This window comes from Triticum urartu, chromosome 6, assembly GCF_003073215.2.
Source record: "Triticum urartu cultivar G1812 chromosome 6, Tu2.1, whole genome shotgun sequence".
Taxonomy (NCBI): Eukaryota; Viridiplantae; Streptophyta; class Magnoliopsida; order Poales; family Poaceae; genus Triticum; species Triticum urartu.
In genome coordinates, this window is record NC_053027.1 from 529,724,746 (window position 1) to 529,868,924 (window position 144,179).

Genomic DNA, 144,179 nt, shown 5'->3' on the forward strand with positions numbered 1-144,179 from the left:
TCACCTCTTGCCATGTTAACTAACATTTAATATTGTTGGGTACATAAACGAGAGAGAACTAAATAAGTCATGTGGTGTTTTCTTCAATATGCAACTCCGTTGCATAATGAGATCCACTTAATTTGTAGGATTGTTTGTGCACTTTGCCATGCCATGCCTCATTAAACCGGACATGCATCATACTCGATTGTGCATCATGCCATGTTGATGTGTTGGTTGTTTACTATGTTGTTTTCTTCTTTCCGGTGTTGCTTCTTCGGGTTGGTTCCGATAACGTCGTGTGTGTGAGGATCTGTTCGACTACGTTCATTTATCTTCTTCATGGACTCGTTCTTCTTCCTTGCGGGATTTCAGGCAAGATGATCATACCCTCGAAATCACTTCTATCTTTGCTTGCTAGATGCTCGCTCTTTTGCTATGCCTATGCTACGATGCCTACCACTTGCTTGTCATGCCTCCCATATTGTTGAACCAAGCCTCTAACCCACCTTATCCTAGCAAACCGTTGATTGGCTATGTTACCGCTTTGCTCAGCCCCTTTTATAGCGTTGTTAGTTGCAGGTGAAGATTGAAGTTTGTTCCTTGTTGGAACATGGAGATCGTTCCTTGTTGGAACATTGCTTACTTGTTGGGATATCACAATATCTCTTATTTAATTAATGCATCTATATACTTGGTAAAGGGTGGAAAGCTCGGCCTTATGCCTGGTGTTTTGTTCCACTCTTGCTGCCCTAGTTTCCGTCATATCGGTGTTATGTTCCCGGATTTTGCGTTCCTTACGCGGTTGGGTTATAATGGGAACCCCTTGACAATTCGCCTTGAATAAAACTCCTCCAGCATGGCCCAACATTGGTTTTACCATTCGCCACCTAGCCTTTTCTTTCCCTTGGGTTCTGCAGACTCAAGGGTCATCTTATTTTAACCCCCCCGGGCCAGTGCTCCTCTGAGTGTTGGTCCAACTGAGCGATGTCCGAGGCTACCAGGGGCAACTCTGGGTTGGCTTACCCGACGTCTTGCTCATCCGGTGTGCCCTGAGAACGAGATATGTGCAGCTCCTATCGGGATTTGTCGGCACATCTGGGTGGCTTTGCTGGTCTTGTTTTACCATTGTCGAAATGTCTTGTAACCGGGATTCCGAGTCTGATCGGGTCTTCCCGCTAGAAGGAATATCCTTCGTTGACCGTGAGAGTTTGTGATGGGCTAAGTTGGGACACCCCTGCAGGGTTATGAACTTTCGAAAGCCGTGCCCGCGGTTATGGGCAGATGGGAATTTGTTAATGTCCGGTTGTAGAAAACCTGAAGTTGACCTTAATTAAAAATGAATCAACTGCGTGTGTAACCGTGATGGTCTTTTTCCAGCAGAGTCCGGGAAGTGAACACGGTGTTGGAGTTATGCTTGACGTAGGTTGTTTTAGGATCACTTCTTGATCATACTTTTATCGACCGTGCTTTGCCTTCTCTTCTCGCTCTCATTTGCGTATGTTAGCCACCATATATGCTAGTCGCTTGCTGCAGCTCCACCTTATACCTTTACCTTACCCATAAGCTTAAATAGTCTTGATCGCGAGGGTGCGAGATTGCTGAGTCCCCGTGGCTCACAGATACTTCCAAAACCAGTTTGCAGGTGCCGATGAGTCCGTGCAGATGACGCAACCAAGCTCAGGAGGAGCTCGATGAAAATCTTGTCCTTTGTGTTGTTTCGTTCTAGTTGATCAGTAGTGGAGCCCAGTTGGGGGTCGATCGGGGACCTTGTCGCATTTGGGGTTCTTCTTTTATTTTGGTTCCGTAGTCGGACCTTGATTGTATTTGGATGTTGTAATGCTTTATTCATGTAATTGTGTGAAGTGGCGATTGTAAGCCAACTATGTATCTCTTTCCCTTATGTATTACATGGGTTGTGTGAAAATTACCTCACTTGCGACATTGCTTTCAATGCGGTTATGCCTCTAAGTCGTGCTTCGACACGTGGGAGATATAGCCGCATCGAGGGCGTTACACCAGGTCAGCTACATCATGCTTGTGCTGAGATTCATCAATCCATGTAGTTGTACATTGGTGGAGTTAGTGAATCAAAAACTTATGGAATCGACCCGTAGATAACCCATTCCACCCTAGTGATTATGAAAGAACTTATTGCAAGGAGTTTTTCTAAATGATGGCCTGAGGGGCTGCTAAGTTACCTGGGCCTGTAACTTTTGACCGGGTGCTGGAACATACCCCGGTAATTCCCGCGAAAATAGCATGGTAATTTCGCACCGCATGGCTGGTAAGTTAAAATACCCCGTGCCCTGTTAACTTCAACTCGGGGGAAAAAATTTGAAACATACACCGATAACTCCTTCCTAAATAGCATTGTAATTTAACACACCACAGACATGATAACTTCAGTGTCTAGTGCATGGGGAGAAGATTGGGAAACCTTTTTTTTGCCTCCCGTACCTTCAGTGTAAACTACATGATAATTTACGTAATGCAGGCATGATAACTTAGGTATAAAAACACGGTAAGTTTGACACCCGGTGGAGCAATGTTGTTGAAAAACATACCCATGTAACTGATGTGTAAATATCATGGTAATATAGGCATCGTAGGCGTGATAACTTAAGTTCAGAACATCGCGGTAACTTTGTCAAAAGAGGAAAAAATTATTGAAAACCGTACCCCGGTAATTTATGTGAAAATAGCACGGTAATATACGAACCACATATCTGACAATTTAGTACAAACATCGCGGTAAACTTAACCAGGGGGAAAAAGTTATTGAAAAGATAGCCCTCGATAACTTCTATGTAAATAGTATGATAGTATACAAACTTAATATCTCATAACTTAAGTACAAACAACGTGATAACATTCTTTACTTGGGAGGGGGGGGGGGGGTATTGAAAAATATCCTCGGATAACTTCTATATAAATAGTATGATAATATACAAAGCTCACACGATAACTTAAGTACAATCACCACGATAACATTTGACAAAGGGAAAACGTTGTTTACGAACATACCCCGGTAATTTCTATGTAAATAGTATGGTAATATATGACCCTCATTTCTGATAACTTAAGTGCAAACACCGTGGTAATTTGCGTCTGAAAAGGAGGGAAGGGGACTTCTGGGTTTCTGAACCGTGTGAACCGATATGAAACATGCAGAAAAAAATGGAACTAGAATGCATAGTCCTAAAACCCAAACAAACGAGGCTGGTGTCTTGGATTTTCACTTACTGCTGGTTGTCTTTTTTTTTGTTTAATCTCATCTCAAGTAGATACATCTAGCATGTAGATTGAATCTAATCAATAAAGGTGGCTAGCACAGCTGGATGTCATTACCTACAGTACATAAGATACTTATATGAAAAATAATCAATACCTACATTACTAAAGTTATACAATATGAAAATTAAATTCATGATACATCTAATGATATTGATTTCATTATGAATGTTAATTTTTTCCATAAAGTTGGTTAAACTTTACGAAGTTTGACTACAAAGAAATCTTATATGCAGAGTAAAAAGGACTGGAGAGAGCACTAGGTTGAACTAGAATATACATATAGGATGCAGAAGGAACAATAGTCAGGTGAGTGGTAAGATATAAAGGGCATATGCCGCTGAAATCATAGAAGATGATATGACGAGGGACGGGTCCAGGGTCTATGCGGGAACCACGTCATTTAGATGTGCAATAACAATGTCGCATCTAAATGCGCCTTAGACGGGTTCATAATTTTAGGGTTCGATTAGAGATGCACTAACACCCCCCTCAAGTCTCACATGTCCTCGACCTGAAGAGAGCAACTACGGGCACATCATGGGCACCAACATTGACTTGTTTGTAGGATATCCTTCTGCTAAACATGTTCACACTACTTGTAGGTATGTGCAACGTGAGCTCCATCAGTTCCGAGGGCGACGTGGTATAGTTTAGCGTTCTCGATATGCCGTGCTAGGACCAAGCCGCAGTTTTCTTTTAACTGAATTGACTTCTAATTTACTTCTACCGTAGCAGAGCATATACTAGTAACTAATTCCGACAAGTTTGAATTTGCGTGGAGCCTGCGTAATGCTAATTCCTACTCTTGTGATGCATTGTAGAAGTATATAACATGACACTTGGCACGCAAGTAAGTGCTTTTTCTATATATAGTACAGGGTACAAGGTAAAAGTCTCTCCACCGATTTGAGAGATTGAGACCCTGGCCGAACATCCAGCTCGTGAGGAAGATGGCTCCGGTTTCAGGTAAAAATTCTCCGGCGTTCTATTTCCTCCCGTCTCAGTGATCCATTCCCACATCATGTACTCTACTGCTACCTTCGATTAATTCATTATTATGACACTTCGTGCCTGGCCATGTTCTGAACAAGCTAAATAAGAGTTACGAGTCCAGTGGCCGCCATGAACATGCATGGAGATTGGCTGTAGCAAATGTGAAGCAGAATCTATTTTAAATCATGAGTGAGTGAGAGAGGTCGTGGTTTTGAACTTTCGAAACCTTTTTCGGGGATGATGGTTGCAATTTTAACTGCAAACGAGCTGAGATTTGTCCACGGTAACAAAGCTCCGTTTGAACCGACTTGAGTTGTGCTTGCGCAGGAGCCAGCCTATGCTGCTTCTCGTCTGTACTGTATGTATTTCTTTGAGAGGTTCTTCTTGCTCTTCCCCAGAGTCCAGACTGCAAAATTATTATCTTTGAGCGAAAAAAACACACTATTCGCAGCCTTTCCATTTTGGGCCAAGTGGGCACGGGAGCGTGTCGAACAGCTAAGAGAGCCCAAGTTGACCTCTACAGCGCGGCCTAGCCCAGTAGCTCCCTCCTCACAAAGTGGCCCAACCATGATGACGCCCTCCTCACAAAGTGGCCCAACAAAGAGGGCCCCACACGGCAGCCTCATCGGCCTCCGCGAACGAGCGAACCCCCCAGGCCCCCACACCTAGCCCACAAAAAAAAAACCTCCACACCCCTCTTCTTCGGTTCAGGCTCTCTCCTCCTCCCCTCTCCCCTCGCTCGCCAATCCCCTTATCCCCGATGCCGCCATTGTCGCGCCCATAGCAGAACCCACCTAGCCGTCGACCGGGCCTGGCGGGGCCCCCTCCCCAACGGAACCAGTTCGAGCTCGCCCGCTCGCTCGCTCGTCTCGCGGCGCCGGCGTCGGATGGACGCCGCCTCCTGCTGTCGCGTAAGCGCCCCCCCCCCCCCCCCCCCCCCCCCCCCCCCCTTGTACTGCCGAAGCTCCTAGAGGCACTCCTCACGAGCCCCCGCTCTTCCGCAGGTCTTCTCGACGCAGAGATGCCGCTTCCCGCTGCGCAGGCTGGGGGCGGCCCCGGTGGCGGCGCGGCGGCCGTTCTCCACCGAGCTGAGCGACCTCTTCGCCCCGTCGTCGTCGGCCTCGAAGCGCCGGTCCCGGGGCCCCGTCATGGCCGCGAAGAAGGCCGCGGAGGGTGAGCCGTCTCTCGCTCGCGTCATTAGGGGTTCAGGGTGGGGTTTTTGGTTTGGGGAATCGGCGACCGTCTGTTCCGTGTTGCAATGGGGCGTCCGTTTTTTGAGGTCGATTGCTCGTGAGTTGCATCCGGCACTAGGGACTAGGGACACAAGCAGTAGTAGGATTAGACGAATGAATTTGAGTGCAGTTTCCTGAGCTTCGGATCGATTGCGGATCAGGGTTCTGAGTGAAATTTGCCCGTGGTCGTAGTTGGGACTGACGGGTTGTTCACTTGATGTATGCGTGTAACTTGAGCTTAATCTGGTCGGTTTAGCTTGATAGATGTTGCTCTTTGACAAATGTTTCATGCTGGGTCATTCCATTGTAATTAGGTCATTATGTATGCAATTTTTTATTTAAGGTGTCTATGCCTTCATCACAATTTGTCACCATGTTCTCTTTTTGGTCTGTATGAGACTTCCATCAATATAAGCTTTCTGCATCCAGTGTCTTGGTATCAAAGCAATCTTGGTTTTCATTTTGTGAATAACTAGAAGAACAGGTGAGCTTATTTTAGATGTTGGATGGTGGAAACAGTGCTCAGACGGTGGTGATTGTGCTTGTGATGATGCTAACCGATTGAGATTATATGCTATATATACCCAGAATATGGCAATTTGATGATTTAATGAATAATTTTGCTATTCTTAGAAGTTCAGAGTTAAAAGTTAGAAAAACTCTCCATGTTTAATATACCTGAGTGCAGTCATGGGGATAAAAGTTCCTTCCATTGAGAGTCTCAATAAGACATATGGTAGTCTCTTTTTTTTTTGCGGGAAACAGTCTAGGTAGTCCGATTTGGCATGTTTCAAAATAAAATCTCTTAATGATATAAGTGTTTTGATCTGGACCATTTGAAACTGAAATAAGCATTTAGTTGATGTTTGACAGGTTGAGTCTCGTTTTAGTCATTGGTCCTCCTTGGGGTGTTAGAACACAGAGGTACCTAGGACTGATAGCTTGTCGGTTTTTCCTAGGTGCAAAACAAGAAGATGGGAAATACAAGCACACGGTGGATCTCCCAAAGACGAGTTTTGGCTTGAGAGCAAACTCTGTTATGCGCGAACCGGAGCTCCAGAAGTTGTGGGAGGAGAACCAGGTGCTGAAGAGGGTGTCCGAAAGGAATACTGGGGTGAGTTTACTTTTTCAAGTAGAGCTATAAATGAAAACGAAACTATTCATCTGACCTAGTTGGTTTTCTTGGTTGTTTGATTAGGCCACATTTACTCTTCATGATGGCCCGCCTTATGCTAATGGTGATCTTCACATGGGTCATGCGCTGAATAAAGTTCTCAAAGATATTATAAATCGCTACAAGGTATCAGCTATCCGTGAATTTCATCTAGCTGTACGCACATGTTTATTTGCAAACAATTGACATATTTCTTTTTGGGGGAAACAATTGGTACGGATTCATATTCTGTGTCAGTTCAATTTCTGGGCCACCCCATATTTTGATGCGTGTGCCATTATCTTCAAATGGTAAAGTCTGCATATTCAGCTTGATGTTGACAGTTCAACAAAGATTGGACCTATGTAAATGCCATTGCTCATGCTAGAATGCTAGATAAACCAGCTTAGGTTCTACAAGACTAAGAGTAATTGATTGTGTATGAGATATAAGATTCCAGATGAGAATTTTTTCTTGTATAAAATCTTATAATATGCTGGCTCTGGGTCACCTAAGTTCTTTTTTTTAGATGGACACCTAATTGTAGTTGATTCTGTATGACATGATGATTTTTATAAAATTTTATTATGTTGTCCTGGCAACTCACTTCTGTTGAAATGTTTTGAAGTCATTTTGTTCAATAATCAATGATGTGCATATTGATTTAGCGACCCTTTCTATTTTCTGATGGTGGTATGATCTAAATCCTTATCAGTACACAAATATGAATTAGAACATGGACCCAATGAAACCATAATTTTCCATTTATTCAGTGTTCTGATCCTCTCTTCTTTTGCACAGCTGCTTCAGAATCACAAGGTTTCCTTTATTCCTGGGTGGGATTGCCATGGCCTTCCGATAGAATTGAAAGGTAAGTTCAACTCTATATGACCTTTGGAAATGTTGCCATATTCAAAAGTGTATTTAATTGTGGTTATTTTGTTGTTGGGGTGGGTTCACTTAGAAGATGCCTGCTTTGCATGTGTTAGATTATAACCAAGTAACAGTTGATCATTTACTGCAGTTCTGAAGTCAATGGACAAAGCAACATTGAATGCTCTAACACCTATAAAATTAAGGCAAAAGGCTGCAAAATTTGCTAAAGTGACCGTTAATGCACAAATGAATTCTTTCAAGGTAATATTTTCTTCATTTTAAATTCTAGTGGCACTTATTTAAGTTTTGTGGTATTTCATGGTGTGTTTACAGTTTTCTAAGGCAAGGCCGAGTCATGTAGTAATGCCTGGCACATGTTCTTCTTGCTTACCGAAAGCCTTCAAAACGTTTTAGGTTTTAGTTCCTTACTGGTATATTAACAAATAACACCGTGCTTGCAGCGGATCGGTATATGGGCAGATTGGGACAGCCCTTACCTAACTCTTTCGCCAGAATATGAAGCTGCTCAGGTTTTCACTCTGTTACTCCTACTATTTATGTAAAAAATCATGGAAATGCATCTATATGTATCTATTCTATTCACTTGAGTGAGAGCTTGGAGCATTGTTTTTAAGGCGGTAAGGCGACCTAAGGCGACCTAAGGCGAGCACCAACCGCCCTGGCGCATAAGCGCCTAAAGCAGGCATAATTGTAAGGTGCTGCCAGGGTGCCTTGCCGCCTAAGCATCCAAGGCGAGACGCCTTATAAACAATGGCTTGGAGATTGGATGACTTGATTGGGTTGTCAGCATCTCTATCTTGCTTGCAATTAGAGCAGCTAATTTTTCTGTTCTTTTGACCTGTTTACCATGCCAGTATAAAGACAATATGCTGGGGTATAATTCTAGTTTATGTTATGATAATTAATATCGACAGTTCTTTTCATCCTTATCAGGAGCCCTTACTGATAATTAAATTTTACCATGGCAGTAACAACCTTTTGTTTTGATATGCTAGTTGGAAGTGTTTGGTCAAATGGTTATGAGAGGATATATCTATAGAGGACGAAAGCCTGTCCATTGGAGTCCATCCTCACGTACTGCTTTAGCAGAAGCTGAGTTAGAGGTATGCTTAATCTTTCTATTCAATTGCATTAATTTATTGTCAAACACTTTGTTGCACAGTAATCTTTAAGTTAGTGTTAAATGCAAATGAATAATCGATAGTGTTGAGTATGCAAATAAACAATTGATAATTCTGAATTATTTCAATGTGGACTTAAATGCTGAATCATGCTTTAATTTTTGTTTTCTTTGTGAAGTTGCTTGGTGTAGTTTACTAGTTGTCTATCTAGTTTTTTGAGCAAAAGTTACCCTGTGTATGCCAACCTGTGTAACATGCTGCATGCCAACCTGTGTAACTTTCGTTTGTAAGTCCTTTCATGTTGAGATTAATGCCTATGTTTACCAACCAACCTGGTGTGTTTTTGCAAAACTTGTTACATATAGTCTTGCACTAAACCTATGTGTGATAGTATCACATGCTTTTACTGCCAATGGCTTTGGAACTTAAATTTATATGGTCACTCTGGTAGACCTATTTGTGGATAATCTGAGAATCCTAGAAATTTTTATTTGTATTTTTGAGCTGTGTTGGAACTTTTGGGCATACAGGTGCTTATATTTTCTTCTGTTGTTGATTTATCTGTTGATTTTTCCTTACATATGCTCCTTTTACCTTTTCCAGTATTCAGAAAATCACGTTTCCAAAAGCATATATGCGGCATTCAAGGTTACCAGCCCGTCTAGCTCTGGGTTGCTAGATGAATTTCTCCCTAATGTTTGCTTAGCCATATGGACCACTACTCCATGGACAATTCCTGCTAATGCTGGTGAGATGATGCCTTGTTTGCTTTTATTTCAATGGAAACGTCCAGCGACTCTGAACTGGGGTGTCATGACAGCCACCTTAAAACAGTTTCGAAATTTTCAACTGGCGGGAGATGGATGACAGTAAAAGTAAAGTATTTGTCTGATTTCATGCTGTATGTCTATAACCAAATCAACTCATGGAAAATATATATTAAATTTCCATGTGGAGTTCTTTTTATAGCAATATGCTACTTTAGTTCCTAAAGTAGTATGAAATGCCAATATCATAGAATCAGCTAGCAGTATTGAAGATGCCGTAACTGATAATCAAGATAAATGAATATTAAGACTATTAAATAACATAGCTTGAACGCAAATCATGACACATACACTGGTAATGTATTGCATTTGAAGTTTTTTTAATTCTGCTACCTGACAATGACATTGTTTTAATTTCATTGGTACTATGGAATCAGAATTTCCTCTCTTACACTTGCATGGTTGTTGCACATACTGTGTACGAGTTTGCTTCAAACATTCCTTATTTTTTGGAATTGTACTAACTTGTGTAAAAACCTTTTCTTGTGTCAGCCGTTGCTGTGAACCCTGAGCTTAGTTATGCAGTAGTTGAGCTCCAGTCTGTACTGGAAAGTGAGTCAACATCTGGAGGAAAGCAACAAAAACTTGGGAGTATTTTGAGCTCTGGGATCGAGAAACCATTTATCATCGTGGCTTCTGATCTTGTCTCAGTTCTAGAGTCCAAATGGGGTGTGAAGCTTGTAATCAGGAAATCATTTCCTGGTTCAGTCTTGGAGCACTGTAGGTATTTATTTTGCTCTTCTAACTTCATTATGGTTGTGCTTGATTTTTTTTCATGCTATGCTTGGTGCCTTCAGATACCTCCATCCTGTGAATGGCAATGAATGTTCTGTTGTTATTGGAGGAGATTACATAACAACTGAATCTGGAACTGGCCTTGTTCACACTGCCCCTGGCCATGGCCAGGAAGACTACCTGACAGGTTTGAAATATGGTCTTCCTATTGTTTCTCCCGTGGATGATGAAGGGAACTTCACTGCCGAAGCTGGACAATTTAGTGGCTTATCTGTCCTGGGAGCTGGTAATGCTGCAGTTGTGAAGTATCTGGACGAACATGTTTCACTCATCTTAGAAGAGCCTTACAGTGAGTAACGTCACAATATGTATTCAAAGTTTTTGGTATAAAAGCCATGTGAATATCGAGGATTTTATTTAGAAGATTGTGTGCCCATTGTGTTTTTTGGTTGTCAGAACACAAGTACCCCTATGATTGGAGATCGAAAGAACCAACCATATTCCGAGCAACTGAGCAGTGGTTTGCCTCTGTGGATGGTTTTCGGGATGCTGCACTGGATGCAATCAAGAGAGTAACCTGGGTTCCTTCTCAGGTATTTAGCTGCTTTATTTCTTGAACTTAAAATTCGAATCAGCAACTGTGTTTATGTTCCTTTGGTTTATTGTCTCACTGAACCTCTTTGAACTGTTAATCTGCTTAGTACTGAAAACTTCACGCTTGGCAACAGTACTACTACTTGGGATGTTTGCTCAGTGCATATTTCTTATCTTAACTAGTGTACTTGTAGAAGAGCTTTAAGTTCAGTGCATATTTCTTACTTGTCTTGATTTTTTTTCCTTGGGCAACTGATTTCTTTGTTCCATATATAAGTTTCATGCAATATTGTTGTGTTGCCTTCCAATATTGTTGAGTTACCTAATCGTACTCTTGAATTGCTATTGGTGTTGTCTGACAAGTTAACCTTGTTTCTTGCCTGTGTTTCAACATTCTCAGGGTGAAAACAGGATTGTTAACATGATCTCTGGCCGTTCTGACTGGTGTATTTCCCGGCAGAGAACATGGGGAGTTCCCATTCCTGTTTTTTATCATGTAGACACACAAGAACCTCTTATAACTGAAGAAACGATTGAACATATCAAGGGTATGCCGATGATTATGATTTCTTGCACTTCTTTGTTAGGTTCCCTCTGCATTTGCAACACCATCATTCTCAAGCAATTGCTAACTTAAATGTCTTGTTTCAAGGTGCCCCTCAAGGTTTTTTAGATAATGCTCCTATATCTTAACTTTCTGGTGCAACATATGGACTGAATTATCTTATGTGCCATATCTCACAGTATTTTCATCTACGACTGCATTTGACAATGTGGCGGTGAATTATGACAATCTAGCTTATCCAACCAGCTTTTGCCTATTTTGGTGCTTGTTTAACCAACTTATCTCTAGTTCCGTGAGTATTTTCCGACAGCAGATTATAGATTGAGCACATTGCATTATCAATATAATAAATAAGCACAGCTCAGCACATTCAGCAACCCTAAACTGAGCCTAAATACGTCTGCTGTATCTGTACCAAGTCCAGTTTAGAAATTTTCGAAGACATCTCTAAGATACATTATGTGATCCTTTATGACATGAAGCTTTGATCCATTTGTACTTGTACTTTCTGAATCATTATAAATGACCTTATGCTTGCCATGCTTTCTTTCCTTACAGATTTTTTTTTCTTTACTAAAGATTGGATTTAGAATCACATGAATGCCCACCAATTCTTTTTTTGTTATGCAGCTATAGTGTCAGACAAAGGCAGTGATGCCTGGTGGTATATGAAAACCGAGGAACTTCTTCCAGATAAATATCGCGACAAAGCATCTGAGTATCGTAAGGGCACTGATACAATGGATGTTTGGTTTGACTCTGGTAGGATCCTGTCTTAATTATTCTGCTAATATATTTTAGAAAGTTCAGTTGGTGATGATTATTATCAGTTGTGACAATGCATAAATCAGTGTTCACCATAGATCACTGTGTGTGTACGGGTGCCCGCACACTGAATCTTGACAGCTGCCATCATTTTAATTGCGGAGCCTTCAAACTGAGCCAAGCCACCCTAGTCATGTGTTATAATCTTGCATTGATGTCATTATTGGGCTTGTTATTGTGTATCCAATCCTCCGACTTATTTGGTTTTCGATGCCACCTTTTGTCCTGTAGTCCTTACCTCTCAAAGCACTCATGTTTAATAATATATCTCGAGATTGAGCATTGTTAAGAACACTAATTATTAATTCATTCCACATCTTCTCTTGATTCAGGCTCCTCATGGGCTGCTGTTTCAGCAAAACGGGATGGCCTTAATTTCCCTGCAGATGTATACCTTGAAGGTTCAGACCAACATCGTGGATGGTTTCAGAGTTCGCTGTTAACCAGCATCGCTACTACAGGTAATTATGGGCACCAGAAACACTTCTTGTTGCTACCTTACTTTCTTAGGAATAGATATTGCTTATATAAGATATAAGTTACTGCATCACACTAAGAGTCTACACCATGATTCATCAACAGTTCATTCTACAAGACATCTTTAAAGACATTTTTGTTATATTTTCTGTAAACTATTATCATATTTATGTAAAAAAATGAAAAATGATCCATATGCAATAATGTTTTATTTGTTTATTTTTTCATGAGAACTCTGAAATCTGAACACTCATCGCTCTTTGCTCTCAATACTTTTGGCATCTGAAATCTGGAGACTGACATAAGGTTCTTCGTTCTCCATTTTTCCCATTAAACAAACAGGAAAGGCTCCATATTCCAGTGTTATTACCCACGGTTTTGTATTGGACAAAGACGGTTTAAAAATGAGCAAATCTGTTGGTAATGTCGTGGATCCTGAGAAAGTGATTCTTGGTGGGAAAGATTCTAAGGTATGTTCCTACAGAAACTTGTGTTACTTTCTAGTTTTGAGGAGTGAAATATCTCTCAACCTTGTGCAGAAAGAGCCTCCTTATGGAGCAGATGTTCTCCGTCTATGGGTTTCTAGTGTTGATTACACTGGAGATGTGTTGATTGGTTCGGAAATCTTGCGCCAGATGTCTGACATGTATAGAAAACTACGAGGCACAATGCGTTTTCTATTAGCAAATCTCCATGATTGGAACGTAAGTTCAGGTGGCCAAGTATATATTGTCATTTCATTTTTTGATAATACCGATGCCCTAGCGAACAACAGATATTCTTACGCATTTAATTGTATTTTTTTGATGATTTGAACCCATACTCATTTTAGTGAACTTCTTCAGACTATATGCTTTTAACTTCTTTTCTCAGGCCAAAGCTTTGAACTAATTTTGGTTAGCTGAATATAATGCTTTGAGTTGGGAACTGTTTCATTAGATGTAGATAATAGGGAGGAGGGCATGATATTTCTTATATATACTCCCTAGCTAATACTACGTACTGTTAATATTTTTTAATTATTTCTCTAGTTTCCCTTTCTTATTTATTTTTACAGCGTTCCTTTCAGTGCATGCTTCTTCTCTAATCTTGTCTTTTTTTTATGTTCCTCTTTATAGCCAGAGAATTCTGTGCCCTACAGTGATCTGCCAAAAATTGATCAGTACGCACTTTTCCAACTGGAAAATGTTGTGGCTTCCATGAAGGATAGTTATGATAATTACCAATTCTATAAAATATATCAGGTGTGTAACATTTTTGCGTAGTCACACTAATTCAGACTTTCCCGTTCCTCCTTTTTTTACACTGTGCGTGTGTGTTCACGTGTTTCTATGCACATGCATGCGTAAACTATGTTTATCTGGTTTGGTATATTCAGGTCATATTTTTGATAAACACAAAGTGTGGCTACTGAATATATGGTTTGCCAATTAGGAGTTGGTTGGATTTGGATGATCAAATTTCCTGGAAGTGGAATGATCTTGTTCAGTTAGTCCTTTGTTTTCATTCTGCATTCTGGAAGTTGTTTAATTTTCTTATCAGAATTTCAGATCACATGCGGTGCACAATTGTTATAGTATGTGATGCCATATGCTCAGGATGCCATTGTTGACATATGTTTCTCTCTAATTCAGACCCTTCAGAGATTCGCCATCGTTGGTTTGTCCAATTTCTATTTTGACGTTGCAAAAGACCGACTTTATGTTGGGTATGACATTCATCCAATGTTCATTTCCATCTGCATCTAGTTAGAATTGAATCTAGCTGGTGTTGTTCGTTAATGCAACTTATGTGATCTTATCTTATCAGTGGCCGAGTTAGCTACACAAGGAAAAGCTGCCAGACAGTCCTTGCTGCACATCTACTCTACCTTGTTAGGGCCATTGCTCCGATTATGCCACACTTAGCAGAGGATATCTGGCAGAACTTGCCCTTTGAACACACCTTGGAAGATGGATCTGTTGCCAAGTTTGCTTTTGATCTAAAATGGCCAGATAAGAATGAAGAATGGTGCTCGGTTCAAAAGGATGATGTTGATTTTCTGAGTGTTATCCTGGAGGTACACAACACTTCTGCATCACTTTAGAGGCATCCATTCATATACTAATAGTTGTGTTTCTTTGCCATGGTATATGGGTTGTAGGTAGATGTAGGGATGCAAGTGCTGCCCTCCCTGTCCTGCAAAACTATGCAATTAGCGAACTATAGCCACAAAATTAACACTGATGTGTACTGGGGTGTGTGATATGTGGTGCACTGCCTGCATCCCTAGTTGTAGCTTATAACTTGACCGATATATTCCTAGAGGCCAGCCATCTTTTCTTCAATAAATGTTTTATGAAACCCGTGCCGCCAACTTGGAACATTCCAGTTCAACACATCCAAGTTCCATCATATTGACCAGACACAGATGAAACCACTTCTGATGTGTAATATGCGCATTTCTGTTAAATTGGTTAATTAATTGCTACTACCTCTTGAACTGCCAAAACGTCTTTACATTAGTGAACAGAGGGTAACTAATGTAAGACGTTTTGGCAGTTCAAAGTTCAACTAGTGAACAGAGGGTGTAGACTAGAACATTTGCAGCTCTTTTATTATTATTATCATTTTATGGTCATTATTTTAATATATTTTGTTGCCACACATGAGTTCATATCTTCAGCACAGATTTCTTACAGATATTTTGCATTTGCTTGTTGACCAGTTGAGATCAGAGGTGAACAAGATTTTGGAGAACGCTAGAACAGGAAAGCTGATCGGCGCTAGTTTGGACGCAAAGGTTTATCTCCATGCTGAAAATCCCGATACGGTATCCAAACTGAAGGAGCTGGCTTCTGCAACCAATGATGCAGATGCCCTTCATCGCCTATTTATCACATCTCAGGTAGAACATTTGTCTTTCCTCAAAACCAGAGGCCTTCTTTCTGCATTCAATTGTGTTTTGACGTCTCCTCTTTTCTGTCTTTCTGAAGGTGGAGATTCTCCCATCCCTGAGTGAAGAAACCACATCAGGTGTGTCCTATGCGGGAAAGTTCAGCGACCCACGCACGGGAGAGATCTGGATCGGTGTGACTCGTGCGGATGGCGTGAAATGCGAGCGCTGCTGGGTTTACACCAAGGACGTTGGGTCGTTCGATGACCATCCTACGCTATGCTCGCGGTGCCACGGCGTCATTGATCTGCAACCGCATGCATCTCCTGCCGCCGCCGCTGTCGCTTGAAGAGCAGCGACCTGGATCTAACCTCCACTTCAATGTGAAGATTGCAGGTGGAATTCATCGTTTTTTGTTCTACGAAGAAAGCTTTGACCGTTATACTGAACAAAATAGAAGAGAAGATTTTTAGGGGCTCTTGAAACCGGTTTTGAACCCCATTTTCTTTGTATGTAATACAACTACACACATGCTTTACCAATTTTTAGTAATTGGAGTTTTTGACCTTCCTGTACCTGTATTGCAGAACTCCTCCCACTATACAGTAGATGAAACAATTTTGCACCTGAACTCGATGGATGTTGCTGATAAATAACAAGGCCACTGAAAATCCAGAGAACAATACACTTTTACAACAGCTTCCAAAAACAGCACATATGAGATGAATTACAGATTCCATTATCAATCGCAAAAGGTGTGAGGTCATCTAAGAGACGCATGCGGTGTGGGACCCTCCGGCAACTTAAGTGAGAGAGGTGACGTCACAAGACTGCCCAGGGTACTAGCCACTCGCACATTTTCCTCGGCAGAGAGAGGAGGGGGCTGACTTTTTTTTTTTGGCAAGGAGATGGGCTGACGTTAGAGCGTACTTTCTCCGTCCATGAAAACGGTACATACACAAATTTTGGAACAGATTATGGAGTGAAGTAAAAAAATGCACAATTATTATATGAGACATGCTTTTTTATGGGGAAACTACGTCCTCGAGGTCAAGGTCTGAATTTCTTCATAATAGTACTCCTACTGACTTTGGCTTTAGTAATGAATAAATTCGCTTTGTCGGAATCCCTATAATGAGTAGCATTTGCGGCAGCCGAATAAATCAACTTTAAGATGGGATAAGATCAGTGGTGGAGCTTGAACGAAAAAGTTGGGTGGGCCAGACTGAAGAAGAACACAAAATTTTCTAAATTCTTACTCATAAGGACATATTACAAGCACCCAGGTCACAAGATTGAGCTAGCAGATATGTATATATATAATATATATGAACCAAAGTACAGTTCAACCATGAGTCACTATTGAGTTAGCTAATACAAAAGTGTCGAGACATTAGACATGGACCTACTCACATACAATCAACTCTCCGATCCTTCTTGCTTATAAAATCTGCAATGACTTCGTCGTGGCTGTAGTTTTCTAGAATTCCACCATCTATGTGAACTAACAAGTTATTAGCCAGGTTCTCATCTTCCATCTTATTGCGTAATCTTGTCTTAGTGTTCTTCTTCTTCTCTGAGTCTTATTTTCCTTTCCCATGACTACCTATATTGAAATTTGCATAAGATCAGATCATCAGGCTATTATTTATCACTAGCAGGACTGATCACTGGGTGTATGGAAATGAACAAAATCAGGTTATTGCTTATCAACTTTAGAATTTGGGGGAAAATTTTTACCTGTGAAGTGTGCGTGCGCAGTGGCGGAGACAGGGGGACTGGCCCCCCCTGACATTAGGAGTTTGCTGCTAATTCACTGATGAACAGTGCGTAATTAGCAATTTTTTGATGCTTAAAGTCTATTTTTTCTATGCTTTGGCCCTCCCCAACCTATTTTGACTACAATCGGCCCCCCTGATTCAAATTTCCTGGCTCCGCCACTGTGCGTGCGGCAAGGTGCTAAGTCATGGGGGCGCCAGCGACAGAATACAAAAGGAGAAGGGGCTGGCCTAGGTCATGCGCCAGATTTGGAGACTTGGCGTTGAAGGAGAACAACCGCAGGAATGGATGGCCGGCAGCACGCATGGCACACTGGATCCCGGCGGATGATGGGCGGCAGGAGGGAGCTGGGCAGGGGCGAGGCGAGATCCCGGCGGGCGTCGCCACGGCGGTTGCTTCGAGAGATGGCGGGCGGCGCGCTCCGGTGGACCGTGTTCCCTGTCCACGGCGGTGGTCGTCGACGGCGTGGCTACAACCTACATGAGTCTGGGTCTGAGAGGATGGGAAATTGGGGAAGGCGTGAGTGTGTGCCTGTGCGTGCAGTGTGCGTGAGACGAGTAGACGATGGCCGATGGGGATAGCCAGTGCGTGCGTGGGCTAGTGGGTTGGGCTAAGACGACTAGTAGTAAAAACCTTTTTTTGTCAAATTCCTGGGCGGGCCATGGTTCAGGTCTGCCCCTACAGAGCTCCGCCCCTGGATAAGATGCTCAATAGGGCGTGGAACTTTTTGTGCTTTGAAATGGGAAGGCGCAACCATCATTTCTTTATTCTTTAATTAACCCAACTCCAATGAGTTAAATATATGTGGAAAGTGAGGAGACCATAAGTTGAACGTTATTGGTCTTAATTATTGTACAATGAGAGAGAAGCATTTTTTCTAATTTAAAGTATATTGGCAAGATAGAAGTACATTTTTTTATGAACAAATTTTAAATGCCAAACATAACATATTCGTGAAAGAAGGGAGTATATACGGCTGGTCCTATCTAATTCGTCCCCTTAAATGTATGCGATGGTCCGTCCGTTAACAAATTCTTAAATTCATACAATGCCATTCAATGTAAATTAACTCCACGTACTACATCATAATTTCACACATAGCATAGGCTACTTTATCATAAATGCCATCCGACTACTATACAAAATTGTCATGCTTCTACTTTGTCATACATGTCATTGGACCTAGGAAAAATTGACAATGTTCTACATACCAACTTGGCGACTGGTAAAATCTTATGAAATAAGGGCCATGGTTAGAGCTATGGAGAAAAGTTCACTAACGATTATCCTTGCCCTTGCCCTTGCCATCTTCATCATGGAATTAGCGGGCGAAGACTCAATATGGATCCAGCCGACGCTGTCTGATCCATTAGTGGCTTCCTCCTCTTCCTCTGTAGGGAGCAATACAGACCGCTCGACTCTGCTTCCTTGTTAAGGCGCGTGTCGTCCTTCTTTGCCGCTTCTTGAGGATGCAAGCACGGAGGGCCTCCTCATCCAAGTCGGCACGCGACTCCGCCTCCGCGGCCTCGCCCTTGAGAGCTGTCGCTACTTCCCGCGCCGCGTTCCTCGCACGGCGGGCACGCTGCCCTCTTGGCCAGTTGGGCCGTAAACCATGTTGGCGTTGACCTCCAACTCAGAGCCCGACGCCGCGGGGACAAGGTGCCACCAAAGGGGTTGTGCCGCCAGCCGATGGTTAGCACGTCCTGCGCCATTTACGCGGACGAAATGGATTCCCGCCGGATCGACTCGGAACACGGTTGGTCGCACTCCTCCTAGGAGCGGCAAAGAGCCATGCGAACGGACATCTCCTCCTCGTCCCCGCATGACATGAGGTCCAGTCGAAGGATTATGAGATCTCGGAGTCAGAATCCGCTGCCCACCATGCCGATTGCCGGACAGGATCTTGGGGCGCATGCGGAGTGAAGTGATAGAGTTTGGTCCAAAATACAGGTGGTATGTAGATTTTTTTATTGAGGGGAGGATATTGTAGATGTGTGTGTGTGTGCGCGCGCGCGCGGTTCAGATGGCCAGCGTGGGCCGAATCTATACGTGGCCATGGGATACCCGCCTGGTCATCCCGACCTGACCTGGCTCGAAAAAGTCTAATCCAGCCCGGTCTGACCTTGTCTATGGGCTGGGCCCGGGCCTAGATTTTGAGCCCGATTGGCATTTTTGCAATTTAAGGAAAAGGCCCGGCCCAAAGCTTCAGAGATTTTTTGACTGATGGGATGGGCTTGGGCCTGAAAACCAGGCCCGGCGGTCAGGCCGGGTCAGGCCTGGTCCTAGGTTTTCTGCTTCGGGCTTTGTTAGGCCCCGTTATGGCCAGCTATAGCCTTGGGGAAGGCGGGTAGAAGGGCGGCTGGGTCGCTGTTTCGCGTTCGTGGAGCCCGGCTCCTACCCCCCGCACAGATCATCATCAATCAACCCGGAGCCTAGCTCGCATCAATTCCACCCCCACACAGATCATTAATCACACGGGGGTTGCAGCTAAGCTTCTTCGCCCGCCACCGCCACTCGGATCCACAGTTCGGACTCGGAGGAGGCGCGCGCGGGCGGCGGAGCGGGGGCCGGAGGCGATGGCGCACATCCCCGCCTCCGTGGAGGACGCGCGGTGAGTCCGCCGCCCTAACCCCTCTAGATCGGTCAGTAGACGCTCCGTCCGTGCGCGCGCCTGCGGTGGTCTCTGACCTCAATTCCGCGGCAATGGCGGAGGAATTTCGGCCTGTCTCTCGTGCCAGGTTCCGCGGCGCGGTTCGCGTCGCGATTCAGTCGCAGCAGGTTTTCGGTGCGTTTGCTGGGGCTTTTGGCATCTTGCTGCCGCATCCCTGCCCCAGCCGTGGGTTGGAATTTCTTGTGCTGGCGCGTTGAACGCGGGAGCAGAGGCGGGGAGGGAGGAGCACGGCGTTGCTCGTCTGCGCGACCGATTCTTCGTGCCTGGCGTTTTTGCCTTCTAGATTTGTTGTGTCCTGTGTGTGGTCGAGAGTTTTGTTTGAGGTGCGTGAAGTGTGCAAAAACAATGCTATGAAAATAATGCATTGGGGTCAGTTTTCTGAATCTGCACTTCTTCCCCCATGCCGCTGTTTGGTGCCTGTGCGTCCGGTTCCTTCTCGACCATCTGAATCCGTTTGCCTGTCCATGGGGCTAGTGATTGGATCAAGTGTCGAGTAGTTTGGCTGCGTGCATTGGTTTAAGCCGCACTGCAGGTTTAATACCAGTGCAACTGTCATCTGAATTTTGTATGAACTCCGCGACCACTGACAGCGATCAGCACGACCAAGGGTGGTGCAGAAACAGAGATAGTTAGATGAGCCGTCTGAGCATCTACGTTATCCTTGCATAGTCCATACTGCTTTAATTTTTTGGCAGTTATAATGTTTTCTCAGGACATACAATCCTTCTTTTATGTAGGCTTATTATTGATTCACTACGTGAAGATCCCCTATATGGTCAACAACTGCCGCCGGTGTCTGATAGTATAAATGAAAATGCATGCCAGCTCTGCAAACAGGAAAAACTCACTTTTGAACCCCCACCAATGTATTGCTTCCCTTGTGGTGCTCGGATAAGGCGAAATGGACCATACTATGCTTATGATACTCGTGATACCCACCACTCTGTCTGCATTCCATGTTACAATAAGTCCCGTGCTCACACCATTGAGGTTGAAGGACAGATGTTTCCGAAGGCCCGATTTCAGAAAAAAAGAAATGATGAGGAAACTCAAGAATGTGTAAGTTCCGTATTTCTATTCTGATGGTTGTATAACTGTAGTTTTGATTATATTTGTTTTTTACTAAATCTCTCTGAATGATGCACTCCACAGTGGGTTAATTGTGAAAGATGTAATTGCTGGCAGCATCAGATATGTGCTCTGTTTAATGACATAAACTATGATGTAGAACAAGCATATACTTGCCTGTATTGCTATATTGAGGAAGTGAAGCGTGGGCTGCACGTGCCTTCACCACAGAGTGCTGTTCTTGGGGCAAGTGATCTGCCAAGAACTGCTCTTAGCGATCATATTGAAGAGCGGCTTTTTAAACGGCTTAAGCTGGAGAGACAGGCTCGTGCAGTTCAGACAGGACGTAGTTTTGACGAGGTTAGTGAAACTAAGTGTTGGTGGAAGTGCACGTGTACTTCATTTGTTTATGTTTCTCCGCAATGCATGGCTCCTTAATGCACTCTGGTAGTATATTACCTTTTGTGACAAAACATATGCTACCTGATAGTGTTTTTTAAGTGCTTACACACTATGCAAATCCTTTTAAAAAATACCATGCAAATAATTGCAGCCTACTGTAATGATTGTCCTGTCCATGTTTTCGCTTACCGGATTTGAAAGGAGAAAAAACAGACCAAATGTGGGGCCTGTTTAATTTTTCTTTCAGACCCCATAGCAACTTTTTCCATCAACCAGGATGACCTAGCAGTTTATCTAGCTGTATACTCCCACCTGGTATGTAATGAGGAACCATTTTGGAGAATTAACTAATAGTATGAATTACCCATTTATTGTTCGGAAGGGGTGCTTCAACTATATATTAAAGGCTTATAGAAAAAAAACAGATTGTATTGTATTTATAGTTTGCAATACAGGCATATAGTGCAATTTTTTTCATCTGATTATTTACGACCCAATAAAAAGACACAATAACAGCAAATGGACTACAAAAAAGATGGATGGCTTGAACAATCAACCTAGGAATGATCTTTTTGGCAGCTCAGAGACCTGAAGTCTGAAGTGTATATGAGCTTTGCTTACTTGTGTACTTGAAGTATGTTATATATCTTGATGCTTTATGCGCTTCTTTTTCTATGATGTCTTGTTGAGTTCTGATTATGTATTATTTGAGACAGGGACTTCCTGTAACTTGAATCACATCAGACATCATATATTTTGGCATCATTGTGAACTAGTATTTTGATAGAAATGTTCCCTCCATAAGTCTAATTGTTCCATATTTGTTAGGTTGCTGGAGCAGATGGTCTTGTGGTCAGAGTTGTTTCATCAGTGGATAAGAAGGTTGGAGTTAAACCACGTTTTTTGGAAACTTTTCAAGAAGATAATTACCCGACGGAATTCCCTTACAAGTCCAAGGTAGGAACTTATGCCTAAAGTATAAATTATGCTGACAACAGAGAGAGATATCCATGATTCTATTCCTATGATTGTTGGCAGGCTGTTCTTTTGTTCCAGAAAATAGATGGTGTAGAAGTCTGCTTATTTGGAATGTATGTTCAAGAATTTGGTGCTGAATGCGCTTTCCCGAACCAACGTCGTGTTTACTTGTCATACCTGGATTCTGTGAAATACTTCAGACCTGGGATTAAAGCAGCCACTGGAGAGGCCTTGCGTACATTCGTCTACCATGAAATTCTGGTAACTTGCTGCATATGCTGAATTTTAATCACAGTTGTGAATATATTTTCTGTTGCTAGGCTAGTCAGAAAAAATTCCTGTATGAAACTACTAGACGTGATGTCTTCCTCTCTGAGCTAGCATTTTCCTGTAATCTTACACCAGTTCTCGATGTGTACAGATAGGATATCTTGAATACTGCAAGCAGCGTGGATTCACAAGCTGTTATATATGGGCTCGCCCACCTCTGGAAGGTGATAACATTTTTTATTGCAATCCTATGATTCAGACGACTCGAACATCTGACATACTCCGGGAGTGGTAAGGCCTTGGATTGACACACGTGTTTCTCTGCTTACATTTAGCTCCTGGTTGCATGATTTCAAATGTCTTACACACTCAGGTGCTTAGCCATGATTCGAAAAGCTACTAAGGAGGAGATTGTTGTTGAGCTTACAAATCTGTATGACCATTTCTTCATTACTACGGGAGAGTGCAAGGCTAAGGTTACTGCTTCTCATTTGCCTTACTTCGATGGAGGTTACTGGCCAGGAGCTGCTGAAGATATGGTCAATCAACTGCATCAAGAAGAAGATGACCAAAAGCTTCAGAAGAAGGGTAATGCAAAGAAAATTATTAGAAAAAGAGCTCTTGAAGCTGCTTGCCACACTGATCTAAGTGGAAACGCTTCCAAGGATGATATGCTGATGCAAAAGGTAAGTTTATTCTGTGATTCTCTTGCACCTCTTGTAATACTGCATATCTCTCGGAACCCCCTCATTTTTGTGAAAATGTACTTGTTGTTTGTTTCAGTTCGGTGACATCTTTACCATGAATTCGATTTTGATGTATGCAGCTTGGGGAAACCATTTATCCAATGAAGGAGGATTTCATTATGGTCCATTTGCAGTATTCTTGTAGCCACTGTCGTAGCTTTATGTCGTCTGGAAAACGTTGGGCTTGTCATCAATGCAGAAGTTTTTACATCTGTGACAAGTAAGTCAATTTCTTGAACCATATGACGCCTGTGCTATAGAGCCCACGTGTACTTGATCTATATGTGATCACAATTGAAATCGAAAGCATCTGTATGTGCCAACAGGTTTTTGCATCATTGCTCTTTCTCAGGGCCAGGTGCCTTGAAAGAAACAGGTGCCCAGGCACTTGCATGACAAATTATATACTCCCTCCGTCCCGAATTAAGTAGCTTTGTCTACCACACAAACTGTTGTATCCTTGAACTGGGGTGACTCTTGGGGTCACCCCAGATGACCGCATATTCCTCCCCTGGAAAGGCAGGGGGCACTGATGTCCTCATGTCCACCCCAACCATGGCATCAGGCCTAGCTGGGGGCTGGCGACACCTTAATAGCCCAGCTGTATTGGTGAGATTTTTGTGATGAAATTAACCACATGTGCTGGAAAATTCTGTACGTACATAAGAAGTATTCTATCCTTGGGATGAGTTGTTTTGTACTACTCCCTCCATCTCAAGATAAAGTGTCTCAAGCTTAGGTACAACTTTGTAGTAGAGTTAGTATAAAGTTGAGACACTTACTTTGGGACGGAGGGAGTATGAAGTTACGTATACCGCTCGCCGTTTTAGAAAAACCTTTAGCTCTTGTAAAGTTATGTTTGTGAACATTCATATTTTCCTGTTGCATGCAGGTGCTACAGTGCAGAACAAGAGCTTGAAGAGAGGGAGAGGCATCCGAGCAATAGTAGAGAAACACATGAGCTCCATCCGGTAACTAACCAAGACTCTTCTGTCTTCAGGCAAAAATGAAAAGAGGAAATCAGTAGTAACATCTTCTAACTTGATGTTTTTCATTTAGGTTGACATTGTGGGTGTGCCTGAAGAGACAAAGGATGGAGACGGTATCATAGAAAGCAAGTTTTTCGACACCAGGCAGGCGTTTCTCAGTCTTTGTCAAGAGAACCATTACCAATTTGACACCCTTCGCCTTGCCAGGCATTCGTCGATGATGGTGCTGTACCACCTACATAATCCCACTCACCAGCGTTTCAATAGGGCTGTGTAGTTACTCCAGTCTGTAGGGGGTGTATATATATTTGCATATGTATGCCAGGACCAGCCCTGACGTTCCACTTATGAAGCAGGCCGAGAAACGGTAGTGACTGTTTTACCGAACTCATCTATCTTTGCTCCGTGGAGAAAGCTGTGACTGTTATACCGAATCTCAACTGAACAAGAGGCGATTGAGGCGTGTATTAATGTTGCTGGATATGAGTTTGATGTTTCATGCCAACATGCATTACTTAGTGCTGCTACTTATGGCTTAGCTTTCTGCAGTCATTTTCCACCTGGACACTTTCAAGAAATGTGTAAAATGTTGCGAGATCTAAATGCCTGTTTGTGCCCTGAGTTTGGAATGCCACTTACCATTCAACAGTACAAGCTGCTTACTGCTACCATGCTCGTTGACAGTCTGATTAAGAGTAGGCCGAGAAACGGTAGTGACTGTTTTACCGAATTCATCGATCTTTGCTCCACGGAGAAAGCTGTGGCTGGTGACTGTTATACCAAATCTCGACTGAACAAAATAGAAGAGGAGATTTTTTTAGAAGAGGAGATTTAGGGGTATCTGGAACTTGTTTCTTTGTTTTGGCGAAAGGGTCTAGATCTATTATAAAGGTTCATCAGAAGTACAAAAGATTCCAAACATAATTAAAACTATACCGAGGTCCTTGGACCACCGGACGACCACTGCCGTCACCAGAACGAATCTATGTCGAGCTCCATTGAACCCATTTTTTATGGATGAACTCAAGGAGGATCAAAACCCGAAAGTCCAACTCAAAGGTGAGACAACGCCATCCACCTGGACGCTATCCATGCTAAAATTATAACACAACCTAAACTACTAGTCGGAGCCAATGCAATAGGATTCCCCTCCCCATCACCAGCCGCTATAGCGGTAGGCAGAGGGAGGACAATCCATGGGTTGGTTAGTGGAGCCGAAAGAGATTATATCTGTAGCCGTCGCCGTCACTTACATCTTTTGAACCCCATATTTTTTTTCATGTGCAACATACAATCTTTACCAAGAGTATTAAAGTTTTGACCTTTCTATAATTGCATTGAAGAGCACAAATTTGTGATTCAGTTTTGCGCATAAACTATGTATGGCACTTCCCCAGAAAAAAAAACTATGTATGGCACTTTCCGGGAAAAAAGAAAGAAAATAAACTATGTATGGCACTAAGCCATGTGCATGTTGCTGATAAGAAAACTATGGCACTGATAATTCAGATTGATAAACCATTACAATGGCTTCCAAAAAGGGCAGATGAGATGAACTACAAATTCCATTGTAAACAAAAGGTGTGATATTACTTGAGAGACGTTGCGGTAGGGCAAGCTCTCCCCTCTAGGCTTTGCTGGTGAGTCCATGAATTCGCCTTCCCTCTACCTACTGCTCTGATGGCCGATGGCGTGGAGGGGATACCGGTGCCTTCGCTCCGACTTGTAGTTTAGGTTAGAGTTTTCAGTCCTCGCAAGTGCAGCGCTCAGGCGGACGACGACGCTTTTTCTTCGAGTTTGTCTTCAGAGTTTCGATCCGCCTTGAGTTTGTCCATTTAGACATATTCGGCGAAGCTCCGGTGTAGATTCTCACCATCTCCTTGGAACAGCGAGGTTATGGTTTCTCATCGTGTGTGCGTGACAACGAGGTTTGGTGCCAATTTCTTCATATCTATTCAGGTTGAACGACGACGGCTGCGGCTTCAGGGTGCTGATCCTTAGGGGCCATGCACGAAAACTTCTCAACTATCATCGTTAAGGTCAAGCCGGCTCCAGCAGGGAAGCGACGATAACAGCATGTCGACGGTTCATTCTGACGAACGACTGTAGTGGTTGTTCGCTGGTTTAGAGACCTCGAAGTAATTATTATTATGCTTGAGGTGATTTGTACTCTGATGAACTTTTCTAATAGATCTGATTTTATTTTATTTTTTGAAAAGAATCTAAGAGAGGCTGCCCATGGGACTGTAGGGTGGGACCCACGGGCAGCCTCAGAAAGAGTACGACTAGATGACGTCGCAGGACTGCCCAGAGCACTAGCCACTCGCACCTTGTCTTCTTCCTCGGCGGGAGGGAGAGAGGGAGAGGGGCTGACGTTACCCCCCGCACAGATCATCAATCAAACCGGAGCGAGCTCGCGTCAATTCCACCGCCAGGGCGCGCATTAATCAGATTGGAGTCGCGGCCTGAGCCGCTCCGCCCGCGACCACCCCTCGGATCGACCCGGCGGCCGGAGGAGGCGCGCGCGCGCGGGCTGCGGAGCGGGGCCCGGGGGCGACTACCCCACTGCATCGGCGATGCCGCAGCGGGGCGGCGCGGCGCCCGCCGCCCCCGCCCCCGAGGAGGACGCGCTGTGAGTCCCTGCCCTAACCCCTAGGTCGGTCCAGTAGACGCTCCGTCTGTGCGCGCGCCTGCGGCGATCTCTGATCTCAATTCCGCGGGAATGGCGGTGGAATTTCGGGCCCGTCTCGTCCCATGTCAGGCTCCGTGGTGTGGTCCGCAGTTCACTCGCGGCAGGGTTTTGATTCCGCGGTGTTGGTGCCGCATGCCCCAGCCATGGGTTGAAATTTTCCGCGCTAGTGCGTTGAATGCGAGAGCAGAGGTGGGGCGGGGAGGGGCGCAGCGTTGGCTAACGTTTTGGCCTTCTGTATTTGTGTCCTGTCTGTGGTCCGGAGTTTTGTTGAAGGTGTGTGAGGTTTGCAGCAATAATGTGAAAAAAACAAGGCGCGGGGCTAGTTTTCTGAATCTGCATTTCATCCCCCATGTTACTGTTTGGTGCTTGTGCGTAGGTTTCCTTCTTGATGGTCTGAATCCCTTTGCCTGTCCATGGGGCTGGCGATTGGATTGAGTGTTTCTTCAATTGGCTGCTCGGATTAGCTTAAGTTGCAATGCAGGATTAATCTCAGTGCAATTGTTAACTGAATTTTGTATGAACTCCATGATAGCTAGCAGCACGACCAAGGGTGATGCAGAAATAGAGTTAGTTAGCAGAAACAGAGATAGTTAGCTGAGCTGTCTCGGCATTTACGTTATCCTTGTAGAGTTCTTATTGCTTTAGTTTTTGGCAATCATACTGTTTCTTCTGTTTGCGTAATCTTTTTTTCTATGTAGGTTTATCGATTTACTACATGAAGCTCCCCTGTCTGGCCATCGAGAGCCTAGGAGCATAGTCAGTGGCACCTTGTACTGTATATTGTTGGTAAGGACAAGTTTCTTAGTACCAATCTCATTTATTGTTATCATGCATAAAGAAGATTGCCTTGGGTATAAGTTTGTTTTGTAAATTATCCAAACCAACTACAAAATTATGTATTTTATCATCCCATGGGACTGTCATTAGTCAGCAAAACGTTGTTTCACTTTCTGTATCCACTTTTATGATAGCTGTTCTTTCTTATTCTCTAGGTAGGTTATGCTGCTGTGTCTGTGTCAGCTCCATGGATATTTCTTCGTGTACCAGGCATGATCCCTCCATTGCTATGCAGCTCCAATGTTATCCTTCTGCTTCTTACAGGTTTTCTATCAGATTGACTGGCTCATTTTTTTTTGTTTGTTTCAAGTTATGTCTCTTGACGTGATGTATTTACTTAATGTTCATGCGGAATTCAACGCAGGCATTTTTCAACAATATTGGGTTCACCAGGTCAGGAAAGTGAGGTTGCAGGTACGGCCGATCAAAAAGATACTATACTTTAGTGTGTTTTGTTTCTTCATATTTCATGTAATAGTGGTGATATGTTTGTTGGGGTAATCAATTTGATCGACACTTCGTAAGTTTCATGAATATATGCTTCCCAGTGAAAAGTCTTTTCTATTATTCTCCTCAATAGGTTTCAGTGTTATGTTTGAATATACATATGATCAGCTTTTATGTCCCCTTATCATTCTGTTACCTTCTGTGCTATAGTTGCATTTTGTTACCTTTCTTTTTATTGTACTTTAACATGCCGTGTCTCTTTTGACATGCAGGGCTATTATGATTTTAGCCAAAAACTGAAGCACATTGCTCGACTTCCATTTGCCACTATTGCTTATGGTGAGCAGTACCAAACAAATTTGTGCGATGCTCTAAACCAGAATTTATCATTATTTTATAAATTATAACTAGCATTATAGTGAGCTGCTGCTTCATTTATGTGCTCACATTTCACCTTGGTTCCATCTCTTGAGAGTGTGTATAGCTTTTGGTTCTAACTTTTATCTTCTTAGGGCTGATTTAATAATCTATTAACACAATGAATTAAGGTCTAGGTGATTCATGCATTCTAATGTTTCGCAGTGAAACTGACTCATTGTTATTGTGTATTGCTTCTGCAGGCACTGCTTTAATGCTCTTAATCATAGTCTGGCAACCTTTTGTACATATACTATCAATTTCATTGTTACTAAGGTACACCTTTGCCACTGTATTTAGCCTCTGTAAATTTGTGAGATCTCTCTTGAATCATAATTGTTTACTGGAAGTTGAGGATACCTAAGCTTACCTGGGATGATTTTCTGCAACTTGGCAAGAAAAGCATTATGCCATTTAACTTAATCTATACATTGTACTACAAAGCAAAATACATGGGCATGTTCTCAAGCAAAATGGCAAGAGAAGGCAATGCATGGGCGTATATGGCATGTTTCTGTTGTTTCATTCTAAAGTTTCAGTTGGTTACTTATGTTGTTGTGTTTAAACCCGTATTCTAGTATTCTGTTCTGTTGACATAGGTTCAGCTGTCAGTTGGCCCAAAAATTAGAGTTCCTGGGCTGAAGTTTAACATGTTTATCGCTTCGCGGAGCCTGTTTCTAACTTTTATAGTATAGTATGCCAAGCTAAACTGATCTTACAATTCCAGTTGCCATAATGCAGGATTACTATCATGGTTGAAGCAACATGTGCTGGATGCTTTATGAGCTTATACATATGTGAGTTAAATTGTTGTTTGTTACTCCCTCCGTTAACAAATATAAGATGTTCTAACTTTTTCTGAATCGGATGCATATAGACACGTCTTAGTGTTTTTATTCACTCATTTCAGTCCGTATATAATCCATATTGAATTATCCAAAACATCTTATATTTGTGAATGGAGGGAGTACCTTTTAGATAGCTAGAATCATGTCAATTTGTTCTGTAAGTTTGTTACCATGGCACACATCTTCAAATTTCTGTGAAATCTTCATTTTTACAACCACGATTAGCTTTATTTCTTTCGGAATTATACTAAACAAGCAATGCTGCCATTCCTTGAATGGTATTCCACATGTTTCTCATAATATTCTTTCAGTTTCATCCACCTAATGAAATACATGTGCCTTGTGTTTTTCCCCCTTATAAATGCATGTTTGCTCCCATTAGATGGTCTTAAGATGCAATGTCTGATTGGTTCCTTTTACAGGGTATATCCATAAGTACAACTCTTTGGATGGGCGGCCTGATATCTTGCAGTCATTATATTCTGCACTTCAACCATCTACTACGACTTTGGAAGATCGAAGGTACTTAAGTAACACTCAGTATCAGCAGCCAGCCGATTGAAATGATATTTATTACTGCACATACAACATCTGTCTTCTTCACACAGTCTGCACCACGGCAGACTTGGGGGGGGGGGGGGGGGGTGTTTCCTGTGTCGGATAGGATTCTTGAACTCATATCTAAAGAAAAAAAAATCAAACATATCTACTGAACTTCATGTTTAGCAGCAAGTGACTTCAAAGAGTTAAAACTATGTTATATAGATCACTGAACATGGTACTGCTAGTAGAGCTAGCTAGGCGCACTGATGCATTTATTTTCCACCAGATATTATGATGGCCGTCTCTCTGACCAGCAGATGGCATTACTTCAATACCAAAGGGAGAATATTCATTACCTGAGTGAGGAGGTACGTAGAAAAATGAAAACAGCTGTGATGCTGAATAGTCAAGACCCATTTCACTAAATCTATTCTCTTTTGTATACTTAGATCCTTTTAACAATTTTAGAGAAGGTAACATGTAGCGTAACTATGAGTATTTTAAAATCTTATTGCCTTAAATTGCAATAGTTTCATTTAAATCTTTGTGCAACATAAGCAGCTGAACTTTTAGTCATACTATTTCCTGAAAGGAGGAATGAGCTGAACCTTTCTAATTCTCCGCTGCCTTCCTCAGTCAGATCATACTCGGCACAGAAGGATTAGATTACATTTCTGGTCAAATTAGCATGGATTATAATACTAAGTTAGTTGCACATTGAGAACTTTGCTTGTTGACCAACGTTTCCTTTTTCTTTTCTTGAAAGGTGCTGCGCTTGCAAGAATGTTTGAGCAAATACCAGAGAACTGATGTTGGGAACACTCCTCAGGTCTGCACGACACTGACTACTTATTCTGCATTAGTTTTCTTTAACTGGCACTTGCATAGACTCAAAATTGGAGAAGAAACTCAGCTGTTATATGAACTATATGAAAGTGATGGATTGCCTGAAGTTATTCCCTTCTCTAATTCTGCAGGTTGATCTTGTCCATCTTTTAGCATCTCGTGACCAAGAACTTCGAGCACTCTCCGCCGAGGTAATAATCTGTACTATCTTAAGCAACGCGACCATTTTTCATGAGCTCGCAAGGCATGTGCCCAAGGTCAAATCACCTGTGTCGGGCCACTTAAAGGAAATGCTTACATGAACTTATTACATAGAGTATATATCTTCTGTGCAAACTAGTTGCTGGCACTGCCATGTGTTTGTTGACTGTTTGTGTTAATTGTCTAGTCTTTTAATTTGAAAATCATACTATAATTTAGAAAAGCTGTCAATATTGATATGAGAACCATTTACTTGAGCCATTCATCTTTAATTCCATTAGTGAATCTTCCATCATGAAGTATCCCATACTAATTAAATGTTCAGATGAATCAAGTGCACTCAGAGCTTCAGCTTGCTCGTGGCCTGATTGATGAAAAGGACTCGGAGATCCAGCGTATTCGTTTGAGCAACAGTCAGGTATGTTTTAGCAAATACTAGCATTCTTCCATGGCGTGACGATCAAGTCAATGTTTCCCACGCCTGCTTGCAAAGCATTCTTACTTGATTATGAACATGCTGGGTGCAGTACGTTGAAGAAAATGATAGACTCAGAGCTATTCTTGGAGAATGGAGTTCTCGAGCAGCAAAGGTACTCTGGATAATTAAAGTTGTTATTGTTTGACCTGTAGCATTCTCATACTCTCCCCCGTCTTAACATTTTGGATGCGCTCAACAGCTTGAACGGGCACTGGAGGCAGAGCGACTGTCAAACATTGAACTGCGGAAGAACATTGCAAAATTCCGAGGGCAATTGCATAAGGAGCAACACGCCTGATTCCCCTGTTCTAGGAATAGAATAGATTCATCTGGTGGTGTGTAATAGCTGGTTAGCAACTCTTCACCTGCCGACGGTTTCGCCCAGGACAACTGACCAGAGATCTTAGAACTCCAAACCCCTGCTGTTGGCAGTTCAGGAGCATCAGTGGTTTGACTAAAATTGTAACGTAGTACAAGATCAGCATGCTGCCTGATATGCATCAGAAAGAAGGAATATGCATAGGTGGCAGCTCTTGTGAATGCACAGTTTGATGTATAAATCTGAAAAGAGTTGGTTAATGCTTTAATGGAGTATTGGGGGATTTAGAATAGGCTTGGTTGGATCTTCAGCTTTTCCATTTGATGCTTATGCGATGACATCTCGGCAGGTAAAGAGCAGTGTTAAAAAAAACAGACCAGACCGCCGGTCGGACCAGAAAAAACCGGAACCGGCAGGCTCATCGGTTTTTTAAGCTGTGAGGATCGTTCTGCAATCAGACTGGTGAAAACTCGAATGCCCAAAACCCGGGTGATAAACCTAACCGGTAAAATGATTGAGCAAAAAAGAAAATATATTCGCTAGTGTTAGGATTGAAAACTGGAACCGGCAGGCTCATCGGTTTTTTAAGCTATGAGGGCCGTTCTGCAATCAGATTGGTGAAAACTGGTCGAACTGCCCCTTTTTTGGGGGGAAAACCGGGTGATAAACCTAACCAGTAAAATGATTGAGAAAAAAGGAATGTATATTCGCTAGTGTTAGATTCGAACCTGCACCCTCCTGCAACGAGCAGGAGCGGCTATACTCACGATTTGTTGCTTACACATGAAAGAAAACTACTTGAACTTTTTTTTCTGTTAGAAAGTTGTACCTACCGAACCAACATCAAACCGAATGAACTGGCGGTCTGACCAATGAAAACCTGAACCGCGAGGCTCATCAGTCCGGTTACTATGGTAAAGAGTAGCATGTTATTTTCTGACAAATTATATATCGGTTGTATTAGTTGACGTAAATTTATATTTTTATTTATTTAATCAATCATGCATACAACACTTTGACCATATGTACATGAGTTCCCATGTGATACTATATTTTTTTTAATTACGAAACTTGGAAAGACCCATTGCTCGAAGGGCAAAAATAATGTTGGGCTGTCAAAACATCATCCATACAAAAAACTAGGGGCACAATAGACTTTTCCCACCAAATATTTTCATTTTTGAAGTTGAAGCCAAACAGGATAAAAAAGCTGCGACTCCTGGGTGAAACTGCTCCAAAGTAAATTTGATTGAGTGGAGTTGATTTTGGTGGAGCGGAGCAGTCCCAAACAGGCCACAAATCCTTCATGAGGCTGAAGAGAGCTTCAGCAGGCGCCATAGCTCTTGCCCGAACACCACTGAGGATGAGGTCCATGAACGAATTGGTCTCGCAACTCGATGGAGTCTTGATATCTCTCATTCCACCTCTCCCCTTCCTCCGCCATGAACGGCTAGAAGAGGGTGAGCACGACAAAGCGGGTACCTCACCTCGATATCGCACCACTTGGGTTGCCTAATTGTCCCCTCTAGGGTTTGCTTGTCCTCCGGCGGCGGCCCGCCGAGAGTCTGTCCCTATGTCGTCACTGGTCGAGATTAATCCCCGCAACCACTGATCTGTTTCCCTGATCCGGTTCTCATGGGTGCGCCGGGTGCTTTCTTTGGAGGTCATTCTGCTTTATAGATGGCGGAAACTGGAGGATCCGACAAAACGCCCATGGGACGCCGGGAACCGACCAAGGAAACCTTGAGTCATCTGAATCTGCGGGAGGGGGAATCTAAGGATTTTGTTTGGGAAGACAAAATCGTTGAGCCACTGATCCACGTGAAGTGCCTAGCCATCGCTAGGGTTCATGCGACTAGGGGTTTTAGCCCCACAACACTGTATTCCGATATGCGATCGACATGGAACCTCACGAGGGATGTGGTCTGGCGGAAGATCAATGAGAATCTTTTCACAGTTCAATTTAACTGTCTTAGAGACTGGAACAAGGCCATGTTGATGGGTCCCTGGTTGTTTAGGTACCAAGTCCTAATTCATGAGGAATATGATGGGTTCAAGAACCACAGTCTGTAATCCTAGATAAGCTAGTTGTTTTGGCATGAATATTGATACTCCCGAATAATTACCTCCATGAAACCATGATCAAGGGGATGTGCAAGCCAATGGGCGAGATCACTAAAGTTCATATCAGACTACCGGCTGGGTATGTTGGGGAGTATGTCAGGGTCGGGTTTAAGATCAATGTCAATAATAAACTTGTTTGCTTTGTTGCGATGACAAAAGAGTTGAAGAGAGCGTGGTATCAGGTGTAGTGCGGGAAGACATCACTCAAGATTGTGATGTTAACTTTGATGAACTTGCTATTATGTGTGATGGTCAATATGAACAGGAAGAATGAGCTTTTAACTAAAGAGCTAAACACTCTTAAGTTGTCCCATGAAACTCTTCAAGAAGATCATAGAGAGCTTTTGAAATCTCATGAGAAACTACGCTTCGAGATGCTTAATTTGAAGTAAGAGCATGAGTTATTAAAAGCTACCAATGATGATCTTCTAAAGAAGAGTTCCTCTCATATCGCCAAACAACTTCTATTGTTTACTTTTATTCCACAAGTTAAACCTAAGAAATCACATCACAAGTCTAAAAAATGGTTCAACTTCTAGTAAAAATGCTTGCAATGTTAAATCCAAATTTGTTACTTCTAGTCATTCTATTGATTCCACTAATGATTCTCTTAGCCAAGTTACACTTGAGAAATAAAATGCTTTATTGAAAGGAATTATAGAAAAGATGTCTACAAAAGTCTTGCCAGAAGTAAGCAATTTGATGAGATTGTGTGCAAGCAAGGAAGACATTGAAGGAACCATGGTGTTGGTTTTGAATGCAAGTTCAATGCCGATGGAGTAGAGTGGGAAGAAGATCAATATCCAAGACGAATTTTATCCCCAAAAGGATAAGTATGATCCTACTTCCTTCAAGGGAACACAAGTTCAAGATGATCTTCCTCCACAAGACCTCAAGAAAAAAGGAAGTAAAATCTACAAGATGGCTTAGACTCATATGAGGAACCCTCCTAAGCTATGTTCAAGTGGCTCCCTAAAGCTCCATTGAGCTCCGCTTCTTCAAGTTATACATCAACTACAATGATCCCATCAAGTTGATGTGGATTCCCAAGAAGAAGAACTAGAGAGTTCTTGAGGGTCACTCCGCCAACAAGTTTCAACCATATCCATTCATGGTAAGGAGTTACTGCAAACCACTTCGACATCATGCACTAATTCATGGAGGCACATAACCTCTTTGTTGGTAAGGCAAAGGAATAAGGTAACCAAATGCATCCATAGACATCATCATGTGCATGCTTCACTCTATGTATATTGGATATCCTTGTTGTTCCTTGTGTTACTAACTCGTGTAGATTGAAAGTGCTTCAACTCAAATGGATTGCTAGCAACTCTTGATGGTCATCATCAACCTTGAGCGTCCACAGCAAGTACAACTACACGAAGTCATCAGTGACAAACCCAATGTAAGTCCAGTGGGGTATCACATTTAGGGGGAGCTTTACTCTAAGAATTGAGCTAAAACAATCTAATAATGTGAACAAATAAATGCTTAATCTAAAATGGGTAACCCCATTTTATGCTTAAACGATAGGTATAACCTATGATCAAATGTTCTCATTTGGTACATAAGTCTATTAATATACTCATATATAGGTGACCTAGTCGCCGACCAATTTCTTGATAGATGTTAGGTTGATTGTGCATATTCTAGTCATGTTTTATTTGCCTATTCGTTCCTTTGGCTAAGCGTGTCGGATTGCATGTTTTCCATCCGAGTTCGTCCAAACTGTGGCTTGTTTGATTTTATTCTTTTGACCAATTGTATGTAACAAGAATGCCTAAGCACCCTTCCTAGCTATCTATCTCGTAAACTTGTCTCAATTCATATTCTTGTTGATCACAAAATTTGAATGGGCTCTATTCGGTCTCTTTGAACGAGGGGCGTTCAGAGTCACCGACTTGTATAGGGATGAACATTAAAACATTCTGTTAGTTCCTAGGTCTGACCGATTCAACCTTCCTTGGTCCCACCGATGCAATCAAATGAATCTATTTCTTTGCCCCACGGACATCTTAACTGGAAATCACCAGTCCCACCAAGCCACTATTCACAAAGCGACCATACAGCCCGGTGTCACCGACGGATTTTAGCCGGTTTAACCGACAAAGTGCGAGTATATATACTTTCCCCATGAACGGTTTTCAGAAATTCCTCCAAAAAAAATCTTGTCGTGCCTCGCCTCTACCGTGAAGGTCTGCGGACGATCGCCTTACACTCTCGCGACCATCAGCCGCCGGATTTCCCCATCTTTATCGTCAAATCTCACCCGACGTCACCGTGGTATCCCGACATCACCAAGTTAGGGTATGATGCGACCCCCTGCATGCACTTAGTTTGCAATTCTGCACAAAGGGGTCGATACATTATCTTGCCACATTGATTAGATCTTCATCCACCGCAAGAATTAGTAGAATCTAAGTTTTGAGCCATTTTGTTAGGCTCGGTAATACCGATTGGAAGCCACTCGGTGCCACCGAGATGGCTTAGCCATTGCATAGAGTTGACTTTTGGTCTCGCTGATGGGAAGTCACTAGGTGACTACAACTAGTAGTTTCTAGGGTTTCTTATGCACTTTGGAGAGACATGGCACACTTATCAGTGCCACCGAATTGAGTTGGCCATGTCTCTGTTGTTGCTTTGGAATTTCCAAACCATTCCACCCGGTGATACTGACTAGCTCACAGAGAAAACCTAAAGTTGACTTTTGAACTCAAATATTTTCAAAACCAGTCGCATTTTGTGATCTTATATTTTCCACTCTTATCTATCTAATTCACATGGTCCGCTCAGTGTCAGTATGTCTGGATCATATGGATATGATAGCGAGAACATGCAAGGTTATGAGGATGTTCAGTTGAGTGATGGAACTAGTCTAGATAGCTCATCATCTTCTGACCCAGGTAGCCCTAGTGACCATGGCTTACCTCCAGCTGCTACTAGGTCAAGGAAAGAGGAGGAATTCAGATGATGATCATTTTGCTCCTATTGAGGTGGAATCCTCCGGGAATGAAAGAGTGTTTGCAAACAAGCTTTCTACCTTGGCTACTGCAAAGAGAGGTGTTACTCTTACACACGAGGGTGGTAGCTCAACTCAGGGCCAACCTAAGCCCGGAAAGGAGAGGACTAGGACTGTCTATCTCAAGAACTAGAAATCCACCATGTTTGTGGGTCCTCGTGCAAAGCAAGAGGAAGAGACTAGAGAATAAGAAGAACAGGAAGCACCTCAGCCTCCTATGCCCCAGAAGACAACCTAGTTAATGCAAGATGCAATGCCCAAGGGTCCTGCCAAGACCAAGCCTGGTCCTAAGGAAAAAAGAAAAAGTTGTTATTAAGAAGAAGAAGAAGAAGACAGTTGCTGCTCAAGATGATGACGACGAAGATGAACCTATTCATCTCAAGAAGCTGAGACCATCACTGCCTATGCATAATGATGAGCATCCAGTAGCTGAAAATATGAATGATATGAAGGATAGAGGCCTGAGAGCAGGAAAATGATCCACATGCCCCAAGAACCAGAAAGACTGTAGTTGATCCAAGGTTCTTCACAAAGAACAACGAGACTTCTATGAGACCATCCTGTTTGAGAAGAAGCTAGAGTCTATCGTATGAAGTGGGTTGATTGAGATTACATTGAGAGGCACCCCCAACAACTTCACTAGTGTGCATGAAAACTTCAAGACTCTCAAGATTGCTGATGTGTGGGAAATGTCATGTCTGACTGGTGTGAAGAGCTTTCATGCAATTATTTGCTCGAGTGCACTTCTATCCAGATGGACATATCAAGTGAATGACAGATGGCACTATGTACGAGTCCACGGTGCAAGAATGGGCTAATTTTCTTGGACTGCCACCTAGTGATGAGAACTTCACAAATGTGTACAGAACGGATGTGTACAGAACTGGTCATCTCAATCATGACACCATGAAGAATATGTACAAGGACATCCCTGCTGACTACCATGACAAGTGGAAGCATGGATTAGTGTACTACCTCCTGCCAGGATTTGCCACTGTCAACTCCATCCTCAAAGTCACATTGATGCCCAAGTCTGGATGATAGGATGATCAACGGGTATTCTATTGATATGCTGCAGATTGTGGATAAAATGGAGATGTTCAATGGATCTTATTGTGGAGACTGTCAATAGGACATCTAATTACCATAAGTGCTCATGTGGCTATGCTCCCTACATTTAGGTGCTCATCAACTCAAAATTCAGTGGTGATGTCTTTCTTCTAGAGCAAAAACACAAGCCTATCCAACCAGGGCTAGAGGATTGCACAACACTATGGATCCCAATGATCCCGGTTCAGCTGCTGCTCAGACACAAGCTGAAGAGTTGAGATCGAGTGCTCATGCTAGAATCACAGGTTCTTCTTCAGCCCCGACAACTGTGGAAATGCCAAAGAACAAGTCTGAACAGATGGACCTTCCTCTCCAAGTCACTCATAGGATCGAGACGGTCCTAGCTAACCTCGTCAAGAACCAAGAGAGCTTGGAAAGGATTGTTGAGACTGAGTTCCATGACCTCATAGTCAACATGGACGAGCTATCTACAGACTTTGCAAAGCTAAAGGAAACCTTTGATGCTCATGATATTCATGCATCAAGTGATGGGACACAGGAGATGCACACCAATGAACAGTTTGTAGCCCAACCCAGAGTTGCTCCTCCAGCCGTGTCTACACCCCTCCAACTGTGGCTACATCTGCCGAAGCCAGAGCCTATTTGCCCGCAGACGTAGTTTATTATCCAAAGCGGACCCCTGTTTGCCCACGGACGTGTCCGTTTGTCCGGATTCTCTCAAACCAGATGCAAATTGGGGGGAGCTTTATGGGAGTCCGGACCGCTGCATGTAGGACTCTGACACCCCCCGGCCCACTCAAATCCACAACTCAGGCCACTTTTCTTCCACTCCCACATCCTCCCCCTTACTCTGCATCCCAACCCTCCTCATCCAACACCGCCCTAGTATTGCTGCACGTCAACAACCCCCACCCACACAATGCCCACCTTGTTCTACGCCTTCGGCCATAGCCAGGTACCCTCTGCCCCCTACCGATGCCATCCATGACGAACACCACGCCCGGCAAGTGTTCGATCAAATGCCATTGAGTTTTGTTATTGAACTTCTCCTTGTTTTCTAGAGTAAGCACGATGGCGGGGGTACTCGGTGATGGAGGATGAGTTGTTGTGTGATGCGTGGAAGGTCGTATCTCCGGTCTTTGTAGGCATGAGGCAAGGGGGCTCGATGTTTTGGCAAAATGTGTGTGCTTCGTTTCTTGAGCAAAAGCACTTCGCGCCCTACGACTTGCATGTGACCCATGAGCACAATGTGAATTCGCTAGCCCATCGGTGGTATGCCATCTCTAACGCCGTCGTGAAGTTTTGCGATGCGGTTGCACGAGAAGACAATATAGCCACCGGGCTCATCAACCATGGATATCATAATTGTTGCTTCTTGTGCTCTATATGTTGGTCAATTCATAGATTCACTGGCCGTTGTAATTTGATAATCATAACGTTGTATAACCTGAGGGGCCGAGGGAGGCCATTTACGTTCATACATTGTTGGATGACGCTTAAGGGGCACAATGCTTGGGAGGACTTGTGTTGATTCTGACTCGAGTATCGTTGAATTTGGAATCGATGAATTCAAAAAAATTGTTGAACATCCGGTTATCTCAGATGTAATATTAACATTTGAGTGTTGCGGACTTAAAGAAAAAAACAAGTGTTGAGGGACCGAGAGAGATATTTGCAAGTTATTTATAGATGAATTGTGCTATTTCCTATAATTATTTTGAGTGTTGCGGACTTGAAGAAAAAAAAACATGTGCAGCCGTTTAGGGGACAGGTTGGATGACCGGCTTCCGTATCTGTGTTCGCGGACCAGTCTGTGGACAAATAGTTTGTCCGTTTTAATGGTCGGTGTTAGATATGCCCTTAAGCCCTTAGCCCCTTATGCTTTGTTTGGTGTCAAGAGGGAGAAAACCCAGGGCCACTAGCCCCTAGGGGTAATTTCCACATGGACAAATTTCTGTCACAGTTTAGTAACAAGGCGAGGAAGCTGAGATCCATGCAGGGGAGCTACTCGAGGAAGCGGTTGTACCACGCAAAGAACGTTGGAAAGAGAGGATGGCGGGGGCGTCGCTTCCAGCCACGGGAAAAAGTGCTTGATCTTGGTCCCTGCCACCGCTTTTTCGCGAGAGCTAGCAAGGGTTTCGTCCCCGACCCGTCAAGGCGTGGGAGCCTCTCCCGGCGAAAGGACGTGGAAGGGGCGGGGGTGCCCCAATCTCATGGCCGTCCAAATGGAACGAAGGGCCTCCCGAGAGTGATTCAACCCGTGGTTGCTCCACCCAGGGAATAAGCAGGGATCCCGGGGCAACCCCTGCAACCAAATTAGCCCTTACTCAGCTATCCTGACTGGATGCTTCCAGTTAGCTCGGGGATTGGTTGGGTATCTTTTGCTCATTGCCCGAGAGAGGCAAACAAGGCGGTGCACAACCTTGCTAGAAAGTTCTTTGATTCAAAACATGTAATTTTTTGGGATGATGGACCTCTTGATTTCTTCCTGGCTGAATTTGTTAAAGATGTAATTATTACATAAAGAATAATTCTACATCTACGAACAGGTTACAAAGCCTTACGTAACTTTCCTTCACCACATTATCTCCCCCCTGATTTCTAGGGGTGTGGGCCCCGCCTCCTCCTACTCTCGATCACAGTTTGCCACCTGGTCATTTACGTAAAACTCAACGTAAGTTTTAGTAGATGTAGCTTTGCTCTTACATAAATTTGAATAAAATGTGCGACAAGTTCAAAAAATACAGCCGACTCCCACCGAGGAAGGGCCACAAGGAGGAGGGTCACCACCCGCATCCCTTGCAGCTCGTGTGCGCCGGTAGCCCTCTCCCAACCAACATAGCGCCATATACGATCCACCCGTGCTCCTCTCCCATGCCTACTCCAGTCGATGTCACCGTCAAGGGTGAGGAGGATGAGCCGGACCGCCGTCGGCAACTATCAACGAGAAGGTTGGTCAGAGAAGATGAAGTAGAAAGTGCCTAGCCGGCAGCAAGAGCGTGACGGCCTCGACTTGATCTCTTCACGTTTCACGAACTTTGGCACCCAGGCGGGAGCCTCCTTCGCAGCGTCCTCCTCCAGAACCTGACTTGTTCTTTCCTGTACCTTGGGGCATATTGATATTGTGCTGCCGCCCCAGCATCGAGCTCTTTATTTGTCTCGTGGACCTTTTATTTTTCCTTTTTTAAAATATTGATCCGTGGTTTCGTTGAACTTTGTATGATTGGTGGAGTATATACAAGTAAGTATATGCAATAAAGCGGGGATGCGAGTCTTTTCTGTGGTTATTAGAAGAGGAAGCGGAAAATGAGTGTTCCTCCACCAATCACCAATGTTGACTTTTGGCACGACTTTATCTCCCCGCACGACGTGTCGGCCATTCGTTTTGTGGTACCGCGACCACACCTTGGTCAAGTAGTACCACACATCCTCTACGTACGCCGCTTGCAGCATGCAGCATGCAGCCAATTCCACTCGGCATATGTCACGGGGGCTGGTCCCTCTCGTCAGACTGGGAGTACGTTTAATTTTCTCTCTCGCGCTGGCATGCATCCATCACAGCACGCTAGTAGTAGCACCTAGCAGTATCCGTGAGGAGCGGCGAGTCCACTCTCGGTAGGTGACTCGCTCACATCACATGCAGGTAGGGCCCCGCGTAAGCCAAAGAACAAGTGAGTGGTCAGTCCACTGACTCTTATCTCTAGTACTGTGGAATCGGCTCACATGCAGACTGCACGCAGGGCCCGCTTGTAAGGGAGAGAATGAGTGAGCGGTGTTCAACCCATCTGTTAGAGAGAGAGAGGGAGAGGGCCCACGTGTAAGACAAAGAAGGTGTGAGTGGTGACCAGTGCCCATGTGCAAGAGAGGCGGGGGGAGGTGTGATCCATCGTCTGCTTCGTTGGATTGCATGCTATAGTAACCCCGTGAGTGACCACATACGTCCATCTCATACGGTGGCAATGTCTTCTGAGACCTCGCCGCCGGCCAGCATAGCGTACGTGGACGTGGCGGCGATATATGCGAGCGGCGGTGCACTACTTGTGGAGAGCCTCAACTCTCCTCACCCACAAGCCACAACAATGATTGAGGTGTTCTTTTGCTTTCGCCCCTGACCGTCCATCAATCAACCATGCATGTCACAACTTGCACATGCATGCAGGACCTCTCCGACCGGCCAGCTCGAGATAATGCTCTGCTAATCAACGTACGCTAGTACCTCTCATCAAAAAAAAGATGAGGTCGATCTTGGTCTTGGAGACCACTTAGCACTATTGCTCTCACTGGTAACCCGTGACTCGGTCTCATTGCACATCGTCGTAGTGTGAATCATCACGGTCGCCGGTGGTTTCATTTGCTCTACTAGTACTACTCAGCAGGTTGGCAAGTTAGGGCATCTCCAGCCGTTCGGCCCCTCAGGAGGCATTTTTTTCGCCTCTTGGGGGGCTGACGGCGACAACTTTGGCGTGGGGGCGAGAATTTTTCCACTCATTCGTTTGTGTTCGTTTGGGGTAAAATGAACAAATCAAACGACCCAACGCATGGGAGCATACGGACGTTTTGTCCGCTTTTGCCTTATTTTCAGACCAAAATTGCTCTTGGTTTGTGCCAAAGCGGACGTCTTGGCGTCCTCGTCGTCCGTCTGTGTCCGTCTCGACCCCACATGTCACTCTTTCTTTTTCTGTACCTGGCCCACCACGTGCACCCACGACCACAACGTATGGGGTGAAAATGGGGTAGCAGCGCTGCGTGCAGTGAATTTGTGCGGCCTCTGTCTGGCGTTTGTTCTCCCTATTTCTACCTCATATGGACAAAATCCGGACAAAATGGGTATAGATTTAGAATCGTACGGTGGAGTTGGCCTTATCTCTCGGAGTGCGATGCCTTGCCTTTCATTTGCTGCGCATGCGTACGGCGAGAGTCGAGACGTGTCGATGAGCTAGTAGCAAGCAAGCAAGCAAGCATAGGGTGCTCCTCCACCGCCCCACCAAGTGGTGCCAGTGGTGCGGTCGGCTATGTGCCAATGAGTGAGTGCTGCAGCTGAGCTGCGTGCCCCAAAACAAAGGCTGCGCCGGACCCGTGTTTATATTCGCGCGTCGGGTCCATGCTGTCTTCTCCCCCGGCTCACGGGATGGGTCATTTTAGCTACTCTACAAAGATGGCGCTGTTCACGAGCACATACTCCACTCCACTGACGAGTAGCAGGAGCCAGCCAGAAGACATTTTACTGGCATGCAGGCCTAGCTACCCAGCTAGCTGAATCGTCGATTCCTTTCACCAGCTAGTAGTATTGTACGCTCTCTCTCTCTCTCTCTCTCTCCCTCTCTAAAAAAACTACTAGTACGTACACTATTGTTGGAGTAGTACAGTGAAATGTATTTGAAGAAAGAGAGAGATGCCTTTGGACACATGCATGCATGAATGCACGCGAGCTCGAGCCGGATGATTCCACCGAAAGCCGCGCCGTGGCGGCCCAGAATCGCTTTTCAGTTTTCACGGCGTGCCGCCCGGTTCGAAAACTGCGTGAGCCTTCTTTATTCGCCACTTGGTTGGTTCCATACGATTTTTTTTAGAAAAGACGGTCGTATACGTATACCACTGGAGTACTTGTAGTGTATATAAATATAAAAGTATATAAACAAACTCGCACGCGATTCTGGGCCGGGATACGCGCGCGACCTGTGGCAGCGTTTGAGGTGCATCGTTTGACCTGGCCATGGAGTGAGTCATGGACGTCCCCTGGCCATAAGTTTCATGTACTACGTCCTTCCAAATCAAGCGCACGGGGTTGGCTGGCCGGCCGCACTGGATATAATTTATTTCCATTTATTGCCGTGGATCGTCCAGTTGTGATCCCTCGTCCCCGTCTTGAATGCGCATGAAAGCTCCTCCGCTCTACTCCTAAATTTGTTTAATCGGACGGCAGCGTATACTAGTAGCACGTACAAGCATATGCTCAGCTCTTCTCCGCGACGTGCCGGGTTACAAGTTGCAACAGCAGCAAGGATCACCGAACTGAAACTTGAGAAGCATTCTCGAAAAACAACAAGAAGAGAAAAACGACGGAGAAGAAGCAACCACAGATGCCTTGCGACTGGCGTGCGCAAAGAAGAAAACGGCGGCAAAATTACAAATTTGACCTATGGACGAAATCAAATCACAGAATGAACTGTCCGTGAAACTATTTCACGCGGCTGACATTTTTGTGTGACGCCCGACACGAAGGCGTCACACTACACTGTGCAACGCCTCGCAGATAGGCGCTACACGCCTGGCCAGCGTCGCATCCATGTGATCCGAAAATTACTAAGTCAGTGTGCAGCGCCTGAGAGCTAGGCGCCACAGTATACAGTGTAGCGCCTAGCTTCTAGGCGTTGCACTAGTGATGGCTTCATTTTGTAGTGCAACCACTAGTGCAGCGCCTAAGAGCTAGGCGCCACACTATACAGTGCAGCGCCTAGCTCGTAGGCTCTGCACAATGACTTAGCAATTTTTAGACAGTTTCGGATGCAACGTTGGCCAAACGTGTAGCGCCTATCTGTGAGGCGTTGCACAATGTAGTGTGACGCCTTCGTGTCGGGCGTCACACAAAAAGGTCAGCCGCGTGAAATAGTTTTACGAGCAGTTTATTCTGTGATTTGATTTTGTTCACAGGTTAAATTTATCAAATTTGCCGAAAACGGCACAGGCAAACTTGTCACGTCCCGGGTGAAAACAATGCGCTGCTCCGATGGGACTGCCTGCCACCGCGTCACGCTTTTCGTTCCGTGTCATTTTTTCTTAAAAAAATTCGGTTTTTTGTTTCTAAATAAACTTGTCGGAACGGACGCGCCTCGATCTTAACTGACTCGCGAAAAATACGCGGTGTGCATCCTAGCCTTTCCAACTGACCGACGGGGTCCACGCGGGTGCTGGCCCGCGCGCAGCCGCAGCCACGCGAACCGAACCAGCCTGGGGTCCCGCCGCTAACGAAAGCGGGTTAGGCTATCAAAGTCGTGCGGTACACGCACCGCAACACTTTTCGCCCCCCTCTCTCTCTCCCTCGACCCTCTCCTCCGCCTCTGCCCATGGCTCTCGCTCCGACTCCGGCAATGAATCTCCGTGGGCGGCCGCCGCGCACGGTCGTGGCCGGCCCGCCTGAGACACGATTCCTTCATGTGCGCGTCGTCGTCGTTGCACCTATCTTCTTCTCGGTATTGCCACTGTCTGCTCCTGCGGATCTGACCTTGCTATAGTCTGGTTGGCCGGTGAAGGCCATTAATACGCAATTGATGCTCCTCCTCCCGTCGCAGCTACCCGTGATTTTTTTTCGCTCACAATCTCTCTTGTGCTGTGTAGATCTGTTCCTGGTGGTGCTTGCATCTCCACATGGCTAAGGATCGAGGAGCCCATGATCCGAGGCCGCCATGCACGATCATGCCCAACCTGCCGGAGGTACGAAGCCGGTGTGTGGTCCGTTGTGCTGCTTGTGAATTTTCGCTCGTGACATCTCTTCTCTTTTGCAGATTTGTCTTGCTTGCATGTTCACAGGGCCATGTATCGTGGATCTGATGAACAAGATGAACATCCTAGGTTTTCCATGTGAGCCAACGGTTCTTCCGATTCATCTCCTCTATTTTGCCGATATGAAATCGAGTTTGTTTTTCGCTGGTAGATCTGATTCTGACTACTTCTCTAGCCCTGCTGCTGTTTTTCATCCGCTACCCCATCTTTCCGTTGTTCTTCCTTCCTGGCTTTGAATCTGCCGCGACGACCAACAGCAGTGTTCCCCGCTCATGTTGCTTTTCCTTCGTTTTCTCTCATATTTTCTAACCAAAACGTTGTGCTCTATACTATTTCAGTCTTTATTTCCTTTGACATAGCCCTGATATGTTCCTTTTCCCCCACTACATGCTTGTTCCCTCGCTCTATGCTGGGAGATCTAATTCTAACCTACTGCTCAGCTCTGTTCTCTACAAATCCCGATCCATTGCTCCCGTTTTCTGGCTGCTACGGTAGCATCTTTACATGACAACAGGTTTCTAACTCCACGGGTAGAGCTCTCGGACCATGATATTCTTTATTTTGCGCATTTCGAAGTTGTCTGTTCTTCTCTTCAATATCTCTACCACTTGGTTGAATTTTTTTACTTGTGTATCAGGTAGCAAATCATTGTCATTTAACTAGTATACCTAACTGTAAATCTGAATCTGTTGCCTTGTGTGCTATGCTTTAATTTTGCCACCTTTATATTTTCTTATCTACATTCTTCTATTTTTTCAGGTTACTCGTATGCCTTAACTTGTCCACATGTACAAAGCGCCGCTGCCACTGAAAGTGGCCATGCTAGCGTATGAACCAGTGATGTACAATCCATTCGAAAAATGTCAGTAAAGGCTGTATGCATGGCTATTACATCATCTTCTTACTGTTTCTTTTCTCATTATAAATCACAAACATAAATATTTTAATCTTTCTAAGAGTTAGAGTTTTCTGTTGTATTCTATGACTTGTTTTTGGTACTTGAAGGTGTGTGTCAGCATCTCGACAAGTAGCGAAAATCCAAGGACACCACAACATATATGTACATGGGATTTCTAAAAGATATGTTTGCTGCTTGCAGGTAATTAGAGTCCCTTTTGTAGTATTTATCCTTCTCTTTCCTCTATATTATCTTGAAGTACTTTGATATGTACTTGTTTTGGCGTGCATTGGATGCTTCTATACCTTTTATGATTCCATATACAACGTGTTGATTGCTTGTGTGCTGCTCTTAGATATCAGGGGTGGTGAATCACATGAAGGATTTAATTGAGTTCAGCCACAAGAACAAGCTCGCTCCTATAGGTATGACCATGCACATTCACCTATTAGTAATTTAGTATCATCTCTAGTGTTCAACTCTGCGCTATTTTTCATGAAAAGTTATTTGTCCGTAGTTTGCATTAGATGGTAGTTCCAAGCATATACTTTTTGCTGTGAAAGGCGTTTGCACTGCCCATGTCAAGGTAGGGATACAAAACAGCACTGAAATTTTACATGAAGAAAAGAAACCAAAAAGACAAGAACCAAAGAAACTACATCTTTGGAGTAAAGGCCTACTGAACATTTGTAATGTCCTCCGTTACAAGATATGCAATGTCAAGGGTGGTTACGGAAGCATAGGTGTGACGAAGCCACATCATGGCTAGCAATATTGGTGTTCCACCAACCCTTGGGTGAGGAGAAATATGCATCGTCATGTGGTGGACAGGAAGCCAATACGAGACAACAACTCAAACCTAATGCGAGAGTAGGCATTCATGTGAAAAGTGCTCATTGGGTTTTTGCAGAATTAAACAAAGATGGCAAACCTCGTCATGAGGTCAGCCACAGATGGCTAGGCGGTCTGCTGTAGTAGTTTTTTGATAGAGTAGAAGCCACATGAAAATCATACACATTCTTTTCTTCAATCAAAAAGCAACTTAGTTTTTGTTCCTACAAGTACTAAGAACATAGGTGATTTATGAGAGAACCATGTTGGTTGCAGATAAAGTTGAGTCTTGTATGAGGCACTGATGGTTTCAAAATACACCTGATGCTTTCCATGTCCTTTCAGATAGCTCACATATCTGAGAACTAGAAAAGTTCTTTCAGAATTAGCAGAATTGTTTTTTTTTACAATTAGCATGTTTTTTCATTCATGTATTGATTACAATCCTAGATTAAAATATTAGAGTTGAGGACACATATTCATATATTAATTTAACTTGGTAATGTCTAGGTGATTGAGTTTAAATCTTTTCAGTCACACTTTTCTGGTAGAACATGAAAATTGGACTTGGATTCTTGGATGTTAAGATGTGATCTTTTTATTTGGTTTAGAACACTATAGATGGCCCTATAATTTTGTTTTGGCCCAATGGTTCATGGTGCCCATAATTAACAAGTCAAGGTTATATTTGAAGGAAGTAGGTCTGACTGGTGAATGACATGGCTTTGATGTGTTGGCTCCATGGAGCTGTTGTTAGAGTTAATCTTACACCGAGGGGATCTAACCATAATAAACATGAGAGTAGAGAGGATTTTTGGCTCTATTTTTTTTTCAAACATTGACTTTTTAAGTGAAAAGTAAATCTCAAAATAAATTCACAAGCACTTAGAGATGTATGCCACATGTATGCGAAAATTTCATTATGATATACGTTTCTATGTGAGCCGTACGAAAAAGAAACCGTGCACTTTTATAGCGAATAGGTCATGTGCTAAAAATACATTTTTTGTTATTTTTGTTTAGCTCGCGTAAAAATGTATTAAGCCGTGAAACGTTACACACAAGTAGTATAATACCATATGTATGTTTGCATTCTTTTTCAGATTTTTTAGACCTATTATTAGTTCTTTGAATTTTCTAAGAACTGAGCTCTATATATCGTACTGGGAACCACCTCTTTCGGAAATACAAGGTAAAGCTGTTGTCTTGTGACCATGACACGTGTTAGAGTCCTGGTATCAAGCTTTTGTGGAAACATAGATTTGAGCTCCATAGAGCCTGGGAACTGGACTCAATTTTCCGGGAGGTATGGGACTTGCATCTCAGCCTTGTCTATGAGCGGTGTCTGACATGTTGTTAGTGGTACTGATCCCTGGAAATCCGTTGGTGCTCCCGGTAGCGTGCGCTCCTGCACGCGAAAAATATATTTTAAAGTGTGAACAAATTCCAAACAAAAATTTAGGCACATACATCTCGACATTATATGTGTGCATGTCAAGTTTTGAAGAAAATCGACATTTTTTGTGGCTTGTAAAAAAGACAAAAGGATGTCTTGTGAAAATCATTTTTTTAACACCAAATTTTGTCTTTTTCACATGTGACACATAAGTTGTCAGTTTTTCGCAAAACGATTTTTTAGCATGTACAATACCGAGATGTACACGCCAATTTTTTGTTCGGATTTTTTTGACATTTCAAAATATGTTTAAAACACATTTAAAAAAAATCAGGAGCGCGCTCCCATGTGCCAAAAGGCCACCCTTTACTGATCCCACATTGCAACATTATTCACTACTGTGCTGTTGAGGGACACTGATGTTTAGTTTTTTCGTGCACATGATAGAAAAAGAATCTCTTAAGAAAAGGATGACCATTTTTCTCATTCCTTAACGGCAGGCCCGCTATGAAAAAAGCTCCAGCCCATTAGCCTCCTTACTAAACACTATAAAAAGGCAGGGAATTCCCTAACCCTAACCCCCCGCCCCCTCTCCCCGCAGCCGCCGCAGCCGCAGACGAAGTCGATTAGGAAGCTCTCTCGGTGACCCCTCAAAGGTGAGGTACCTGCTGCCTTGACCAGGATTTGAGCGATTTTACTTTCTTATGTTCGATTTCTGACCACATCTGCAACTCAGATGGCCTCCATGGGCGCAGGGAAGGTCTGGTTCTGGTTCGGGAAGGTCTGGGGACGAAAAGGGCAAGGGGCTGGTAAGCATTCTATGCTACTTGTTTGATCTACTATCGGGTCGGTAATTCGTGGCTGTTCGTGGCAGATCCGTCGTGGTAGACATAGATCCAACGTTCAGGAGAAAAGAAGCTGAGTTATTTGTGATTGATTTTTTCATTCAGTCATGCCTACTAGCGATTTCTGCTGTAGTCTAATCTCTAGTGAAATATCATGGCTGCTGTAGTCTTTTAATGAGATATCATGGCTGCTGTAGACTTTTAGTGAAATATCATGGCTGCTGTAGTCTCTAGCCTGCAACTGCATCATTATTCTGACAACATCTGCAACTCAGATGGCCTCCTACTAGTGATTTTGAGGATTTCAAAACCCACACTAATTCATATATCCTGAAGGACCTCGTCATCATCCCCAACAGTCTGAGGAGAGCGGCAAGAAGTCTAAGGGCGGAAAGAAATAGACCTTATCGTCTGATATTTTTATTTGATCATCCCGATATGAGACATGCTATATAGTGCTGTATGCTTATATAGCCTGATGTCCTTAGTCATGGCTCTATGTTTCCTATCCTGGTATCAGACATACCGTAGTGCCCTGTATCCAATCCAGGCTGTAAAATAAGATATTTAGATCCTTACGAAGAATTTTACTATACTATTTCAGCAACATCTGGCATCTTTGCAGGATCTCTCACGCCCAATTAAATTCTAAGGATGTCATTTGTCTCTGTAACATTGCATATTAATTTCATGTCCTGCCCCAATCAACGACCATATTTCAGCAAAACCATCTCGATGCAAATAATTCTCAAGTATCCCTGTAGCCCTCACCCACACAGAGTACAATTTGAAGAAAAACCCTGCCTCTGGTGTCCATTTGGTAATCTTCACCCTTGAGACCAAAGTGAGGGTAATCAGTAATCACTCATTTCCTCCAGCCTTTGAGTAGAAGCAAATTTCACTTTGAAAACCTTCTGTCCATGTTCTTTTGCAACCTACTCCCTTCTTTTGAGTGCATGGAATCTATTTCTCCTTCCCCCATTATATCCAATCCTCAAGTTTATTTAGGCCCTTGTGTAGTTATTTTCCTCCCTGTCAGCCCAACCAACAGCTACAGAGCAATTGTTGTGCAACCAACCAGATTTGCTCTCACTGCCCGTCATTTTCTCCGAAACAAAAGTAATTTCTCTGCCGCGGTTGATGCGAAAAATAAGTTAGAATCCTTCACAAAGTGCACTGGCTTTAAACATCTTTAGCAATGGGCTGTTACTTTCCCACTGCTTGATTGCCACTGCCCGACACTGATTTGAGACAGGTGACTGGTCCTGCTATGTTTACAATTTCACAAGTGCTGTTTATAATTCACACAAAAATTAGAGACAGGCTGGGAAATGAAACAAGAATTAAGCATTATAATAACTGGCATTGGAGATGCAAATCACAGATAGCACACATAATTTCAAACTGAAAGTGCATACAGGGCACTACAGCATGTCTGATACCAGGATAAAAAACATTCAGCCATGACTAAAGACATCAGGTTATATAAGCAATCAACAGACGATGAGCTCAAAGGTCTATTTCTTTCTGCCCTAAACTTCTTGTCACTCTTCGCAGACTGTGGTCTATTTCTTCCTACCACTCTTCGCAGACTGTGGCTTGGGGATGATGACGAGGTCCTTCAGGATATACGAATGCGGGTGGGTTTCGAAATCCTCAAACTTCGGTATCTCAGTGTCAAGAGTTTCAGCGAAGTTGCAAAGGGACTTCTGAACCCGTTTGAGCTCTTTCGTGTACCATTCCATCACCTCACGGCCTTCCAATTTAAGGCACGTTATCCTAACAAAATGCAGAAACATTTAGTTCCTCTCCAGCAAAAAACTTAAGATACAATCTGTTTAGAGCAAACTTTAAGATACAATCTTAATAAAAAGCAAAAACATTTAATTCCTCTCCAGCAAAAAAAACTTAAGATACAATCTGTTTGGAGCAAACTTTAAGAAACAATCTTAATAAAAAGCAGAAACATTTAGTTCCTCTCCAGCAAAAAAACTTAATATATAATCTGTTTGGAGCAAACTTTAAGATACAATCTTAATAAAAAGCAGAAACATTTAGTTCCTCCATAGCTGTCCTAAGCATTGAAAGAAGGTCTTATGGACAATATTTTACCTACGCCTGAGATATGACCCCATCTTTGCCTCCAGCCAGTAAGATCTAGCTGCTGTTTGCACTTTCTGTCTTTTACCAATGATGATGTAGTCCGGAGGAGTAGGGGGAAACTTGTAGAGTTCCTAAAAACACACAAAAACACACAAAAAAAACAACGTTACAACAGATTGAAGGCGTAAAAGTTCACAACATATTGAATGTATAGAAGTTGACAGTCATCTAGTACTGAAAATAAACAGGGTGTGCTTCAACAGATTAAAGAACAACAGGGTAAGCTGTAATCTGTTGAAGCACACCCTGTTTATTTTCAGTACTAGATGACTGTCAACTTCTATACATTCAATATGTTGTGAACTTTTACGCCTTCAATCTGTTGTAACGTTGTTTTTTTTGTGTGTTTTTAGGAACTCTACAAGTTTCCCCCTACTCCTCCGGACTACATCATCATTGGTAAAAGACAGAAAGTGCAAACAGCAGCTAGATCTTACTGGCTGGAGGCAAAGATGGGGTCATATCTCAGGCACAGGCAAAATATTGTCCATAAGACCTTCTTTCAATGCTTAGGACAGCTATGGAGGAACTAAATGTTTCTGCTTTTTATTAAGATTGTATCTTAAAGTTTGCTCCAAACAGATTATATATTAAGTTTTTTTGCTGGAGAGGAACTAAATGTTTCTGCTTTTTATTAAGATTGTTTCTTAAAGTTTGCTCCAAACAGATTGTATCTTAAGTTTTTTTTGCTGGAGAGGAATTAAATGTTTTTGCTTTTTATTAAGATTGTATCTTAAAGTTTGCTCTAAACAGATTGTATCTTAAGTTTTTTGCTGGAGAGGAACTAAATGTTTCTGCATTTTGTTAGGATAACGTGCCTTAAATTGGAAGGCCGTGAGGTGATGGAATGGTACACGAAAGAGCTCAAACGGGTTCAGAAGTCCCTTTGCAACTTCGCTGAAACTCTTGACACTGAGATACCGAAGTTTGAGGATTTCGAAACCCACCCGCATTCGTATATCCTGAAGGACCTCGTCATCATCCCCAAGCCACAGTCTGCGAAGAGTGGTAGGAAGAAATAGACCACAGTCTGCGAAGAGTGACAAGAAGTTTAGGGCAGAAAGAAATAGACCTTTGAGCTCATCGTCTGTTGATTGCTTATATAACCTGATGTCTTTAGTCATGGCTGAATGTTTTTTATCCTGGTATCAGACATGCTGTAGTGCCCTGTATGCACTTTCAGTTTGAAATTATGTGTGCTATCTGTGATTTGCATCTCCAATGCCAGTTATTATAATGCTTAATTCTTGTTTCATTTCCCAGCCTGTCTCTAATTTTTGTGTGAATTATAAACAGCACTTGTGAAATTGTAAACATAGCAGGACCAGTCACCTGTCTCAAATCAGTGTCGGGCAGTGGCAATCAAGCAGTGGGAAAGTAACAGCCCATTGCTAAAGATGTTTAAAGCCAGTGCACTTTGTGAAGGATTCTAACTTATTTTTCGCATCAACCACGGCAGAGAAATTACTTTTGTTTCGGAGAAAATGACGGGCAGTGAGAGCAAATCTGGTTGGTTGCACAACAATTGCTCTGTAGCTGTTGGTTGGGCTGACAGGGAGGAAAATAACTACACAAGGGCCTAAATAAACTTGAGGATTGGATATAATGGGGGAAGGAGAAATAGATTCCATGCACTCAAAAGAAGGGAGTGGGCTGCAAAAGAACATGGACAGAAGGTTTTCAGAGTGAAATTTGATTCTGCTCAAAGGCTGGAGGAAATGAGTGATTATTTATTACCCTCACTTTGGTCTCAAGGGTGAAGATTACCAAATGGACACCAGAGGCAGGGTTTTTCTTCAAATTGTACTCTGTGTGGGTGAGGGCTACAGGGGTACTTGAGAATTATTTGCATCGAGATGGCTTTGCTGAAATATGGTCGTTGATTGGGGCAGGACATGAAATTGATATGCAATGTTACAGAGACAAATGACATCCTTAGAATTTAATTGGGCGTGAGAGATCCTGCAAAGATGCCAGATGTTGCTGAAATAGTGTAGCGAAATTCTTTGTAAGGATCTCTTTTTCCTCTGAGCCCCTCCGCTCCCCGCGCCGCTGGCCGCGGCGGCCACCCAAAATCCGAGGCGCCTTTACTGCGCTCGCCGCCCGCCCGGGTCTCCGCGGAGGCCAGGCCGCGCTGCTCCACCCCGGTGCGGGATCCAGCTTCGCCTGCGGGAAGCCTTGAATGGAGCTCTCCATAAAAGGGGGAGATCCATTCCCCGACCAGCGGTCCGTCCCAGGTGCCGGCGACCCCGTCGCCCCCTTCGCCGCGCGGTCCGAGGAGCCCTCCCTGCTTCCCTCGCGGATCTGTCGCCTGCGACCCCGAGGCTGGCTTTGGACCGAAGGGCGGGCACGCGCCACCTCCGCTCGAGCGCCCCCGTATCAAGTCCATTGTGGTATGTGATTCCTCCTTGCCATTTCCGGCTAGCGAAGATAATGAAGAGGTCTGGACGCTCCATCAATCCCGCAAAAACAGGAGGGCCAGTAGAGATCCGATGGGCTCCAGCCAGCTCCAGAGCCACCGACGCCGACGCTCCATCCCCGACCGTCTCTCCCCAAAGGGCAGGGAGGCCTTTTTAAGTAGATTCAAAGGCCTCTGCTTTCGCTGCCTTAGTTCTGAGCATCGTAGAATCGACTGCCGCGACCCATTGCGCTGCATTATCTGTAAACTCCAAGGCCACTACGGCCGTGACTGCCCTGCAAATCCCTGCAACAAGGCTGCGCGCAAGCAGGGCATGCGTCCGTGCGCCCAGCACCGTCCGGTCCGCGAGCGCCTGATCTTCCCGCCGTCCCCGACCCTGCGGCCGGCCTGTCCGGTCGACGAGCGCCTCGCCATGGAGCCTGCACCCCTCATCGACCACAACCGCCGCCCCCGCAACAGCCACAAGGTCATCGCGTCCTCGCCTGCCATCGAGCACCAGACGTTCCTGCTCCTCCAGCATGCCGTGGTCGTCACGGCGGTGGGCACCACGGCGCATGCCGCTAGTCCGCTGTCCATTGGCCGCGCGCTCGAGAAGGAGTTCAAGACCCCACCGCACCTTCTGCACGTCACCAACCACGACCCCGAGGACTTCTTCGTCTTCTTCACCATGCCGGCGCACAAGGATCTCGCTGTGCGGCAGGGCTTGCTGTCGGTGGATGGCGTGCCCTTCCTGCTTGAGCCCTGGCGAGAGGACGCGCATGCTATTCGCCTCAAGTGGATGCTACATGTGCGTGTGGTCATCGAGAAGCTCCCCATGAACCTCTGGACGCTCGAGGGGGCGGGGGAAGCCATCTGTGACAAGGTGATCGTCGACCGCTTGGACAGCCGGACGCACAAGCGTGTCGACACCAAGCTCTTCGCCTGCTGGGTCTGGTGCTGGGACACCGCCCATATCCCCACCAGGCGCACCATTTGGAAGCACGCCAGGGGGGCGGGCCGTATCGACGAGATGCTGGGCCACTCCCCTCCGAGCCGCGCGGTGGCTCCTCCGCCCGAGCTGCTGCAATTTGACCTCCTCCTTCATTTGGACCGTGTCGAGGACTGGACACCGCTCTCACCGCGATCCTCATGTTCCCCGCCGAGTGGCATCCCCTCGGAAGACGACGAGCCTGACGAGCGCCCCTACCCCCGCACCGAGCCGGGCGTGTGGACTGTGCGGGTGGAGGACGGCAGGCCGGCGATTGCGCCTGCGCCTACCATGCGCCCGCAGCCCCGCGTGGCCTCCACGATCGCGACCGCGACAGCGACGACCCAAGATACCAGTGACGCACCTGGAAGGACACCCTCCTCGGCCTGGGACGGGCAAATGCTCCTCCCCCCCGGCCAAGGAAAGGCAGCACAGCCGGACCACGATCTCCCGCCATCGGCAAGGTGCGCCACGCGGAAGACACATGTGCAGCGACAAGACACTGCCCCACGCCCCCGGCAAGAGCAAGGAACCGGCAACACGTGCGGTTTCGACGCGCCCGTCAAAGCTGAAGGGAAAGGAGACCACATCGAGCAGGCGACTCCACGATTGTGAAGGCACAAGCAGCGGCGTCTCTCTCCTCGCCCCGCCTCGCCAGCTCGCCAAGCGCACTACACCGTCCCCTGGCGCAGACCCGGTGGCCGAGTTCTTTGAGGGCGCCCAAGACACCCTGCCTCCCCCGTCTCCCCGCGCCGACGCCCAGGCTCCGGTGATCGACCAGATGATAGCCGCCAAGCTGGCCAAGCCGCTCGCCTTCGATGCTGACGAAGGGGGGGACATCAGTGACTCCCTGGACCTAGGACCTTCTCTCTCCCTAGCACGCCACACCCCCAGGCGGCGGCCACGCATGCGATGCAGTTAGGAGAAGTCACCCAGAAGGTCACAGAGATGCAGCTCCAGGGCGATGCCGCAGACGCTGTGTCGCCCCTCTTCGCGCCCTTGCCCCAAGCGGTGATCGGCCGACAGCCGACCAGAGACAAGACGCCCCTCAAGACCAGGGTGGTGCCCAAGCCGACTCGGCAGAGCCTTAGGCAAGCCAGCAATCCATCCCCGGTGCCAGTCTCCCAGAGGGCGACGCTGCGGCCGATGCACGGGCTTGGGATCCTTGGCCCAAAAGAGAAGATGACGGCCCAGGCAGCGGAGGCCCTCATTCGCCGCTTCGACGAACCGCTGACGGACTCCGACATTGCCGCCATAGCAAAGCTCACCCGCCTCGACCCCAGAGCGCTCAAGGCAATCGCTGGCGTCAACGACCACGTAGATGAGGCCCCGGGGCCCTCTGTTACTCCATGTTAGTTGCCTCCCGTAGCTCTCCTCGTCGACGACGACCAACATGGTGCTGGAGTAGCGTAGTTTCCTTCATGTGTCAAGATTGCTGTAACCGTAGATTGGGTAGGAGGATAGTTGTTTACCGGCGGGGTTTTGGGCCTATTGGTGGCCGCCGGCAACCCCAGGACAGTCCGGATGTGTACCTGTATTTCCTTTCAACAAGTGACAGTCGTCGACAAAATGGCCGATTCTGCCTCTCTATAGTTAGCATGATGAGTGACTATTGGTTTACCCATGAATGACACTCACTACCCCGTCATGAGTTGGAATTTCCGAGGCCTAAACACACCGGCGCGCCGTGCAGTCATTTGCGACACTGCCAACACACACAAGCTTGCAATCCTGTGCCTTCAGGAGACTAAGATAGATTGCTGGTTGGCGGCCCTAGCTAGAGAGGTAGGAGGTGCAAGGCTTGATGATTGTGTCGTCCTCCCAGCGATGGGGACGCGTGGAGGGATTGTAATCTTTTGGAACTCCACTCTTGTCTCCATCCAATCTCAAGCTATAGGTCAATTCTCAATCACCGCCAGAGTAACGCTTGCAAACTCCGCGACTTCCTACTGGTTGACCACGGTCTATGGGCCTGCTGACGAAGCACAGAAGGATGACTTCCTCGCCGAGATTACCAGCGTAGCGCCCCCACCTGGCGAAGCGTGGTTGATCAATGGCGATTTCAACATCATCTACGAGGCTAGGGATAGGCAAAGATCAACTCTAGAAATAGGAAGAAGTTCATCCACACCCTACATGGGCCTACAGGTGTGATCACATCTCAGGAGGATGATGAAGCACTGATCCATGATCATTTTAACTCCTTGCTGGGGACGTCGGCCCGTCGAGACACCACCATCCACTGGAACTCCCTCGACCTACCTCACCTGCAAGGGGGTGGCCTAGATAACCCTTTCACCGAAGAAGAAGTATGGCTCGCGATCAAATCCTCTCCAGCTGAGCGTTCACCAGGACCGGATGGCTTCTCGGGCATTTTCTTCAGAAGCTACTGGACTGTCATCAAGGATGACATCATGGCAGCTTTCAGCCAATTCTACAACCTAGTTGGTACAAAATTTGCCTCCATCAACACGGCCCTGGTGGCCTTGATCCCAAAGAAGGATGGGGCCTCCTCCATTGCGGATTTTCAACCCATCAGCCTAATCCACTCCATTGCCAAGCTTATTGCAAAGGTGCTCTCAATGCGACCGGCCATGGTGATCCATACGCTAGTCTCCCCAGCGCAATCGGCCTTTCTCCGGACCAAGTGTATCCACGATAGTTTCCTCTACGTCCAGAATTGTGTCAAGGCACTCCATAGAAAGAAAACCCCGGCCCTGCTCCTAAAACTGGACATCGCCAAGGCATTCGACAATGTATCATGGGAATACATATTAGAGCTGCTGCAAAAGCTAGGTTTTAGCGCTAGATGGAGAGATTGGATTGCCCTCCTGCTCTCTACCTCATCATCGTCCTTCCTGCTAAATGGCATCCCCGGCCGGCGAATCCTCCATCGTCGAGGACTGCGACAAGGCGACCCCCTTTCGCCGTTTCTATTCATCCTAGCGATCGACCCCCTGCATCACATTCTACGGGAGGCCACCCAGCGGCAACTAATTGCGCCTATACCAGGAAGGGAACTAAAACTTCGTATTAGTCTCTACGCTGACGACGCGGTCATCTTCGCGCCAACCCAGTGCAACACGAGGTAGATGCACTCCTAGACATCCTCCAAGACTTCGGGAAATCAACAGGCTTGCATATGAACCCTTGAAAATCGTCGGCCATCCCCACTAGATGCGAGAATATTGACCTGCCGACAGTGCTACACAATTTTGGAGGCAATCTAGGACAGTTTCCCACTACATACCTTGGGCTCCCGATCACCATCACCCGGCTGAGGCTGGCAAACCTACAGTTCATCCTAGATAGAATCAAAGCCAGGTTGGCTGGCTGGAAGGGCAAGCTACTTCCCATTGCAAGTAGGAGAGTGCTGGTTCGAAGTGTTCTCAGCACCATGCCAACTTTTGCGCTCACTGTGCTAAAAGTTCCAAAGAAGCTACTGAAAGAAATTGACAAGTGCAGACGCCGGTTCCTATGGAAACAGGATGACGAGCTGACGGGGGCCAACTGCAAAGGAAGCTGGCCCGTGGTGTGTGCGCCAACCTCCAGGGGGCCTGGGCATCCCGGACCTGGACCGCTTCAGCCGTGCCTTGCGACTACGATGGCTCTGAATCTCCTGGGCTGATCCGGACTGCCCATGGGTGGGCACGACTCCACCATGCAATGAGGAAGACAAAGCTCTGTTTGCGGTTGCGACGACGGTAACAATTGGGGATGGTTCAACAGCCCTGTTCTGGCACTCCTCTTGGATTGACCCAATCACGCTGGCCACTGCCTACCCAGCCCTCCTCAACCGCTCCAAGCGCAAAAACAGGACAATTCGAGAAGCTCTTAGAAATGACACTTGGACTGAAGACCTGAGACATGGAGACACACATCCGCTGCTGCAGCAGTTCGTCCAGCTCAACCGCTTGATCATCGCCGCTGCACCGGAGCTCCGGGAGGGAGAGAGGGATACAATTCGATGGAACCACGAGGCAACAGGCAAATACACATCAAAGTCAGCCTATGCCATGCAGTTCTAGGGACGGATCCTATCAGCTTTGGATGAGCTCGTTTGGAAAACATGGGCACCAGGAAACATCAAATTCTTTGCTTGGCTGTTACTAAAAGATCGCCTCTGGACAAATGATCGTCTCCAGCGGCGCGGTTGGCCAAACAACTATTTCTGCCAGTTTTGTGTCCACAACCTGGAGTCGACCCACCACTTGCTCTGGTCATGCCAAACAACGCTTGAGGTCTGGGGCCTGGTAGGATCAAGAGAAGGATGCCGTCAGCTAGCTCCACATCACTCATGGCAAAATTCCAACTCTACTATGATCATGCAACGGATGATCAGCAAGACCCCGCCGGCCAAACGGAAGGGCGCCAGCACGATCATGCTTTTGACATGCTGGGAGATATGGAAAGAGTGGAACAGCTGTATTTTCAGAGGCAAGCACCCAGCAGCAAGGGACATCGCCAAGGCCATCGAAAATTCAGTGCAACTTTGGCGACAGGCGGGCGCAGCATGCTTGGAGAGACCCTTCTGGGATCCGCCATGAGATATAGGCCATTGTTTTTTCCACTTTTTTCGGTCAGCAAAGCCTAGACCGAAGCTGAGCTTGTCGTAATCTTTCTGTACTGGTCTTAGGACCTTCCAACACACCTTTGTATTTCCCACTGATTTCTGCTAATGATATGAAAAGCCAGCGATTGCTGGATATTTCAAAAAAAGATGTTGCTGAATTCACTCATAATCCCCTGATATCAATCACAATAAGCTGCGGGAGCTGGGCGCTCTCGCGCAACCCACGTGTTACTTTTACTGTGTTGAGGTGAAAAAAAATTGTATGGGAAAAACATGGCCCACCGCTTGCTTCGCCACTTCTCGTTTCTCTCTCAAAAATCGCATACACCAACCTCCCTTTCCTCGTTTTACCTTCCCACGATGGGTGGCTAGGGTTGACGCCGCCGCCGCCCCAACTCCTCCGGCGTCGGCCACTGGAGAAGGAACCTCAGATCCGATTCTCTCCCAAACCTTCTCGCCTTAGCGTTCTACTTGGCCGCCATGATGGTTGCAAAGGAGGGTGAGGAAGGGGATGGCATCGAGGTGCAGACGAGGACAGAGGAGGGAGAAGCACGTGAGGGTGGCTCTGAGATCGTAGTACCCCTTGCAATCGGCGCCGGGCGGCGTCGTACTTCACGGCGATGGCGTCGCTCTACCCCTCCTTCGCCCCCTTCGCCACCGTGTCTGCGGGAGGCCGCCCGTCTGTTGACTTCGCCGCCATGCGTGAGCTCACGCAGGTCCTCCTCCATGACCTCGGGCTCAACTGGTGCGTGCAACCTGCTCTCCTCCCGCCCCTTCCCCTCAACCCCAATTGAGATGCATTTTGTGCATGTTCCTGTTCGGTTGTGTTAGCTGAGCTGTTTATCTCTCTTTTTAAGACCAAAGGGGATTCCCCCCGCCCCAACTTTATTAAATCCAAGGCAAACCCGCACAAGCACTTAGACTATTTAGCAGCGCTCGGCGACAACCAGAGTAGCTGCCACAGATCGAACAAACATGGTTCTCAAATGAAACTACCCTATTACACTTTGTCCAAAGAAGGGAGGGTCTTTTGGTTTTTGATTGAAGGAAGGGGACTAAAAGGAGGTGCATATAGAAAAAGATCAAAGTTCATCACATGATCACCCGCTTCAGTCCAAATCCTTCTCCTAGTTACTCCAGGCAATCCTAATCAATTCCCCTCTTCGACGATCCAAAAGCCTTAAGCATTGGAGAAGAAGAGCACCCTGGACCTTGATACGTAGTATTTTCCATTATCTGATCATCACCCCCATCAGATCCAAAAGACAACGTGTACTTCGCCATCTTCTCCCCCGAAAGACAAAATCATTGCACAAAATCCATAAGCTCCACAAGGTAGCAGAAGTAGCAGTATTGAGAGCTTCACAATTTTTTTCCTCTTCCAGAAGGAAGACAATGATACGAAAGAAACCGGGACTGAAATGTTAAAGCATTCAATAGTAATAGCCCATATATGTTTAGCAACAATACAGTAAAAAAATAGGTGTTGTATTGTTTCCAGTTCACTACAAAAACACATGTCATATCTTCAACATGTCTATGTTTGTCTAGGTTATCTCTAGTTAGGCTCTTGTTATAAAACATCAGCCAAAGAAAAACATGAATATTTGGGGGACTTTTAATTTTCCAAATGACATCTTTTATGTAAGAAGAAATCCCACCAAAATTAATTATTTCATAAAAGGATTTAACAGAATATTGACGAGAAGGTTCCATCATCCAAATGGGACGATCTGACCTGTCAGAAAGTGAGGTTTGTTTGACTAAGTCAAGAAGGACAAACCATCTGGAAATGGTGTCCTCATCCACACATCTTATCCCAAACCTGGGCTAGATTAGACTCTTGTTGTTGATAGATGTCAAACAAATCCCAGAAAGCAGTTTTTAAGGAACAATTCCCAATCCAATTATCATGCCAGAAGGCAATATTCTCCCCATTCCTAGGAACCCATTTATAGAAAGTTTTTGCTGCAGCAAAAGCCCAGGAAATGCTCTTCGAAAAAGGAGAGCCCAGGGCAGGTTTGGCATAGAGAATGTTAGGTTTGTTAGTAGCATATTTGAAGCAAATAATTTTCTTCCAATCACTATCTCTGCCATCAGAGAATCTCTTTCCCCATGAGGCAAGATGAGACATACTAAATTCTCTAAGATTGGGTACCCCCAAACCACCAATCTCTCTTTTCCTTGACACAAGGCCCCAGTTAGCTAAGTGATATTTATGGACCTCTCCCACATTGCCCCAAAAGAAATGAGATATTTGGGAGGAGATCATATCAATAGCCCATTTAGGAAATTTCATTATGGACATAACGTAGGTAGGTATGCTAGCAATATAGGTAGTAAGTAGAATCAGTTTGCCTCTATAAGAGAGGTGTCTCCATAGCCAGCCAACAATAATCTTGATGATCCTGTAAATTATTGGCTGAATATCTTCGCTTCTAAGCTTTTTAAAATGCACGGGAACCCCAAGATATTTGAAAGGCACTACTGCAGAATCAGGCTGTAGTGCCGGTTGGTAAGGGCCTTTAGTGCCGGTTCATCACGAACAAAGTGTTAGGGAACGTAGTAATTAAAAAAAATTCCTACGCACACGCAAGATCATGGTGATGCATAGCAATGAGAGGGGAGAGTGTTGTCTACGTACCCTCGTAGACCGAAAGCGTTAGCACAATGCGGTTGATGTAGTCGTACGTCTTCATGATCCGACCGATCAAGTACAGAACGCACGACACCTCCGAGTTCAGCACACATTCAGCCCGATGACGTCCCTCGAACTCAAATCCAGCCGAGTGTTGAGGGAGAGTTTCGTCAGCACGACGGCGTGGTGACGATGTTGATGTTCTACCGATGCAGGGCTTCGCCTAAGCACCGCTATAGTATTATCGAGGTGGACTATGGTGGAGGGGGGCACCGCACACGGCTAAAAGATCAACTTGATCTATTGTTTTGTCTATGGGGTGCCCCTGCCCCCGTATATAAAGGAGCAAGGGGGGGGGTGCGGCCGACCTAGGGAGGAGGCGCGCCGGAGGAGTCCTACTCCTCCCACCGGGAGTAGGACTCCCCCCCTTTCCTAGTTGGATTAGGACTTGGGAGGGGGAAGGAGTGGAGGAGAAGGAAGGAAGGGGGGGAGCCCCCCCTCTCCTTGTCCTATTCGGACTAGGGGGGAGGGGCGCGCGGCCCAGCCCTTGCCTCCTCTCCTCTCTTCCACCTAGGCCCACTAAGGCCCATTAAGTTCCCGGGGGGTTCCGGTAACCTCCCGATACTCCGGTAAAATCCAACCATTTCGAGACTCCTCGTCATGTCCGTGATCACATCCAGGACTCTGAACAACCTTTGGTACATCAAAACATACAAACTCATAATATAACTGTCATCGAAACGTTAAGTGTGCGGACCCTACGGGTTCGAGAACTATGTAGACATGACCGAGACACGTCTCGGGTCAATAACCAATAGCAGAACCTGGATGCTCATATTGGCTCCCACATATTCTACGAAGATCTTTATCGGCCAGACCGCATAACAACATACGTTGTTCCCTTTGTCATCGGTATGTTACTTGCCCGAGATTCGATCGTCGGTATCTCAATACCTAGTTCAATCTCGTTACCGGCAAGTCTCTTTACTCGTTCCATAATAGATAATCCCGCAACTAACTCATTAGTTGCAATGCTTGCAAGGCTTAAGTGATGTGCATTACCGAGAGGGCCCAGAGATACATCTCCGACAATCGGAGTGACAAATCCTAATCTCGAAATATGCCAACCCAACATGTACCTTTGGAGACACCTGTAGAGCTCCTTTATAATCACCTAGTTACGTTGTGACGTTTGGTAGCACACAAAGTGTTCCTCCGGTAAACGGGAGTTGCATAATCTCATAGTCATAGGAACATGTATAAGTCAGTAAGAAAGCAATAGCAACATACTAAACGATCGTGTGCTAAGCTAACGAAATGGGTCATGTCAATCACATCATTGTCCTAATGATGTGATCCTGTTAATCAAATGGCAACTCATGTCTATGGCTAGGAAACATAACCATCTTTGATCAACAAGCTAGTCAAGTAGAGGCATACTAGTGACACTCTGTTTGTCCATGTATTATGTTTCCGGTTAATACAATTCTAGCATGAATAATAAACATTTATCATGATATAAGGAAATAAATAATAACTTTATTATTGCCTCTAGGGCATATTTCCTTCAGTCTCCCACTTGCACTAGAGTCAATAATCTAGATTACACAGTAATGATTCTAACATCCATGGAGCCTTGGTGCTGATCATGTTTTGCTCGTGGAAGAGGTTTAGTCAACGGGTCTGCAACATTCAGATCCGTATGTATCTTGCAAATTTCCATGTCTCCCACCTGGACTAGATCCCGGATGGAATTGAAGCGTCTCTTGATGTGCTTGATTCTCTTGTGAAATCTGGATTCCTTCGCCAAGGCTATTGCTCCAGTATTGTCACAAAAGATTTTCATTGGACCTGATGCACTAGGTATGACACCTAGATCAGATATGAACTCCTTCATCCAGACTCCTTTGTTTGCTGCTTCCGAAGCAGCTATGTACTCCGCTTCACACGTAGATCCCGCTACGACGCTTTGTTTAGAACTGCACCAAGTAACAGCTCCACCGTTCAATGTAAACACGTATCCGGTTTGCGATTTAGAAATGTCCGGATCAGTGTCAAAGCTTGCATCAACGTAACCATTTACGATGAGCTCTTTGTCACCTACATAAACGAGAAACATATCCTTAGTCCTTTTCAGGTATTTCAGGATGTTCTTGACCATTGTCCAGTGATCCACTCCTGGATTACTTTGGTACCTCCCTGCTAGATTTATAGCAAGGTACACATCAGGTCTGGTACACAACATTGCATACATGATAGAGCCTATGGCTGAAGCATAGGGAACATCTTTTATTTTCTCTCTATCTTCTGCAGTGGTCGGGCATTGAGTCTTACTCAACTTCACACCTTGTAACACAGGCAAGAACCCTTTTTTTGCTTGATCCATTTTGATCTTCTTCAAAACTTTGTCAAGGTATGTGCTTTGTGAAAGTCCAATTAAGCGTCTTGATCTATCTCTATAGATCTAGATGCCCAATATGTAAGCAGCTTCACCGAGGTCTTTCATTGAAAACTCTTATTCAAGTATCCCTTTATGCTATCTAGAAATTCTATATCATTTCCAATCAACAATATGTCATCCACATATAATATTAGAAATGCTACAGAGCTCCCACTCACTTTCTTGTAAATACAGGCTTCTCCAAAAGTCTGTACAAAACCAAATGCTTTGATCACACTATCAAAGCGTTTATTCCAACTGGGAGAGGCTTGCACCAGTCCATAAATGGATCGCTGGAGCTTGCACACTTTGTTAGCTCCCTTTGGATCGACAAAACTTTCCGGTTGCATCATATACAACTCTTCTTCCAGAAATCCATTCAGGAATGCAGTTTTGACATCCATTTGCCAAATTTCATAATCATAAAATGCGGCAATCGCTAACATGATTCGGACAGGCTTAAGCATCGCTACGGGTGAGAAGGTCTCATCGTAGTCAATCCCTTGAACTTGTCGAAAACCTTTCGCAACAAGTCGAGCTTTGTAGACAGTAACATTACCGTCAGCGTAAGTCTTCTTCTTGAAGATCCATTTATTCTCAATTGCTTGCCGATCATCGGGCAAGTCAACCAAAGTCCATACTTTGTTCTCATACATGGATTCCATCTCAGATTTCATGGCCTCAAGCCATTTTGCGGAATCTGGGCTCACCATTGCATCATGGTCTAGTAACATGACTTCCAGAACAGGATTACCGTACCACTCTGGTGCGGATCTTACTCTGGTTGATCTACGAGGCTCAATAACAACTTGATCTGAAGTTTCATGATCATCATCATTAACTTCCTGACTAATTGGTGTAGGTGTCACAGAAACCGGTTTCTGCGATGAACTACTTTCCAATAAGGGAGCAGGTATAGTTACCTCATCAAGTTCTACTTTCCTCCCACTCACTTCTTTCGATAGAAACTCCTCTAGAATGTTTTCGAATTTAGCAACAAAAGTCTTGCCTTTGGAACTGTGATAGAAGGTGTACCCAATAGTCTCCTTTGGGTATCCTATGAAGACACATTTCTCCGATTTGGGTTCGAGCTTATCAGGTTGAAGCTTTTTCACATAAGCATCGCAGCCCCAAACTTTCAGAAACGACAACTTTGATTTCTTACCAAACCACAGTTCATAAGGCGTCGTCTCAACGGATTTCGATGGTGCCCTATTTAACGTGAATGCGGCCGTCTCTAAAGCATATCCCCAAAACGATAGCGGTAAATCAGTAAGAGACATCATAGATCGCACCATTACGTTGTGGTGTTCCGGCTGGCGTGAGTTGCGAAACTATTCCGCATTTTTTCAAATGTACACCAAACTCGTAACTCAAATATTCTCCTCCATGATCAGATTATGATGATATTCAACTTCACTCTGAAATTCTTTGAACTTTTCAAAAGTTTCAGACTTATGTTTCATTAAGTAGATATACCCATATCTGCTTAAGTCATCTATGAAGGTGAGAAAATAACGATATCCGCCACGAGCCTCAACATTCATCGGACCACATACATCTGCATGTATGATTTCCAACAAATCTGTTGCTCTCTCCATAGTTCCGGAGAACGGTGTTTTAGTCATCTTGCCCATGAGGCACGGTTCACAAGTACCAAGTGATTCATAATCAACTGTTTCCAAAAGTCCATCACTATGGAGTTTCTTCATGGGCTTTACACCGAAATGACCTAAACGACAGTGCCACAAATAAGTTGCACTATCATTATCAACTCTGCATTTTTTGGTTTCAACATTACAAATATGTGTGCCACTACTATCGAGATTCAATAAGAATAGACCATTCTTCAAGGGTGCATGACCATAAAAGATATTACTCATATAAATAGAACAACCACTATTCTCTGATTTAAATGAATAACCGTCTCGCATGAAACAAGATCCAGATATAATGTTCATGCTCAACGCTGGTATCAAATAACAATTATTTAGGTTGAATACTAATCCCGAAGGTAGATGTAGAGGTAGCGTGCCGACCGCGATCACATCAACTTTGGAACCATTTCCCACGCGCATCGTCACCTCGTCCTTAGCCAATCTTCGTTTAATCCGTAGCCCCTGTTTCGAGTTGCAAATATTAGCAACAGAACCAGTATCAAATACCCAGCTGCTACTGCGAGCATTAGTAAGGTACACATCAATAACATGTATATCACATATACCTTTGTTCACCTTGCCATCCTTCTTATCCGCCAAATACTTGGGGCAGTTTCGCTTCCAGTGACCAGTTTGCTTGCAGTAGAAGCACTCAGTTTCAGGCTTTGGTCCAGACTTGGGTTTCTTCTCTTGAGCAGCAACTTGCTTGCTGTTCTTCTTGAAGTTCCCCTTCTTCTTCTCTTTGCCCTTTTTATTGAAACTAGTGGTCTTGTTGACCATCAACACTTGATGCTCCTTCTTGATTTCTACCTCCGCAGCTTTTAGCATTGCGAAGAGTTCGGGAATCGTCTTATCCATACCTTGCATGTTATAGTTCATCACGAAGCTCTTGTAGCTTGGTGGCAGTGATTGGAGAATCCTGTCAATGACGCTATCATCCGGAAGATTAACTCCTAGTTGAATCAAGTGATTATTATACCTAGACATCTTGAGTATATGCTCACTGACATAACTATTCTCCTCCATCTTGCAGCTGTAGAACTTTTTGGAGACTTCATATCTCTCAATTCGGGCATTTGCTTGAAATATTAACTTCAACTCCTGGAACATCTCATATGCTCTATGACGTTCAAAACGTCATTGAAGACCCGGTTCTAAGCCGTAAAGCATGGCACACTGAACTATTGAGTAGTCATCAGCTTTGCTTTGCTAGACGTTCATAACATCTGGTGTTGCTCCTGCAGCATGCCTGGCACCCAGCGGTGCTTCCAGGACGTAATTCTTCTGTGCAGCAATGAGGATAATCCTCAAGTTACGGACCCAGTCCGTATAATTGCTACCATCATCTTTCAACTTTGCTTTCTCAAGGAACGCATCAACTTTGCTTCCGTATAATTACACCAACCGGGACTAAGAGGTTTAGGGTTTTATGATTTATTTTTCCTTTTAATTTTGTGTTTCCATTTAATCCCTTTTCATTTCAAACATATTTTACGCTACTACACAGTGTACACGTTATGCATATATATATAAATAGAATTTCTTGTAGAACCATATATATATAAATAGAATTTCTTGTAGAACCATATATATATATCATCGAATTTCTCGCACGACCATTCACATACATACATATACATATACATATACATATGACATATACATATACATATACATACACACGCACGCACACACACACACACGCACACACACACACACACACACACACACACATATATATATATATATATGGCAAATTTTATCTATCACCGGTGGTAGTTACCACCACTTCAGTTATGTATGTTGTATGTGATGGAAATATGCCCTAGAGGCAATAATAAAGTTGTTATTTATATTTCCTTATATCATGATAAATGTTTATTATTCATGCTAGAATTTTATTAACCAGAAACTTAGTACATGTGTGAATAAATAGACAAAACAGAGTGTCCCTAGTATGCCTCTACTTGACTAGCTCATTAATCAAAGATGGTTAAGTTTCCTGACCATAGACATGTGTTTTCATTTGATAAACGGGATCACATCATTAGGAGAATGATGTGATGGACGACCCATCCGTTAGCTTAGCATAATGATCATTTAGTTTTATTGCTATTGCTTTATTCATGACTTATACATGTTCCTCTGACTATGAGATTATGCAACTCCCGAATACCGGAGGAACACCTTGTGTGCTATCAAACGTCACAACGTAACTAGGTGATTATAAAGATGCTAACAAAATTGAACTAGGTATGATGACACCGATGATCGAATCTTGGGCAAGTAACATACCAATGACAAAGGGAATGACGTATGTTGTTATGCGGTTTGACCGATAAAGATCTTCGTAGAATATGCAGGAGCCAATATGAGCATCCAGGTTCTGCTATTGGTTATTGACCGGAGATGTGTCTCGGTCATGTCTACATAGTTCTCGAACCCGTAGGGTCCGCACGCTTAACGTTCGATGATGATTTGTATTATGAGTTATGTGTTTTGGTGATCGAAGTTTGTTCGCAGTCCCGGATGAGATCACGGACATGACAAGGAGTCTCTAAATGATCAAGAGGTAAATATTGATATATTGGAAGGTAGTATTCAGACACCAGAAGGGTTCCGGAGTGTATCGGGTACATATAGGAATACCGGAAGGGTTACCAGAACCCCCCGGGGAAAGATATGGGCCATATGGGCCATAGGAGGGAGGCTAACCATCCCACAAGGGGCTGGTGCACCCCCCACAAGGGAGGAGGCCGAATAGGATTAGGGAAGGGGGCGGCGCCCCCCTTTCCTTCTCCTACTCCCTCTCCTTTCCCCCTTTCCCCTCCGAAAGAAGGAAAAAGGGGGGGGGGCGAGTCCTACTAGGACTGGAGTAGTAGGACTCTCCTTTGCTTGGCGCGCCCCTTGGTGGCCGGCCTCCTCCTCCCCTCCTTTATATACGGGGGCAAGGGGGCACCCAAACGCACAACACACAATCTCTTAGCCGTGTGCGGTGCCCCCCTCCACAGTTCAACACCTCGGTCATATTGTCGTAGTGCTTAGGTGAAGCCCTGCGCCGGTAACTTCATCATCACCACCGCCATGCCGTCGTGCTGACAAAACTCTCCCTTGTCCTCAACTGGATCAAGAGCTCGAGGGACGTCATCGTGCTGAACGTGTGCAGAACACGGAGGTGTTGTATGTTCGGTACTTGGATCGTTGGATCGTGAATACGTTCGACTACATCAACCACGTTACTAAACGCTTCTGCTTTTGGTCTACGAGGGTACGTGGAGACACTCTCACCCTCTCATTGCTATGCATCTCCTAGTTAGATCTTGCGTGATCGTAGGAATTATTTTGAATTACTACGTTCCCCAACAGTGGCATCCGAGCCAGGTCTATGCGTAGATGATATATGCACGAGTAGAACACAAAGAGTTGTGGGCGATAATAGTCATACTTCTTACCACCAACGTCTTACTTTGATTCAGCGGTATTGTTGGATGAAGCGGCCCGGACTGACATTACATGACCGTGTTTATGAGACTGGTTCTACCGACGTACTTCGCACACAGGTGGCTGGCGGGTGTCTGTTTCTCCAACTTTAGTTGAATCAAGTTTGACTATGGCCGGTCCTTGTTGAAGGTTAAAAGAGCACACTTGACGAAAAATCGTTGTGGTTTTGATGCGTAGGTAAGAACGGTTCTTGCTAGAAGCCCGTAGCAGCCACGTAAAACTTGCAACAACAAAGTAGAGGACGTCTAACTTGTTTTTGCAGGGCATGTTGTGATGTGATATGGTCAAGACGTGATGAGATATAAATTGTTGTATGATATGATCATGTTCTGTAAAAGTTATCGGCAACTGGCAGGAGCCTTATGGTTGTCGCTTTGTTGTATGAAATGCAATCTCCAGGTAATTGCTTTACTTTATCACTAAACGGTAGCGATAGTCGTAGAAGCAATAGTTGGCGAGACGACAACAATGCTACGATGGAGATCAAGGTGTCAAGCCGGTGACGATGGAGATCATGACGATGCTTTGGAGATGGAGATCAAAGGCACAAGATGATGATGGCCATATCATGTCACATATTTTGATTGCATGTGATGTTTATCCTTTATGCATCTTATTTTGCTTAGTACGGCAGTAGCATTATGAGATGATCCCTAACTAAATTTCAAGGGACAAGTGTTCTCCCTAAGTATGCACCGTTGCTACAGTTCGTCGTGCCAAGACACCACATGATGATTGGGTGTGATAAGCTCTACGTTCACATACAATGGGTGTAAGCCAGTTTTGCACGTGAAGAATACTCGGGTTAAACTTGACGAGCCTAGCATGTGCAGATATGGCCTCAGAACACTGAGACCGAAAGGTCGAACGTGAATCATATAGTAGATATGATCAACGTAGTGATGTTTAACATTGAAAACTACTCCATCTCACATGATGATCGGACATGGTTTAGTTGATATGGATCACGTGATCATTTAAATGACTAGAGGGATGTCTATCTAAGTGGGAGTTCCTAAGTAATATGATTAATTGAACTTTAATTTATCATGAACTTAGTCCTGATAGTTTTTGCATATCTATGTTGTCGATCAATAGCTTGCGTATAGCTCCCATGTTTTATTTTTGATATGTTCCTAGAGAAAAATAAGTTGAAAGATGATAGTAGCAATGATGCGGACTGGGTCCGTGATCTGAGGATTATCCTCATTGCTGCACAGAAGAATTATGTCCTTGATGCACCGCTAGGTGACAGACCTATTGCAGGAGCAGATGCATGCGTTATGAATGTTTGGCAAGCTCGGTATGATGACTACTTGATAGTTTAGTGCACCATGCTTTACGGCTTAGAACCGGGACTTCAAAAATGTCTGGAATGCTAAGGAGCATATAAGATGTTCCAAGAGATGAAATTTGTATTTTAGACTCATGCCCGAGTTGAGAGGTATGAGACCACTGACAAGTATTTTGCCTACAAGAAGGAGGAGAATAGCTCAACCAGTGAGCATGTGCTCAGAATGTCTGAGTACTACAATCGCTTGAATCAAGTGGGAGTTAATATTCCACATAAGATAGTGATTGACAGAGTTCTCTAGTCACTATCACCAAGTTACTGGAATTTCGTGATGAACTATAATATGCAAGGGATGACAAAAATGATTCCCGAGCTCTTCGCGATACTGAAATCGATGAAGGTTGAAATCAAGAAAAGCATCAAGTGTTGATGGTTGACAAGACCACTCGTTTCAAGTAAAAGGGCAAGGAAAGAAAGGGAACTTCAAGAAGAATGTGCAAGCAAGTTGCCACTCCCATGAAGAAGCCCAAAGCTAGACCCAAGCCTGAAACTGAGTGCTTCTACTGCAAAGGAAATGGTCACTGGAAGCGGAACTGCCCCAAATACTTGGCGGATAAGAAGGATGGCAAAGTGAACAAAAGTATATATGATATACTTGTTATTGATGTGTACTTTACTAGTGTTCATAGTAGGCCCAGGGTATTTGATACTGGTTCAGTTGCTATTCTTAGTAACTTGAAACAGGAGTTACAAAATGAACAGAGACTAGTTGAGGGCGAGGTGACGATGTGTGTTGGAAGTGATTCCAAGGTTGATAAGATCACCATCGCACACTCCCTTTACCTTCGAGATTAGTGTTGTCCTAAAATAAATGTTATTTGGTGTTTGCGTTGAGCATAATATGATTGGATCATGTTTATTGCAATATGGTTATTCATTTAAGTCAAAGAATAATTGTTATTCTATTTACATGAATAAAACCTTCTGTGGTCATACACCCAAGGTGAATGGTTTATTGAATCTCGATCTTAGTGATACACATATTCATAATATTGATGCCAAAATATGCAAAGTTGATAATGATAGTGCAAATACTAGTGGCACTGCCGTTTAGGTCATATTGGTGTAAAGCGCATGAAGAAACTCCATGCGGATGGACTTTTGGAATCACCAGATTATGAATCATTTGATGCTTGCGAACCATGCCTCATGGGCAAGATGACTAAGACTCCATTCTCCGGAACAATGGACCGAGCCACTGACTTATTGGAAATAATACATACCAATGTATGCGGTCCGATGAGTGTTGAGGCTCGCGGCGGGGATCATTATTTTTTTACCTTCACAAATGATTTTAGCAGATATGGGTATATCTACTTAATGAAACATAAGTATGAAACATTTGAAAAGTTCAAAGAATTTCAGAGTGAAGTGGAAAATCATCGTAACAAGAAAATAAAATTTCTACGATTTGATCGTGGAGGTGAATATTTGAGTTATGAGTTTGTCCTTCATCTAAAACAATGTGGAATAAATTTCACAACTCACGTCACCTGGAACACCATAGCATAATGGTGTGTCCGAACGTCGTAACCATACTTTATTGGATATGGTACGATCTATGATGTCTCTTACCGATTTACCATTATCGCTTTGGGGTTATGCATTACAGACAACTGCAATCACGTTAAATAGGGCACCATCTAAATCCGTTGAGACGACACCATATGAACTGTGGTTTAGCAAGAAACCTAAGTTGTCGTTTCTTAAAGTTTGGGGCTGTGATGCTTATGTGAAAAAGCTTCAACCTGATAAGCTCGAACCCAAATCAGAGAAATGCATCTTCATAGGATACCCAAAGGAAACTATTGGGTACACACAGATCCGAAGGCAAGATATTCGTTGCTAAGACTGGATGCTTCCTAGAGAAGGAGTTTATCTCGAAAGAAGTGAGTGGGAGGAAAGTAGAACTTGATGAGGTAATTGTACCTTCTCCTGAATTGGAAAGTAGTCCATCACAGAAATTAGTTCCAGTGATTCATATATCAATAAGTGAGGAAGCTAATGATAAGGATCATGAAACTTCAGATCAAGTTACTACCGAACCTCGTAGGTCAACCAGAGTATGGTCCGCACCAGAGTGGTATGGTAATCCTGTTCTGGAAGTCATGTTACTAGACCATGAAGAACCTACGAACTATGAGGAAGCCATGATGAGCCCAGATCCCGTGAAATGGCTTGAGGCCATGAAATCTGAGATGGGATTCATGTATGAGAACAAAGTATGGACTTTGATTGACTTGACTGATGATCGGCGAGCCATTGAGAATAAATGGATCTTCAAGAGGAAGACGGACGCTGATAGTAGTGTTACTATCTACAAAGCTCGAATTGTCGCAAAAAGTTTTCGACAAGTTCAAGGTATTGACTATGATAGGATTTCACTACTGCAGGATGCTGCTAACGCGACACTACGATCAGAGACCCTTCGAGAAACTATGTGCAATGCAATAATCACAAATGGTGCTGTATGAAAACCGTCAGCAATGATGCAAAACGTTTGCGACGGAGGATGCATCAAACACGGTTCAAATTTTAGTTGTGTGTGCGATGCAGGGCATACGGTTCAGCTCAATTAACTGTTTGCGATGACGAGGAACAAAAGAAATGGGCAACCAGATGAAGGTGTGTGCGATGTACAACATACGGTTTACTCGGATGAACTGGTTGTGATTAGGCAACACAAAAGAAACGGTCAGCAAGATTCAAGGTGTGTGCGATATATGGCATGCGGTTCACTCGGATGAACTGTTTATGTTGAGACATGAGAACAGAAACAGTTCAAATGAACAAGATGTGTGTGATACGAGGCAAACAGGTCTGTAATCAGAAACGTGTGCGAAGACCGATAAGAACACAAATGATTACTGCTAACAAGCCGTGTTTGTTGTGAGAAAACGATTGCTGGTATACAATTGTGAGTGATTGATGAAAACATCACCGACAGGTTCCATTGTTTAGTTCGTGTGCGATGTGATCTTCTTTGTTCGCACACCATCTATGCTCTGTCTATAGAGCATCAACATATATACTTAAAAAGACAACATTGCATAACCAAATTAACCATACAATTACACAAGTGACTACACACATAACATTTCCACACACCAAAGTAAGCAATTACAAGTAGGAGAAACGAGGATCTAATCATCTACTTATTGTTGCGACAATGCTTGCCATTGCTCTGCTTCTGGCTGGATCCCTGGCCGTTTTGGGGAAGGAGGGACTTCCTCATGTCAACGATCTGCTGGTACATGTCGTAGCTTGTGTACGCCTCCTTGGCCGCGTACACGATGTGAGCTTTGTTGAGTTTCTCCATCCAGGCCGAGTGCCAGGCACGCTTGTCCTTGTTGCACGAATCCTTCATGTCTCTGTAGTAGGGGTCTAGGTGAGGTGAACTAGTGAGTCCTTCTCATGCTCCTTGCTGCCCCAGATCTTCTATTGGCCCTGGATGTTGACAAGATTCTGGTAGGCGATGCCCGAACTCTCGAGCGCCTTTACATCGTTGGTGATGTCCACTGTAGCGAACATGTAGTGGGGGCCATTGACAAACCTGGCGAAACGCTCGCAAGGCCTTGTGGCCAGGCAGTAGTGGTAGACAAGGATGTGGTGGCGCACGCACATCTGGGCGACGACGACCTTGGGACGAGACCCGGCACGAGCGCGGGTGTACTCGAGGTCGAACCTGACCACCTTGTACTTCTCCTCTTCAAGCAACAGCTCCATGATGTGGATGGAGTGCTCCACCCAGACCGGATCGTTGGCGTACACCACCGAGAGGTCCATGAACCTTCTGTGGGTGCCCACCACGTCACGCATGGTGAACTGCTGCTCGTCGTCCGCAGCCGCTCGGAGCGCCATCGGAGCCGCGCAGGATACCCTCTAAGAATTTCTCGTGGTGGGTGTGCTTCTTGCAAGGGTGGGGCGTGATTGAAAGGTTGAAGAGACACAAGGGTAGGTTAAATGGCCGCTGTAATAAATGGGGGCCGACCAGGTTGTAATTGTCACGTCTTGTCATGGCATTCATAGCGGAGGATTCCAGAATCCAGTGCATGCTTGACAACACCGCACCCCAGGCGTGGACACTCGAGTGCGGTAATTAATTCTGCGCTCTACAATGCACACGATGGAAGAAACCAACTGTGTGCAATAATGTTGAAGATCACAGTCGAGTTAGCTATACAGATCGTGTGCTGTGAGATTGACAAGGTAAACTAATTTGAGAATGGTTAATAAAATTTAAGACCATTGCATATTAAGGTCAAAAATAGTGCTAGCAATATACGAGCCTCATACGATGCCATTTCAACGATTGTACCACAAAAGCTCGAAATGTTATAAGGTTCAAATTCTAGAGTTATATGGCTCAAATTCGAAGATTACAAGGTTCAAACTGATATTAGAAATGAAATTCAGCTCATCAGCTGCAAACGCTCGTGCGATGAACATGGATATCAAAGAGGTTCAAACTAATATCACCGCTTCTAAGTCTGGCTTCGAAACCTCACAATTTTTGCAAAGGGGTCAGCCACTGAGATGTCATGTATGGGGTTGACCCGATGACTTTCGATTACTCTGTCATCTGATGTTCCAAAATGAAATTCAGCATTTTTGGAGCCTACTCCATTCTACCGCAAGCGCCGTCTCTGATCAATAGACCATTCATATTTGCGAAATAAATGTAGGGCGAACCTCATTTCCTTCAGCACCCTTGCTCTGAGAATAAAGAACCTGACGAATATAATCTCTGGTAAGGTCCCTCAGTAGGAGTTCAAAGTAATTTCTGAGAGATGCAGATCTAGTCATTTGACATGATTGTTATATTGTATCACATTATCCACCACCGGGCCTAATCTTATCTGCAAAAGAAGAAAACGTATTAGTGCCTACATGCAGTTTTGAACATTACTACACGACTAGCTATTTGGTTTGCAGGATTTGTAAAATGCACTAACATGCCATCTTCGATCTGACATGATTAACATAGGCATTTGATTACATTCTAGGAAAATGTAGCCTTCTTCACAAGAGGTTGGAGTGGATGAAAAGTTCCCTAAGAAAACTAGTACAGATGAATCCAGAGGAGAAATGCTTATTGATTGTAACCATATGGATCAAGCAACCAATATGGGGGGGGCATGTATGTACTAAAATCCTCCAAAAGAACCTTCAGAAATCGTAGTACATTGTCATTGTAAACTTGGAAAAAGGTGTCACAAATTGAACTCCCTTATGGTTAACATTTAACAGGAAAGGAACATCACCTCGATATATAGCTTCTCGAGGCACGGAAAGCATCTCAGGAAACTAACAACTTGCTCCAGGTCGGGCCCGATAGATTCTAGTGGCAAGACCTTCAGTGTGCGCAGTTTCGGGGTCAAGCTTGTCGGAATCATTTTCTGAATGACAGACGAACAAACATCTTCAAAATTAGAAATAATGTTAATTTGTAGAAGGAGAGGTAGAAGGCGGCTATTGTACCTGAACGGGTGTGGATCCAATAACAAGTTCGGAGTACTTGTCAGACGAGTAGCCCACCACTGACAATTTAGGCGCAGAAATGACATTGATTCTTGTTGGACCTTCTTGATCACCTACAAGTAATCTCTCAAGTGCAGGTGTGTCCTGGATGACCATACCGTGGTCCACCTTTTGTGATGTCTTCCTGCCGCACCAGCAACACACATAAATAGTCCGAAGAGTCATGGAGGTGATGTGGAAGGTACTCATCCCATTGATCGCCTAAAGACGAAGGTACTCGAGTGTAGTACATCCATGGAGCAGGCGCTCCATGTCACCTTTTGAGAGGCAGATGACGAAGAGCTTGAGGTGCTTCAGTCGTGGTAGAATAAGAGCAGGTGCATCATTAAGGGGCGGGAAATGGCATTTCCTGAACTTGTTGACGCACAGCGTGGGCACGAGGCGGAGTGCGGATGTTGGTAGTGAACGCATATGCCCATCATCAAAAGTGAGCTCCTCGAGCTGATCTAGGGCAGGGGATCGGAACCAGTCATCAAGCTTGGCTTGGTCCTTGCCGTTGGAACGAAACATGCCCATTCTAAGGCCTTTGGTTGGGCCAAGGTGACTGCGGAGGATCTTGGAGAACGCATCCAAGCTTTTGCGATAGCCATGGCAGAGCTCGTGGGTGTCGATGGGGTCGAGAGGGCTGGAGTTCCATAGGGGGCGCCACCGCCGGGAAAGGAGGCTTGTTTGTGCCCCATATTTGATTGGGAGGAGGGAGATGATGACTCTCAACATATCAGCGGGGAGGCTGCTGATTAAGTCTAGGCCTGCTGGAGTCGCTTGCGGTTCTAGCTCGCCCCGCCTCCACTTGTTGGCAGCCCCGTTCTCCACCTCCGGAGTCTCCTTGTCAGCGGCGCTTTCTGATAGAAATGGGAGTACAGAGAATATTTAGTTAAAACAGGGCAATAGAAAAGTGTATTGGTAACTAGAAGTTATTAGGTAGGAATATAGTAAGATAAGGGAATAACAATTGGTTGCTTAAATACTACACAATTCATTTGACATTGCTGGGTAAGTCAACATATGCAGATAGTTGAAAAGAAAACTTACTTCAAACAAAGTCTGGACGGATGATTTTTTCGGGGAAGTTAGCATATATCTCATGACCAGGCCCTTCTATGTGTAGTTCAATTTTAGTGCCAGCTTTCAGTACATAAAACTTTGCAATTTCATTCCAAAATCCAGTGCCAAAATAGGAGTCACCACGTTCATCAAGTCTTACAGTGGCAATGATTGTAAATCTATGGTTTGTGCGCAGTATGACATTCGTGGAGCCTTGATGTATGTAAAGAGAAAAGGTGTGCACTACACAATCTGTTGCATAGCAAGGGATGTCCTGTAGAAAATGGTAGGATTGTTAAAGAAAATATGGTAACATGCAAATATGGGCCCAATTTGAAAGAACTGTACAACAGTTGAAATTGAAGGACAAAAGTCTATAATTGAACAGATAGGGTAAACATGATGTCATGGAAATATGAGAGTAATCGAAAGAACAATACATCATTAATTTTCCTAATATAGAAGGAAGAGGAGAAAAATCCCCTTTGACGTATATGGTGCATGTGGCACCTTTTATCCAAATGTAGCAATATTTAGAATATGTTCAGGAAAGTAGGCCATGCCAACCGATTTAGGGTGAGATTGAACATACCGCGCGCGTCCTCAAGTTATCTGGTACGATGAGATGGAATCTCTGGCGGCGGTCGCCAAGTCCTGAAGTATCGGCGCACTATACATTCTATGAATGAAAGAAAACCCTCAAATCAGATCAAATAAAAATGAATTCACGGCGATTTCCACTGGGTGATTAAAGGAGGCAGATGAACTGGGATAAGAGATGAGATAATATCTCATTAAATTAGTTATCTTGTCGTCCATGAGAAAGAACCCTCAGTACGGCAGATTCCCCAACCGAGTGGAGCTGGGTCGACCGCGAGCAGCGTCGAGAAAGTTGATGGCGATAGGCGGCGGCAAGTGGAAGTGGCGAAATGCGGTGGGCTTTGTCGGCAGCCTGGCGGCGACGACATGCGTCAAGCTAAGTGTTTACCACCGCGATAGGCGGTGCCATGGCATAGACGCAGAGGAGCTTGTGCAGGTGTGAATGGGGAACGTACCGGAGGGGCCGAGGGGGTGGCGGGCGGGGTGAGGGTTTTTGTGACGTGGGGATGGTGAGGGTTTTCTGTCCCACAAAGAATTTTGGGGGTGACGGGTTGCTAGAGCAAACCGTGTGTGATTGACGCAGCAGGAAAAATGATAGTCATTGCACATGGTTCCAATTTTGGGAACCGTGTGTGATTGACGTACTACCTCCGTCCTGGTTTATTGGTCCCATGTTGTAATTTTTACCAAAATTTGGCGAAATATTTAACATTCTCAGACATAGATAGCATACATGTACATAAGAATAGTTCAACCATAAGTACATAGTTCAACCATCATTAAGCATACTCAAGCGTACATAGTCCGATCCATCCCACATATCATCTCACATGCGGCCGGCACGATCCTGAAGCTTCTCCAGGTACTCGGCATACGCGCCGTGCGCCACCCTGCGAGAATACTTCTGCTTGAAGGAGCCAATGACCCGTCCTCTTGCATGCGCCAGAACACTTAGATACGCGTCATGAATCTTGTGGTTGCGAAATGGGCATCCATAGCCATCGTTCCAGGTCCTAATACACCTGTTATGCATTCCCGCATAAAGCTCCCTCAGGATTCGCCTCTTGTACCTCCTTTGGGCATCTTCGTCCTCGCTGTCCACATCATCAGACAACACCTATACATATAGTAAAACAAATTTGGCACCAAATCACCGATTATATGCCATGAAGTAGGATTAGGAATTTATGGCTATTTATTTATACATATTCAGATATTATGGTTTGATTTTTAAGCACATTCGTCTGTGTACAGACCAATCTTGAAGAAAATAATGGCACAAACATATGTAGGTCATTGATACATCTCCAACGTATCTACAATTTATGAAGTATTCATGCTATTATATTATCCATCTTAGATGTTTTATATGCTATTTTATATGATTTTTGGGACTAACCTATTAACCTAGAGCCCAGTGCCAGTTTCTGTTTTCCCCTTGTTTTTGAGTATTGCAGAAAAGGAATACCAAATGGAGTCCAATTGATGTGCCAAATTTTGATGGTTTTTTATGGACCAAAAGAAGCCCCCGGAGTAAAAGAGTTGGGCTAGAAGAGTCCCGAGCCGTCCACAAGGGTGGGGGGCGCGCCCCACCCCCCGGGCGTGGGCCCCTATCTCGTGGACGACTCGGAGACCCCCCTGACGTGAAACCGATGCCAAAAATTCCTATAAATACAGAAAACCCCAGAAAATAACCTAGATCAGATGTTCAGCCGCCGCAAGCCTCTGTAGCCACGAGAAATCAATCTAGGCCCTCTCTGGCACCCTGCCGGAGGGGGCCATCATCACCGGAGGCTATGGAGGAGGATCCCGGAGGGGCCATCATCACCATGAAGGCCAAGGACTAGAGGGAGAACCTCTCCCCATCTAGGGGGGAGGCCATGGAGGAGGAAGCACAAGGGGGAGAACCTCTCCTCCTCTCTCTTGGTGGCACCGGTGAGCCATCGAGAGGGGAATCATCGCCGCGGTGATCGTCTTCATCAACATCACCATCATCATCATCACCCTCATCTCTTTTACGCGGTCCACTCTCCCGCACCCCGCTGTAATACCTACTTGAACATGGTGCTTTATGCCACATATTATGATCCAATGATGTGTTGCCATCCTATGATGTTTTGAGTAGATATCCTTTGTCTTTGGGTTGATTGATGATCTAGATTGGCACGAGTTGTATGTTTTATTTTGGTGCTGTCCTATTGTGCCCTCCGTGTCGCGCAAGCGTGAGGGATTCCCACTATAGGGTGTTGCAATACGTTCATGATTCGCTTATAGTGGGTTGCTTGAGTGACAGAAGCATAAACCCGAGTAAGGGGGTTGTTGCGTATGGGATAAAGGGGACTTGATGCTTTAATGCTATGGTTGGGTTTTACCTTACTGATCTTTAGTAGTTGCGCGGATGCTTGCTAGAGTTCCAATCATAAGTGCATATGATCCAAGAATAGAAAGTATGTTAGCTTATGCCTCTCCCTCATATGAAATTGCAATGACGACCACCGGTCTTGTTAACAATTGCCTAAGACAATTCCGCACACCGATCCATCATTATTCCACACTCGCTATTTATAATATTTAGTAATATATTCTAACTTTATGATAACAGCACCTACTTTTATATTTTATCTCTCCGATACCATGCAAATTTATCCTCTTCATACCCACAACATAGTTTTATTTCTCGTTTCTAGTTGGAAGCAAACGTTCGGTGTACGTAGAGTCGTATCAGTGGAAGATAGGGCTTGAGAGAATATTGATCTTACCTTTAGCTCCTTGTGGGTTCGACACTCCATACTTATCACTTCCACCATTGGGAATTGCTACGATGATTCCCTGCACTTGGGGATTATCAAGCTCTTTTCTGGCGCCGTTGCTGGGGAGCAATAGCGTGGGGTTGATATTCTTGTGTATGCTTGTTTGCTTTCTTCACTAAGTAGATTTTTTTTTCATTTTTTGTTTCTGTTTAGTTGTGGGTGAAACATAATTTTTTTTAAAAGAATGAAAATACAAAAAAATTTACTTGCCTCTCACACCTAAAAAGTTTTTCAATAAGAGAAGTGATTGGAAGGTTATGCATTGGAGAAATGAGGGTCGACCTTGCACACTTGTGTTGATGCTCATGGAAACAATGTAAAAAATTTCATGGAAGCTTCTATGAAAATAATTATCCCCTTGTATATATCCATTGTATTATAAAAATAATGTGCCAAGCCTTGGTTTTAGGACGATTAGATTGCTTGTTTACTTTGTGCAGTACAAAAACAGAAACTTTGGCTGTAGCACGTGATTTTAAATTTTTTACTGGAAAGCCAAATGGGTCTGAAACTTTTTGCACATTACTTCTATACAAATTTTTTAAATTTTCATATTTTTTAGAATTGTTTGGAGTTACATAAGTTTACTAAACTTCCAGATTACTACAGACTGTCCTGTTTTTGACAGATTCTGTTTTCTATGAGTTGTTCTCTTATTTTGATGAATCTATGGGTAGTATCGGGGGGTATGAACCATGGTGAAGTTGGAATACAGTAGATATAGTTCTAATATGAAATTTCAATAAGTTTGAAACAGTACCTAAAGGTAGTGATTTGCTTTATTTACACTAATGGATCTCACAAAGTTTTTGTTAAAGTTTTGCACTACAAAAAAAATACACTTCCATGATGATATGTGTTTGTCACAGTAGGCCGCGTTTTTTGTCATGCATGTACATCCATGAAAAATTTATGACAGAATCAAGATAGTCATACCTGTGCTGTCGTAGAAGTGTTCCATGACATTACCAAAATTATCATCACGGAAGTGTCCACTTCCATGACGATAAATCGCGCGTCACAGAAGTGCTTTCGTCAAGGGTGGCCGGCACGTGGCATCCACCATAACGGAACACCGTTAAGCTATTGGGTCAGGTTTTGGATCAGATAACCCGTTAATAGCCCCGACCAATGGGAAATTTCCATGTGTAAAATTCTTATTGGCCGGACGAAACACGTGTCAGCTCGTCAGTGGGTCAGATAGGCGCCTATGATACGTCGACACGTGGCACGGCCCAACAGAGGCCCATTCCTATGAAAAGGCCGGGCCATTTGACTTGGTCAAAAGGTGGCGGGCCGGCCCATGGAAAGCCTGTTAACGGCCTGTTTGCATATAGCCCATTTACAGCCCGCTAACCCAAGGCTCGTTACCCCCTATTCGAATTAGGCCCAGTAGCGTCATCTGGGCCATCCAATATGATTCCAGCCCGTTTTCACTTCTGGCCCATGTATGGCCCATGACGTCTTTCGGCCCATATGAGGCCCTATGTAACTCTTGGCCTATTAACGGCCCGTGGTGAAACTGGCCCGTAATGAACAGTGTATCACTTTACACCCATTAACGGCCCGTGGTGAAACTGGCCCTTAAAGAACAGTGTATCACTTTATACCCATTAACGGCTCGTTATTCCATTGGGCCGTTTCCAGCCCATGTTATCTTTCGGCCTTCTCAGAGCCCATTTATTCTTGGGCTCATTTCCAGCATTTGTTTACTTACGGCCCGTTACTGTCAATTTCTGCTTGTGGGCCAAATTCAGCCCGTGGTTACCGTCGGCCCGTTTGTGGTCCGTTAATACGTTGGGCCGTTTTCATAGCATCATCAAATATGGCCTATTAATGATGGCCCGTTATGGTCGGCCCATGAACGGACGATTCCAACTCTAGCCCATTTACGACCATAATGCGGTCTGTTTGGCCCATGTTTGGCCAATCGATCATACGGCCCGTATAAGGCTCATTGATGATACAGCCCGTAGAAGGCCCATTGTTTCTATGACCCGTAGAAGGCCCATTGTTTCTACGACCCGTAGAAGGCCCACTGTTTCTACGGCCAGTAGGAGGCCCAGTGTCACCACCGTAAATATTAGCCCATGGTTATTGTGGCCTAGTTTTTTAAAAATAGGTTATTGCAGCCACTAGCTAACCGCGGAAAAAGAACTGTAGTGACTACAAGCAAACAAATAAACAAGACAACAAGGAAATAAATAAGCAAGCAACTAACGCTAGGCTATCACGGCTATTACACATATTACATCCACTGGGCATCAAAGTTTGCCACCAGTGCAAATATAGGGAACAAAGCAGCATATCATATACATTGGTTGTCAAAGTTGGCGACCAGCGCAAATAAACGCCGCAGCAAAACAAATCCAGAACTGAAACCACTTCAGAAGATCTCAAGAAACAATATCCTGGGTACCCATAATGCTGGCAAGATGCTTAGCAAGCTTATTAACTTTCTCTTGTTTGGCGCTTAAATCCTCCAGCGCTTGCTGTTGCACCAGAAAATATGCATCTGAATTCTGCAGGGACTTCCTCAGTCCTTCAGCTTCCTGTCGCAGAACATCTGATCGATGTCTTTCAACTTGAAGTTGAGACTCAAGAAGACGAACTGATTCAGGCAGCGAGTTCGAAGAGCTTGTGCCAGCAGTAGTGGCCAGTAACTCGAACACTACATCAAGACAGGACTTTTGGGTTCCCTCATTGTCGTCAAGATAGTTTTTATCATCTTTCTTGGAGACCAACAGGGATGTCTCACTATCTTGAATCTTATCTGCATTACTTCCTTTACCATTGGATAACGCGATACTGTTCTCCAATATTTTGTCCGCATTCTAAAAGAGAAACAAGCAGACACATCACATGTTTACCATGTTGTATATGAAACTCATTTTGGTAAATGAGTTCAGTAGTAAAGTGGACAGGATAACAGCATGAAACAAACATATATCTATGTACCATGGTCACTTTATGGTCTATATCATTCTAGTTTTTGTTGCCAAATCAAGATAGAGACACAGTTCAAATAATATTTGTTCAAGACAAAGCAGAATAGACAGAATATAAGTGTGGGTAACTATAGAGCAATAACAACACTTCTAATGTGCATGACATGAGAACATAACTGTTTATTCAATTGAAACTGAAATCAACATAGAGCAGGTTACAACAGCAAACCAGTTAAAGAAACAGGTTTAAAACATACCTGTTGCGCCATTGGAGTTTCAATTCCATCCTTTAAATTTGAAAATAGTTGGTATGAGTAAATACAGTAATGCAAGAGCAAAGCAGTATGAACCATAGCTACAGAACCTGACCTGCGAACAAATCTTCTTCTCCTTTAAGCGTTGAGTTGGGATTCAGAGTGGTGGTCCTCGTGCTTTGGACACTGCAGTTCCCTTACTAACTGCTCATGTTTGGGTGCTCTGTGGTGGAGACGGTGCTGTGTCAACTGGAACTGGGTTACTATCTGCCGGGGTTGGGGTTAGAAGGGGTGTAGCTGGTTCTCTGTCCAACTAGGTAGGGGTACAATCTGCGAGAGTTTGGGTTATGTGTGGTGGATCTGGTCCTTGGGCAAGTACAACCATGGTTCTATCTGCATCAACTGGTAGCACTATCTTTTCTGAAGACCGTGTTGTTACTCCCTTAGATACTGCCATCACGCTCTCCAATTCAAATGGCTGATAAACAAGAAAAGTAATTGAAAGTATAGACATTGTATGATAGACAGGTGCAATGGATAGTGGGGAATAAAAGAGGGCATGAAATAATTCATATTTATGTTGTCTAACCAAACAGGATAGCATGACACAATTTCACATATATGATGGCTAACTAAACAGGATAGCATGACACAATTTCACATTATGATGGCTAACTAAAAAAGATGGAAAGACATAGTTCAAAATATGAGACTATGTAAACAGGATGACATGACATAACTATATAATGTGTTTATTAAATAGGTTGGCATGCCATAATTCACATACATTCACGGATAGAATGCCATAATTCAAAATATGATGACTGTAAACACTAAACATGATGAGATGATATAACTATATGATGTCTTTATTAAATGAGTTGCCATGCCATAATTCAAATATATGATTTATATAGTAAGCAAGTAAGCATATGGCAATCCATATATGATGTAAAAACTAAGCAATGCAAGATAACATGCATGACATGTGTAATATAACCCTGCCAAGTTTGAGCATAGACCTCAGGGGGAAAATAGGACTGGTCATCAGTCTCTGAATCCTCCTCTGAGGAGCTCTCTGTAACCAGCAAGATGTCTGCTTCAGCAGGTAGCATTGTCTGCTCTGAATACCTTGTTTTCACTCCAGATACTTCCATCACCGCTTCAAATGGCTGATGCACAGGAAGAGTAGTTGAATATACAAATGTTGTCGACAAATGGAACACGTAATACAAAAAAATGATAGCATGATATAATTCACATACATGATGATTGGCTAAACAACATGGCATTGCATAATTCACATATATAATGCCTTTGCAACAAGATAGCATTGTATAATTCACATACATAATGTCTTGCAACAAGATGGCAATGCATAATTCACATATATGGTAATTAGACACTGAACAGGTGGCATTCACACAAAGCATGTCTAAACTAATCAAATGACATAGCAATGCGAGACACCATACACACGATTGAGCAACATAACCCTGCCAAGTTAGAGCATACACCTCGAGGGGGGGATAGGACTGGTCATCTATCTCTGAATCCTCCTCTGAGGAGCTATCTGTAACCAGCGAGATATGCGCTTCGTCAGATAGCATAGTCTGCTCTAAAGACCTTGTTTTCACTCTAGAATTTGCCATCACCGTGTCAAATGGCTGATGCACACAAGGAGCAGTTGAATGTACTAACATTGTTGATAAATGTAATGTGTAATGGAAAAAAAGGATGGCCTGATATAATTTACATATAAGATGACTGGCTAAGTAGGATGGCATTGCAAAATTCACATATATGATGCCTGGCTAAACAAGATGGCGTTGCATAATTCACACAAATGATGAATAAACTAAACAGATGGCATTCGCACAAAGGATGTCTAAACTAAGCAGATGACATATTTGATGTATAAAGTAAGGAATGCAAGACACAATATGCATGATATAACCAACATCAGCATGTCAAGTTAGAGCAAAGACCTCAGGGGGTAAATAGGAGTGGTCTTCTCCTTCTGAATCCCCCCCAGAACAGATATCTTCCTCTCGATTACAATCCAAAATGCGTGGAGGGGGGGGGCTGCCTTTGCGCCTACCATGGAGCGACGTCTGCATGAAATTTTATTGCCACACAAGGCTCGTCTCTTTTGCTCTACATGTTCAGTTCCATTGTTTACAATAACTGTCATGCATAGGAATAAAACATAGTGAGATTATGTAAGGAGTGCATGCAGAAATCCAGAGTGATGGTAGCAACCTGTGGATAGACCCAAAACCAATAATAGCAGGCAGATAATGGTTTCAGTTAAAAATACAGATAATGGCTTCTTTACTATTTGTTTCCCACCCAACATGAAACTCATAGTAGACACATGAGATTAACCAGATAGTAGATAGATACTATTGATAGCGGCCCCGATATGTACCCCACAACCATTTAAAAACTCAAGTTTGACCATTAGTTTGGAGCTGACTCAGAGTCTAATCGGTGAACAGGACGATAAAGTACCATGTAATATTAAGCGATGCATAACGTAAGCAGACACGAAAGAGTGCGACCTCTCTTGCGGACCCGTGTAGTCCTCGAGGTCATCTGCTCGGTTGATGATAGTAATGCAGTTTTCACGGCTGCCAGCGGCGGGAAGAAGATTTGAGGCGGCGAAAGACAATCTGGAGGCCGGATCCCTGTTGTGCTGGACCCTTCTGTCGTTGGAGCAGCTGAGCTGGGGTGGACGAGGGTGTAGCAGGAGCGAGACAAACCACACAAGGTTTTGTTTGACAACTATCTGTAAGAGAAGTAATTCTGTAAGGGCTCGTTTGAATTGGAGGATTCCAACAATGTAGGGATAGGAAATAGACAGGAATAGGATAGGAATGCACGTGCAAAATAGAGAATTTAAAAACACAGGATTTCTGCCAATCTGGGTGTTTGATTCACAACAGTTGGAAGATCACAGGATGCGAAGAAGCATGGTGAGATTAAGTCAAACACAAGAAAATGTACGGTTATAATGCTATTATGCTACTATGTCTTAGTCTTGTGCTTCATGAATAGGAATTTGAAAAGGAGGACAAGTGAAAATTAAAGTTCCTATGTTTTTTCTTTCAAGGAGACACTAAAGGAACAAATCCGTGTGCTCAGTGGACAATATATATAACATGTAGAGTAAAAAAGAGATGCAACAAGTGTACAACCTCTTTGGCGAAGCCATGTCGATATCAGCGTGATTGGGTTGGCCGGTGAGGATGCTTCAACTGGCTTTGCTGTCGGAGGAGGGGAAGAAGTTCTTAGGCGCCTGGAGATGGAGCCCGAGGTACTGCTCCGCTGTGATGGAGGGTTTCGTTGTTGGAGCAGCTCCGTTGAGTTGTACGACACCGAGGCCGAAGCAAGGTAAGAGAGACAACGAGCAATGTTAACCTGAGTGGAATTCTAATAGAATCTCCAATACATGACATAAAATACATAACCACAAAGTGCTAGATGTAAAATACATCAGACGCTCATCTCTGAACTTAACTGTCGAAACTGAACTTAACTGTCAAAACTGAACTTAACTGTCGAAACTAAATTTTGCTGTCGAAACTGAATTTTGTTGTCGAAACTGAACGCACTAGCAAGGTGAGGCTACACGTTGGTCGACTGACTTTTTCATCTCTGGTCAGTCGATTTTTCAGCCGTTGGATGCGAAATCAAGGGCCTGCGGTTCATCTTCAACCTCCACCCCCCTGAGCGGCCAGCCACCACTGACCAAACAGCAGCCCCCGCCGCCCGCGGTTGGCGGTGCGCCGCCCCGCCCGCCTCGAAAACACTCCCCACCGCCGGTCCGCCGCCGCTCCGGCCATCCCTCTAGGCCCCCCATGCCGAGCTTTTTCTCCGGCGATCCCCACGCCACTGCCCCGCCAACGCCCCGCCACCGCCGGCGACCACCGCCCCCATCCTGAACCCTAAGATAGATAGTGGGGTACCTCTCCGGTGAGCCCCCCTCCCCGCTACGGCTGGTTCTTCCTTCACCCCGGCGAGCCCCCCACCCCCTGAAAATTGACTGACCCAAAAGTCGATTCAGTCGACTGAAGTGTAGCTAAATCGGAGCAGCATCGGAAGCAAGAGCAAGAGCGAGAGCAGCAGCGCGAGCAAGAGCAATAGCAAGAGCAGACCAGGCAGGGGACCGAGAGCAAGAGCAGAGAAGCAACGCGAGCGAGAGCTAAAGCAGCAGCAGCTCCTACTGATGTGGACGTCGCCGTCGAGGGAGCGACATCGTGGAGAAGTGGCCGACGACGCCGCTGTGGATGGAGCCGCGCCGTGTCGGCTCGGGACCGAGCGCCGGCACCACCGTGAGATCGAATCAAGAAGAAAATGCGGCGATTAGTGTACAACCTCTTTGGTTGCACCGATTAGGCCACAACTTCATCTGAGGAAACGGTGTGATGATGCTCTTCCGGTGGTGCAGGTGAAGACGGCGGTGTGGGAATGGAGGTGGCGCGAAAGATGAGGGGAACGTCGGGGCAGCTCCTTGGAGGTGGAGGACGGGGTGGCTGAACCGGCAGGACGACGAGATCGATGACGGATCCTCATCCGGTACGGTGGATGAGGGACGTCGAGGTGTTGCTGTGGACGACATCGTCGGGGAAGAGGCTCCGGCTGGGTGGCGGACGGAGCAGGGTGTGGGGTTTCGTTGCGGGTTTTCGCGGCCTCGGTGTACGAATGGGTGGGCAGACGGGATGGTAGTGGGGAACCATGGCTTAGAGACGCGCTTGTCCGAAATGTGGGGTAAGTTAAGAAAGTACCCCCCACCGATTTGAGGCGGTTCTTTCGGTTCAAGGGTACCACGGGCATTTCGCGTGTCGGGATTTCACAGGAGGTGGGAGTTTTCGCGCGCGTCGTAATTTCGGAATAGCAAGGTGCGGGTTGAGATGGAGGGAGTTGTCGGAGCACAACGAGACAAAGATATATCTTAAATATTTCGGGCTAACAAGGCGCGGGTTGAAATTTCCGGACAAGCCTAACGTGTACTATACCAAATCAATGCACACTACAAATGTCATTCAAAAATTTGAATTCATGTTATGTTCAATTAAAATATTTCGCTACGTGTATAATGCATGCAACCTACTACTCAAATGAACGTTTTAGTGCATTCCAAACGTATATAGTACCGCTTCAATATGAACTAAATTTGAATTCATTTCTCTATTTGAATAAGATCTACAGTAATGATTGTTGTGAAGTCAAAGCATTTGAATTCGTTTCTCTGTTTTAATAAGATCTACAATCATCATTATTGTCAAGTTAAACCATCATTTGTGTATAATCTTCACAGCACACCACATGATTAGTCTCGAGTTACATATGAACTATGTGTACTATATGAACTCGAACTAGATTTTTTGAATCCACTTTATTTTGATTTCAAATCACATTACATTTCTAGCTCTAGCTAGATCTTCATAATCTAAACCATGTCTCATATGTATAATGTGTTTATCACATTATGTATGGTGCCCCGCCCCCTACACCTACAAGTATTTAGATGTGAGTTGCAAACACCACACATTACCACAAATTCAAATAAAATGTGAGAATGTTCGATATATAATATTGTTTAGATTGTTTGATATTTAGTTGTAAGCTGCAAATGCCACACATTATCACAAATTCAAATAAAATGTGAGATTGTTTGATGTATAGTATGGTTTAGATTGTTCGGCATTTAGCTGTGAGTTGCAAACGCCATGCATTATCACATTATGGTATAACATGTGCACAACACGTGTATCACCGCTATATTCATGCATGCGATGTTTAAAACATTATGATCTCCTATTCAAATATATGAATCCGCTTTCATATCAAATTATGATCTTTGTTAGTCTCTTACACCCACACAATCCTCTAACCTTTGTAGCTACCACTAACTTTTTCTTGTGCATGCACACGCCCTCCTCGCCCTCCCCCTCCCTCGGCATTCTATCCACCGGGCACATTCATTTTTTCTTTAGGTCGTTCTCCGAGAGTCTCCACAACTCCTTTCCGACACACACCGATCGATAATCCTTTCCAGCGATGCCTACCTACAACATACACACACACACCTTCAATCTCCTCCTTTATGTGTCCTTGCCTCGTGTCTCTCATACGGTCAGACACACGTGTAAACTCTCACCCCTCTTTTCATCGATCTCACAACGGCACACTCCTCCCCCTATCTAGCTAGTAGTTGGGCCTCTCGCACCACCTCCTAGCTCCATTCTCTCTGTCTATCCGTCTCGCTGGGCCTTATTTCCCTCTAACAAATGGACGTACACCGACCGATCTCTCGCTATACATATAGCTAGCTAGGTCCTTATAACTCGTTTTTACCCACACGTCAATCGATCTACCTCATTAGTTGTGTCTCTCCCTTCCTCCAACAGACAACAATTGATCTACCGATCTAGTTAGGTTTGCTTACTAAACACATGGTTCCCCTTTATCATCCATTGATGCGTCCCGACAGATCTATCACGCACAGCCACACACAGAAACACATCCCCACTCTTATTGATAACATTGCAGTTCCACCCTCAGTTTGTCTAGTAGGCCTCTCCCACCATCTTCGAGAAGCAACTCCATCACCCATCCAGCACTCTACCCCTCTCCCTCCCTCTCTCTCTCCTCTCTCTCTCTGTCCCATCATATTTCCTGTCCTTCAGTTATGTATGGATGTCGACTGATCTCCCTCAAGACATAGCTGGGTCTCTCCTTCTCAACACATATACGAGTCATTCTACCTCTATAGTTAGGCCTCTGCCTACCCCTCCCCCCTCCCCCTCCCCCCCCACACACACCGATACATCGAGCGCTCTAGTCATGTCTTCCTGCCACACACAAACTTGACATGTGCCCTCTAACGTTCCGGTAGGCCAGTCGCCCTATATCTTTGACTTGCACACACACACAATTTTGATGGCTCTCTTCATCGATCTCGCACCCACCCACTTGATCCTCTCTTCGACTCTATCGATAGCTATGACCCCTCCCTCTCTTCTCGTGGATTGCCCGACCCTCTATGTATGATATGGATAGGCCTCCATTTCACACACATTGCATGCAAAATTTTGTTTGAGATGTCATCGACACATATTCCCACAAATAATTCACGAAATCAACCCCCACCCCACCCCCACCCCAAAAAAAACACTCACGAACGCGGTTTGTATCTCTCACACACACCCACGTAGGCGGGGGACGTGAACGAAGAGAAGAGGTGCATGCACGACGCACGTACTCCCGTCTCTTTCCCAACCACACCCGCGCGGGTACATGGTGGAGCTCATTTCTGTACGAAAAAGGCATGCCATGTGGTAATTTGGCACGTGTACTGGTTGTCCACTTGGTGGAGGGAGGATCATCTACCACGGGTGAACAAACAAATTGCGACTTGACATGTTATGTTAAAAAAAGAGGCAAACCATGTGAGGCCTACCTTAGAGGCAAGGCTCTATACACTGGAGTACTTTTGATGTGTCCCGTCAACTCGTAGAACGAGGAGAAGCTTGCTTAGTATGTCGTCTCCCCCGCCCATGGGCGCGGTGGCTCGCAGGATGAGGTGAAGCTTGCTCCGCCTTACGCCCGCTCCCTCGCCCATGCGCGCGGTGGCTCGCAGGACGAGGAGAAAAATTTACTACTCCCTCCATTTACTCCTCGTCCCTACTACCTTGGTTATAGAGATTATATCATATTGTTTGGAATATATATGTCCTTTAGTAGATTTCAATATGAACTACTAGTACATACTCCAAACACTGATGTATATAGACGTATTTTAGAGAGTAGATTCACTCATTTTGCTCCGTATGTAGCACTATCCCTCGCCCCTCGACCCTCGCCCACGTGGTGGACGTGCAGCAATTTATTTGGTCTCATATAGCCAGAACGATATATACTGCACTACCATTATTGCTCGACTTCCCGAAGAGGCAAAGAGCCAATCGCAAGGTTAATATTTTGGAGATGCCAAGCGCAAGGTTATAGGAGAACGAGTAGTAGGTGCCGCGTCATTTATAAATAAAGTTCTTTTTCTACAGTGGCACGTACGCAATATGATAGGTTCATATGGAGAGAAAAGGAAACCGCTCCACTATATACATAGTCAGGACGGGCCAGCCTACACGGTTGCTTGCTGGGGTTGCTCTCTTCACACTCTCTCGCACAAAACGACTGTGGCCACATATCTAACATCCCGGCGGATCACGTCCGCTTGGGGAAGGGGTGGTTGCTTAGTGTAGATGCAGTGGCCGTCGCCGACGGCGAAAACCCACTGTCGGCACGTCCCGATCAGGGGTTCCCGCCGTTCTCTCTCACAAAGCCGGTGAGGTTGCCTTCGTCCCTTGCTCACCGCCGCGACATGGGAAGTTGCCGCCTCCCGCCGCCCTCCTCAAGGTTGAGCTACGTCCCTCAGGTACAACTCCCTTTACAGCCGGCTTGCACCACTGCTCCAGCTGCCCACATCACTCCCTGTGGATATTTCTCTACTTCTTTGCCCTGCACATACCTCTACTGGCTTCTACGTACTGTATTTGTGATGAGTTTATGTCTCAACAACTAGTCCCAGTAATCTTATTCTAATCACGCTTCTTCAATTTCTTTGCCACAGGGATGCTCATCTCGATTTTGGTGAAACTGCACAAAATGATCCGATGGTCAAAAGGTTGCAAATTTCATTTATTAGGAAGCTCGAACGTTGCCAGCAAATTGAAGCCTGGTCAGGGTTCACGGTTCAAGGGCTAGGGACTGCATGGATCGTTTTTTTCTTTAGCTGCCTCTGTTCCAAAATAAGTGTCAACTTTAGTAGTAGTACAACTTTGTACTAAAGTTTGCACAAAGTTGAGACACTTATTTTGGAACGTAGGGAGTACATATTTGCTATGATCTGTCAATCATTGAGATGCAATAGCATGCATGTTAGTCTCCTTTGTATTTGATGAAATGTTGCAACGGGCAACCTTGGACGCAAGATACATGTAACAGAAGCTGGAAGCTTCATAACATTGTACAAATTTATCTCGCTGATAAATTACAGTACGTACTATACTAGTACTTCCTCCGTTCCTAAATATAAGTCTTTGTAGAGATTTCACCATGAACCACATGCGGATGTATATAGATGCATTTTAAGTGTAGATTCATTCATTTTGTTCCGTATGTAGTGGAATCTCTACAAAGACTTATCTACTAGTAATAGCTAGCCCCCACTACTAGGAATTCTCTATCCTCTCCTTGAGCCACATCATCAAAATTGATGTAGCCATTAGATGAAGTAAATCAGTCCACAAGAGCCGTCTGATCTAGACGTTGAGAGGCTCCGCACTAAGCCACATGCAAGCATGCAGAAATACCGTGGCACATGCATGTGAGTGGGTTTTAAATCACATCAACATGTCTGCATGCAAGCATGCACCGGTAGCATGCATGTAAGTGAGCTTTTAAGTCCCATTAACATGTCAAAAAGAAAAATATAATCCCATTATGCAGTAGGAGTTGGCTGATATTTTTTCCTTACGTGGGATGATCTAAATGATGATGGGAGTTTATTTAGTTTGGCTACCACAATGCGGTTATAGAGTTTTTTTAGTTCTATGAAATCAATAATTTTGCGCAGAGAGATATACTGCTGTTCCTGCGTGTTTTAGGAACGGAGGGAGTACTATGTAAAGAGTTAGGTGTCGCACAGTGATAGTGTGAGGTGGGCCATGTAATCACTGAGCCTACGTGTTTTCACTGCTCTTGCATGCCTCCGCTGTAAGAATGGAGAAAATTGTAACCTAGTAGTAGTACCTGCTTTCGCCAAAAGCGTGGGACATCCAGCAGTCCTACCACCTCAGTAATAAAGACCAATGAGCCGTCAAATCACATAGACCCAGCAGTAAGTGGGACGGACGAAGCAACCATCACTCTTGCGCCAGTGAGAGGTCACGTCCACGCTGCCCAGGCATGAATGTGGCACCGATTCTTTGGAGCGGCGCTGACCATTTCGGGCGGGAAGCGCGCGTGGAAGATGGAGCGGCTTTGGGTGGGCCAGGCTGGTCAGGAGCGGGCATGGCAGCTGTCCGCATGTCCCTACCGGACACGCCCGGAAACGAGAGGATGCACTGACTCTCACGTCTAAAATCGTACACTACACAACATCTCTCTGTAGGAGTAGGTCGATCTATCGCTCTCTCTAACACACACATGCTGTTAAACACACACACACACACAGACACACACACATGCACGCACACAACTTGGTCCCGGTTGCACCTTCTAACGTGACTTATTACACCTAGACGGAGGGAGTAGTAAGTGTACGAAATACGGTGGCACACTGACTTAAGTCGAATACAAGTGCCCAAAATTTGTGTGCATGTTATAATAAGGATTCACTTAAAATAGTACGTGAGCGAACAAAGGGATCAATTGGACAGTGTTCCCGAGCAGTAGCGAGATGTGTGAGGTAAGATACACCGCTGTCGCTTTTAATTTTTCTTATTAATTTGTTTGTTTCACCCCCTGACTGGTGGGACCCAACGTACTATGTGGAGAGAGGTAAGGTGACTAAGGCTGCATTATTTCTGCACCACTGTGGATAGTCTTACCACCAAAGCCACATGACACGATTATGATTGAAATCCTAATGATTCCCACACACAAAAAAAAACACGGCATGCTTGTCACACGAATGCAGGAATGTATAAAAGGTTATTTCCCTCTCGTTGAACATAACAGGAGGGTTGTGTAGCTGGTTAGCCTGTTCGCTCATCAAACTTGAGGTCTCGGGTTCGATAACTACACTTGAGCATAATTTGTGCCAGGAGGATTCTTTGACTAGTCAAAATGTTTTCTAGAGTTTGCACGCTTCACACTCTCTCTCCAGTATATATATACATGCTGGAGCCTCAGCGCTTGTAGTTGCTCTCTTCACACTCTCTCGCCCTCTCCCGTTGGAGCCTCAGAGCTTGTAGTTGCTCTCTTCACACTCTCTCACCCTCTCTCGCTGGAGCCTCAACGCTTGTAGTTGCTCTCTTCACACTCTCTCGCCCTCTCCAGATCTAAACAAGACTTCGTTGGCCTCTCTCTCCCCTCACTGATGCTCAAAGAGCCAGCAAGATCCGTCCGCCGAGAAGGGAAGGAGGCTTAACGCTGTCGCCGTCGGCGAGGGACTACCGGCGCAGCTATTCACTTTCCACCCAGCGGCGGCGCGGGAGGGCCTCCGACCCCTTCTACTTCGCCGCCATCCCATCGCCCACCGAACCACGCCCCAAGAACCTTAAGGTATAATTTACTTACTCCACATGCATTGCTCTAGCTGCATGTATACCATGAATCTAGGACGTGGTTCAAAGAGGAAAGGAGTGGGGGAAAGTAGTGGGAAAAGTTGTATATAGCATGAATCTAGGACGTGGTTCAAAGAGGAAATGAAGGGGGAAAGTTGTATAGCATGAATCTAGGACGTGGTTCAAAGAGGAAAGGAATGTGGGGAAGTAGTGGGGAAAGTTGTATCGCATAAATCTAGGATGCGGTTCAAAGAGGAATGGAAGGGGCGAAAGTACTAGTTCAAAAAGAAAAGGAAGGGACAAGGCTGTAGAGTTTGAGCAGGACTAGATTTGCTGCGCTCACATAGGGAAAGGTGTCTAAAGATAACAAAACTGGGACCAACACAAATATGCTCCTTGGTTGTTTGTTCTTTGTTGTAACAGACTGTGCATGACCATAGTACATCGGTAGATGCACATGGTGCTGGTGCATCCACTGTCCCATGCAACTCATTAGATGTTGTTAATCTAAGGCCCTGTTTGGTTAAAAACTCCCTAGTCTCTACCTGCTTGGTTCCAGAGACTAAACATGGACTAGAGGTTATTAAATGACATGCTAAAAGACCATGTTACCCCTAGTAATGAACTAATAGAGACAAGGTGCGATGCGTGGCAGGGGCAACTGTTGGAAAAAGTCCCAAAAAGACTCCCTCGGGGTCTTCTTTCTTTAGTCTCAAATGCCCACTTTTAGTCCCTAAAAGTCCCTCCTGTTTGGTTTAGATGGGACTGACACGGAGTTTTTTTAGTCCCTACACCAAAATGTCCCTGTAAACAAACACCCTCTAATAATGCCGCTGGAAAATTGATCCAATGCCATAGTTAAAAGAAAATTACATGTTTAACGAATTTTATTGTTAATATAATCTCTATGTTAATATTAATCAATGCCACCGTTTGAGAAATGCTACTGTCTTGATTTCTTTCCCATTTAGATAATGTAGATGCTTCTTTTTGTTGGCTTCTGTGTCATCCACCGTTATTAACCACTAATTGTTTCCTTTGCACCTCTGTGTAAACAGGGTTATCTACTTCACCTCGTTGCCATTGTGACCTTTTGTTGCACTGCACAAAACACTTCTATTTTAAGAGTGTTTTGTGCAGTTCAACCAAAATGTCACACCAACAACGTTGCTTGATTGCTTGATCTTAGTGGAACTGCACAAGAGGAGATCTTGCTTCCTATCCGTTAAGGTGAATTTGGTTTAGATCTTATTCTTGTGAGTTGTTTGAATTCCGCATCATGAGAGGTCAGTACTAGCCTTCTTTCACATGATTCTGCAGTGTGCTTTCATATGTTGTGCTACTTGTATGATAATGTTGCTTGATTTTAGTGAACTGCACAAATGAAGACAAGACTTTCAATCTGTATGTGCACCGTAATATCCCATTGAGGTAAGATAAGGATATTTCACAACTACTGGCCTGTATTTTGCCACTTTCATCAGAAAATTAAGTTTAGTACTATACTTGTGCTCCCTAATTGACTTGCCAAATCTTACATTGAAGGCGAAGCTTGTCTGTTATTGAACCAAGTGATGAAGGGGAAGAACAAGCGGAAGAAAAACAAAAATCAACTCCCGGTGCTGTAATGAAGCACTGGAACTATGATGACACAAGTAATGATATAGTTTTGCATCTTAATTTATTGCTATGGCTGGAACGAGCAATTGTTTTGCCACTGATTTGATGCCACTCTTAATGTAATATGTAATTATCTCTACTTGTGCAAATAGGGATCTTCTTTGCAGATACCATATACTTTAGTGGAACTGCACAAGAAGATGTTGGAAACATTAAACTAATCGAGGAGTATATAGTAAGCATGGCCACCATCGTAGATAGCAACAGATGTTTCCGGAGAAGTGCTTCATCTGTATGCTCTAAACAATAAGCCTCCTGACAAAGGTTAGTACTCGCCCACTTATTTCATCCATATGATTGAGCTTTGTCATCTCTATTGGTGTTGTGCTACTAATTAGATACTGTCATGAAAAAGTGGTATTGTCCTTGAGAAGTGCTTCATCTGTGCTGTTTTAAATATTTCCTTTCCTTTTTTTGAGCAAACAGGGATGCTAGCATTTAGTAGTCTTCTTATCTTTGCACAACAGGATCATCTTCCTCTGAAGAAGAATATGGAGTACGTGAAGTGACTAGTTCCGATTATGCCAGGATGAAGAAGCCCTGTCTATCTTATCATCAGAAGGAGCAGTTGAAGGATGGTTACATTACTCCCCACAAGACCAAACTAACTTCAGCTCAGAAGGACTGACAAATCTCCATTTTTTTGCTGTGATGCGCGAGTACAATGTTGTTCTAGGATTCTTTCTGGTGAGTTCCATTTTTCTAAAAGTGTGCTCTACATGGACCATGTATGTGCCTGTTGAAACTGTCAATTCATAGTACAGTTTGCTTTATACTAATCACTTTTTTGTATTTGTGCAAACAGGGGTGCTCAGCTTGATTTCAATGGGAACTGCACAAAATGTTCCTGAATACATCGAATCATTCATTTCCACCACAAGAAAGGAGGTGCTGATAAGTTCAAGGCGTTGCAACATATAAGGTCGAAATCATACAAGCTACGCACGAATTTGGTTGATTTTGGTAGAACTGCACAAAAAGAACAGCTGTTTTATTTAGCACGAGGTGCCATGTCAATGTTTGAACTGATGGCAAACCCTGCCCATTCCACAATCGTAGGCATTTGATATTTTGGAATGGGACCACCTTATCAAATTTTGCTCATTGATTTTAGCAACACATGCATTTGATATTTTTGAATGGGACGCCCTTTGCTATCAGCAGCGTCGATCAATTTTTTCTTTATTCTTTAGTTGTGAAGTAAATATTGCCTCTGACATGTGAGTCGCTGAGATGCATAATCATCGATTGTTTTGAATGTTCTCTATGGATTGCCAGGCCTGTGTGTTGCAATGTACAGAAACGCTAAAAAGCTGCTCAAACTCTTTGTACTCCTTCTGTTCCTTTTTACTTCGCACATTGTGAAAGTGCATACTTTTTTGTATAAGATTGGTCAAAGTAGAGATACTTTGACTGCAGACAAAACTTGTATGCAGACTAGAAAGGACCGGAGGGAGTACATGTGAAACTGCTGCAAACGAGGTGATCACCCTGGGAATAATGCTAGTACGTATTGTTTTGCATGTTCATCCAATGCCAGTGATACAGGAATTCGAACTAATCAAAAGAAATTCATTCATACACGGTCGGATTTCATATAAACATGCCGGATTTCATTACATTTCATACATTCTTCAACTAAAAAGGGGTGCGCTGGAGGTATAATTAATTAACCGAAGCTACCCAACTATGTCCCGCTGAGCCGAACAGAAGCTTCAGTTACTAAACTGCAGGTGCAGTTGCGTAACTGACATGTGGCCTATTGGGCCCACGTGTCAGTCACCCAACTGCACCAGCAGTTAAGTAGAAGTAGCGTTCTTCTCCAGCGCAGCTCTCCGACTCCACGTCGCCGCCAAGAAGCTAACCGACCGTCAATGGTTAACCCACCTAGCTTGGCTTCAACCAGAGGGTAGCAGCGGTGGCCTTACTTGGACCCGAGCGGCGACGACCTACCGTGTTCTACTCTTCCTCGTTTTCTATGTGGCACGGCCTCGTTGGCAGCGGGGCGGGGCCTCGGCGGAGCCAGCGATGTCCTCTGTCTCGTTGCCGGCGGGCGGCGCCTCAGCGGAGTGGTGGAAATCCTCCCCCACGTTGCCGACAGGGTGGGGCCTCGGCTGAGCCGGCGATGTCCTCTGCCTCGTTGTTGGCGGGGCGGGGCCTCGGCAGAGCCGGCGGTGTCCTCTGCCTCGTTGTTGGTGCCGCGGGGCCTCGGCGGAGTAGGGCCTCGTTGACGCCAGCGGAGCGGGGACTCATCGGAGCCGGCATTGTCCTCTGCCTCGTCCTCGGTCTCGCCAAACAGCGCCTCGCCCGCTTCATCGCCCTCTTTGCTAGCCTCTTTGTAGGCGGCCGCAGCCTGTGCCACCCACATGCGGTACCGCCAGCGCTTGAGGCGGCCCTTGCGGGCGGACGGTACGAGTCGAGCAGCGCCTCCTGCTTCGCCCGCTCCGCGGCTATCTGCTCCTCCGCCTGCAGGTGCTCCTGGAGGAGATGGTGGTTGTAGGCGGCGTCGGCCTGCGCCTCCAGGAACTGCTCCTCACGCATCTGCCTCACCCTATCCATATATTGGGCACGGGCCTCGCCGATGGTCATGGTGCAATGCACCGGCGAGGATGGCGCGAAGGAGGGGGTTGGCGCCGGATCATCGACTACCATGTTCTCCATTGGGACGTCGTCGTCCTCCGGCTGCCTGCCGGCCAGCCGGTCGGCAGCAATGGCTGCCATCTCCTTGTGGTCCATCGTCCGCCCGTCCCGAAGAGTGCTGGAGCGCGAGGAAGCCATGGTGGGCAGTAGTGGTGTGGACAGGAGAAAGGGAACAGATGCAGATGACTGCGGCTATGGCCGGCGCAGCAGTTTATATAGCAATGGTGGGTGGGCGGAGGGACGGACGTGTGGCGCCGGAGTAGCCGCCTCGGCAACCACGTATCATTAATGTGGGCGGCAGATGGACGGACGGACGACACTTGTGTCGTTTGAAGGCGGAGCAATCACCTGCACCGGGAAGCGGGGCGAGCGGCGCTGACTGTTTCAGGCGGAAAGCGCACGCGGGTGAGGAGATGACTTTACTTGGAGAGGATGACAATGGGGACCCACCAGGTCCATAGCCTCACGTACGCAAGTGCCTCCTTATTATATATATAACTAATTTATTTTGTTTCCTCCTGGTTTCCTGACATCACGGTCCCACACCATTGTCAACCTATGTAGTAGTCAATAAACGAGAGAATTGCACAAGAAGCGGCCGACAGCTGGGACCAAGCAGCTCGAGCAGTATTTGTGTTTTTGAGGTGTGAGCACTGCAGAGTTTTTCGATGTTTAGCCCAGATATTAATTTTTCTCCTCTGAACAACAACGAAAACATCGCTGCAGGTATTAACTGGGCGGGCTGTGGCCTGTCTAGCCCAGGCCAGATATCCAGCCCAGATATTAATTTTTTTCAAGATGAAAATGGCTAGCCCAGCTATACTTTTTTTAGGAATACCCAGGCAAGGTCAAGTTGTTATTCTCCGCCCCGCTGGGCTGCAAACCTTTCCTAGGAGGGATGCATTAGGCTTAACAAGAAAATGAGCTTTAAGTAATAATAAATGGGATGTAATTATAAAAACTAGGCAGTAACTATAAAAAATGCACCAAACACGTGATTACTTTATAAAATATTATTTTTGGATATTGAAAATTTTAATTTCATTAATTGTTGCGAGCGCAATGTTTCGTTGGATTTTTACGTAATATAAATTTTATTGAAATTGTATTTAATCTGACTAGAAATTTTGGGATAAAAATATTTCGGATCCCATCAAAATGTGGGAAATTTTATTGAATTCTGTTTTGAACGGTTGGTTGAAATGGGCTGTACTTTTAACAAACTGTAAATGGGCTGTAGTAAATTCCGTTAGAATTCAAAAATGGGCTACACATTCTTACAAATCTCAAATGGGCTATAAGTTCTCTGCCACACACTTCTGGCCTTACTAAGTTGACGCGTCCCCTAAAAAAAACAGAGTTGACGCGTATGCAAGGCTTTGTCAACTTATAGTCAACACACAGTTCTAGCAGCAGTGGTCGTTGGATATCCATCCAACGGATGCCGTGCTTCTTCTTTAATCTCGGATATTCTAGCTTCACCCGCCCAAAAAATGATTCCTCCCCCTGACATCTGGGGCACATCGTTTCGGAAGCTGACCTGTGGGCCTACTAAGTTGACGTACCAAGGGCTTTGTCAACTTAGTCAATATAAACGATTCTAGCTGCAGTGACCGTATGATGTCCATCCAACGACTGTCGTGCTTCTTCAACCTCTAGTCTTCTTGCTCCAGCTGCCCAAAGCAGCGCCGGTCGTGCTGCCTGCTCCTGTCTCCCGTGGCCGGCTGTGCTACCGCGGAGGCCTCACCGCCCCCGACTACTCCCACCACTGGCCAGGCCATCCCTCCACTCACCCACACCCCCTATTATTCTGCGGCGACAGCAGCGCAGCCGAACCAGTGAACCCTGATACTCCTCTCCGCGTGTGCATCCACTACCGCGTCTTCTCCGGCTCCGCGTCGTCCCCTTCCTAGGCCTCGCCGTCGTCTACCGCCCTGGTGCTCTCGACGCGGCATGGTTAACGTGGTCAAGGAACGACTTCCATCGGACATGGACTATACGTGGAGAGGCTGACAACTGGGTCCATGGCAGCCGCAAGGAAGTGCTTCCTTATTACGCGCAAAATAATTATTCCTCCACCTGACAGCGGGGACCCACCGGACGGGCCACCGTATTTTGCGAAAAAATGATTCGCCCCCTGACTGCTGGGACCCACGAGCTACATCTTCGCACGCAAGGAAGTGCGTCCGAAAAAAAACGATTCACCCCCCGACTGCTGGGACCCACCAGCTACACCTTCGCACGCAAGGAAGTGCGTCCGGGCAAAAAAAATGATTCGCCCCTGACTGCTGGGACCCAGCAGCTACACCTTCGCACGCAAGGAAGTGCGTCCGGGCAAAAAAAAAACAAAACGATACGCCCCCCTGACTGCTAGGACCCACCAGCTACATCTTCGCAGGCAAGGAAGTGCCTAACAGTCGGGACCCACCTGGTCGAAGCATAGGTAGAGTTGTCATTCTGGTCGCGAACGTGTACGTACATACTGTTCGATGTAGAGGCACGCACGTGTCGTAGTAGAGGCGCAGACGTGTCGTAGTAGAGGCACACACGTGTCGTAGTAGAGGCGCGCACATAGCGTGTACACGTACGTACAGCGGCCAGGGTGCAAGAAAGAAACTACGGCCACGTATATGTACATACGGGCGGGGTCTCGAACGCCTACTCGTGCATACGTACAGCGAGGGCTCGTGTACATGGCTGGGTCGGAACGGAGTAACAACGTTGTCGTCGTGTTCATGGGGAGGCAATGGAATGCCTCGTGTTCATGGGGAGGCAACGGAATGCGTCGTGGTCATCGGGAGGCAACAGAACGCGTGGGAGCCAACCGACTGGGTCGGAACGGAATGCATGGTCGTGTTCATCGGGAGGGTTTGGACGGAACAAGTGATGGAAACAAGGCCTAGCATACCGCACAACGGAGGAAACGGACCTCCTACGTTCGGAACGGGGTCCTGTTGATCGGGAGGGGTGTGGCGTACCGCAAAACGGAGGAAACGGACCTCCTATGGTCGAAACGGGGGTCCTGTTGATCGGGAGTGGTGTGGCGTACCGCAAAACGGACCTCCTACGATCGAAACGGGGGTCCTGTTGATCGGGAGGGGTGTGGCGTACCGCAAAACGGACGAAACGGACTTGTGTTGGAGCGCTACGGTCGAAACGGGGGTCCTGTTCATCAGGAGGGGTGTGGCGTACCGCAAAACGGGACTCCACGGGATACTGTTCATCTCCACTGTCGACCTCCTCCAGCCTCCACGGGCTACCGTTCATCCAGCCTCCACCGCGCGCTACTCCACCGCTACTGTTCAACCACCCCTCCACGGGCACCCCTCCACTGTCTACTATTCATCCAGCCTTCCACACCACGGGGTCCTGTTCAACCACCCCTCCACGGGCACCCCTCCACCATCTACTGTTCATCTAGCCCTCCACACCACGGGGTCCTGTTCGACCACCCCTCCACCGTCTACTGTTCATCCAGCCCTCCACCACACCACGGGGTCCTGTTCATCCAGAGGCAACGCCACCGCTCACTGTTCATCCAAACCCCCCACAACACTCACTGTTCATCCTAGTTGCAGCATCGATCGGCTTCAGTTAGCAGCAGTAGCGAAGGAATCGCTCGATCAGGTTCAGTTAACATCCATCGATCGATCGCTCGGGTTCAGTAACGCGTAGCCTGCAATGCAATCGCTCGGGTTCAGTTAGAGCCCAACGCCTCGCTCGGGTTCAGTTAGAGCCAATGCCTCGCACACATGCGCGTACGTGTACGAGAGAAACACGCATCGCTCGGCCCCGGCCTACCACCGTAACCGGGAACTCGCCGAAATTTTCCTCACCCTCGCTTCTACCATGGTTTTTTCCGTCATGGACGGCCCAAAGAATGTCATGCAACTGCGTCTCTGGCCCGCCCAGGACGAAAAGCCCATTTTCTGTCATGATTTTTTGTAATAGAAGTAGGAGCCCACCACATCTATGATGATACCGGGTTTTGTCACAATTTTTGTCATAGAAGTGTCATATGTATGACAGAATTTTTTTTCGTTCGGCCCAAAATGTCACGGATGTGTCTTTTTTTGTAGTGTTGTGTGGATGAAGTGTTCGAAGATCAAGGAGCTACCGATATGAGAAGAATAAAGAGAGGCAAGAGCTCAAGCTTGGGGATGCCCAAGGCACCCCAGGTAAATATTTCAAGGATACTCAAGCATCTAAGCTTGGGGATGCCCCGGTTGGCATCCCATCTTTCTTCTTCAACAATTTGTGTCCTTTGTGTTTTTGTTTTTCCTTTAAGAACTATGCTAGTATGAGATAGCCCTTTATTGATTTATAGAATACTTCATGTGCTTCACTTATATCTTTTAAGTATGATCTTATAAAATTGCTCTTTGTGCTTCACTTAAATATTTTGAGTATGGTTTTATAAAATGCTTCGTGTGCTTCACTTATATATTTTGGGCTTGGATATTGGTTAGTCTATATTAATTGTAGGATGCTCCATGAACTTCACTTATATATTTTGGAGTATGAATAATACTATCATCTAAAGTGGACTTAGAAGAAGGTTGCTCCCACTATTCCGAATGAGAGGAATTTTGCTTATGAGAAGACTAGTAAAATTTGTATGCTTGTACCATCATGAACATAATGCTTTATGTGCTGGTTATATTGTTAAACTCATTCATGATGCTACTGAAAATTATTATGAGGGAGGAATACATGTTTGTAGGAGTTGCAATAATATCAAGTTTCCTCTCTATATGCTTAGAGTTTTGAAGTTATACTTGTCTTTCCTTCCTATGCTAGTTGGTTCTTGTTCCTATAAATTGTGTGCTCACAAAATCCACAGGCATAGGAAGTGGGTTAGGTTTAAATGTGCTAGTCATATTCTTCATGATGCTCTCTTTATGTTTCAATTCTTATCTTTTATGTGAGCATCATTGAAATCATCATGCCTAGCTAAAAGGCATTAAAGAAAAGCGCTTGTTGGGAGACAACCCAATATTTACCCTTACTATTTTTGTGTGTTTACATGATTAAGCTACTGTATTAATCATGTTTATAGCTTTTGTTTCAATAAAGTGTCAAGTAAGACCTTTGGGAAGACTTGGGTGAAAGTTAATGTGATCTTGCTGTAAAAAACAGAAACTTTGCGCTCACGAGATTAGCTGTCATTTTTTTACAGAAGAATGCGATTGAGTTGATTATTTTTTCAGAAGATTAATAGACAAATTCCTCACGTCCACCAATATATTTCATAATTTTTGGAGTAGCAGAAGTATGGTTGGTGTTCAGATCATTACAGATTGTTCTGTTTCTGACAGATTCTGTTTTCATTGCATAGTTTGCTTGTTTTCTAGTTTCTATGGCTTATATTTCTCAATATAAATTGTAGAAATGATTTGGTTCAGCAGGCATTGTGTGAGAAAAATTATGAACCTTGTCTTTTACAGTACCAAAGTGAATGGTTTACTCTTTATCATACTAACCTATCTCACGAAGTTCCGTTAAGTTTTGTGTGATTGAAGTTTTCAAGCTTTGGGTGAGATATCGATATGAGGAGTGGAAAGACCCTAAGCTTGGGGATGCCCAAGGCACCCCAAGGTAATATTCAAGGAAGACTCAAGCGCCTAAGCTTGGGGATGCCTCGGAAGGCATCCCCTCTTTCGTCTTCAAAACTATCGGTATACCTTACTCGGAGCTATATTTTTATTCGTCACATGATGTGTGTTTTGCTTGGATAATATTTTCAATTTTACTTGCTGTTTGAATAAAATCATTGGATCTGAAATCCTGAATGAAAAAGAATCCTCCCATGGCTGTTTAATTATTTGACTACTCAGTATTCTTCACTTATATCTTTTTGGAGTAGTTTGTCATTTACTCACGTGCTTCACATATATCCTATGAGTAAATGGTTGAATGAATTGAATATCATAAATTTGAATTTATATATGTTTGATATGCTTACAACATGGGGAGTAATGACTTCACACATAATAAGTATAGATAGTAAACTTATTGGAAGTTAGCAAACGCAGAATTGGTCACTTGAACAATTCATGAAAGAATATTGAAGGAAGAGAGATTTCACATATAAATATACTATCTTGGACATCTTTTGTAATTGTGAGCACTCATTAAAATATGACATGCTGAAAAGTTGATGTTGTACAAGGAAGACAACTTAATGGGTTATGTTTTCCTATATTCGAAATGTTATATTGTGTTGGATCATCCAACATGTTGAGCTTGCCTTTCCCCCTCATGCTAGCCAAATTCTTTGCACCAAGTAGAGATACTACTTGTGCTTCCGAATATCCTTAAACCCAGTTTTTCCATGAGAGTCCACCATATCTACCTATGGATTGAGTAAGATCCTTCAAGTAAGTTGTCATTGTTGCAAGCAATAAAAATTGCTCTCTAAATATATATGATCTATTAATGTGGAGAAAATAAGCTTTATACAATCTTGTGATGTGGAAGAAATAAAAGCGACATACTGCATAATAAAGGTCCATATCACAAGTGGCAATATAAAGTGACGTTCTTTTGCATTAAGATTTTGTGCATCCAACCATAAAAGCGCATGACAACCTCTGCTTCCCTCTGCGAAGGGCCTATCTTTTACTTTTATCTTCTACCCTTATACAAGAGTCATGGTGGTCATCACCTTTCCTTTTTACACTTTTTCCTTTGGCAAGCACTTTGTGTTGGATCAATCCGGATATATATATATATATCCACTTGGATGTAGGTTCTCATAAATTATTATTGTTGACATTACCCTTGAGGTAAAAGGTTGGGAGGAGAAACTATAGGACCCTATCTTTCTCTGTGTCTGATTAAAACTTTGAACCCATAAATATCACATGAGTGTTGGCAATTGTGAAAGATTAAATGATAGTTGAGTATGTGGAGTTTGCTGAATCAAAGCTCTTACATAGACCCTTCCCGAAAATAAGATGAATTGCAATTGTTTGATGACTAAGAGCACGGTTTGTTAGTTTTCAAGAAAGTTTATGATCTATACTTTAACATGTGAATAGCTTGTTACTTGATCATGAGAAGTTTCATGAGTTGAGCTACTGTTATGATATATAATGATGCTAGAAAAAGTGATTGGAACTATCATTGATGAAACTTATGCACTTGCTAGAATTCACACTTCATAAATTATTTCTTTTATCATTTACCTACTCGAGGACGAGCAGGAATTAAGCTTGGGGATGCTGATACGTCTCCAACGTATCTATAATTTATGAAGTATTCATAATATTATATTATCCATCTTAGATGTTTTATATGCATTTATATGCTATTTTATATGATTTCTGGGACTAACCTGTTAACCTAGAGCCCAGTGGCAGTTTCTGTTTTTCCCTTGTTTTGAGTATTGCAGAAAAGGAATACCAAATGGAGTCCAATTGACGTGCCAACTTTTGATGATTTTTTATGAACCAAAAGAAGCCCCCGGAGTAAAAGAGTTGGGCTAAAAGAGTCCCGAACCGTCCACGAGGGTGGGGGGCGCGCCCCACCCCCCTGGGCGTGGGCCCCTATCTCGTGGACGAATCGGAGACCCCCCTGATGTGAAACCGATGCCAAAAATTCCTATAAATACAAAAACCCCCAGAAAATAACCTAGATCGGAAGTTCTGCCGCTGCGAGCCTCTGTAGCCACGAGAAATCAATCTAGGCCCTCTCTAGCACCCTGTCGGAGGGGGCCATCATCACCGGAGGCTATGGAGGAGGATCCCGGAGGGGCCATCATCACCATGAAGGCCAAGGACCAGAGGGAGAACCTCTCCCCATCCAGGGGGAGGCCATGGAGGAGGAAGCATAGGGGGGAGAACCTCTCGTCCTCTCTCTTGGTGGCACCAGAGTGCCATCGAGAGGGGAATCATCGCCGCGGTGATCGTCTTCATCAACATCACCATCCTCAACATCACCCTCATCTCTTTTACGTAGTCCACTCTCTCGCACCCCGCTGTAATCCCTACTTGAACATGGTGCTTTATGCCACATATTAGGATCCAATGATGTGTTGCCATCCTATGATGTTTTGAGTAGATATCCTTTGTCTTTGTGTTGATTGATGATATAGATTGGTACGAGTTGTATGTTTTATTTTGGTTCTGTCCTATTGAGCCCTCCCTGTCGCACAAGTGTGAGGGATTCCCACTGTAGGGTGTTGCAATACGTTCATGATTCACTTATAGTGGGTTGCTTGAGTGACATAAGCATAAACCCGAGTAAGGGGGTTGTTGCGTATGGGATAAAGGGGACTTGATGCTTTAATGCTATGGTTGGGTTTTACCTTAATGATCTTTAGTAGTTGCGGATGCTTGCTAGAGTTCCAATCAGAAGTGCATATGATCCAAGAAGAGAAAGTATGTTAGCTTATGCCTCTCCCTCATATGAAATTGCAATGACGACCACCGGTCTTGTTAACAATTGCCTAAGACAATTCCGCACACTGATCCATCATTATTCCACACTCACTATTTATGATATTTAGTAATATATTCCAAATTTATGATAACAACACCTACTTTTATATTTTATCTCTCCGATACCATGCAAAGTTATCCTCTTCATACCCACAACATAGTTTTATTTCTCGTTTCTAGTTGGAAGCAAACATTCGGTGTACGTAGAGTCGTATCAGTGGCAGATAGGGCTTGAGAGAATATTGATCTTACCTTTAGCTCCTTACGGGTTCGACACTCCATACTTATCACTTCCACCATTGGGAATTGCTACGATGATTCCCTGCACTTGGGGATTATCAGTCATTCAAAATCAATTGTCAAGTCCTGGCTACAAATTATTACCACGAACACTAACCCTAGTCGGATTACTAGTAGAAATCATTTGCACAGATGAAACAATTAATCACTTATCACCTGTACCATTCAAAGAGTCAATACACTACACGGATCTAACGAAACTTACTCAGATTACATGGATTGGGAGAACATATCCACATGATTTCTATTCCAAAAAGGGGGAGGCAGGAGTAACCAGAGAAACCCTATGATCTATTTAACACATAAATGGGTATAGATGACTAACTAGCTGTCCGTCATCGTCGGAGTTGTCGCCGGAGTGGTCGTCAGAGTTGGGGTGGAACTCCGCCTACAGTTGTGGAAGCTCGACGCCGTCGACGATGTCAGGGTGCAGCGATAACTCGCCGGCGGTGACGGCAACCTCTATCTCCATCTCCACGCCGTGCTCCGGTGCTTTAGCAGCCCCTGCGTCGCCACTCCCTCAGATGGGGCGCTTCGACGGCATCCTCATACACTGACGGCTTTGAGGACTGAGAGCGGCGTCGAGGATGCAAGCAGAGAGAGAGGATTGTGTGTGCGTAGCGAGGATGGGGGGTGCGGCCGCTCATGCGCACGATTAATATGGAGTAGTGGGAGTTGTGGGAGAGAGGCGGGCGGCGGTCAAACTGATGGCTCGCCTCCCGGTGAGCCTACACACCGGACTGCGGGCATGTCTACCAAAGTTTCACACAGCTACTCGCACGCCTCCCGATGACACCGCTCAGCGAGCACGCCTCCGTCAATTCACACACCTGCACGCACACCTCCCCGTCTGCCTGCGCGGCGGCCTGCTCGCATGCGTCGCATCAACTCACGCCTGCTCGCACGCCACATGGGTCGTGCAGCGGCACGTATATTGTTTTTCTATTTGGATGATTAATGCCGCCGCTTTATTGCTTAACCGAAGCATGACACGTATCCATTGCTGGTCTAATGCTCACGGTTCGAATAAATAATCCGTTTGGGATATTGGTTCCTAATTATTAATAATCTCCCGTCTGTAATTGGATAAAGTTTACATCAAAACTGGTCTCGAATTTGATAAAAAGTACAATGCCACTTTGTATTGGTGTTCATATGACAACACGATAAGTTTCATGAGCTTCAAATAAGCTTTGGATGTACTAGAATTTAAAAATCAAGATTCTCAATGTTTGAAATTTGTTGCACGGGGAGTAAACATGCACCCAATGAGACACATGAGTTTTTGCAATCCATTTAGGTGCAATGTCACGTGTGCATGTAGCTCAAATTTTATTTTTGCACATTATACCCATAGAAAATCAATCAATCAATGTACTAAAACGTCTTAATGATCTCTGTGATTTTTTTGAAATTAAAACGTCCCTCCTTTGGTAACATGTATGTTCATGACACGTCTCCATCATATCTATAATTTTTGATTGTTCCATGCCAATATTATACAACTTCCATATACTTTTGGCAAATTTTTATACTATTTTTGGGACTAACATATTGATCTAGTGCCCAGTGCCAGTTCCTGTTTGTTGCATGTTTTTTTTTTCGTAGAAAATCCATATCAAACGGAGTCCAAACGGGATAAAAACTGTCGGAGATTTTTTTTGGAATATATGTGATTTTTGGGAAGAAGAATCAACGCGAGACAGTAGGGGCAGCAAGGCACGTATAGTATTGTTGCCATCGAGGATAACAAGATGGGGTTTATATCATATTGCATTAGTTTATCCCTCTACATCATGTCATCTTGCTTAAAGCGTTACTCTGTTCTTATGAACTTAATACGCTAGATGCATGCTGGATAGCGGTTGATGTGTGGAGTAATAGTAGTAGATGCAAGAAGGAGTCGGTCTACTTGTCTCGGACATGATGCCTATATACATGATCATACCTAGATATTCTCATAACTATGCTCAATTCTATCAATTGCTCAACAGTAATTTGTTCACCATCGTAATACTTATGCTATTGAGAGAAGCCACTAGTGAAACCTGTGGCCCCCGGGTCTATTTTCCATCATATTAATCTTCCAACACTTATCTATTTTTATTACCTTTTATTTTACTTTGCATCGTTATCATAAAAATACCAAACATATTATCCTATCATATCTATCAGATCTCACTCTCGTAAGTGACCGTGAAGGGATTGACAACCCCTTTATTGCATTGGTTGTGAGGATTTATTTGTTTGTGTAGGTGCGAGGGACTTGCGCATGGCCTCCTACTGGATTGATACCTTGGTTCTCAAAAACTGAGGGAAATACTTACGCTACTTTGCTGCATCACCCTTTCCTCTTCAAGGGAAAACCAACGCAGTGCTCAAGAGGTAGCATAATGCTATGGTTGGGTTTTACCTTAATGATCTTTAGTAGTTGTGGATGCTTGCTAGAGTTCCAATCATAAGTGCATATGATCCAAGAAGAGAAAGGATGTTAGCTTATGCCTCTCCCTCAAATAAAATTGCAATAATGATTACCGGTCTAGTTACCGATTGCCTAGGGAGAAATAACTTTCTTGTGTGATAACAAGCTCTCTACTAAAACTAACTTAGTTGTGTCTTCATCTAAACAGCCCCTACTTTTTATTTACGCGCTCTTTATTATCTTGCAAACCTATCCAACAACACCTACAAAATACTTCTAGTTTCATACTTGTTCCAGGTAAAGCAAACGTTAAGCATGCGTAGAGTTGTATCGGTGGTCGATAGAACTTGAGGGAATATTTGTTCTACCTTTAGCTCGTCATTGGGTTCGAAACTCTTACTTATCGAAAGAGGCTACAATTGATCCCCTATACTTGTGGGTTATCAAGACCTTTTTCTGGCGCCGTTACTGGGGAGCAATAGCGTGGGGTGAATATTCTCGTGTGTGCTTGTTTGCTTTATCACTAAGTAGTTTTTATTTTGTGCTCTTGTTTTCTATCTTTAGTTATGGGTAGAAAACACAAAATACCAAAAAAAATTAGTTGTATCTACTACACCAATGGTTGAAGAACCACTCAAAATCTATCACACTCCTGAAGCTTTTTACTTGGATCATCTTCGATCCCTATGTGCTCGTGCTAAAACCCCAACTAGCTTTGTTGAGGGCAAATCTTTAGATGAGCATGCTTGTTATGTGCGACACCGTTATCTAAAAAAGGGAAACTTTTACTGGATCAAATTCATCGTTTGCAATGCTATGCTTGGAATTTATGTGAAATATATGATTTTACTTGTTGTTCTGAAGACCCTAAGAAACACCTTCCCTACCAATGTGAGTTTAGTGATAATGGAATCGTATCTCCGTATGCTAAGGGTGTTTATAATTACTATGATGTTCAACAAATTTAAGAATTTGTTGCTTTTAAGGGTGCTTATGAAATTGCTTCTTTGATTGGAAAGTATGATGCTACTCTTTACAAATCTGAAACTTTTGCCATACTTAAATATTGTTATGATAATTATGCTTCTAATGCCTATGTTAAACCATATATTGAGGACTCCTCCGCTGTCCAAGAAGAGACTAATATTTTGCAGGAGTCTATGGAAGAAGGAATTGATGAAACTGTGGGCTCATTGGATAAAAAGATGAGGAGGAGAGCGAAGAACAAAAGGAGGAAGAGCGGATTAGCTACCCGTGCCCACCTTCTAATGAGAGTAACTCTTCAACTCATACATTGTTTAATTTCCCTTCGTGCTTACAGAAGGATGATTGCTATGATGATTGTTATGATCCTGTTGATTCTTTTGAAATATCCCTTTTTGATGATGCTTGCTATGCTTGTGGCCAAGATGCCAATATGAATTATGCTTATGGAGATGAACTTGCTATAGTTTCTTATGTTAAACATGAAATTGTTGTTATTGCACCCATGCATGATAGTCCTATTATCTTTTTGAATTCTCCCGACTACACTATATTGGAAAAGTTTGCCCTTATTAAGGATTATATCGATGGGTTGCGTTTTACTACTACACATGATGATTTTGATAGATATAATATGCATGTTCTTGCTTCTTCTACTTGCAATTATTATGAGAGAGGAACTACATCTCCGCTTCTCCATGTTTCCAATATGATAAAATTGCAAGAAACTGTTTATACTATGCATTGGCCTTTACGATGTATGCATGAATTGTTCTTTTATGACATGCCGATGCATAGGAAGAGAGTTAGACTTCATCATTACATGATATATGTTGCTTTGTGTACACTACTAAATCACAAATCATTGTTAATTAAAATTGGCTTTGATATACCTTGGGATCCGGGTGGATTCATTACTTGAGCACTATATGCCTAGCTTAATGGCTTTAAATAAAGTGCTGCCAGGGAGACAACCCGAAAGTTTTAGAGAGTCATTTATTTCTGTTGAGTGCTTTTATATAGTTTAAAAACAAACAAAAAATAAAGAGGGGAACCCAAAACTTTTCAAAAAGGAAAGTGAAAGTGAGAGAGACAAGCATTGTTGAAGTGGGGGGAGCTCCTTGAACTTTGTTCATGCTCACGGAAACTTTGTGAACCTTGATTACATAAAATTTTCAACAAAAATAATTATCCCCTTTTACAATTCCTTTGTATTATAAAAATAATGTGCCAAGATTTGCCTTTAGGATGTTTACATTGCTTGTTGGTTTGTGCGGTGCAGAACAGAAACTTTGGCTGTAGTGCACGATTTTACAATTTTTACTGGAACGTCAAACGGTTCTGAAACTTTTTGCACTGTCTTTCTATACAAAGTTTCTATTTTTCCTAATTTTGGCAGAATGTTTTGAGTACCATAGGTATGGTGAATGTTCAGATTACTACAGACTATCCTGTTTAAGACAGATTCTGTTTTTGATGCATTGTTTGCTAGTTTTGATGAAACTATCGGTATCTATCAGTCGATTAAGCCATGGAAAAGTTATATTGCAGTAGATACAGTGAAAAAACAAAATATGAATTGGTTTGCAACAATATTAGAGTAGTGATTTTCTTTATTATACTAACGGATCTTACCGAGTTTTCTGTTGAGTTTTGTGTGGATGAAGTGTTCGAAGATCGAGGAGGTCTCGATGTGAGGAGAAGGAGGAGAGGCAAGAGCTCGGGCTTGGGGATGCCCAAGGCACCCCAAGTAAATATTCAAGGAGACTCAAGCGTCTTAGCTTGGGGATGCCCGGCATCCCATCTTTCTTCAACAAGTATCGATATGTTTTCGAATTCGTTTCATTCATGCGATATGTGCAAGTCTTGGAGCGTCTTTTGCATTTAGTTTTCACTTTTCTTTTATGCACCATGCTGGTATGAGATAGTCTTTGGTTAATTTATAGAATGCTCATTGCACTTCACTTATATCTTTTGAGTATGGCTTTATAGAATGCTTCATGTGCTTCATTTATATCATTTGAAGTTTGGATTGCCTGTTTTCTTCACATAGAAAACCGCCATTTGTAGAATGCTCTTTTGCTTCACTTATATTTGTTAGAGCGTGGGCATATCTTTTGTAGAAAGAATTGAACTCTCTTGGTTCACTTATATCTATTTAGAGAGATGACAGGAATTGATCATTCACATGGTTAGTCATAAAATCCTACATAAAACTTGTAGATCACTGAACATGATATGTTTGATTCCTTGCAATAGTTTTGTGATATAAAGGTGGTGATATTAGAGTCCTGCTAGTTGAGTAATTGTGAAATTGAGAAATACTTGTGTTGAGGTTTGCAAGTCCCGTAGCATGCACGTATGGTAAATGTTGTGTGACAAATTTGAAGCATGGGGTGTTCTTTGATTTCTTTCCTTATGAGTGGTGGTCGGGGACGAGCGATGGTCTTTTCCTACCAATCTATCCTCCTAGGGGCATGCATAATAGTACTTTGCTTCGAGGGCTAATAAACTTTTGCAATCTTTTGCAATAAGTATATGAGTTCTTTATGACTAATGTTGAGTCCATGGATTATACGCACTCTCACCCTTCCATCATTGCTAGCCTCTTCGTACCGTGCATTGCCCTTTCTCACCTCGAGAGTTGGTGCAAACTTCGCGGTGCATCCAAACCCCGTGATACGATACGCTCTATCACACATAAACCTCCTTATATCTTCCTCAAAACAGCCACCATACCTACCTATCATGGCATTTCCATAGCCATTCCGAGATATATTGCCATGCAACTTCCATCATCATCATATACATGACTTGAGCATTTATTGTCATATTGCTTTGCATGATCGTAAGATAGCTAGCATGATGTTTTCATGGCTTGTCCATTTTTGATGTCATTGCTACGTAGATCATTGCCACATCCCGGTACACCGCCAGGAGGCATTCATATAGAGTCATATCTTTGTCTAGTATCGAGTTGTAATATTGAGTTGTAAGTAAATAAAAGTGTGATGATCATCATTATTAGAACATGTCCCATGTGAGGTTATCAAAATAAAAGGCCAAAGAAGCCCAAATAAAAAAAGAGGCCAAAGAAGCCCACCAAAAAAGAAAAAGAGAAAAAAAAAATGATAGAAAAAGAGAGAAGGACAATGTTACTATCCTTTTACCACACTTGTGCTTCAAAGTAGCACCATGTGCTTCATATAGAGTTATAGAGAGTCTCATTGAGTTATCACTTTCATATACTAGTGGGAATTTTCATTATAAAACTTGGCTTGTATATTCCGATGACGGGCTTCCTCAAATGCCCAAGGTCTTCATGAGCAAGCAAGTTGGATGCACACCCACTTAGTTTCAGTTTGAGCTTTCATATACTTATAGCTCTAGTGCATCCGTTGCATGGCAATCCCTACTCCTCACATTGACGTCAATTGATGGGCATCTCCATAGCCCGTTGATTAGCCGTGTCGATGTGAGACTTTCTCTTTTTTTGTCTTCTCCACACAAACTCCACCATCATATTTTATTCCACCTATAGTCCTATGTCCATGGCTCACGCTCATGTATTGCGTGAGGGTTGAAAAGGCTGAAGCGTGTCAAAAAGTATGAACCAATTGCTCGGTTTGTCATCGGGGTTGTGCATGATGGGAGCATTTTGTGTGGCGAAAATGAAGCATGGCCAAACTATATGATTTTGTAGGGATGAGCTTTCTTTGGCTATGTTATTTTGAGAGGACATAATTGCTTGGTTAGTATGCTTGAAGTATTATTGTCTTAATGTCAAATGATAGACTATTGCTTTGAATCACTCGTGTCTTGATATTGATGCCATGATTAGATTACATGATCAAGATTATGCTAGGTAGCATTCCACATAAAAAATATGTTTTTTTATCATTTACCTACTCGAGGATGAGCTGGAATTAAGCTTGGGGATGCTGATACGTCTCCGTCGTATCTATAATTTTTGATTGTTCCATGCCAATATTATACAACTTTCATATACTTTTGGCAACTTTTTATACTATTTTTGGGACTAACATATTGATCCAGTGCCCAGTGCCAGTTCCTGTTTGTTGCATGTTTTTTGTTTCGCGGAAAATCCATATCAAATGGAGTCCAAACGGGATAAAAACCGATGGAGATTTTTTTGGAATATATATGTGATTTTTGGGAAGAAGAATCAACGCGAGACAATGCCCGGGGGGGGGGGGGCATGAGGCAGGGGCGCGCCCCAGGGGGTCAGCCGCGCCCTGGGCCCTCGTGGCCACCCCGTAAGGCAGTTGGTTCCCTTCTTTCGCCACAGGAAAGCTAATATCCGGATAAAAATCATGTCCAAAATTCAGCCCAATCGGAGTTACGAATCTCCGGGAATTTAAGAAACGGTGAAAGGGCAGAATCTGGAACACAGAAACAGAGAGAGACAGAGAGACAGATCCAATCTTGGAGGGGCTCTCGCCCCTCCCATGCCATGGATACCAAGGACCAAAGGGGAAATCCTTCTCCCATCTAGGGAGAAGGTCAAGGAAGAAGAAGAAGAAGGGAGGGCTTTCTCCCCCTCTCTTCCGGTGGCGCCGGAACACCGTCGGAGCTGTCATCATCACCGCAATCTACACCAACAACTTCACTGCCATCATCACCAACTCTTCCCCCCTCTATGCAGCGGTGTAACCCCTCTTTTACCGGATATAATCTCTACTTAAACATGGTGCTCAACGCTATATATTATTTCCCAATGATGTATGGCTATCCTATGATGTTTGAGTAGATCTGTTTTGTCCTATGGGTTAATTGATGATCGTGATTGGTTTGAGTTGCATGTTTTATTATTGGTGCTGTCCTATGGTGCTCTCCGTGTTGCGCAAGCGTGACGGATCCCCGCTGTAGGGTTTGCAATATGTTCATGATTTGCTTATGGTGGGTGGCGTGAGTGACAGAAGCACAGACCCGAGTAAGTAGGTTGTTTGAGTATGGGAATAAAGAGGACTTGATGCCTTATACTGTGATACGTCTCCAACGTATCTATAATTTTTTATTGTTCCATGCTATATTATATTCTGTTTTGGACATTATTGGGCTTTATTATACACTTCTATATTATTTTTGGGACTAACCTATTAACCGGAGGCCCAGCCCAGAATTGCTGTTTTTTTGCCTATTTCAGACTTTCGCAGAAAGAGAATATCAAACGGAGTCCAAACGGAATGAAACCTTCGGGAACGTGATTTTCGGAACGAACGTGATCCAGAGGACTTGGACCCTACGTCAAGACATCAACCAGGAAGGCACGAGGTAGGGGGCGCGCCTACCCCCCAGGGCGCGCCCTCCACCCTCGTGGGCCCCATGTTGCTCCACCAACGTACTTATTCCTCCTATATATACCTACGTACCCCCAAACTACTAGATACGGAGCCAAAAACCTAATTCCACCGCCGCAACCTTCTGTACCCGTGAGATCCCATCTTGGGGCCTGTTCCAGAGCTCCGCCGGAGGGGGCATCGATCACGGAGGGCTTCTACATCAACACCATAGCCTCTCCGATGAAGTGTGAGTAGTTTATCTTAGACCTTTGGGTCCATAGTTATTAGCAAGATGGCTTCTTCTCTCTTTTTGGATCTCAATACAATGTTCTCCCCCTCTCTTGTGGAGATCTATTTGATGTAATCTTCTTTTGCGGTGTGTTTGTTGAGACCGATGAATTGTGGGTTTATGATCAAGTTTATCTATGAACAATATTTGAATCTTCTCTGAATTCTTTTATGTATGTTTTGTTATATTTTCAAGTCTTAGAATTACCAGTTTAGTTTGGCCTACTAGATTGATCTTTCTTGCAATGGGAGAAGTGCTTAACTTTGGGTTCAATCTTGCGGTGTCCTTTCCCAGTAACAGTAGGGGCAGCAAGGCACATATAGTATTGTTGCCATCGAGGATAACAAGATGGGGTTTATATCATATTGCATGAGTTTATCCCTCTACATCATGTCATCTTTCTTAAAGCATTACTCTGTTCTTATGAACTTAATACTCTAGATGCATGCTGGATAGCGGTCGATGTGTGGAGTAATAGTAGTAGATGCAGGCAGGAGTCGGTCTACTTGTCTCGGATGTGATGCCTATATACATGATCATACCTAGATATTCTCATAACTATGCTCAATTCTGTCAATTGCTCAACAGTAATTTGTTCACCACCGCAATACTTATGCTCTTGAGAGAATCCACTAGTGAAATCTATGGCCCCCGGGTCTATTTTCCATCATATTAATCTTCCAACACTTAGCTATTTTTATTACCTTTTATTTTACTTTGCATCTTTATCATAAAAATACCAAAAATATTATCCTATCATATCTATCAGATCTCACTCTCGTAAGTGACCGTGAAGGGATTGACAACCCCTTTATTGCGTTGGTTGCGAGGATTTATTTATTTGTGTAGGTGCGAGGGACTTGCGCGTGGCCTCCTACTAGATTGATACCTTGGTTCTCAAAAACTGAGGGAAATACTTACGCTACTTTGCTGCATCACCCTTTCCTCTTTAAGGGAAAACCAACGCAGTGCTCAAGAGGTAGCAAGGAGGATTTCGGGCGCCATTGCGGGGGAGTCTACACAAAAGTCAACATACCAAGTACCCATCACAAACTCTTATCTCCCACATTACATTATTTGCCATTTGCCTCTCGTTTTCCTCTCCCCCACTTCACCCTTGCCGTTTTAATCGCCCTCTCTTTTCCGTTCGCCTCTTTTTCGCTTGCTTCCTGTTTGCTCGTGTGTTGGATCGCTTTCTTGTCACGATGGCTCAAGATAATACCACATTGTGTGACTTTACCAATACCAACAACAATGATTTTCTTAGCACTCCGATTGCTCCTCTTACCGATACTGAATCTTGTGAAATTAATGCTGCTTTGTTGAATCTTGTCATGAAACATCAATTTGCCGGCCTTCCTAGTGAAGTTGCCGCTATCCATCTAAATAGCCACTGGTAGAAAAAGGGCATGTTGTCCCGGTTCGTAAGGGCCTTTTGTCCCGGTTCCTGAACCGGGACTAAAGGGTCGGTACTAATGCCCTGTCCCTTTAGTCCCGGTTCAATCTAGAACCGGGACTAAAGGCCCTCCACGTGGCCGGTCCACCTTTAGTCCCGGTTGGTAACACCAACCGGTACTAAAGGAAATTTTCTGATTTTTTTTGAATTTTTTTTTGATTTTTTTTGATTTTTTTATTTTCAAATTTCTGAATTATTTTAACCTCTAATCTCTAATCACCCCTCATCACTGCTCAATTTAATCTCTAATCACCCCTCATCATTCTAAATCATCTAACTTCCCGGACGGTCACCCATCCTCCCACTCCTCCAGCCTGAGCATGCTTAACTTTCGGGTTCTATTCTCCCTCGTTTCCAAGTCTGCACTCGTTGTTTTCCTGACAATAGTAAGATGTCAATCCTATTAACCCTCAGGAGTATAGCTTGAGCATGAAGTCACGCATTTCACTGTTTGAGTTTGAAACTATTGTTCTAAAAAACAATAAATTTTTAGTAACACTAATATTTCTTGAATAAGTAGTTTGACCATTGTTTGACCACAGTTTGACCATAGTTTGACCAGATTTGACCAAAATTCAAAAAAACTGAAATAATTATTTAATAACACTAATATTCTTGAATAATTATTTAGTAACACTAATACTTCTTGAATAAGTAGTTTGACCATAGTTTGACCAGATTTAATGAAAATTTAAAAAAACTAAAATTTGAGCATAACTTTTTTTCCTTTTGGAATTTGAGGATTCTACAAATTTGCAAACAGGCTGTAGGTGGTCTCCATCGGATGTAACTTTTCGAGTAGATGATTTTTCATATAAAAAACTTTTTAATCCGAGTTCGTATGCAAAAGTTATGCCCATTTTACAAATTCCAGAGAGATTTTGTAAATAAAGTCGAAATTCATATTTGTAAATTTTCCCAACAACTAGACCACATATCACATGGGAAACTTATTTTATTTTATTTTTTTGACATTTCCATCATTTTCTTTTGTTTTTTCTAAAACTGAAAAGGCGGTCCACAGGGGGGGTTGAAAATGGGACCTTTAGTACCGGTTCGTGCCATGAACTGGTACTAATGCCTCAAAGCCCATTAGTCCCGGTTGATGGCACCAACCGGGACAAAAGGTCTAACCTTTAGTCCCGGTTGGTGCCACCAATCGGGACTAATGGGCATCGCACCCTTTAGTCCCGGTTCGTCGCACGAACCGGGACTAAAGGGCCCAGGTGAACCGGGACTAATGCCTTAGCCGCACGAACCGGGATAAATGCACCCATTGGTCTCGGCTCTGGACTGAACCAGGACTAATGGGCTTACCCGACCTGGACCAAAGCCCCCTTTTCTACTAGTGAGCTTTGTTGATATGTGTGATATGCAAAAGAAGAAAGATGTGGACAATGATATTGTTAAATTGAAGCTATTTCCTTTTTCGCTTAGATATCGTGCTCAAGCTTGGTTTTCGTCTTTTCCTAAAAATAGTATTGATTCCTGGAATAAGTGCAAAGATGCTTTTATCTCTAAGTATTTTCCTCCCGCTAAGATCATCTCTCTTAGAAACGATGTTATGAATTTTAAGCAACTTGATCATGAACATGTTGTACAATCTTGGGAGAGAATGAAATTAATGATACGTAATTGCCCTAAACATGGTTTGAATTTGTGGATGATTATACAAAATTTTTATGCAGGATTGAATTTTGCTTCTAGAAATCTTTTAGATTCGGCCGCGGGAGGCACTTTTATGGAAATCACTTTAGGAGAAGCTACTAAACTCCTAGATAATATTATGGTTAATTATTCTCAACGGCACACTGAAAGATCTACTAGTAAAAAGTGCATGCGATAGAAGAAATTAATGTTTTGAGTGGAAAGATGGATGAACTTATGAAATTATTTGCTAATAAAAGTGTTTCTTCTGATCCTAATGATATGCCCTTGTCTACTTTGATTTAAAATAATAATGAATCTATGGATGTGAATTTTGTTGGTAGGAATAATTTTGGTAACAATGTGTATAGGGGAAACTTTAATCCTAGGCCGTTTCCTAGTAATTCCTCTAATAATTATGGTAACTCCTACAACAACTCTTATGGAAATTTTAATAAGATGCCCTTTGAATTTGAAACTAGTGTTAAAGAATTTATGAATTCGCAAAAGAATTTCAATGCTTTGCTTGAAGAAAAGTTGCCTAAGATTGATGAATTGGATAGGAACGTTGATAGAATTTCTCTTGATGTTGATTCCTTGAAACTTAGATCTATTCCACCTAAGCATGATATCAATGAGTCTCTCAAAGCCATGAGAATTTCCATTGATGAGTGCAAAGAAAGAACTGCTAGGATGCATGCTAAAAAAGATTGCTTTGTGGAAGCGTGTTCTTCTAATTTTTATGAACATAAAGATGAAGATCTAAAAGTTATTGATGTGTCCCCTATTAAATCTTTGTTTTCCAATATGAATCTTGATAATGATGGGACTGATTATGAGCCACCTTTACCTAGAAGGCATTCCAAAAATTCGGAATTTTTAGATCTTGATGCTAAAATTGGTAAAAGTGGGATTGAAGAGATCAAAACTCTAGATATTAATGAACCCACTATTTTGGATTTCAAGGAATTTAATTATGATAATTGCTCTTTGATAGATTGTATTTCCTTGTTGCAATCCGTGCTAAATTCTCCTCATGCTTATAGTCAAAATAAAGCTTTTACTAAACGTATCGTTGATGCTTTGATGCAATCTTATGAAGAAAAACTTCAGTTGGAAGTTTCTATCCCTAGAAAACTTTATGATGAGTGGGAACCTACTATTAAAATTAAAATTAAAGATCATGAATGCTATGCTTTGTGTGATTTGGGTGCTAGTGTTTCCACGATTCCAAAAAATTTGTGTGATTTGCTAGGATTCCATGAATTTGATGATTGCTCTTTAAACTTGCACCTTGCAGATTCCACCATTAAGAAACCTATGGGAAGAATTAATGATGTTCTTATTGTTGCAAATAGGAACTATGTGCCCGTAGATTTTATTGTTCTTGATATAGATTGCAATCCTTCATGTCCTATTATTCTTGGTAGACCTTTCCTTAGAACGATTGGTGCAATCATTAATATGAAGGAAGCGAATATTAGATTCCAACTTACATTAAGGAAAGGCATGGAACACTTCCCTAGAAAGAAAATAAAATTACCTTATGATTCTATTATGAGAGCCACTTATGGATTGCCTACCAAAGATGGCAATACCTAGATCTATCCTTGCTTTTATGCCTAGCTAGGGGCGTTAAACGATAGCGCTTGTTGGGAGGCAACCCAATTTTATTTTAGTTTTTTGTTTTTTTGCTTCTGTTTAGGAATAAATATTTGATCTAGCCTCTGGTTAGACTTGTTTTTATGTTTTAATTAGTGTTTGTGCCAAGTTAAACCTATAGGATCTTCTTGGATGATAGTTATTTGATCTTGCTGAAAATTCCAGAAACTTTCTGTTCACGAAAACAATTGTTAAAAATCGCCAGAACAAGATAAAATATTTATTCCAATTGCTGCTGATCAATAGACAAATTTTCTAGGTCTTCCTATTTTGGCTGAATTTTTTGAGTTCCAGAAGTTTGCGCTAGTTACAGATTACTACAGACTGTTCTGTTTTTGACAGATTCTGTTTTTCATGTGTTGTTTGCTTATTTTGATGAATCTATGGCTAATAAAATAGTTTATAAACCATAGAGAAGGAATACAGTAGGTTTAACACCAATATCAATAAAGAATAAGTTCATTACAGTACCTTGAAGTGGTGTTTTGTTTTTTCTTTCGCTAACGGAGCTCACGAGATTTTCTGTTAAGTTTTGTGTTGTGAAGTTTTCAAGTTTTGGGTAAAAGATTTGATGGATTATGGAACAAGGAGTGGCAAGAGCCTAAGATTGGGGATGCCCATGGCACCCCAAGATAATATAAGGACACCAAAAAGCCAAAGCTTGGGGATGCCCCGGAAGGCATCCCCTCTTTCGTCTACTTCCATCGGTAACTTTAATTGGAGCTATATTTTTATTCACCACATGATATGTGTTTTGCTTGGAGCGTCTTGTATTATTTGAGTATTTTCTTTTTAGTTTACCACAATAATCTTTGATGTACACACCTTTTGAGAGAGACACACATGATTCGGAATTTATTAGAATACTCTATGCGCTTCGCTTATATATTTTGAGTTATATAGCTTTTGCTCTAGTGCTTCACTTATACCTTTTAGAGCACGGCGGTGGTTTTGTTTTATAGAAACTATTATTCTCTCATGATTCACTTATATTATTTTGAGAGTTTTAAACAGCATGGTAATTTTCTTAAATCGGGAAATTAATCCTAATATCTTAGGTATTTAAGACTAGTAAAAAACTTTCTTATGTGTGTGTTGAACACTAAGAGAAGTTTGATGCTTGATGATTGTTTTGAGATATGGAGGTAGTGATATTAAATTTGTGATAGTTGAGTAGTTGTGGAATTGAGAAATACTTGTGTTGAAGTTTGCAAGTCCCGTAGCATGCACATATGGTAAACATTATGTAACAAATTTGAAACATGAGGTGTTCTTTGATTGTCTTCCTTATGAGTGGCGGTCGGGGACGAGCGATGGTCTTTTCCTACCAATCTATCCCCCTAGGAGCATGCACGTTGTGCTTGGTTTTTGATGACTTGTAGATTTTTGCAATAAGTATGTGAGTTCTTCATGACTAATGTTGAGTCCATGGATTATACGCACTCTTACCCTTCCATCATTGCTAGCCTCTTCGGTGCCGTGCATTACCCTTTCTCACATTGAGAGTTGGTGCAAACTTCGCCGGTGCATCCAAACCCCGTGATATGATACGCTCTGTCACACATAAACCTCCTTATATCTTCCTCAAAACAGCCACCATACCTACCTATTATGGCATTTCCATAGCCATTCCGAGATATATTGCCATGCAACTTTCCACCATTCCATTTATCATGACACGTTCATCATTGTCATATTTCTTTGCATGATCATGTATTTGACATCGTATTTGTGGCAAAACCACCGTTCATAATTTTTCATACATGTCACTCTTGATTCATTGCCTATCCCGGTATACCGCCGGAGGCATTCACATAGATTCATACTTTGTTCTAGTATCGAGTTGTAATCATTGAGTTGTAAATAAATAGAAGTGTGATGATCATCATTCATAGAGCATTGTCCCAATAAAAAAAGAAAGGACAAATAAAAAAAGGGAAGGCCCAAAAAAAGAAAAAAAGAGAAAATAAAAAGGGACAATGCTACTATCTCTTTTTCCATACTTGTGCTTCAAAGTAGTACCATGATCTTCATGATAGAGAGTCTTGTTTTGTCACTTTCATACACTAGTGGGAATTTTTCATTGTAGAACTTGGATTGTATATTCCAACAATGGGCTTCCTCAAATTCCCTAGGTCTTCGTGAGCAAGCAAGTTGGATGCACACCCACTTAGTTTCTTTTTGTTGAGCTTTCATGCATTTATAGCTCTAGTGCATCCGTTGCATGGCAATCCCTAGTCCTTGCATTAACATCAATCGATGGGCATCTCCATAGCCCATTGATTAGCCACGTGGATGTGAAACTTTCTCCTTTTTTGTCTTCTCCAGATAACCCCCATCATTATATTCTATTCCACCCATAGTGCTATATCCATGGCTCATGCTCATGTATTGCGTGAAGGTTGAAAAAGTTTGAGATTACTAAAGTATGAAACAATTGCTTGGCTTTTCATCGGGGTTGTGCATGATGAGAGCATTCTTGTGTGACGAAATTGGAGCATGACTAAAATATATGATTTTGTAGGGATGAACTTTCTTTGGCCATGTTATTTTGAGAAGGCATAATTGCTTAGTTAGTATGCTTGAAGTATTATTACTTTTATGTCGATATTAAACTTTTATCTTGAATCTTTCGGATATGAATATTCATACCACAATTAAGAGGGTTACATTAAAAAAATTATGCCAAGTAGCATTCCGCATCAAAAATTCTGTTTTTATCATTTACCTACTCGAGGACGAGTAGGAATTAAGCTTGGGGATGGTTGATACGTCTCCAACTATCTATAATTTTTAATTGCTTCATGCTATATTATATTATGTTTTGGATGATTAATGGGCTTTTTTATACACCTTTATATTATTTTTGAGACAAACCTACTAACCGGAGGCCCATCCCAAATTGCTGTTTTTTTGCCTATTTCAGAGTTTCGCAGAAAAATAATATCAAACAGAGTCCAAACAGAATGAAACCTTCGGGAACGTGATTTTTGGAATAAACGTGATCCAGAGGACTTGGAGTCTACGTCAAGAAATCAACCAGGAGAGCACGAGTCAGGGGGCGCGCCCTCCACCCTCGTGGGGCCCACGTTGCTCCACCGATGTACTTCTTCCTCCTATATATACCCACGTACCCCCAAACCAACAGAGGCATCCACGAAAACCTAATTCCGCCGCCGCAACCTTCTGTACCCGTGAGATCCCATCTTGGGGCCTTTTCCGGCGTCCTGCCAGAGGGGGCATTGATCATGGAGGGCTTCTACATCAACACCATAGCCTCTCTGATGATGTGTGAGTAGTTTACCTCAGACCTTCGGGTCCATAGTTATTAGCTAGATGGCTTCTTATCTCTCTTTGGATCTCAATACAAAGTTGTCCACGATTCTCGTGGAGATATATTCGATGTAATCTTCTTTTGCGATGTGTTTGTTGAGATCGATGAATTGTGGGTTTATGATCAAGTTTATCTATGAACAATATTTGAATCTTCTCTGAATTCTTTTATGTATGATTGGTTATCTTTGCAAGTCTCTTCGAATTATCAGTTTGGTTTGGCCTACTAGATTGATCTTTCTTGCAATGGGGGAAGTGCTTAGCTTTGGGTTCAATCTTGTGGTGTCCTTTCCCAGTGACAGCAGGGGCAACAAGGCACATATTGTATTGTTGCCATCGAGGATAACAAGATCGGGTTTATAATATTGCATGAGTTTATCCCTCTACATCATGTCATCTTACTTAAAGCATTACTCTGTTCTTATGAACTTAATACTCTAGATGCATGCTGGATAGCGGTCGATGTGTGGAGTAATAGGAGTAAATACAGGCAGGAGTCGGTCTACTTGTCACGGACGTGATGCCTATATACATGATCATACCTAGATATTCTCATAACTCAATTCTATCAATTGCTCAATAGTAATTTGTTCACCCACCTTAATACTTATGCTCTCGAGAGAAGCCACTAGTGAAACCTATGGCCCTCGGGTCTATTTTCCATCATATTAATCTTCCAACACTTAGCCATTTTTATTGCCTTTTACTTTACTTTGCATCTTTATTATAAAAAATACCAAAAATATTATCTTATCATATCTCACTTTCGTAAGTGATCGTGAAGGGATTGACAACCCCTTTATTGCGTTGGTTGCGAGGTTTTTATTTGTTTGTGTAGGTGCGAGGGACTTGAGCGTGGCCTCCTACTGGATTGATACCTTGGTTCTCAAAAACTGAGGGAAATACTTACGCTGCTTTACTGCATCACCCTTTCCTCTTCAAGGGAAAACCAACGCAGTGCTCAAGAGGTAGCACTACTTGGCACTTTGCTAGGGTGAACCTCGGTTGGGGGGGGAGGGTACGCATTCATAGCTTAGCTAGGATTCCCTTCGTGCCAACACGAGGGAGGGGGGCTGCTAGCTACTTCGCACTTTGCTAGGTGAACCTCGGTTGGGGGGGGGCATGCATTCATAGCTTAGGAATCCCTTCGTGCCGACACGAGGGAGGGGGGTTGCTAGCTCTACTTCACACTTTGCTAGGTGAACCTCGGTTTGGGGGCATGCATTCATAGCTTAGGATTCCCTTCGTGCCGACACAGGGAGCGGGGCTGCTAGCTACTTCGCACTTTGCTATGGTGAACCTCGGTTGGGGGGCATGCGTTCATATATAGCTTAGGATTCCCTTCGTGCCGACATGAGGGAGGAGGGGGCTGCTAGCTACTTCGCACTTTGCTAGGTGAACCTCGGTTGAGGGGGAGGGGGCATGCATTCATAGCTTAGGATTCCCTTCATGCCGACATGAGGGGGGGGGGGGGCAAGCAATACCGTGCGCTTTGCGAGAGAGGTGCCACATCGAAGTTGCATTTGGTATTTGAAAATCAAACCATCCTTTTGATACATAAATTTTGTCCACATGCAAGTGTGTTCGTGTTCTGACCCTCTCCTGCATCATTTTTCACCAAATTTATGAACATTAGACAAGCCGGATGACGCAACAGACATAGTTCACTCAAACTAACCGTGTGCCACGCCGGTGCACCTGTCACGCACACATCCGCACAGTACATTGGGCTCCATGAGGCTCCCCCTCTCAAAAATATCTGCCCGCTTTGAGGGTTTTTCTGTTTCATAACACACGGTTGTTATCTCCGGACCGTGTGTGATGTTTCTTGTTCCCAATCCCTCCTGCATCGAAAATATCTGCCCGCCTCAAGGGTTTTTCTTTTTCATAACACACGGTTCTTATCTCTGTACCGTGTGCGATGCACTATCATCAAAATTTTCAATAGCCCGGCATTTCACTCCTGCGTAGTAAAATTTTCAGTACACGCATCATTTCCTTAAACACCCCACTCCCCCTCCACACACACCCCCCAAAACCTCCTCGGGCGTGCGCGCGCGCACACACACACACCCTCCCTTGCTCGAAACCCTAGTAAAGTCCCCGCCACCGCTGCCGCAAGGCCTCCATTGTCAACATCTGCCGGTTTGCCCACCGATCTCCATACCCAGGCCGCTCTGAGTTTCTCAGATGACCCTTGCCAAACGGCCCCTTTCCCACGGATCCCCATCCCCACTCCAGAGCGTCGCAGCCTAAGCCCGGCTACGCTTCCCGTGGAGCTCGAGGAGCGACTGGCCCAAAAGAGGTGTATAGCGGTCTCTTCGCCCGATGTCGCCAAGGAAGCTGACGACCATTACTGGCGGTAGACACTCAAGCAGTGGGCTAGAGTATGTGAGCATGTCTCGTCCGCTAGCTATGACATCGAGGTCACCAACAGCGACACCCTGAGGCGGGCTGTGTCACAGGTTAAGTGGCCCACCCCCAACCCCTCGGGTTCAATCGCCGTCGATCTCATCCATGGCCCCGCCACTGATCTCCTGTGGCTCGCTGTCAACAATTTGCCATTCTACATCACCATCGAGCCCCTTTTGTCATTTCTGAAGGACACGTTCTGTGATGCTGGCTTGGGATCCACAACTTCCAAGTCAGACCTCACTGACAGCGACCACGAGGAGGGCACCCTCTCCGGCTCTTCCAAGGGGAAAGAGCCCTTCTGCTCTTCCAAGGGGAAAGCGCCCGTCTACGACATCAGGGAGGGCACCCTACAGCCGTGCTCTTCCAAGGGGAAGGAGCCGATCTGCGACAACATGGAGCGCATCCAGGGTCCGTGCTCTTCCCACAGGAACGAGCCCATCTGTGACAAGTGAGGAAACCCATGATTTGTTTATTTCAATTGTTCACAATGTGATGCTCTATATGTGCAATTATTTACTGTGCAGTACATTTCATCAATCCAGTTTTAAACATACCGATAGGAATGCATATATTTGCTTGCTGTTAAGCCTGTTATAGCTAGCATATGCCTCTTTTAAAGTTTTTTGATTGTTCAGTTGTTTGTAGTTAGCATATGTTCAGTTTCAAATGCTATCTTTGGTTGTTTGTAGTATGCCTTGTTTATTCCAGTTATTCACAACCTGATGTTCTATATGTGCAAGTATGAACTGTGCAGTTCAATTTCATCAGTACCAGTTTCAACAATACCACTATGAATGACTACATTTGGTTGCTGCATCTTGTAGTTAACACGTCTTTCCATTTTTATTTAACCATAACCAGTGTACTTAGACTGGCACAATACCAGTTTGAATGACCATGTTTGCTTGTTGTTAAATGTTAGGCCTGTTGTACTTAGCACACCTTTCCACTTGTTTTGCTTTACTAGCGTGCTTAAACCTGCACACTGAAGCTATCTTTTGGAGATTATTTTGTCTGCCATGTGTAATTTTGGTTGATGTTTAGCTTGTTGTGCTTAACATGCTTCTTGATGTACCTACATAGGACAATTTTGGGAACGACTGTTGTTTTCCATCGAGGTTAGTTTCACCCCATGGCTTATATCTGCTCACTGTCCAGGATATCCGTAGCTGGTACCATATAGGCCGGCGGCTGATAAGGGACTAATCGGTGAATCAAACTTTTAACTGAATATATCTGCAACCCATTTTTCCTTAAGTTAACTAGGGCCATACGTAATATATCTGGGGCTACATAGCAACACTCATTGTACTTAATGTCTAAATATGCAATCCTAGGCTACATAGCAACAAGGAAGAGTGTTACATTAATGTTCTAATGATGTCTAGATATACGTAGAAGAGCAGTAGCAACAACACAGACCTGTTTGGATACTCATCTTAGCTAGAGGTTGGAGTTAGTTTCTAGCTCATTACTAACCCTGACTAACTCCATCCAAAGGGTTGTTTGGATGGCAGGGTTAGATTGACAATAAATGCACTAGGAGAACTAGCTCCAATCAGCACCTCTTGGGTTGGATACTAGTTTTTTTGGGTGGGTTATAGATGCAACTAGCTCAAATTAGCCCTCATGTTTAGATATACTTTAGGGCTATTTGAGCCCGAACTAGCTCAAACTAACTGTAACCCGTTGATACAACAACAGATAATTTTTAAGAATGAACTAAACTCCTTCCGGCCCATAATATAAGATGTTAATTCATCTAATATGTGAGTATATTGGATGTTATAAGATACTCCCTCCGTTCCTAAATATTTGTCTTTTTAGAGATTTCAAATGGACTACCACATACGGATGTATATAGACATATTATAAAAGAGTGTTGTACTACATCATTGTGCAATTGTTGTTTAGCTTCTAATATTAACTTGGTGCTTTTAGGTACATATGTCATTGGTAAAGATCCGCGTTTCGACCCTTTCTGCGTATGGGGCCATGAGATATCAATGAACCAACATCAAGTGAGGAAGCTGATAAAGATTGTTAGTAAAATGGGTCCAAATATGGCAATTAAACTATTTGTTCACACTTTATCCAAGACAATAGCGAACTGTAGGATGGTAAGTAAGAACTCTGCAGCCTTCTTTTTACTGCCCATAATTAGTTGTGTTAGATGACAATGTCTGAAATCTTATTCCTTTGCAATGGTTGCCAAAGCAGTTTACTCAAGATTACCTCTCAAACTACATGATTGGTGGGCATGCAAAGGTTAAAGTATTTCTACCAAAACACGATGATTATCTAGATGTTTTCATGAAGATCGTGAAGGATGGGCGGTCAGCCATCACAAGGGGTTGGACTAGAGTCGTGCGTGCCTTCTGCATGGAGGAGGGCGTAATATGGGCATTCCGCTTCACCTTGTTCAGCAACTAGAATATATTTTGCCTCTTTCTTTACCGTCTTTAATAGTATAAGTATACAACTGTGGTTCATCATTCTTTATTTGGTTCTTATGTAATTCTTGAACATATGTACCTATGAATCGAATAATGCATTTGTTGTTTGATCCTGATGGATATGAATAAAGCTGTAGCATACATTCAAATTCAAATCCAAATCCGGTACAATTTGGAAAAGCAACAATTAAATTATAGTGAAATTACGCTCTCCAGGTTGTTATGACACACATGGTTGATAAAACACAAACGTTTGAGATATGCACCATAATCCGAGACGGTTCACAGAGAGGAAACATGTGCAAGCATGCACACAGTTGCTGTTTGCAAAGTGTGTGCGATGTCAGACAATATCACAAATGGTGTGGGCAAACTAAACATTTGTGTTAGTTTCCTTATCGTACACGATTCGCAACCATGAACTGTTTCTGATGAAGTATGCATCGTAAACGTTGCACCACAGAATAGCGTGTGCGATAGTTGTCGTGTACGACGATGTTACGATGGTCCGACGTTTCGTAATCCTGTCCGACACTCGTACGACGATTAGCTAATCTTCTTAACAGTGAACCGTTTGTGATGGGCCGCGCATCATACATGTTCTATAATAGTGAACCGTTTGTGATGGGCCACACATCGTAAACGTAGCACCACAGAATACTGACTGCGATGGCAATGCGAGTAGAAACGAGTAGGAGTACTGTAGGGGCCCTATCCCCGACGGTTTCTGGGTCGTGTGGGAAGGACCCCCCTATCGCCCACACTCACTTGGCGATGGTTCCAAATGACGTCACGGAGAGGGATTTTAAACCGTTTGTTTAGGACCGACGCGCACCAATGTTTTCTCACTCATAGTGATGCTTAAGTATGTCCGAATCATGTTAGAAATTGCCACATTATATGAAATCTGGCAAATGGATGTCAAAACTACATTCCTTAATGAATTTCTAAAAGAAAAGTTGTATATGATGCAACAAGAAGGTTTTGTCAATCCTAAAGGTGCTAACAAAGTGTGCAAGCTCCAGTGATCCATCTATGGCCTGGTGCAAGCATCTCGGAGTTGGAATATACGCTTTGATAAGGTGATCAAAGCATACGGTTTTATACAGACTTTTGGTGAAGCCTGTATTTACAAGAAAGTGAGTGGGAGCACTACAGCCTTTCTGATAAGTATATGTGAATGACATATTGTTGATCAGAAATGATGTAGAATTTTCTGGAAAGCATAAAGGAGTGTTTGAAAGGAGTTTTTCAAAGAAAGACCTCGGTGAAGCTGCTTACGTATTGAGCATCAAGATCTACAGATATAGATCAAGACGCTTGATAAGTTTTTTCAATGAGTACATACCTTGACAAGTTTTTGAAGTACTTCAAAATGGAACAATCAAAGGAGTTCTTGCCTGTGTTGCAAGGTGTGAAGTTGAGTAAAGATTCAAAACCCGACCACGGCAGAAAATAGAAAGAGAATTAAAAGTCATTCCCTATGCCTCAGTCATAGGTTCTATAAAGTATGCTATGCTGTGTACCAGACCTATTATGTACCTCACCATGAGTTTGGCAAGAGGGTACAATAGTGATCCAGGAGTGGATCATTAGACATCAGTCAAATAGTGGAATAAGGACATGTTTCTCGGTTATGGAGGTGACACAAAGTTCTTCGTAAAGGGTTACATTGATGCAAGCTTTGGCACTGATCCGGATGACTCTAAGTCTCAATCTGGATACATATTGAAAATGGGAGCAATTAGCTAGAGTAGTTCTATGCAGAGCATTGTAGACATAGAAATTTGGCAAAATACATACGGCTCTGAATGTGGCAGACCCGTTGACTAAACTTCTCTCACAAGCAAAACATGATCACACCTTAGTAAACCCTTTGGGTGTTAGTCACATGGAGATGTGGACTAAATCACATAAACATGTGAACTATTGGTGTTAAATCACATGACGATGTGAACTAGATTATTGACTCTAGTGCAAGTGGGAGACTAAAGGAAATATTCCCTAGAGGCAATAATAAAGTTGTTATTTATATTTCCTTATACCATGATAAATGTTTATTATTCATGCTAGAATTGTATTAACTGGAAACTTAGTACATGTGTGAATACATAGAAAAAACAGAGTGTCCCTAGTATGCCTCTACTTGACTAGCTCGTTAATCAAAGATGGTTAAGTTTCTTGACCATAGACATGTGTTGTCATTTGATGAACTGGATCACATCATTAGGAGAATGATGTGATGGACAAGACCCATCTGTTAGCTTAGCATAATGATTGTTTACTTTTATTTCTATTGCTTTCTTCATGACTTATGCATGTTCCTCTGACTATGAGATTATGCAACTCCCGAATACCGGAGGAACACCTTGTGTGCTATCAAACGTCACAACGTAACTGGGTGATTATAAAGATGCTCTACAGGTGTCTCCAAAGGTGTTTGTTGGGTCGGCATAGATCAAGATTAGGATTTGTCACTCTGTATATTGGAGAGGTATCTCTGGGCCCTCTCGGTAATGCACATCACTATAAGCCTTGCAAGCAATGTGACTAATGAGTTAGTTATGGGATGATGCATCATGAAACGAGTAAAGAGACTTGCCGGTAACAAGATTGAACTAGGTATGTGATGACCCACAAGTATAGGGGACCTATAGTAGTCCTTTCAATAAGTAAGAGTGTCGAACCCAACGAGGAGCAGAAGGAAATGACAAGCGTTTTCAGTAAGGTATTCTCTACAAGCACTGAAATTATCGGTAACAGATAGTTTTGTGATAAGGTAATTTGTAACGAGTAACTAGTAACAAAAGTAAACAAGGTGCAGCAAGGTGGCCCAATCCTTTTTGTAGCAAAGACAAGCCTGGAAAAACACTTATATAAAGGAAAACGCTCCCGAGGACACATGGGAATTATCGTCAAGCTAGTTTTCATCACGCTCATATGATTCGCGTTCGTTACTTTGATAATTTGATATGTGGGTGGACCGGTGCTTGGGTACTGCACTTCCTTGGACAAGCATCCCACTTATAATTAACCCCTATTGCAAGCATCCTCAACTAAAAAAGAAGTATTAAGGTAAACCTAAACATAACATGAAACATATGGATCCAAATCAGCTCCTTACGAAGCAAAGCATAAACTAGGGTTTAAGCTTCTGTCACTCTAGCAACCCATCATCTACTTATTACTTCCCAATGCCTTCCTCTAGGCCCAAATAATGGTGAAGTGTCATGTAGTCGACGTTCACATAACACCACTAGAGGAAAGACAACATACATCTTATCAAAATATTGAACGAATACCAAATTCACATGACTACTTATAGCAAGACTTCTCCCATGTCCCCAGGAACAAACGTAACTACTCACAAATAATATTCCTGTTCATAATCACAGGGGTATTAATATGCATAAAGGATCCGAACATATGATCTTCCACCAAATAAACCAACTAGCATCAACTACAAGGAGTAATCAACACTACTAGCAAGCCACAGGTACCAATCTGAGGTTTTGGGGCAAAGATTGGATACTAGAGATGAACTAGGGTTTGAGATGAGATGGTGCTGGTGAAGATGTTGATGGAGATTGACTCCCTCCCGATGAGAGGATCGATGGTGATGACGATGGCGATGATTTCCCCCTCCCGGAGGGATGTTTCCCCGGCAGAACAGCTCCGCCGGAGCCCTAGATTGGTTCCGCCAAGGTTCCGCCTCATGGCGGCAGAGTTTTGTTCCAAAAGATTGCTTATGATTTTTGCTCGAACAAAAGACTCCATATAGAAGAAGATGGGCATCGGAGGCCTGCCAGGGGGCCCACAAGACAGGGGGCGCGCCCAGGGGGTAGGGCGCACCCCCACCCTCGTGGCCAAGGCGTAGGCCCCCTCTGGTTGATTCTTTCTCCAGTATTTTTATATATTCCAAAACGTGCCTTCGTGAAGTTTTAGGACTTTTGGAGTTACGTAGAATAGGTCTCTAATATTTGCTCCTTTTCCAGCCCAGGATTCCAGCTGCCGGCAATCTCCCTCTTCATGTAAACCTTGTAAAATAAGAGAGAAAGGGCATAAGTATTGTGACATAATGTGTAATAACAACCCATAATGCAATAAATATCGATATAAAAGCATGATGCAAAATGGACGTATCAACTCCCCCAAGCTAAGACCTCGCTTGTCCTCAGGCGGAAGCCGATAACGAAAAATATGTCCACATGTTTAGAGATAGAGGTGTCGATAATATAAAATACGGACATGAAGGCATCATGATGATTCTTATAACAACAACATAAATATATATTGTCATATAATTTCTTATGCTAAAGTAACAATCTATTCACAATGTCAAGTATGAATCAGAAACTTCATTGAAAACTAACAAACTATGATCTCGATCATTGAAGCAATTGCAATTTATCATAACATAGGAAAGAGTCAATATAAAAGCTTTTCATCAATTCCACATACTTAACTATCATTTAGTTTTTCACAATTTCTAACACTCACGCAATACTTATGGTTATGGAGTTTTAATCGGACACAGAGAAAGATAGGGGCTTATAGTAACCTTTTACCTCAAGGGTAATGTCAACAATAATAGTTCATGATAACTTACATCCAATTGGATATATATATATATATATATATATATATATATCTGGATCTTTCCAACACAATGCGCTTGCCAATGGATAAAATATAAAAAGGAAAGGTGAAGATCACCATGACTCTTGTGCAGGGTACAAGACAAGAATAAAAGATAGGCCCTTCGCAGAGGGAAGCAGAGGTTGTCATGTGCTTTTATGGTTGGATGCACAAAATCTTAATGCAAAAAACGTCACTTTATATTGCCACCATTGATATGGACCTTTATTATGCAGTCCGTCGCTTTTATTGCTTCCACATCACAAGATCGTATAAAGCTTATTTTCTCCACACTAATAACTCATACATATTTAGGGAGCAATTTTTATTGCATGCAACATGACAACTTACTTGAAGGATCTTACTCAATCCATACGTAGGTATGGTGGACTCTCATGGCAAAACTGGGTTTAAGGATATTTGGAAGCACAAGTAGTATCTCTACTTGGTGCAAAGAATTTGGCTAGCATGAGAGGGAAAGGCTAGCTCAACATGTTGGATGATCCATGACAATATACTTTATTTTGGATATAGGAAAACATAACCCATTACGTTGTCTTCCTTGTCCAACATCAACTCTTTAGCATGTCATATTTTAATGAGTGCTCACAATCATAAAAGATGCCCAAGATAGTATATTTGTATGTGAAAACCTCTCTTTCTTTATTACTTCCTATTAATTGCAACGATGACCAAAACTATGTTTGTCAGCTCTCAACAACTTTTATTCATCATACTCTTTTATATGTGAAGTCATCACTCTCCATAAGATCAATATGATCTCTTTATTTCTTTTTATTCTTTCTTTTCCCTTTATTCCCTCATGATCATAGCAAGATAATCAAGCCCTTGACTCAAAAGTAATCTTTATTATATATAGCTCATGGACTCGATTACATAGAAGGATCATAAAGCAAAACTCAAAACTAGATCATACTAAAACTTTATCCTACTAGATCAAGATATTACCAAAAGGATCGAACTAAGAAATATGGTAAAGATAGAAGTGTGATGGTGATACGATACCGGGGCACTCCCCCAAGCTTGGCAGTTGCCAAGGGGAGTGCCCATACCCGTGTGTTTATGTTTCCTTCCTCGGAGGTGGTGATGATGGAGTTGTTGATTATGTAGGCTTGTCATCCATCTTCCAAGGCATAGGCTCGCCATCATAGAAGGATGATCAAGTCTCTGGGATCCTCGAATCTGCAGCCAAACTCATCCTCTTGAATCTATATTCATACTCACAGTTTTGGTTTTGCAGGTCATAGATCTGGGCTTGGAGATGCTCGATTTTCTCGTGAAGCTTGAATATGGTCTCCTGATGTTCCTGGCATCTAGCTTGGTTTTGTTGGTGAACTCCGTGATCATTATGTGGTTGGCGTCGAGTCCACGTTCCCCCATCTCCTGGCACTTGAAAACTTGTTGCTCCATTGCTTCGAGTCTTGTCTCCACGCTTCCGGTCCTCCTTGGTCCCTCAACATCGCAGATGTGCAGCAACCCCTCAGGCATCTCAATGGTTTGAGGGTGTTGCAGCACCTCCGCGAGGTAGGGGTTGATGACCTTCTCGAAGAACTTGTCCTTGGGGGCACTTGAAGACGTCATGGCGATCTAGATCTGTCAGAAAAATAGCTCGAAACAAAGACATAAGATATTTTCTTGGTACGGTGGTCAAAACCTTCGGGAGATTATATAATGAATTTTTACCGATCAAAAGAAGTATCATGCAAGAAAACGGAGTCCGAAGAGTACACGAGGTGCCCACGAGGCAGGGGGGCGCGCCCTCCACCCTCGTGGATGCCTCGTGTCCTTCCCGGACTGCTTCTTATTTTCCTATTTTCTTAAATATTGCAAAATGGAGAAAAGTTGCTATTAGAACTATTTTGGAGTCGGTTTCCTTACCGTACCACATACTGATACGTCTCCAACGTATCTATAATTTTTGATTGCTCCATGCTATATTATCTACTGTTTTGGACTATATTGGGCTTTATTTTCCACTTTTATATTATTTTTGGGACTAACCTATTAACCGGAGGCCCAGCCCAGAATTACTATTTTTTTTGCCTATTTCAGTGTTTCGAAGAAACGGAATATCAAACGGAGTCCAAACGGAATGAAACCTTCGGGAATGTGATTTTCTCACCGAACGTGATCCAGGAGACTTGGACCCTGCTCCAAGGAACAAAAGAGGCGGTCACGAGGGTGGGGGGTGCGCCCCCCCTAGGGCACGCCCCCTGCCTCGTGGGCTCCTTGTTGCTCCACCGATGTACTCCTTCCTCCTATATATACCTGCGTACCCCCAAACGATCAGATACGGAGCCAAAAACCTAATTCCACCGCCACAACTTTCTGTATCCACGAGATGCCATCTTGGGGCCTGTTTCGAAGCTCCGTCGGAGAGGGCCGTCATCACGGAGGGCTTCTACATCATCATAGCCTCTCCGATGAAGTGTGAGTAGTTTACCTCAGACCTTCGGGTCCATAGTTAGTAGCTAGATGATGGCTTCTTCTTTTTGGATCTCAATACAATGTTCTCCCCCTCTCTCGTGGAGATCTATTCGATGTAATCTTCTTTTTGCGGTGTGTTTGTTGAGACCGATGAATTGTGGGTTTATGATCAAGTCTATCTATGAATAATATTTGAATCTTCTCTGAATTCTTTTATGTATGATTGGTTATCTTTCTTTGCAAGTCTCTTCGAATTATCAGTTTGGTTTGGCCTACTAGATTGGTTTTTCTTGCCATGGGAGAAGTGCTTAGCTTTGGGTTCGATCTTGCGGTGTCCTTTCCTAGTGATAGAAGGGGCAGCAAGGCACGTATTGCAGCGTTTCCATCGAGGATAACAAGATGGGGTTTATTTCATATTGCATGAATTTATCTCTCTACATCATGTCATCTTGCTTAAGGCGTTACTCTGTTTTTAACTTAATACTCTAGATGCATGCCGGATAGCGGTCGATGAGTGGAGTAATAGTAGTAGATGAAGGCAGGAGTCGGTCTACTTGTGTCGGATGTGATGCCTATATACATGATCATACCTACATATTCTCATAACTATGCTCAATTCTGTCAATTGCTCAACAGTAATTTGTTCACCAACCGTAGAATACTTATGCTCTTGAGAGAAGCCACTAGTGAAACCTATGGCCCCCGAGTCTATTCTCATCATATTAACTTTTGTTTTGCTTTTTTACTTTGCCTTTTACTTTTCACTTTACATCTCTATATCAAAAATACCAAAAATATTATCTATCATCTCTATCAGATCTTACTCTCGTAAGTGACCGTGAAGGGATTGAGAACCCCTAATCGCGTTGGTTGGGTTGAGCTATTGTTTTTGTGTATGTACGAGGGACTTGCGCATGGCCTCCTACTGGATTGATACCTTGGTTCTCAAAAACTGAGGGAAATACTTACGCTAGTCTGCTGCATCATCCTCTCCTCTTCGGGGAAATCCAACGCAAGCTCAAGAGGTGGCAAGAAGAATTTCTGGCGCCGTTGCCGGGGAGTCTACGCAAAAAGTCAACATACCAAGTACCCATCACAATCCCTATCTCTCGCATTACATTAGTTGCCATTTGCCTCTCGTTTTCCTCTCCCCCACTTCACCCTTGCCGTTTTATTTGCCCTCTCTTTCTCCTTCTCCTCCTCCTTCTCTTTCTCCGTTTGCCTTTTTCCCTCTTGCCTTCTGTTTGCTCGTGTGTTGGATTGCTTGTTTGTCGCTATGTCTGAAATTGGGGATGTTATGACCGATATGGGTGATAACAATATCATAGAAAATTCTGATGCTCCTGCTGAAGAACCCCCTACCTATCATACAAAAAGATTTCGAATCGGTAGTGGTAATATTATTGGAAAATGAATTATTCAAGATTTCTTTACTTGTGCCGGTGCTTTGCCCTCTATGGGTGGTTCTATTCTCCATATAACTAGTAGTCTTGCGGACGCTATTGCCATGCTTATCGTTGAACTTCAAAGGCAATTTATGCATATGCACCCATCTATACAAAGAATTTTCCTAGAATTTTCTAATATCGAGCATTCTTCTGTTAAGCGTGCCGCTACTATCTTATTGGCTCATGAATTCAGATTTATAATAAAAGAAGCCAAAGAAATCTTTGCGCACTATAGGGTAGACGCTGGTCGTCCTCTCATAGAATCTATCCTCTTTGATCAAGAAGAAATTATGCGCTTTCAATTTCTTGACTATGTTGCTTTCAAATAAAACCTTAGAAAAAGGTGCCTACCAATATTTTAGTTGATAGAATCTCTGAACTTAATGATGATTTGGCTATGCGAAATAATGAGCTAGGATGCTCTCTTGAGTTTAGGCTCACAAGGTTCTGTCAAAAGAATGCTTATAATGATGAATTGTTTGTGCAATACGAAGGGCCGAAAGAGGAACCTATACCTCCTAAAATTGATCTTGGAGACTTTTGTCCTATTAAATTTAGCCCTTTTGATAACTTTTGCTTGCCCCAAAGGAAACTTTCTGCCGAACATAGAGAGTATGAAATGAGTTTCACCGATCTATCTTATTACTACGGCACAACTTAGATCTATCCTCGCTTTTATGCCTAGCTAGGGGCGTTAAACAATAGCGCTTGTTGGGAGGCAACCCAATTTTATTTTTAGTTTTTTTTATGTTTAGGAATAAATAACCCATCTACCTTCTGTTTGGATGTGGTTTTGTGTTTTAATTAGTGTTTGTGCCAAGTTAGACCTATTGGATCTTCTTGGATGATAGTTATTTGATCTTGCTGTAATTTCCAGAAACTTTGCGCTCAGTGACCGAATTATTAAAAATCACCAGAACATGATAAAATACTGATTCCAATTACTTCTGATCAATATACAAATTGTCTAGGTCTTCCAATTTTGGTAGATTTTTTGGAGTTCCAGAAGTTTGCGTTAGTTACAGATTACTACAGACTGTTCTGTTTTTGACAGATTCTGTTTTTCGTGTGTTGTTTGCTTATTTTGATGAATCTATGGCTAGTAAAATAGTTTATAATCCATAGAGAAGTTGGAATACAGTAGGTTTAACACCAATATAAATAAATAATGAGTTCATTACAGTACCTTGAAGTGGTCTTTTGTTTTCATTCTCTAACGGAGCTCACGAGATTTCTATTGAGTTTTGTGTTGTGAAGTTTTCAAGTTTTGGGTGAATTATTTTGATGGATTATGGAACAAGGAGTGGCAAGCGCCTAATCTTGGGGATGCCCATGGCACCCCCAAGATAATCTAAGGACACCAAAAAGTCAAAGCTTGGGGATGCCCCGGAAGGCATCCCCTCTTTCGCCTACTTCCATCGGTAATTTACTTGGAGCTATATTTTTATTCACCACATGATATGTGTTTTGCTTGGAGCGTCTTGCATTATTTGTGTCTTCGTTTGTTAGTGTGCCACAATCATCCTTGCTTTACACACCTTTTGGGAGAGCCATACATGAATTGGAATTTGATAGAATACTCTATGTGCTTCACTTATATCTTTTGAGCTATGTAGTTTTGCTCTATGTGCTTCACTTATATCTTTTTGAGCGTTATAATTTTGCTCTATGTGCTTCACTTAGATTTTTTTAGAGCACGGTGGTGGATTTGTTTTAAAGAAACTATTGATCTCTAATGCTTCACTTAGATTATTTTGAGAGTCTTAATAGCATGGTAATTTGCTTAATAATAATATGCTTGGTGTTCAAGATTTGTGAAACTTTCTTTTGAGTGCATTGAATACTAAGAAAAGATTGATGCTTGATAATTGTTTCGAGATATGAATATGGTGATATTAGAGTCATGCTAGTTGAGTAGTTGTGAATTTGAGAAATACTTGTGTTAAAGTTTGTGATTCCCGTAGCATGCACGTATGGTGAACCGTTATGTGATGAAGTCGGAGCATGATTTATTTATTGATTGTCTTCCTTATGAGTGGCGGTCGTGGACGAGCAATGGTCTTTTCCTACCAATCTATCCCCCTAGGAGCATGCGCGTAATACTTTGCTTCGATAACTTCTAGATTTTTGCAATAAGTATATGAGTTCTTTATGACTAATGTTGAGTCCATGGATTATATGCACTTTTCCCTTCCTTCCACCATTGCTAGCCTCTCTAATACCGCGCACTTTTCGCCGGTATCATACACCCACCATATACCTTCCTCAAAACAGCCACCATACCTACCTATCATGGCATTTCCATAGCCATTCCGAGATATATTGCCATGCAACTTTCCACCATTCCGTTTATTATGACACGCTCCATCATTGTCATATTGCTAGCATGATCATGTAGTTGACATCGTATTTGTGGCAAAGCCACCGTTCATAATTCTTTCATACATGTCACCCTTGATTCATTGCATATCCCGGTACACCACCAGAGGCATTCATATAGAGTCATATTTGTTCTAAGTATCGAGTTGTAATTGTTGAGTTGTAAGAAAAATAAAAGTGTGATGATCATCAATTTTTAGAGCATTGTCCCAAGTGAGGAATGAATGATGGAGACTATGATTCCCGCATAAGTCGGGATGAGACTCCGGACGAAAAATTAAAAAAAAGAGGCCATAAAAAAAAGAAAAGGCCCAAATAAATAAAAAAAATGAGAGAAAAAGAGAGAAGGGACAATGTTACTATCCTTTTACCACACTTGTGCTTCAAAGTGGCACCATGATCTTCATGATAGAGAGTCTCTCATTTTGTCACTTTCATATATGTAACACCCCGGATATAACTTATCCAATTTGTACTCCAACTCTTGCCGTTTCCGGCGTTAAGTTATTTTATTTTCTCGGGTTCGGGTCTTTGTCTTCGTGTGTTGTTATCGTTGTCATGCATCTCATATCATATCATCATGTGCATTGCATTTGCATACGTGTTCGTCTCATGCATTCGAGCATTTTCCCCATTGTCCGTTTTGCATTCCGGCGCTTCATTCTTCTCCGGTGGTCATTTCTGCCTTTCTTTCGTGTGTGGGGATTAAACATTTCCGGATTGGACCGAGACTTGCAAGCGGCCCTGTTTTGCTACCGGTAGACCGCCTGTCAAGTTTCGTATCATTTGGACTTCGTTTGATACTCCAACGGGTAACCGAGGGACCGAAAAGGCCTCGTGTGTGTTGCAGCCCAACACCCCTCCATTTTGGCCCAAAAACCCACCTAACTCTGCTCCATCATCTAGAGCGTTCGATCACGATCGCGTGGCCGAAAACCGCACCTCATTTGGACTCTCCTAGCTCCCTCTATGCCTATTTAAAGAACCCTCCGTTTTCGGATCTCCGTCTCCCCCGTAACCCTAAAATTTCCCTCGCGCCGCCGCCGGACACGTCCATCCTGGGCGGACAAAGTTGCCTCCGCCGTCCGCGCCAACCACGTCCTGCCACGTGGCGTCGCTGCACCCGCCGGCCGCCGCGGCCCGGGAGGCCCGTCCCCGGCCCCCGAGGCCCGAAGTCGCCCTCCGCCGCCGCGCCTCGCCTCCGCCGCCCGGCGCCTCCTCCTCGTCGCCCCGCCGCGCCCGGCGACGGATCTGGCCACCTCGCTGCCGGATCTTGCCGGCCCCGGCCACCACCGCCTCACAGGAGCTCCATCCCCGCCGGCGAACAGTGCCTCGCCGGCCCCGCCTCGATCTACGTGCCTCGGGTCAAACCCTAGATCTGGGGTTGTTTTTTTTTCTAAGTCCCTGATATTTCCGTTCCAAGTGCCCATATTCATCATGCTATATCTCCGCATCCGTAGCTCCGATTCATGCATATAGCATATCAAAATGTTCGCCTCAGAGAGTACATCATTTCATTCCATTGCATCATTTTCATTTGAGTTCATCTTGATGCCCGAAATAATGTTAGAAGAGGGCTACTTGAGTTAATTGTCAGATCTGCTACTCCATCTTAGACATTTGTCATTTTTGCCATCATTATTGTGTGCATGATATGCCCTGATGCTCTACATATGTTTTGTTAAGGGTTTTGTCATCTTTCCAGAGGTGCAACCCATGTATTTTTGTGATGTCTGTGGTGCCTAGTGCAAGCTTGCAAAGTGGTGCACTTGGTATTTCTGTTTTCAGGGACTTAGCAATTCCACTAAGTCCTTGAGCTGTTTATCTCATGTTGCCATATGTTCATATTGTTTCCGAGTGATCCGTGCCTCTTTTGAGGATGATCAGTAAGGATGTTTTATTAATCTTGTAGTGCTCTATCCATCCATGTCTTTGTTTGCAATTATGGAGCACCCTAGCTTGAGTCAATCGAGTTCTACTTTTGCTACTTCGTAAATCTAGGCAGATTGTCAACTTGTTTGCAATTTTGCCGATCATGTTGTAGTTGATCTGTGCATGCTATGCCATTGTTCTTGCCATGTCTAGCTTGCATTTTGTGCCTTCTTAATGGATGTATGCTTGTCTTGCCATGACTTGCACCATAGTGAGTGCATCGAGCTCGTAAACATGCCTACTTGAGTTATGTTTCAGCATGTGCCAGTTTTCACTAAGTCTGAAAACTGATTATATTTTTGCTATGTTGC

General features: G+C 43.7%; 3 protein-coding genes and 3 long non-coding RNA genes across 14 annotated transcripts; 4 read left to right on the forward strand and 2 right to left on the reverse strand.

The window, feature by feature from the left end:
* The first annotated feature begins 4,942 nt into the window (after positions 1 to 4,942).
* Positions 4,943 to 16,141, forward strand: LOC125514907 (isoleucine--tRNA ligase, chloroplastic/mitochondrial). 4 transcript variants are annotated; one of them, XM_048680279.1, is made up of 22 exons: positions 4,943 to 5,180; positions 5,274 to 5,442; positions 6,461 to 6,615; positions 6,700 to 6,801; positions 7,456 to 7,525; positions 7,679 to 7,791; positions 7,992 to 8,060; positions 8,547 to 8,654; positions 9,276 to 9,420; positions 9,992 to 10,223; positions 10,297 to 10,583; positions 10,691 to 10,827; positions 11,229 to 11,376; positions 12,024 to 12,155; positions 12,551 to 12,679; positions 13,038 to 13,165; positions 13,235 to 13,399; positions 13,814 to 13,939; positions 14,330 to 14,403; positions 14,505 to 14,754; positions 15,403 to 15,582; positions 15,671 to 16,141. In XM_048680279.1, the coding sequence occupies exons 1-22, from the start codon at positions 5,157 to 5,159 to the stop codon at positions 15,917 to 15,919; spliced, it is 3,192 nt and encodes a 1,063-aa protein (XP_048536236.1). In that variant the 5' UTR covers positions 4,943 to 5,156; the 3' UTR covers positions 15,920 to 16,141. The 4 variants fall into 4 exon arrangements, with proteins under 4 accessions (XP_048536236.1, XP_048536239.1, XP_048536237.1 ...); XM_048680282.1 differs by lacking the exon at positions 4,943 to 5,180 and having other exon boundaries at positions 5,291 to 5,442; positions 6,375 to 6,615; XM_048680280.1 differs by lacking the exons at positions 4,943 to 5,180; positions 5,274 to 5,442; positions 6,461 to 6,615; positions 6,700 to 6,801 and adding an exon at positions 6,947 to 6,965.
* Positions 16,142 to 16,865: 724 nt separating this feature from the next.
* LOC125512682 lies at positions 16,866 to 17,927 on the reverse strand. Its single transcript, XR_007285487.1, has 2 exons — positions 17,311 to 17,927; positions 16,866 to 17,176 (listed from the first exon to the last, which is right to left on the reverse strand). It is a non-coding gene; the product is annotated as an uncharacterized LOC125512682 (long non-coding RNA).
* Positions 17,928 to 19,696: 1,769 nt separating this feature from the next.
* Positions 19,697 to 24,978, forward strand: LOC125514908 (probable histone acetyltransferase HAC-like 1). Its single transcript, XM_048680283.1, has 10 exons — positions 19,697 to 19,960; positions 20,758 to 21,079; positions 21,173 to 21,448; positions 22,319 to 22,447; positions 22,529 to 22,729; positions 22,890 to 23,029; positions 23,112 to 23,424; positions 23,565 to 23,704; positions 24,377 to 24,455; positions 24,544 to 24,978. Exons 1-10 carry the CDS (start codon positions 19,926 to 19,928, stop codon positions 24,748 to 24,750), a joined length of 1,842 nt encoding a protein of 613 aa, XP_048536240.1. The 5' UTR covers positions 19,697 to 19,925; the 3' UTR covers positions 24,751 to 24,978.
* A 1,801-nt stretch (positions 24,979 to 26,779) lies between these two features.
* On the forward strand, positions 26,780 to 32,369 carry LOC125514909 (protein FIP1-like). The gene is made up of 14 exons (XM_048680284.1): positions 26,780 to 27,105; positions 27,864 to 27,951; positions 28,158 to 28,266; positions 28,367 to 28,416; positions 28,722 to 28,788; positions 29,070 to 29,142; positions 29,608 to 29,663; positions 30,137 to 30,236; positions 30,544 to 30,625; positions 31,024 to 31,086; positions 31,235 to 31,294; positions 31,630 to 31,722; positions 31,832 to 31,894; positions 31,982 to 32,369. Exons 1-14 carry the CDS (start codon positions 27,050 to 27,052, stop codon positions 32,078 to 32,080), a joined length of 1,059 nt encoding a protein of 352 aa, XP_048536241.1. The 5' UTR covers positions 26,780 to 27,049; the 3' UTR covers positions 32,081 to 32,369.
* Positions 32,370 to 45,298: 12,929 nt separating this feature from the next.
* On the forward strand, positions 45,299 to 52,910 carry LOC125514911. Of its 6 annotated transcripts, none has more exons than XR_007286666.1 (9): positions 45,299 to 45,505; positions 45,651 to 45,746; positions 45,818 to 45,893; positions 46,575 to 46,677; positions 46,821 to 46,914; positions 47,069 to 47,138; positions 49,542 to 49,596; positions 49,677 to 49,749; positions 52,757 to 52,910. It is a non-coding gene; the product is annotated as an uncharacterized LOC125514911 (long non-coding RNA). The 6 variants fall into 6 exon arrangements; XR_007286663.1 differs by lacking the exon at positions 52,757 to 52,910 and adding an exon at positions 52,302 to 52,750; XR_007286664.1 differs by lacking the exon at positions 52,757 to 52,910 and adding an exon at positions 49,815 to 50,392.
* On the reverse strand, positions 51,113 to 52,030 carry LOC125514912. Its single transcript, XR_007286667.1, has 2 exons — positions 51,898 to 52,030; positions 51,113 to 51,564 (listed from the first exon to the last, which is right to left on the reverse strand). It is a non-coding gene; the product is annotated as an uncharacterized LOC125514912 (long non-coding RNA).
* Positions 52,911 to 144,179: the final 91,269 nt, after the last annotated feature.

What these genes read in the sequence shown, in the direction of transcription:
- LOC125514907 (XM_048680282.1), top strand. Translation starts at nt 5,291, where the DNA reads ATGCCGCTTCCCGCTGCGCAGGCTGGGGGCGGCCCCGGTGGCGGCGCG. An exon ending in ATATTATAAATCGCTACAAG is followed by an intron (nt 6,802 to 7,455) that starts GTATCAGCTATC and finishes TCTTTTGCACAG; the next exon opens with CTGCTTCAGAATCACAAGGT. An exon ending in GCCTATTTATCACATCTCAG is followed by an intron (nt 15,583 to 15,670) that starts GTAGAACATTTG and finishes GTCTTTCTGAAG; the next exon opens with GTGGAGATTCTCCCATCCCT.
- LOC125514908 (XM_048680283.1), top strand. Translation starts at nt 19,926, where the DNA reads ATGGCGCACATCCCCGCCTCCGTGGAGGACGCGCG. An exon ending in TCGTCTACCATGAAATTCTG is followed by an intron (nt 22,730 to 22,889) that starts GTAACTTGCTGC and finishes CGATGTGTACAG; the next exon opens with ATAGGATATCTTGAATACTG. An exon ending in TCTGACATACTCCGGGAGTG is followed by an intron (nt 23,030 to 23,111) that starts GTAAGGCCTTGG and finishes TTACACACTCAG; the next exon opens with GTGCTTAGCCATGATTCGAA.
- LOC125514909 (XM_048680284.1), top strand. Translation starts at nt 27,050, where the DNA reads ATGCCGCAGCGGGGCGGCGCGGCGCCCGCCGCCCCCGCCCCCGAGGAG. An exon ending in TCAGGAAAGTGAGGTTGCAG is followed by an intron (nt 28,417 to 28,721) that starts GTACGGCCGATC and finishes TTTGACATGCAG; the next exon opens with GGCTATTATGATTTTAGCCA. An exon ending in ATTTGCCACTATTGCTTATG is followed by an intron (nt 28,789 to 29,069) that starts GTGAGCAGTACC and finishes TTGCTTCTGCAG; the next exon opens with GCACTGCTTTAATGCTCTTA.